We start from the raw sequence: 144,179 nt of genomic DNA on the forward strand, positions 1-144,179 counted from the left end.
TGATTTGGTAACTTGAAAAACAACCATAGAGCATGAAGTAAACTATTTTGAGTTGAATTTGCAGCAAATTTGACCATAATTTATCTCAATGCGTAAAAATATTTCCAATTTTGGAGATAAGTTTCAAAAATATTTTAATAAATTTATCTAGATTGAGTTTCCGATACTAGTTCAAGATTTTTTGTATGACGAAGTTCTTATGCAAGGTTCCTTGGAAGGCACTTACCTTGGTTATATTAGGTTTTTCCTTTTCTAGAAAAAAATAACAAGAAGTTGATCAGGAATTTCAAGGTTCAAATCATTTAAACCAAAAGACTTTCAAAATGACAATAGAAATGCAGTAGTACAGTAGCACGTTTAATTTTCCAGTTTTTAACTTTTTGAGATAAAATTTTTTACTTTGAAATACATTTTTCACCGCAGCCAACACCTTCTTCTGTTTACAAAAAAATTTGCCCAAAAGTAGCAGTAAATTTCTGTGTTTATAATACAGATAGATTTTATATATTTTACATAGTATTTTGTTATTTCTTACTGTTTAAAGTAAATAAGGCAGACCCGATGTGGGCTCCTTTTACAGCCTTAAAGTATAAAGAGCTAGGGCTACTTATTTCTGCGCGCGAAGTAGACTTACTTACATCTCTAAGACTAACCGTCTCTGCTAAACACTGAGAGTAAACTTCTATTATTAAGGTGGTTAAGAAGTATAGCACCGGAGTCAATGGTATACACATGGTGTATCTAACTAAAAGACTGACTACAGTAAGTTCAGTTCTCCCTATTTAAAAGAGAATAGTGTCTTCTCAGTCTCTGATTGGTTGAAGGCGCACATTCAGTATTTTCCCAGCTACATAAAGTCAAATTCAACATATTTTTAGATTTCGATGTTAGCAAAAATTAAGTTAAATAAAATCCATTAGTGGATATAGCTAGTATCTAGTACCAAAAAAACGGTACACCCTAATTTGCGAGCCGATTTTTACGCAGTTAGAGATATGGATGAACATGCTCCTAAGGAAAAATTTCTTACGCAAAGTTTTATTCCACGACATTTCACTCCATGAAATTCAGTACTTACCAAAATCTTTGACCAGATCATATTTCACAGCATCAACATGATAATTAAAAGCTAATTTAACCCAAAATTTTTATTAAATTGATACTCTTGACAAAATATTAGGCCATAAGCACAATGAAGCTCAATTGCTGTTTGTTTATTAATCATAAGCTCAATCTAAATATGACGCATGTAATAATTCGTCCATGCAAGTCCGAAAGCCATTATAAAATTTAATAGCATTTTTTGTTCACAATAAAAATAAAATTAGAGCGTAAAACAACTATTCAGAATAAATAGATAACTTTCAAGAGATAAAATTTGATAGAGCAGTCAAATTTTATCATAATCGATGCTTAAGCCGTTTTTGTTGAGATCAGTTTTCTTAAAAATTCGTTCTGCATTAAACTCGAATTAAAAATCGAAACTAATCCTAACTGTTTTCAGAAAATTTCTTGCGCTCAACTGGCGCTCTAGTTGAGAAGCGTTCGCCCGCCCAAATTTAAGAGAACCCTTCGCCCCAAAACAGGGGAGGGGTGGCTTTCATTCAATCTCAGCCAATGAGAGGGAAGAAAATTTTGTCTTATCCAATTAGAGGCAAGCCAGCTGCAAAAATTTAACGATAATCCAAATTGGAGGGAGTATGTCGGTCTGCCCAAGCTACTTCATAATTTACAAAAACTAAGCAAAAAATACCCATGACCAGAAACCAAGTATTAATTGTCAATTGTAATTAATTGAAGAAACGAACAATGGCAGCAGCAATTTTCCAAAAACTGAAAATTTTGTAGCTAAATACTCTGTGCAGAATAGACAAAAATTATAATGGTACTTTAATTATAAGTACTTATAAGGGTATTTCAAAATCAAAGATTATGGGAAACGGCTGGGTCAATTAGGACACTATTTCACCCAGCACTCGCTCAGAAAAAAACATTCAGTTCATATATGTCTACGGTCACTCAAATAGCTCTGTAAAATTGTATCATAGCTTGACTGTTTGTTTCTATGAATTAGTTTTTGTGAACAACCGACAATTTCAGAGAAAAAAAACAATTTCAGAAAAACAATTTCAGGTTTTCGGCGAGTAATGAAGTAAACTTATTGGTAGCAGTTGCATTTTTAAAGTTATTTTGTACACTTTTAGTCGCTTTTGACTAATCAATTTAAAAAATATTTTCTAGACTATGATTTGGAAGCACGCAAACTCGATTTTGTGCGACTCATCTGACCATTGAGAGGAGAATACCCACAATGAGTTATCAAAGGAAAATTTTAAAATTAGTTCACTTGAACAAATTTTTCTAAGATTGTAATGTGAGATGAGTATGACATTAAAATGGCATAACATTCCCGTGATTGTTTCCCAAAAAACCTACTAGGGAAACGGGGAATCTTATTTTTTACTGGTATTCTTGGCAGGAAAACCGGGAAATTTTGAATTTTTTTTATTTACAAATATTGATCTGATTATAGCAAATTTTTTTTTCTAAGGATTAAATTGATTCTTTGGGTAATTTGTATCATTATAAATAAAATAAAATTTATGATGCGTATAAAAACAACATGCGGAGGACTGTTTGTATTTGAAGCAGTGATTGGTCAATTTAAAGCTTCGAAATTTAAATGAAATCGAAAATATTCTGATTACTTAGTCAGTCTGACTGCAAAACATGGACAACTCTTATCATAATTAGTCGATGGAAATGTGCACCATTGCACTATTCAGATAACCATGTGTTTGTTGGCATGGCCCCAAAAATATTTAATTGCAGAGTGAATAGAAAGAAATTGGCACAGGAAAGCTTGTTCCCGGGACAGATTTTTTCCCCTTAGAATTAGAATTTCTCTCATTAAAAATTAATTTTGCTATGGTCTCAAACTCTGTTTTTTTCCTCAAATTTGATTGAATCTGGCAACTGATAACATGTTGAAGCCATATATAAGCTGATGCATTACTGAAATATCCTCAATTTTTTGCTCAAAACTTAAACGCCAAACATTATATATTCTCTCGACAGATTTGAACGTATGAGCAGGCCGAATTGTCGTCTACGCAGAGTTGACTAGAAAAAAGTCAAATACAGACATTTTACTTTCAAATCAGTATATCCATTAAGGAACGTCGCACTGAACTTGAAATGAAGCACAGATGAACAAATTTAAAATTTTCATAAAGAAAGTTATGTTTTTACGACTCAGACAGTCTTTTCAGAACTATTGTCAATTGTGCAGTTTTGCCTGTATTCAATTTTTGTAGCCTCATAAGTTTAAGTTCCCCTTAGCTGCTTATGCAGGCGTAATTGAATTTAATTTTAAACAATTTTTTGATCAAGTTGGAACGGTTTTTATATTTGGAAATTATTGTTTTCAAAATATCGGTCGTATTTTCAACTTTGACTTTTTTGTTCCTACTGCTTTCGGCCTGCAACATAAAGCGCAGATCTCAGCCATTTTTTATTTAGACGTAGCAATTTTTTGTTTTCAGTGCTGTTAAGTTTTTATCTAATGGTTTGATAGCTCTCCTACTCATAAAGACTTTGTGATTTTTGGAAATTTGTTTTGACAATTTTTATATTAGTCCAAAAAATGACTTATCAAATCATCTTTTTGTGGTACACCGTTGAGGTGCTCAGTGGTTTCTGATTATCATCTACGTTTTTCTACTTTGATTTTTATCTGATTCGTTAAACGTTTTAGATTTGTTATAGATTTATTAATAGCAAGCGTTGTTTAGTAGGAAACCAAAAAATTCATACGTTTTTAAAACTCAGCGCTGATTTTTAGTTATTCATTTCCCTATTTGTTAAATTTGCGCTTTTCTTTCTTAGTGGCATCCATTAGCAACTTTAGCTGCTCTCAAAACTTCTAATTTATTTAGCGATTTGATTTTTCCATTTATAATTATGTCTTTTGTAAAACATGACGCCACTAGTTTCCAAAAAACTATCAGTAATACCAAATGTCTGCTTGTTGTCTTTTCAATTACCCTTCCTGTCTTGGGGTGAAACAGATTTTTTGTTGTGCTGCAATATGTTTTTGATAAACTGATGCCAATAAAGAATAAAAACCGCCCCTTTGTATTTATTTTGGTGTATTTATGTTCATATGTTTTGTTGACTATGAATGGCTTTTTTAAATTAAAAAGCTTCAATCGAATTTATTAAAAAAAATCAATCCAATAGTTTTTTTTCAAAATCTGTGCGAATTAATTTAGTTGTCAAACGTTGTTTTTTCTATATCGCCGTTTCCCTTGAACATTGTGAAGAAGGTTATCACGCACCAAGGAGAAATATTTAGAGCCGGCTTCTACCACTCAGCAATTGAATGCAATAAAAATTGACCACATCGTATGCATCAGGACTTCTTTTACTGCAATTTGCTCGCTTTTTTAGTAGGTCAATCGTGCGAAATCTATCTAGAGCACACACGAATTATCTCACTTAAAAACGTTACTTCTGTTTTCAATTTAAATCTAAATTAAGAATCTTGAATCTAACTAATTTTAAATAGCAACCAGATAGCTAGATCAATATAGGTCTATAATAATTTTTTGAGTAGGACAATCATCTTTTCGAATAAATTTTTTAATCAGGTGAGAGTTTGTACATCCTGCTAGTATTAAAAAAATGATTTGCTCACTGGTATACATGTTTGTAGTTTTTATGCTTGTCGATCAAATCTGAAATCACAAAATAGCAACTACTAATTTGTTTTTTCAAATATTTTCAATATGCTGCTTTTGTGAGACGAATAAGCCAAATAAAAGAATGATTGGGGACGGAACAAAATCTGCCAACTCATATTTATAAGATTTAACGTTTTTCCGTTTATTAACAAGGCGTGGTAGCTTTTTGCACTTCAGTGCTATAGTTACGCTCCGGATGTCGGTTTATAATTTCATCATAATTTTATACTGAATGCGCCACTAAAAGTAAAAGGAAAAATAGTTTTGAAACTTTTTCAAAGGATTAAGGCAACCCCTTTAAGGGAAAAATGTGAAACACAAGAAATTTAACTCGGCCATCTGATTTTTATCACTACATCAGGGCTCTATGTCCTTGTGTTTTAGAGTATAGCTACATAGTAACTAAACCTACCCACCACTTTGCCTTTAAAAATTTCTGAAAACACGAAACCGATAAATGCCCAACTTTCTCTTGTATGTCAAGCACGGTTCGAAAGTTCTGAGCATCATGTTTTGAGACATTGTGGTCAAAATCCGGAAAAAAACTGTGACAGGAATCGCTTTGTAGTCCTCGCAAAGATATTTTACGTAACCAAATTATTATCGTTCAAAAAAAATCTCAACAGGCTGAAAGTCTCAAAGATTGAAATTTTAATACACGAAGCCGGCATACTGAAATTATGCCAATGTATGTTAATACGAAAAGACAAGAAGTTCAATTTTGTGCGTGTCACAGAAATTTCCAATGCAAGTTTTGTTTTTAGTGATTACCGGTTATACCAAGTAATAGTCATCAGACAAATTATTTCTGGAAAAGATCTATTTATAGTGGTCAAAAATCTTTCTGAAATAGCAACTAGAAACCAACTAAAGTACTTTTTAAAAGTTTTAAAGTTGGATTGAAAATTTCGAAATACAAAAAATTGAGAACATCAGTTGTTGCACTATCCAATTTAGCTTAGTAGAAATGTATAGAGAATAACGATATCATTGTTTGAGCAAAAAACTACCAAAACAGAAACAGTCGCCAGCTTTTTTTCAGCGAGCGTGGCGTTTAAGTCAAAAACTGGTCTTTAAAATAAGGATAAATAACAGAAAAGATCAGAGAACTGATCGCTCCTCAAGGGAAATAACACATTTTAAGAAAAAAAAAACAAAAAAAACTAACTACCGTCCATCGATGAAGCTTTGACTCCTGCAGTAATTTAATTGAAAAATGGCTGAAAAGCAATGAGCTAATTACTGACCAGAATTTGAGCATCCATAATATGTGGATTTGTTCCTTTTGTCGAAAATGAACAGTTCAAAAGGACCCAAAACATTTTTTTGAAATATTTGAAGCAATTGAGGGGAATTATACCAGAAATTAGAGATAACCTCATATTTTGAGGACATACACAATCTGTTCAATAAATTGGAAAGTTGTTGCAATATGTCATTATGATACTAAATATATCAAATAATGAGGTAATAAGGGAACAACAAGCGAGAGAAGATCTCAAAAATAACTAATAAAATTTGAAAACACACAGTTTAAAAGTTATTAAAAACCATTAGATTTAATTAAATTTGAACTAAACTCTCGCCCATGCTTCAGTTAAGAGCTAATGAAACCTATCATTCAGCAGACTAAGTGACAAAAAGAGAGAATTGCCAAAACAAAACTAACGAATAAGTAAATATTTGTAAAAAATAAATTGTGTCGAAATCATGAAACCGATAGATATGGACAGAAACCATTGAGAAGATTTGGTCTCATTATAGTGTCATTAAAATATATTTCAAACTAAGTGCGAGAGAAACCAGTCGGCCTTTGTTTATTTTAAAAAAATCTCTTAAGGTCTACGATATTTATTGAAAGACTGGTAAAATTTAAAATTTATCTATTTGCATACCATGACGATTTAACCTGATAATGTCATATTTGCAGAGTAAAGCATTAGAACAATTCTGTGCAAACATTTTGAAACTGAAAAGGAAGCAGATGTTTCGAAATAAGTTTTCCGTTTAGCAAAACATTGTAAGTCAGCTACAGTGTTTAATGATTTTGCGACCCATGCCATGAATTACAAAGTATCAAAGCAGAATTTTGAATCCTGCGAAAAAACAATGCCAGAAATTAGAAGGATTCCTAATTTTGAGTGAGTAGCATAGATTTAAGAGGCTCTGCAAATTTTTTGATCACGCATAGTTGAATCAGTTCATCAACTCGTTGGCCTGCTTGGGTTATTAAGGATAAAAGAGGCGTTTTCCAGGATAACATTTTACTCAAGATGAAAAAAATTAACACTTCAGATAGTGTCTTGTAGCCTGTTTGGGCTAGAAATATTTTTTTTAAAATGGAATCATAATTTTTTTTCAAGAAAGTGGTTAAACAATTGAGAACTCTTTAATTCAAACTAACGAGAACACATTTAGAACTTTTTTCTTTCATGCAGTTTTTAATCTGAAAATTGGATTAGCACGTTTTTTGCTAATTGAAATATGGAAAACAGAAAGTAAAAATTTAAGATCGCGCAGCAGTGTTGATCAAAAATGAAACGTATTTATTTGACTTTTTTTACTCTGTTATTGGTCGTTAAAATATTTATAGCCAGAATATCGAGATATATTCACTCTAGTTACATCTATTTTTAAAATATAGATATTTATGAAAAAAGAGTTTTCTTAACTTCTTGGCACTGCTGCTCTGAGTGATTTTACTGTAGCTTTACTCTGTACTTTCCTTATTACATGAGTTAAAACATCAGGTGAATTGCTCTCGAACGACCGAAGAGCTGTTGGCTTCGTCAGTAGCTAGCTACTGTTTAGTGAAGCTAGCCTTTGCTTAATTGGAATGATGTAAAGTGAGCGAAGCGGGAGGGGGGGGGGGGTGCGCGTGCACCGGCGAGGGTGGGGGCAACAGTGGGGGGCGGGGCAACGGTGGGAGGGTATTTTGGCTGCAGTGACCGCTACGCCTTGAACGATTGGCAGTGGTGGGGATTGGGGTGAAGTGAGATGGGGCTGATGTGGGGGGGGGGGGGTCAACCTCTAGAAACCACACTTCACACCATAAGTATAAGTCTCCAAAACAGTTTCTGTGAAACGGATACTTGGAGACTATTAAGCTGAAAGACTCTAACAGAACTCAATGTCTGTCCGCTGGGCGCTACCCTTTAATCCGGTTTTTAAGGACGAAGAGTTAAATGGATCAGCAGAAATATCGGTCATGAGAAAAATCGCATTAAAGAAAGACCGACAGGACTAATATAATTGCTACAAACTTCGTTTGAGAGTTATTAATAAAAAAGTTGGAAGTAATTTCCTCTTACTCGTGCCGATTGGAAGTTTTAATGAAAAGTGTTATAGCAATGATCAGAAATTGTGTTTTTGCTCTTTAACCTTAAGATGCATCGCTGCATTTTCGATGGTCGATTACAACCAAGAGACATTTTAAATTAATTGTTGAAAATTCCTTCCGGCACTGCCAAAGAATCTCTAAAAGGTGAAATTGTTTTGAAAAAAACTTTACTGGTACCCAACCAAAGTATGATGAACATTCTATCGTATAGTAATAGACTATGGTTAAAACGAAACACTTTTCAAAAGAGGTTCCACATTTCGAATTTATGGTTTCTATTGTCCCAATATACTGAGCAAAAGCACAGACGCTACGAAGATTTTTATAACTTAGAATTCGCCTATGAAGAAGTTTTGAAAGAAATTGGGAAATTCTGGAAATTTGTCCTAAACTGTTCAAGAATCGAAAGCATTTTATGGTAGAAGGTTTATTTCAGAACGTTAGACGGAAAACTCCAGAAAGCTGATTTTAAATTTCAAGAAATTGGGATAAAAATTTGCAACAAAAATTTTCAAATGTGAAAACTAATTTTAAAAACTAACATCATTGGACAGATTGTAGCCTCGCGCGTGTATTGCATTTATTTTCTTTTACCGATAAAATCTAGAAATCGGCTTCTAACTTTCCCATAGTCAATTTCAGTTTCCCCGGGTAGAGATACTTTCACCTCGTGCCATTTCGTATCTATAAAAGTTTTCTCAAACTTTTTTCGATTTGAATCTTCCGAATTCTGAGCCTGAACTTGTTTCACTACTGTAGCCCAGCGTGAATAGTTTTTGTTTGTAAATAATTTGTTTGTTTTTGAGTCGTTGTTGACATTGGTTGTTTCTGTTGGTGAATTTGTAATGTTCGTGTTGTTTTCTGTTGGTGGTGGCGCAGTTTTAGACGCCGTACTATTTCTTGATGCTGAAACTAGTTGGTTATTTCTAGTTGTATGTGTCTCAATTTGAGCTTTTGGTGGTGTTTTCGGAGCTATTTTGGCAGTTTTTGATTGGTTAAGAGGTGTTTTTGCAGATAGTTGCCTCCCGCTGCTAACTCGCGAGTCATTTCTAGTAGCGGTACTCGATTTTGTCCGATCTGTCCACGCAGTTTTGCTGGCTTCTTTTTTATTGATTTCAGAAACTTTAAAACCATTGTGAGGTGAGCTTTGGTCATCATTTATCAATATCGAACAATCGACACTTTCATCGTGTTCTGTGGCACTTAATGTCCTCGGCGAAGTTTGGGCAATATCTGATGCGTTTGTTTTGCTATCGCTTTCGTCTTTTAGTTTTAGGTTTCGTTTTCTTTTGTTCAAACAGCGCTTTACTTTATATATTACTAAACCGATAGTTATAATTGAGAGCGTAGACGATACCGTTGCAATAATTATCAACCAGATCGGAATCGACGAATTTTTACTATTTTCGTCAAAATCGTGAAAAAATGTGCTAATATTACTTGCTGAATTTTGAACGGATTGCATAAATTTAGTCGTGGAAGTTTCCAAATGAAGCGATTCTAGTGTAAGCTCTGCCTCTGGCGCAACCGATGACGTAATTTCAGATGTTGCATCAACTAATTGCGTAATTTCCGTTCGTGCTAACGTAGATGACATAATCGATGCAGTTTCAATCGCCGTTGATTGCGTCATTTCCGGCGTTTGTGAGTGCGATGACGCAATCAAAGGTTTAGTCGTCTGAACTGATTGCGCAACTTCTCCGGTTGGTTTAATAGGTGACGTAATAGGCAGCACTGAAGTACTTCTGCTCTGCGTAACATCCGATGGTGACATAATTGAAGGCAAACTTGGAAATGTAGATTTCACCGATTGCGCAACATTTGAAGTCGGTTCCAACAACGAAGTATTCGGGGAAAGAGTTGTTTCCTCAGATTGCGTAATTTCCGGTGACGTCGCAACCGATGACGCAATTTGAGCAGTTGTAAGAATTGCCGACTGCGAAGTGTCCCGTTGATTTGCAACAGATGACGTAATAGTGGGCAACAATTCTGTAACATTCGCGGAATTATCATTCGTTGGGATTGGCTGTCGTACTGCAGAAGTCTGAGGAACCTGTGGTGTATTTTGTGACGTAACGGCAGATGACGTAAGAGCAGTTGTTTTAACGGTTGAATTTTCCACGTTTGGTGTTGTTGTTGTTTGCGGTGACGTCACCGGTATCTTTATCCCGACAGTTGACTGGGCGACACTCGGCGGTGTCGGGTCCTTTGATGACGTAATCGAACTCGTTGCCATGAACATTGATTGCGTAACATCCGGTTGCGATGCAGTCGATGACATAATCGGAATAGTTGATGTAAATGCTGACGTACCAGCCTCCGGCGTGGTTTTGATTTGTGAACCAATTGGAGAACTTAACATAGTTGCTGATTGCATAACATGGGGTGTCGATAAAAGTGACGACCCGCTAGTTCTTATGAAAGTCGATTTCATATCATCAGGAGTTGATGTGTATATTTTACTGGTCCCAGTAACGCTCGTTTGTATATTTGTGGATTTGGACATAGTCGGTGATATTCTAGATGTTGTTGATAGAACAGATTGCGCAACTTTTGCGTGTGATGCAACGGATGATGTAAGCAAAAGTGCTGACGCACTCGTAGATTGCGTAATTTCGGGAGTTGGTCCGATAGATGATGTAATCATCGATAATGCCTCGTTCGTAGATTGCGTAACTTTGGAAGCAGTAACTGGAGATGTCTGTGACCAAGTTTTTCCGACGGTCGAACTCGAAATATTCGATGTCGTCGCGGGTTCTGTTATCGGATGAGAATTTGTAGACTCTTTTAGTCGAGTGCTTTGATGTTGAAAACTTGCCGGTGACGTCACAGGTAAAACTGTAACATCAACTGTCGTTTGTTTTTCAGACACGTTATTATAAAAAAATGAAGTTAGGTTAGTTAACTGTTGAAAAATCGTTGTTGCATAAATTGTGGTCGATATTGGAGTTAGAGGAGTAGATGGAACGTGGGCAGTTGCCGAGGGTTTTAATGTTGTTTTGGAAGTTTGAGAGGTCGTTCCTTTAATCGTTGACGTTCCCATATCGTGAAAAGTTGGTTGCGGGGGAGGGGTCGGAGCTGGCACTAAAAATACACTCCTAAGTGAACAATTATCTTAAGGTTTGGTCTCGACTGTTGCAAAATGAAAACAATTTTGCCCAATATATTTTCCCAATATTTACGCAATATTTCACAAATACAGCAGATAAATAGCAATGTTTTCTTTCAAGCTTCGTGTTATATTTCAACTTTCTACTTTGTATCTATCTACTCCCCCCAGCCCTTTTGTAATCCCCTCCCACGCCCACAGGTCATATAAGTTTTCCACTCCCCCATGACCCGAGAGGCATGGCCAGACGCTCTAAATGCGCAGCTCTTTAATAGTATAACAACAATAACATGTCCTTTAATTTGAAAACCGAATTTATTATAGTAAATTGGGGGTTTATTTCCCTTAATCCCGGAACAGAATAGAGTGAATTTTATCATTCAAACTTGAAAATTTGGCATGACTTATATAATATCTTACGTGTGGCTGTTATCAAAACTGAGGCGGACGTTTTCTTGTCTCTATTAGCACAGAACGAAACAGGCTTGACGGCATAAGTCCTAGTTGGTTGCAGACCATCGAATACGATTTGTTTACTGTCACTGATGTCTAACCCAGAAAGCTCAATTTCAGCTTCACCCACTTCGGCGTCATTTAGAAACAACTGGATATTGAATTTGTCCATGTTTCCGAAATATGTAACTGTAATTGTGAATGTTATTGACGAACTTTTCACAGACAGTGACGAATAAGCGAACTTTGGGTTCGGGCCTGAAAAAAGATGGCTTGTTAAACTTTTCACGACCTGCTCTAGTGTTTTAAAGCACTATTGAAGGCCACTCGACGTGAAACCCCGGGTCGAATGTCCTCCCTAAAATCCTCCTATTTTGTTGTTAAGAGTGGGGGGAAATTTGTTTATGAGGGGTAAATTGATGTAAGAGTGTGGGGGTATTTTTTTGAGGGGGTAAAATGATGTAAGAGATGGGAGAACTTTCGAGGAATTACCCCCCCCCCCCCCCTGAATAAAAATGCCATGTAAGAATGGGCAGCAATGGGAGGACTTTTGAGGAATTACCCCCTGACTTAAATTGTCATGTAAGAGAGAGTGGGCTGCAATGGGCTGCAATGGGAGGACTTTTCAGGAATTACCCCCTGACTAAAATTGCCATATAAGAGAGAGTGGGCTGCAATGGGCTGCAATGGGAGGACTTTTCAGGAATTACCCCCTGACTAAAATTGCCATGTAGGAGAGAGTGGGCTGCAATGGGCTGCAATGGGAGGACTTTTCAGGAATTAACCCCTGACTAAACTTGCCATGTAAGAGAGAGTGGGCTGCAAAGGGCTGCAATGGGAGGACTTTTCAGGAATTACCCCCTGACTAAAATTGACATGTAAGAGAGAGTGGGTTGCAATGGGCTGCAAGGGGAGGACTTTTCAGGAATTACCCCCTGACTAAAATTGACATGTAAGAGAGAGTGGGCTGCAATGGGAGGACTTTTCAGGAATTACACCCTGACTAAAATTGACATGTAAGAGAGAGTGGGTTGCAATGGGCTGCAAGGGGAGGACTTTTCAGGAATTACCCCCTGACTAAAATTGACATGTAAGAGAGAGTGGGCTGCAATGGGCTGCAATGGGAGGACTTTTCAGGAATTACCCCCTGACTAAAAATGGCATGTAAGAATGGGCTGCAATGGGAGGACTTTTCAGGAATTACCCCCTGACTAAAATTGACATGTAGGAGAGAGTGGGCTGCAATGGGAGGACTTTTCAGGAATTACCCCAAGAATAAAATTGACATGTAAAAGAGAGTGGGCTGCAATGGGAGGACTTTTCAGGAATTACCCCCTGACTAAAATTGTCATGTAAGAGAGAGTGGGCTGCAATAGGCTGCAATGGGAGGACTTTTCAGGAATTACCTCCTGACTAAAAATGGCATGTAAGATGGGCTGCAATGGGAGGACTTTTCAGGAATTACCCCCTGACTAAAATTGACATGTAAGAGAGAGTGGGCTGCAATGGGCTGCAAGGGGAGGACTTTTCTGGAATTACCCCCTGACTTAAATTGACATGTAAGAGAGAGTGGGCTGCAATGGGCTGCAATGGGAGGACTTTTCAGGAATTACCCCCTGACTAAAAATGGCATGTAAGAATGGGCTGCAATGGGAGGACTTTTCAGGAATTACCCCCTGACTAAAATTGACATGTAGGAGAGAGTGGGCTGCAATGGGCTGCAATGGGAGGACTTTTCAGGAATTACCCAAAGAATAAAATTGACATGTAAAAGAGAGTGGGCTGCAATGGGCTGCAATGGGAGGACTTTTCTGGAATTATCCCCTGACTTAAATTGACATGTAAGAGAGAGTGGGCTGCAATGGGCTGCAATGGGAGGACTTTTCAGGAATTACCCCCTGACTAAAAATGGCATGTAAGAATGGGCTGCAATAGGAGGACTTTTCAGGAATTACCCCCTGACTAAAATTGACATGTAGGAGAGAGTGGGCTGCAATGGGCTGCAATGGCAGGACTTTTCAGGAATTACCCAAAGAATAAAATTGACATGTAAAAGAGAGTGGGCTGCAATGGGCTGCAATGGGAGGACCTTTCAGGAATTACCCCCTGACTAAAATTGTCATGTAAGAGAGAGTGGGCTGCAATGGGCTGCAATGGGAGGACTTTTCAGGAATTACCCCCTGACTAAAATTGCCATGTAAGAGAGAGTGGGCTGCAATGGGAGGACTTTTCAGGAATTATCCCCAGACTAAAATTGCCATGTAAGAGAGAGTGGGTTGCAATGGGAGGACTTTTCAGGAATTATCCCTTGACTAAAATTGCGATGTAAGAGAGAGTGGGTTGCAATGGGAGGACTTTTCAGGAATTATCCCCAGACTAAAATTGCCATGTAAGAGAGAGTGGGCTGCAATGGGCTGCAATGGGAGGACTTTTCAGGAATTACCCCCTGACTAAAACTCCCATGTAAGAGAGAGTGGGCTGCAATGGGCTGCAATGGGAGTACTTTTCAGGAACTACCCCCTGACCAAAATTGACATGTAAGAGTGGGCTGCAATGGGCTGCAATGGAGGACTTTTCAGGAATTACCCCCTGACTAAAATTGCCATGTAAGAGAGAGTGGGCTGCAAAGGGCTGCAATTGAAGGACTTTTCAGGAATTACCCCCTGGCTAAAATAGACATGTAAGAGTGGGCTGCAATGGGCTGCAATGGGAGGACTTTTCAGGAATCACGCCCTGACTAAAAATGCCATGTGAGAGAGAGTGCTGCAATGGGCTGCAATGGGAGGACTTTTCAGGAATTACCCCCTGACTAAAATTGCCATGTAAGAGAGAGGGCTGCAATGGGCTGCAATGGGAGGACTTTTCAGGAATTACCCCCTGACTAAAATTGCCCTATAAGAGAGAGTGGGCTGCAATGGGCTGCAATGGGAGGACTTTTCAGGAATTACCCCCTGACTAAAATTGACATGTAAGAGTGGGCTGCAATGGGCTGCAATGGGAGGACTTTTGAGGAATTACCCCCCTGACTGAAATTGCCATGTAAGAGTGGGCAGCAATGGGCTGCAATAGGAGGAGTTTTCAGGAATTACCCCCTGACTAAAATTGCCATGTAAGAGAGAGAGGGCTGCAATGGGCTGCAATGGGAGGACTTTTCAGGAATTACCCCCTGACTAAAATTGCCATGTAAGAGAGAGTGGGCTGCAATGGGCTCCAATGGGAGGACTTTTCAGGAATTACCCCCTGACTAAAATTGCCATGTAAGAGAGAGTGGGCTGCAATGGGCTGCAATGTGAGGACTTTTCAGGAATTACCCCCTGACTAAAATTGCAATGTAAGAGAGAATGGGCTGCAATGGGCTGCAATGGGAGGACTTTTCAGGAAATACTCCCTGACTAAAATTGCCATGTAAGAGAGAGTGGGCTGCAATGGGCTGCAATGGGAGGACTTTTCAGGAATTACCCCCCTGACTGAAATTGTCATGTAAGAGTGGGCGGCAATGGTCTGCAATGGGAGGACTTTTCAGGAATTACCCCCTGACTAAAATTGACATGAAAGAGTGGGCTGCAATGGGAGGACTTTTTAGGAATTACCCCCTGACTGAAATTGCCATGTAAGAGTGGGCTGCAATGGGCTGCAATGGGAGGACTTTTCAGGAACTACCCCCTGACTAAAACTGCCATGTAAGAGAGAGTGATTCGCAATGGGCTTAAATGGGAGGACTTTTCAGGAGTTACCCCCTGACTAAAATTGCCATGTAAGAGAGAGTGGGCTGCAATGGGCTGCAATGGGAGGACTTTTCAGGAATTACCCCCTGACTAAAATTGACATGTAGGAGAGAGTGGGCTGCAATGGGCTGCAATGGGAGGACTTTTCAGGAATTACCCAAAGAATAAAATTGACATGTAAAAGAGAGTGGGCTGCAATGGGCTGCAATGGGAGGACCTTTCAGGAATTACCCCCTGACTAAAATTGTCATGTAAGAGAGAGTGGGCTGCAATGGGCTGCAATGGGAGGACTTTTCAGGAATTACCCCCTGACTAAAATTGCCATGTAAGAGAGGGTGGGCTGCAATGGGAGGACTTTTCAGGAATTATCCCCAGACTAAAATTGCCATGTAAGAGAGAGTGGGTTGCAATGGGAGGACTTTTCAGGAATTATCCCTTGACTAAAATTGCGATGTAAGAGAGAGTGGGTTGCAATGGGAGGACTTTTCAGGAATTATCCCCAGACTAAAATTGCCATGTAAGAGAGAGTGGGCTGCAATGGGCTGCAATGGGAGGGCTTTTCAGGAATTACCCCCTGACTAAAACTCCCATGTAAGAGAGAGTGGGCTGCAATGGGCTGCAATGGGAGTACTTTTCAGGAACTACCCCCTGACCAAAATTGACATGTAAGAGTGGGCTGCAATGGGCTGCAATGGAGGACTTTTCAGGAATTACCCCCTGACTAAAATTGCCATGTAAGAGAGAGTGGGCTGCAAAGGGCTGCAATTGAAGGACTTTTCAGGAATTACCCCCCGGCTAAAATAGACATGTAAGAGTGGGCTGCAATGGGCTGCAATGGGAGGACTTTTCAGGAATCACGCCCTGACTAAAAATGCCATGTGAGAGAGAGTGCTGCAATGGGCTGCAATGGGAGGACTTTTCAGGAATTACCCCCTGACTAAAATTGCCATGTAAGAGAGAGGGCTGCAATGGGCTGCAATGGGAGGACTTTTCAGGAATTACCCCCTGACTAAAATTGCCCTATAAGAGAGAGTGGGCTGCAATGGGCTGCAATGGGAGGACTTTTCAGGAATTACCCCCTGACTAAAATTGACATGTAAGAGTGGGCAGCAATGGGCTGCAATAGGAGGAGTTTTCAGGAATTACCCCCTGACTAAAATTGCCATGTAAGAGAGAGAGAGGGCTGCAATGGGCTGCAATGGGAGGACTTTTCAGGAATTACCCCCTGACTAAAATTGCCATGTAAGAGAGAGTGGGCTGCAATGGGCTCCAATGGGAGGACTTTTCAGGAATTACCCCCTGACTAAAATTGCCATGTAAGAGAGAGTGGGCTGCAATGGGCTGCAATGTGAGGACTTTTCAGGAATTACCCCCTGACTAAAATTGCAATGTAAGAGAGAATGGGCTGCAATGGGCTGCAATGGGAGGACTTTTCAGGAAATACTCCCTGACTAAAATTGCCATGTAAGAGAGAGTGGGCTGCAATGGGCTGCAATGGGAGGACTTTTCAGGAATTACCCCCCTGACTGAAATTGTCATGTAAGAGTGGGCGGCAATGGTCTGCAATGGGAGGACTTTTCAGGAATTACCCCCTGACTAAAATTGACATGAGAGAGTGGGCTGCAATGGGAGGACTTTTTAGGAATTACCCCCCTGACTGAAATTGCCATGTAAGAGTGGGCTGCAATGGGCTGCAATGGGAGGACTTTTCAGGAACTACCCCCTGACTAAAACTGCCATGTAAGAGAGAGTGATTTGCAATGGGCTTAAATGGGAGGACTTTTCAGGAATTACCCCCTGACTAAAATTGCCATGTAAGAGAGAGTGGGCTGCAATGGGCTGCAATGGGAGGACTTTTCAGGAATTACCCCCTGACTAAAATTGACATGTAAAAGTGGGCTGCAATGGGCTGCAATGGGAGGACTTTTGAGGAATTACCCCCCTGACTGAAATTACCATGTAAGAGTGGGCAGCAATGGGCTGCAATGGGAGGACTTTTCAGGAATTACCCCCTGACTAAAATTGCTATGTAAGAGAGAGTGGGCTGCAATGGGCTGCAATGGGAGGACTTTTCAGGAATTACCCCCTGACTAAAATTGCCATGTAAGAGAGAGTGGGCTGCAATGGGCTGCAATGGGAGGACTTTTCAGGAATTACCCCCTGACTAAAATTGCCATGTAAGAGAGAGTGGGCTGCAATGGGCTGCAATGGGAGGACTTTTCAGGAATTACCCCCTGACTAAAATTGACATGAAAGAGTGGGCTGCAATGGGCTGCAATGGGAGGACTTTTGAGGAATTACCCCCCTGACTGAAATTGTCATGTAAGAGTGGGCTGCAATGGTCTGCAATGGGAGGAATTTTCAGGAATTACCCCCTGACTAAAATTGCCATGTAAGAGAGAGAGAGAGAGAGTGGGCTGCAATGGGCTGCAATGGGAGAACTTTTCAGGAATTACCCCCTGACTAAAATTGCCATGTAAGAGAGAGTGGGCTGCAATGGGCTGCAATGGGAGGACTTTTCAAGAATTACCCCCTGACTATAATTGACTTGTAAGAGTGGGCTGCAATGGGCTGCAAGGGAGGACTTTTGAGGAATTACCCCCCTGACTGAAATATCCATGTAAGAGTGGGCAGCAATGGGCTGCAATGGGAGGACTTTTCAGGAATTACCCCCCTGACTAAAATTGCCATGTAAGAGAGAGTGGGCTGCAATGGGCTGCAATGGGAGGACTTTTCAGGAATTACCCCCTGACTAAAATTACCATGTAAGAGAGAGTGGGCTGCAATGGGAGGACTTTTCAGGAATTACCCCCTGACTAAAATTGCCATGTAAGAGAGAGTGGGCTGCAATGGGCTGCAATGGGAGGACTTTTCAAGAATTATCCCCTGACTAAAATTGACATGTAAGATTGGGCTGCAATGGGCTGCAATGGGAGGACTTTTCAGGAATTACCCCCCTGACTGAAATTGTCATGTAAGAGTGGGCTGCAATGGTCTGCAATGGGAAGACTTTTCAGGAATTACCCCCTGACTAAAATTGCCATGTAAGAGAGAGAGTGGGCTGCAATGGGCTGCAATGGGAGGACTTTTCAGGAATTACCCCCTGACTAAAATTGCCATGTAAGAGAGAGTGGGCTGCAATGGGCTGCAATGGGAGGACTTTTCAGGAATTACCCCCTGACTAAAATTGCCATGTAAGAGAGAGTGGGCTGCAATGGGCTGCAATCGGAGGACTTTTCAGGAATTACCCCCTGACTAAAATTGACACAAAAGAGTGGGCTGCAATGGGCTGCAATGGGAGTACTTTAGAGGAATTACCCCCTGACTGAAATTGTCATGTAAGAGTGGGCTGCAATGGTCTGCAATGGGAGGACTTTCCAGGAATTACCCCATGACTAAAATTGCCATGTAAGAGAGAGTGGGCTGCAATGGGAGGACTTTTCAGGAAATACCCCCTGACTAAAATTGCCATGTAAGAGAGAGTGAGCTGCAATGGGCTGCAATGGGAGGACTTTTCAGGAATTACCCCCTGATTAAAATTGCCATATAAGAGAGAATGGGCTGCAATGGGAGGACTTTTCAGGAATTAACCCCTGACTAAAATTGCCATGTAAGAGAGAGTGCGCTGCAATGGGCTGCAATGGGAGGACTTTTCAGGAATTACCCCCTGACTAAAATTGCCATGTAAGAGAGAGTGGGCTGCAATGGGCTGCAATGGGAGGACTTTTCAGGAATTACCCCCTGACTAAAATTGCCATATAAGAGAGAGTGGGCTGCAATGGGCTGCAATGGGAGGACTTTTCAGGAATTACCCCCTGACTAAAATTTCCATGTAAGAGAGAGTGGGCTGCAATGGGCTGCAATGGGAGGACTTTTCAGGAAATACCCCCTGACTAAAATTGACATGTAAGAGTGGGCTGCAATGGGCTGTAATGGGAGGACTCTTCAGGAATTACCCCCTGACTAAAATTGCCATGTAAGAGAGAGTGGGCTGCAATGGGCTGCAATGGGAGGACTTTTCAGGAATTACCCCCTGACTAAAATTGCCATGTAAGAGAGAGTGGGCTGCAAAGGGCTGCAATGGGAGGACTTTTCAGGAATTACCCCCTGACTAAAATTGACATGTAAGAGTGGGCTGCAATGGGCTGCAATGGGAGGACTTTTCACGAATTATCCCCTGACTAAAATTGCCATGTAAGAGAGAGTGGGCTGCAATGGGAGCACTTTTCAGGAATTAACCCCTGACTAAAATTGCCATGTAAGAGAGAATGGGCTGTAATGGGCTGCAATGGGAGGACTTTTCAGAAACTACCCCCTGACTAAAATTGCCATTTAAGAGAGAGTGGGCTGCAATGGGCTGCAATGGGAGGACTTTTCAGGAATTACCCCCTGACTAAAATTGCCATGTAAGAGAGAGTGGGCTTCAATGGGCTGCAATGGGAGGACTTTTCAGGAATTACCCCTGACTAAAATTGCCATGTAAGAGAGAGTGGGCTGCAATGGGCTGCAATGGGAGTACTTTTCAGGAATTACCCGATGACTAAAATTGACATGTAAGAGAGACTGGGCTGCAATGGGCTGCAATGGGAGGACTTTTCAGGAATTACACCCTGACTAAAATTGCCATGTAAGAGAGAGTGGGCTGCAATGGGCTGCAATGGGAAGACTTTTCAGGAATTACCCCCTGACTAAAATTGCCATGTAAGAGAGAGTGGGCTGCAATGGGCTGCAATGGGAGGACTTTTCAGGAATTAACCCCTCAGTAAAATTGACATGTAAGAGTGGGCTGCAATGGGCTGCAATGGGAGGACTTTTGAGGAATTACCCCCCTGACTGAAATTGTCATGTAAGAGTGGGCAGCAATGGGCTGCAATGGCAGGACTTTTCAGGAATTACCCCCTGACTAAAATTGCCATGTAAGAGAGATTGGGCTGCAATGGGCTGCAATGGGGGGACTTTTCAGGAATTACCCCCTGACTAAAATTGCCATGAAAGAGAGAGTGGGCTGCAATGGGCCGCAATGGGAGGACTTTTCAGGAATTACTCCCTGACTAAAATTGCCATGTAAGAGAGAGTGGGCTGCAAGGGGCTGCAATGGGAGGACATTTCAGGAACTACCCCTGAGTAAAATTGACATGTAAGAGTGGGCTGCAATGGGCTGCAATGGGAGGACTTTTGAGGAATTACCCCCCTGACTGAAATTGTCATGTAAGAGTGGGCAGCAATGGGCTGCAATGGGAGGACTTTTCAGGAATTACCCCCTGACTAAAATTGCCATGAAAGAGAGAGTGGGCTGCAATGGGCCGCAATGGGAGGACTTTTCAGGAATTACTCCCTGACTAAAATTGCCATGTAAGAGAGAGTGGGCTGCAAGGGGCTGCAATGGGAGGACATTTCAGGAGCTACCCCTGACTAAAATTGCCATGTAAGAGACAGTGGGCGGCAATGAGCTGCAATGGGAGGACTTTTCAGGAACTACCCCCTGACTCAAATTGACATGTAAGAGTGGGCTGCAATGGGCTGCAATGGGAGTACTTTAGAGGAATTAGCCCCCTGACTGAAATTGTCATGTAAGAGTGGGTTGCAATGGTCTGCAATGGGAGAACTTTTCAGGAACTACCCTCTGACTAAAATTGCCATGTAAGAGAGACTGGGCTGCAATGGGCTGCAATGGGAGGACTTTTCAGGAATTACCTCCTGACTAAAATTGCCATGTCAGAGAGAAGGGGCTGCAATGGGCTGCAATGAAAAGACTTTTCAGGAATTACCCCCTGACTAAAATTGCCATGTAAGAGAGAGTGGGCTGCAATGGGCTGCAATGGGAGGACTTTTCAGGAATTACCCCCTGACTGAAATTGCTATGTAAGAGTGGGCAGCAATGGGCTGCAATGGGAGGACTTTTCAGGAATTATCCCCTGACTAAAATTGCCATGTAAGAGAGAGTGGGCTGCAATGGGCTGCAATGGGAGGACTTTTCAGGAACAACCCCCTGACTAAAATTGCCTTGTAAGAGAGAGTGGGCTGCAATGGGCTAAAATGGGAGGACTTTTCAGGAATTATCCCCTGACTGAAATTGCCATGTAAGAGAGAGTGGGCTGCAATGGGCTGCAATGGGAGGACTTTTCAGGAATTACCCCCTGTCTAAAATTGCCATGAAAGAGAGAGTGGGCTGCAATGGGCCGCAATGGGAGGACTTTTCAGGAATTACCCCCTGTCTAAAATTGCCATGTAAGAGAGAGTGGGCTGCAAGGGGCTGCAATGGGAGGACATTTCAGGAACTACCCCTGACTAAAATTGACATGTAAGAGTTGGCTAGAATGGGCTGCAATGGGAGGACTTTTCAGGAATTACCCCCTGACTAAAATTGCCATGTAAGAGAGAGTGGGCTGCAATGGACTGCAATGGGAGGACCTTTCAGGAATTACCCCCTGACTAAAATTGCCATGTAAGAGAGAGTGGGCTGCAATGAGCTGCAATGGGAGGACTTTTCAGGAATTACCTCCTGACTAAAATTGCCATGTCAGAGAGAGTGGGCTGCAATGGGCTGCAATGAAAAGACTTTTCAGGAATTACCCCCTGACTAAAATTGCCATGTAAGAGAGAGTGGGCTGCAAGGGGCTGCAATGAGAGGACATTTCAGGAACTACCCCTGACTAAAATTGCCTTGTAAGAGAGAGTGGGCTGCAATGGGCTAAAATGGGAGGACTTTTCAGGAATTATCCCCTGACTGAAATTGCCATGTAAGAGAGAGTGGGCTGCAATGGGCTGCAATGGGAGGACTTTTCAGGAATTACCCCCTGTCTAAAATTGCCATGAAAGAGAGAGTGGGCTGCAATGGGCCGCAATGGGAGGACTTTTCAGGAATTACCCCCTGTCTAAAATTGCCATGTAAGAGAGAGTGGGCTGCAAGGGGCTGCAATGGGAGGACATTTCAGGAACTACCCCTGACTAAAATTGACATGTAAGAGTTGGCTAGAATGGGCTGCAATGGGAGGACTTTTCAGGAATTACCCCCTGACTAAAATTGCCATGTAAGAGAGAGTGGGCTGCAATGGACTGCAATGGGAGGACCTTTCAGGAATTACCCCCTGACTAAAATTGCCATGTAAGAGAGAGTGGGCTGCAATGAGCTGCAATGGGAGGACTTTTCAGGAATTACCTCCTGACTAAAATTGCCATGTCAGAGAGAGTGGGCTGCAATGGGCTGCAATGAAAAGACTTTTCAGGAATTACCCCCTGACTAAAATTGCCATGTAAGAGAGAGTGGGCTGCAAGGGGCTGCAATGAGAGGACATTTCAGGAACTACCCCTGACTAAAATTGACATGTAAGAGTGGGCTAGAATGGGCTGCAATGGGAGGACTTTTCAGGAATTACCCCCTGATTAAAATTGCCATGTAAGAGAGAGAGTGGGCTGCAATGGACTGCAATGGGAGGACATTTCAGGAACTACCACTGACTAAAATTGACATGTAAGAGTGGGCTAGAATGGGCTGCAATGGGAGGACTTTTCAGGAATTACCCCCTGACTGAAATTGCCATGTAAGAGTGGGCAGCAATGGGCTGCAATGGGAGGACTTTTCAGGAATTATCCCCTGACTAAAATTGCCATGTAAGAGAGTGGGCTGCAATGGGCTGCAATGGGAGGACTTTTCAGGAACAACCCCTGACTAAAATTGCCATTTAAGAGAGAGTGGGCTGCAATGGGCTGCAATGGGAGGACTTTTCAGGAATTACCCCCTGACTAAAATTGCCATGTAAGAGAGAGTGTGCTGCAATGGGCTGCAATGGGAGTTTTTTTCGGGAATTACCCCCTGACAAAAATTGACATGTAAGAGTGGGCTGCAATGGGCTGCAATGGGAGGACTTTTCAGGAATTACCCCCTGACTAAAATTGCCATGTAAGAGAGAGTGGGCTGCAATGGGCTGCAATGGGAGGACTTTTCAGGAATTACCCCCTGACTAAAATTGCCATGTAAGAGTGGGCTGCAATAGGCTGCAATGGGAGGACTTTTGAGGAAGTACCGCCCTGACTGAAATTGACATGTAAGAGTGGGCTGCAATGGGAGGACTTTTCAGGAATTACCCCCTGACTAAAATTGCCATGTAAGAGGGAGTAGGCTGCAATGGGCTGCAATGGGAAGACTTTTCAGGAATTACCCCCTGACTAAAATTGCCATGTAAGAGAGAGTGGGCTGCAAAGGGCTGCAATGGGAGGACTTTTCAGGGAATACCCCCTGACTAAAATTGACATGTAGAGTGGGCTGCAATGGGCTGCAATGGGAGGAATTTTGAGGAATTACCCCCCTGACTGAAATTGCCATGTAAGAGTGGGCTGCAACGGGCTGCAATGGGAGGACTTTTGAGGAATTACCCTCTGACTAAAATTGCCATGTAAGAGAGAGTAGGCTGCAATTGGCTGCAATGGGAGGAATTTTCAGGAGTTACCCCGTGACTAAAACTGACATGTAAGAGTGGGCTGCAATGGGCTGCAATGGGAGGACTTTTGAGGAATTACCCCCCTGACAGAAATTGCCGTGTAAGAGTGGGCTGCAATGGGCTGCAATGGGAGGACTTTTCAGGAATTACCCCCTGACTAAAATTGCCATGTAAGAGAGAGTGGGCTGCAATGAGAGGACTTTTCAGGAATTACCCCCTGACTAAAATTGCCATGTAAGAGAGAGTGGGCTGCAATGGGCTGCAATGGGAGGACTTTTCAGGAATTACCCCCTGACTAAAATTGCCATGTAAGAGAGAGTGGGCTGCAATGGGCTGCTATGGGAGGACTTTTCAGGAATTACCCCCTGACTAAAATTGCCATGTAAGAGAGAGTGGGCTGCAATGGGCTGCAATGGGAGGACTTTTCAGGAATTACCCCCTGACTGAAATTGTCATGTAAGAGTGGGCTGCAATGGTCTGCAATGGGAGGACTTTTCGGGAATTACCCCCTGACTAAAATTGCTATGTAAGAGAGACTGGGCTGCAATGGGCTGCAATGGGAGGACTTTTCAGGAATTACCCCCTGACTAAAATTGACATGTAAGAGTGGGCTGCAATGGGCTGCAACGGGAGTACTTTAGAGGAATTACCCCCCTGACTGAAATTGTTATGTAAGAGTGGGCTGCAATGGTCTGCAATGGGAGAACTTTTCAGGAGTTACCCCCTGACTAAAATTGCCATGTAAGAGAGACTGGGATGCAATGGGCTGCAATGGGAGGACTTTTCAGGAATTACCTCCTGACTAAAATTGCCATGTCAGAGAGAGTGGGCTGTAATGGGCTGCAATGAAAAGACTTTTCAGGAATTACCCCCTGACTAAAATTGCCATGTAAGAGAGAGTGGGCTGCAATGGGCTGCAATGGGAGGACTTTTCAGGAATTACCCCCTGACTGAAATTGCCATGTAAGATTGGGCAGCAATGGGCTGCAATGGGAGGACTTTTCAGGAATTATCCCCTGACTTAAATTGCCATGTAAGAGAGTGGGCTGCAATGGGCTGCAATGGGAGGACTTTTCAGGAACAACCCCCTGAATAAAATTGCCATGTAAGAGAGAGTGGGCTGCAATGGGCTGCAATGGGAGGACTTTTCAGGAATTACCCCCTGACTAAAATTGCCATGTAAGAGAGAGTGGGCTGCAATGGGCTGCAATGGGAGTTTTTTTCGGGAATTACCCCCTGACTAAAATTGACATGTAAGAGCGGGCTGCAATGGGCTGCAATGGGAGGACTTTTCAGGAATTACCCCCTGACTAAAATTGCCATGTAGGAGAGAGTGTGCTGCAATGGGCTGCAATGGGAGGACTTTTCAGGAATTACCCCCTGACTAAAATTGCCATGTAAGAGTGGGCTGCAATAGGCTGCAATGGGAGGACTTTTGAGGAAGTACCGCCCTGACTGAAATTGCCATGTAAGAGTGGGCTGCAATGGTCTGCAATGGGAGGACTTTTCGGGAATTACCCCCTGACTAAAACTGCTATGTAAGAGAGACTGGGCTGCAATGGGAGGACTTTTCAGGAATTACCCCCTGACTAAAATTGCCATGTAAGAGGGAGTAGGCTGCAATGGGCTGCAATGGGAAAACTTTTCAGGAATTACCCCCTGACTAAAATTGCCATGTAAGAGAGAGTGGGCTGCAAAGGGCTGCAATGGGAGGACTTTTCAGGGATTACCCCCTGACTAAAATTGACATGTAGAGTGGGCTGCAATGGGCTGCAATGGGAGGAATTTTGAGGAATTACCCCCCTGACTGAAATTGCCATGTAAGAGTGGGCTGCAACGGGCTGCAATGGGAGGACTTTTGAGGAATTACCCCCTGACTAAAATTGCCATGTAAGAGAGAGTGGGCTGCAATTGGCTGCAATGGGAGGAATTTTCAGGAGTTACCCCGTGACTAAAACTGACATGTAAGAGTGGGCTGCAATGGGATGACTTTTGAGGAATTACCCCCCTGACAGAAATTGCCATGTAAGAGTGGGCTGCAATGGGAGGACTTTTCAGGAATTACCCCCTGACTAAAATTGCCATGTAAGAGAGAGTGGGCTGCAATGAGAGGACTTTTCAGGGATTACCCCCTGACTAAAATTGCCATGTAAGAGAAAGTGGGCTGCAATGGGCTGCAATGGGAGGACTTTTCAGGAATTACCCTCTGACTAAAATTGCCATGTAAGAGAGAGTGGGCTGCAATGGGCTGCTATGGGAGGACTTTTCAGGAATTACCCCCTGACTAAAATTGCCATGTAAGAGAGAGTGGGCTGCAATGGGAGGACTTTTCAGGAATTACCCCCCTGACTGAAATTGTCATGTAAGAGTGGGCTGCAATGGTCTGCAACGGGAGGACTTTTCGGGAATTACCCCCTGACTGAAATTGCTATGTAAGAGAGGGGACTGCAATGGGCTGCAATGGGAGGACTTTTCAGGAACAACCCCCTGAATAAAATTGCCATGTAAGAGAGAGTGGGCTGCAATGGGCTGCAATGGGAGGACTTTTCAGGAATTACCCCCTGACTAGAATTGCCATGTAAGAGAGAGTGGGCTGCAATGGGCTGCAATGGGAGGAATTTTCAGGAATTACTCCCTGACTGAAATTGCCATGTAAGAGTGGGCAGCAATGGGCTGCAATGGGAGGACTTTTCAGGAATTATCCCCTGACTTAAATTGCCATGTAAGAGAGTGGGCTGCAACGGGCTGCAATGGGAGGACTTTTCAGGAACAACCCCCTGAATAAAATTGCCATGTAAGAGAGAGTAGGCTGCAATGGGCTGCAATGGGAGGACCTTTCAGGAATTACCCCCTGACTAAAATTGCCATGTAAGAGAGAGTGGGCTGCAATGGGCTGCAATGGGAGTTTTTTTCGGGAATTACCCCCTGACTAAAATTGACATGTAAGAGTGGGCTGCAATGGGCTGCAATGGGAGGACTTTTCAGGAATTACCCCCTGACTAAAATTGTCATGTAAGAGAGAGTGTGCTGCAATGGGCTGCAATGGGAGGACTTTTCAGGAATTACCCCCTGACTAAAATTGCCATGTAAAAGTGGGCTGCAATAGGCTGCAATGGGAGGACTTTTGAGGAAGTACCGCCCTGACTGAAATTGCCATGTAAGAGTGGGCTGCAATGGTCTGCAATGGGAGGACTTTTCGGGAATTACCCCCTGACTAAAATTGCCATGTAAGAGGGAGTAGGCTGCAATGGGCTGCAATGGGAAAACTTTTCAGGAATTACCCCCTGACTAAAATTGCCATGTAAGAGAGAGTGGGCTGCAAAGGGCTGCAATGGGAGGACTTTTCAGGGATTACCCCCTGACTAAAATTGACATGTAGAGTGGGCTGCAATGGGCTGCAATGGGAGGAATTTTGAGGAATTACCCCCCTGACTGAAATTGCCATGTAAGAGTGGGCTGCAACGGGCTGCAATGGGAGGACTTTTGAGGAATTACCCCCTGACTAAAATTGCCATGTAAGAGAGAGTGGGCTGCAATTGGCTGCAATGGGAGGAATTTTCAGGAGTTACCCCGTGACTAAAACTGACATGTAAGAGTGGGCTGCAATGGGATGACTTTTGAGGAATTACCCCCCTGACAGAAATTGCCATGTAAGAGTGGGCTGCAATGGGAGGACTTTTCAGGAATTACCCCCTGACTAAAATTGCCATGTAAGAGAGAGTGGGCTGCAATGAGAGGACTTTTCAGGGATTACCCCCTGACTAAAATTGCCATGTAAGAGAAAGTGGGCTGCAATGGGCTGCAATGGGAGGACTTTTCAGGAATTACCCTCTGACTAAAATTGCCATGTAAGAGAGAGTGGGCTGCAATGGGCTGCTATGGGAGGACTTTTCAGGAATTACCCCCTGACTAAAATTGCCATGTAAGAGAGAGTGGGCTGCAATGGGAGGACTTTTCAGGAATTACCCCCCTGACTGAAATTGTCATGTAAGAGTGGGCTGCAATGGTCTGCAACGGGAGGACTTTTCGGGAATTACCCCCTGACTGAAATTGCTATGTAAGAGAGGGGGCTGCAATGGGCTGCAATGGGAGGACTTTTCAGGAACAACCCCCTGAATAAAATTGCCATGTAAGAGAGAGTGGGCTGCAATGGGCTGCAATGGGAGGACTTTTCAGGAATTACCCCCTGACTAGAATTGCCATGTAAGAGAGAGTGGGCTGCAATGGGCTGCAATGGGAGGAATTTTCAGGAATTACTCCCTGACTGAAATTGCCATGTAAGAGTGGGCAGCAATGGGCTGCAATGGGAGGACTTTTCAGGAATTATCCCCTGACTTAAATTGCCATGTAAGAGAGTGGGCTGCAACGGGCTGCAATGGGAGGACTTTTCAGGAACAACCCCCTGAATAAAATTGCCATGTAAGAGAGAGTAGGCTGCAATGGGCTGCAATGGGAGGACCTTTCAGGAATTACCCCCTGACTAAAATTGCCATGTAAGAGAGAGTGGGCTGCAATGGGCTGCAATGGGAGTTTTTTTCGGGAATTACCCCCTGACTAAAATTGACATGTAAGAGTGGGCTGCAATGGGCTGCAATGGGAGGACTTTTCAGGAATTACCCCCTGACTAAAATTGTCATGTAAGAGAGAGTGTGCTGCAATGGGCTGCAATGGGAGGACTTTTCAGGAATTACCCCCTGACTAAAATTGCCATGTAAAAGTGGGCTGCAATAGGCTGCAATGGGAGGACTTTTGAGGAAGTACCGCCCTGACTGAAATTGCCATGTAAGAGTGGGCTGCAATGGTCTGCAATGGGAGGACTTTTCGGGAATTACCCCCTGACTAAAACTGCTATGTAAGAGAGACTGGGCTGCAATGGGCTGCAATGGGAGGACTTTTCAGGAATTACCCCCTGACTAAAATTGCCATGTAAGAGGGAGTAGGCTGCAATGGGCTGCAATGGGAAGACTTTTCAGGAATTACCCCCTGACTAAAATTGCCATGTAAGAGAGAGTGGGCTGCAAAGGGCTGCAATGGGAGGACTTTTCAGGGATTACCCCCTGACTAAAATTGACATGTAGAGTGGGCTGCAATGGGCTGCAATGGGAGGAATTTTGAGGAATTACCCCCTGACTGAAATTGCCATGTAAGAGTGGGCTGCAACGGGCTGCAATGGGAGGACTTTTGAGGAATTACCCCCTGACTAAAATTGCCATGTAAGAGAGAGTGGGCTGCAATTGGCTGCAATGGGAGGAATTTTCAGGAGTTACCCCGTGACTAAAACTGACATGTAAGAGTGGGCTGCAATGGGCTGCAATGGGATGACTTTTGAGGAATTATCCCCCTGACAGAAATTGCCATGTAAGAGTGGGCTGCAATGGGCTGCAATGGGAGGACTTTTCAGGAATTACCCCTGACTAAAATTGCCATGTAAGAGAGAGTGGGCTGCAATGAGAGGACTTTTCAGGGATTACCCCCTGACTAAAATTGCCATGTAAGAGAAAGTGGGCTGCAATGGGCTGCAATGGGAGGACTTTTCAGGAATTACCCTCTGACTAAAATTGCCATGTAAGAGAGAGTGGGCTGCAATGGGCTGCTATGGGAGGACTTTTCAGGAATTACCCCCTGACTAAAATTGCCATGTAAGAGAGAGTGGGCTGCAATGGGCTGCAATGGGAGGACTTTTCAGGAATTACCCCCCTGACTGAAATTGTCATGTAAGAGTGGGCTGCAATGGTCTGCAAAGGGAGGACTTTTCGGGAATTACCCCCTGACTGAAATTGCTATGTAAAAGAGACTGGGCTGCAATGGGCTGCAATGGGAGGACTTTTCAGGAATTACCCCCTGACTAAAATTGCAATGTAAGAGGGAGTAGGCTGCAATGGGCTGAAATGGGAAGACTTTTCAGGAATGACCCCCTGACTAAAATTGCCATGTAAGAGAGAGTGGGCTGCAAAGGGCTGCAATGGGAGGACTTTTCAGGGATTACCCCCTGACTAAAATTGACATGTAGAGTGGGCTGCAATGGGCTGCAATGGGAGGAATTTTGAGGAATTACCCCCCTGACTGAAATTGCCATGTAAGAGTGGGCTGCAACGGGCTGCAATGGGAGGACTTTTGAGGAATTACCCCCTGACTAAAATTGCCATGTAGGAGAGAGTGGGCTGCAATTGGCTGCAATGGGAGGATTTTTCAGGAGTTACCCCGTGACTAAAACTGACATGTAAGAGTGGGCTGCAATGGGCTGCAATGGGAGGACTTTTGAGGAATTACCCCCTGACAGAAATTGCCATGTAAGAGTGGGCTGCAAGGGGCTGCAATGGGAGGACTTTTCAGGAATTACCCCCTGACTAAAATTGCCATGTAAGAGAGAGTGGGCTGCAATGAGAGGACTTTTCAGGAATTACCCCCTGAATAAATTTGCCATGTAAGAGAGAGTGGGCTGCAATGGGCTGCAATGGGATGACTTTTCAGGAATTACCCTCTGACTAAAATTGCCATGTAAGAGAGAGTGGGCTGCAATGGGCTGCAATGGGAGGACTTTTCAGGAATTACCCCCTGACTAAAATTGCCATGTAAGAGAGAGTGGGCTGCAATGGGCTGCAATGGGAGGACTTTTCGGGAATTACCCCCTGACTGAAATTGCTATGTAAGAGAGGGGGCTGCAATGGGCTGCAATGGGAGGACTTTTCAGGAACAACCCCCTGAATAAAATTGCCATGTAAGAGAGAGTGGGCTGCAATGGGCTGCTATGGGAGGACTTTTCAGGAATTACCCCCTGACTAAAATTGCCATGTAAGAGAGAGTGGGCTGCAATGGGCTGCAATGGGAGGACTTTTCAGGAATTACCCCCCTGACTGAAATTGTCATGTAAGAGTGGGCTGCAATGGTCTGCAAAGGGAGGACTTTTCGGGAATTACCCCCTGACTGAAGTTGCTATGTAAAAGAGACTGGGCTGCAATGGGCTGCAATGGGAGGACTTTTCAGGAATTACCCCCTGACTAAAATTGCAATGTAAGAGGGAGTAGGCTGCAATGGGCTGAAATGGGAAGACTTTTCAGGAATTACCCCCTGACTAAAATTGCCATGTAAGAGAGAGTGGGCTGCAAAGGGCTGCAATGGGAGGACTTTTCAGGGATTACCCCCTGACTAAAATTGACATGTAGAGTGGGCTGCAATGGGCTGCAATGGGAGGAATTTTGAGGAATTAACCCCCTGACTGAAATTGCCATGTAAGAGTGGGCTGCAACGGGCTGCAATGGGAGGACTTTTGAGGAATTACCCCCTGACTAAAATTGCCATGTAGGAGAGAGTGGGCTGCAATGGGCTGCAATGGGAGGACTTTTCAGGAATTACCCCCCTGACTGAAATTGTCATGTAAGAGTGGGCTGCAATGGTCTGCAAAGGGAGGACTTTTCGGGAATTACCCCCTGACTGAAGTTGCTATGTAAAAGAGACTGGGCTGCAATGGGCTGCAATGGGAGGACTTTTCAGGAATTACCCCCTGACTAAAATTGCAATGTAAGAGGGAGTAGGCTGCAATGGGCTGAAATGGGAAGACTTTTCAGGAATTACCCCCTGACTAAAATTGCCATGTAAGAGAGAGTGGGCTGCAAAGGGCTGCAATGGGAGGACTTTTCAGGGATTACCCCCTGACTAAAATTGACATGTAGAGTGGGCTGCAATGGGCTGCAATGGGAGGAATTTTGAGGAATTAACCCCCTGACTGAAATTGCCATGTAAGAGTGGGCTGCAACGGGCTGCAATGGGAGGACTTTTGAGGAATTACCCCCTGACTAAAATTGCCATGTAGGAGAGAGTGGGCTGCAATTGGCTGCAATGGGAGGATTTTTCAGGAGTTACCCCGTGACTAAAAGTGACATGTAAGAGTGGGCTGCAATGGGCTGCAATGGGAGGACTTTTGAGGAATTACCCCCCTGACAGAAATTGCCATGTAAGAGTGGGCTGCAAGGGGCTGCAATGGGAGGACTTTTCAGGAATTACCCCCTGACTAAAATTGCCATGTAAGAGAGAGTGGGCTGCAATGAGAGGACTTTTCAGGAATTATCCCCTGAATAAATTTGCCATGTAAGAGAGAGTGGGCTGCAATGGGCTGCAATGGGATGACTTTTCAGGAATTACCCTCTGACTAAAATTGCCATGTAAGAGAGAGTGGGCTGCAATGGGCTGCAATGGGAGGACTTTTCAGGAATTACCCCCTGACTAAAATTGCCATTTAAAAGTGGGCTGCAATGGTCTGCAATGGGAGGACTTTTGAGGAATTACCCCCCTGACTGAAATTGTCATAAAAGAGTGGGCTGCAATGGTCTGCAATGGGAGGACTTTTCAGGAATTACCCCCTGACTAAAATTGCCATGTAAGAGAGAGTGGGCTGCAATGGACTGCAGTGGGAGGACTTTTCAGGAATTACCCCCGGACTAAAATTGCCATGTAAGAGAGAGTGGGCTGCAATTGGCTGCAATGGGAGGACTTTTCAGGAATTACCCCCTGATTAAAGTTGACATGTAAGAGTGGGCTGCGATGGGCAGCAATGGGAGGATTTTTGAGGAATTACCCCCCTGACTGAAATTGACATGTAAGAGTAGGCTGCAATGGGCTGCAATGGGATGACTATTCAAGAATTACCCCCTGACTAAAATTGACATGTAGAGTGGGCTGCAATGGGCTGCAATGGGAGGAATTTTGAGGAATTACCCCCCTGACTGAAATTGCCATGTAAGAGTGGGCTGCAACGGGCTGCAATGGGAGGACTTTTGAGGAATTACCCCCTGACTAAAATTGCCATGTAAGAGAGAGTGGGCTGCAATTGGCTGCAATGGGAGGAATTTTCAGGAGTTACCCCGTGACTAAAACTGACATGTAAGAGTGGGCTGCAATGGGCTGCAATGGGAGGACTTTTGAGGAATTACCCCCCCTGACAGAAATTGCCATGTAAGAGTGGGCTGCAATGGGCTGCAATGGGAGGACTTTTCAGGAATTACCCCCTGACTAAAATTGCCATGTAAGAGAGAGTGGGCTGCAATGAGAGGACTTTTCAGGAATTACCCCCTGAATAAATTTGCCATGTAAGAGAGAGTGGGCTGCAATGGGCTGCAATGGGATGACTTTTCAGGAATTACCCCCTGACTAAAATTGCCATGTAAGAGAGAGTGGGCTGCAATGGGCTGCAATGGGAGGACTTTTCAGGAATTACCCCCTGACTAAAATTGCCATGTAAAAGTGGGCTGCAATGGGCTGCAATGGGAGGACTTTTCAGGAATTACCCCCTGACTAAAATTGCCATGTAAAAGTGGGCTGCAATGGGTTGCAATGGGAGAACTTTTGAGGAATTACCCCCTGACTGAAATTGTCATAAAAGAGTGGGCTGCAATGGTCTGCAATGGGAGGACTTTTCAGGAATTACCCCCTGACTAAAATTGCCATGTAGGAGAGAGTGGGCTGCAATGGACTGCAATGGGAGGACTTTTCAGGAATTACTCCCTGACTAAAATTGACTTGTAAGAGTGGTCTGCAATGGGCTGCAATGGGAGGACTTTTGAGGAATTAGCCCCCTGACTGAAATTGCCATGTAAGAGTGGGCTGCAATGGGCTGCAATGGGAGCACTTTTCAGGAATTACCCCCTGACTAAAATTGCCATGTAAGAGAGAGTGAGCTGCAATGGACTGCAATGGGAGGACTTTTCAGGAATTACCCCCTGACTGAAATTGTCATAAAAGAGTGGGCTGCAATGGTCTGCAATGGGAGGACTTTTCAAGAATTACCCCCTGACTAAAATTGACTTGTAAGAGTGGGCTGCAATGGGCTGCAATGGGAGGACTTTTGAGGAATTAGCCCCCTGACTGAAATTGCCATGTAAGAGTGGGCTGCAATGGGCTGCAATGGGAGCACTTTTCAGGAATTACCCCCTGACTAAAATTGCCATGTAAGAGAGAGTGAGCTGCAATGGACTGCAATGGGAGGACTTTTCAGGAATTACTCCCTGACTAAAATTGTCATGTAAGAGTGGGCTGCAATGGGCTGCAATGGGAGGACTTTTCAGGAATTACCCCTGACTAAAATTGCCATGTAAGAGAGAGTGTGCTGCAATGGGCTGCAATGGTAGGACTTTTCAGGAATTACCCCCTGACTAAAATTGCCATTTAAGAGAGAGTGGGCTGCAATGGGCTTCATTGGGAGGGTTTTTAGGAATTACCCCCTGACTAAAATTGACTTGTAAGAGTGGGCTGCAATGGGCTGCAATGAGAGGACTTTTGAGGAATTACCCCCCCTGACTGAAATTGCCATGTAAGAGTGGGCTGCAATGGGAGGACTTTTCAGGAATTACCCCCTGGCTAAAATTGACATGTAAGAGTGGGCTGCAATGGGCTGCAATGGGAGGAATTTTGAGGAATTACCCCCCTGACTGCAATTACCATGTAAGAGTGGGCTGCAATGGGCTGCAATGGGAGGACTTTTCAGGAATTACCCCCTGACTAAAATTGCCATGTAAGAGAGAGTGCGCTGCAATGGGCTGCAATGGGAGGACTTTTCAGGAATTAACCCTGACTAAAATTGCCATGTAAGAGAGAGTGGGCTGCAATGGGCTGCAATGGGAGGACTTTTCAGGAATTACGCCCTGACTAAAATTGCCATGTAAGAGAGAGTGGGCTGCAATGGGCTGCAATGGGAGGACTTTTCAGGAATTACCCCCTGACTAAAATTGCCATGTAAGAGTGGGCTGCAATGGTCTGGAATGGGAGGACTTTTCAGGAATTACCCCCTGACTAAAATTGCCATGTAAGAGTGGGCTGCAGTGGGCTGCAATGGGAGGACTTTTCAGGAATTACCCCTGACTAAAATTGCCATGTAAGAGAGAGTGTGCTGCAATGGGCTGCAATGGGAGGACTTTTCAGGAATTACCCCCTGACTAAAATTGCCATGTAAGAGAGAGTGGGCTGCAATGGGCTGCAATGGGAGGACTTTTCAGGAATTACCCCCTGACTAAAATTGCCATGTAAGAGTGGGCTGCAGTGGGCTGCAATGGGAGGACTTTTCAGGAATTACCCCTGACTAAAATTGCCATGTAAGAGAGAGTGTGCTGCAATGGGCTGCAATGGGAGGACTTTTCAGGAATTACCCCCTGACTAAAATTGCCATTTAAGAGAGAGTGGGCTGCAATGGGCTTCAATGGGAGGGTTTTCAGGAATTACCCCTGACTAAAATTGACTTGTAAGGGTGGGCTGCAGTGGGCTGCAATGGGAGGACTTTTGAGGAATTACCCCCCCTGACTGAAATTGCCATGTAAGAGTGGGCTGCAATGGGCTGCAATGGGAGGACTTTTCAGGAATTACCCCCTGACTGCAATTGCCATGTAAGAGTGGGCTGCAATGGGCTGCAATGGGAGGACTTTTCAGGAATTACCCCCTGACTAAAATTGCCATGTAAGAGAGAGTGCGCTGCAATGGGCTGCAATGGGAGGACTTTTCAGGAATTAACCCCTGACTTAAATTGCCATGTAAGAGAGAGTGGGCTGCAATGGGCTGCAATGGGAGGACTTTTCAGGAATTACCCCCTGACTAAAATTGTCGTGTAAGAGAGAGTGGGCTGCAATGAGCTGCAATGGGAGGACTTTTCAGGAATTACCCCCTCACTAAAATTGCCATGTAAGAGTGGGCTGCAATGGGCTGGAATGGGAGGACTTTTGAGGAATTACCCCCCTGACTGAAATAGCCATGTAAGAGTGGGCTGCAATGGGCTGCAATGGGAGGACTTTTCAGGAATTACCTCCTGACTAAAATTGCCATGTAAGAGAGAGTGGGCTGCAATGAGCTGCAATGGGAGGACTTTTCAGGAATTACCCCCTGACTAAAATTGCCATGTAAGAGTGGGCTGCAATGGGCTGCAATGGGAGGACTTTTCAGGAATTAACCCTGACTAAAATTGCCATGTAAGAGAGAGTGTGCTGCAATGAGCTGCAATGGGAGGACTTCTCAGGAATTACCCCCTGACTAAAATTGCCATGTAAGAGAGAGTGGGCTGCAATGGGCGGCAATTGGAGAACTTTTCAGGAATTACCCCCTAATTAAAATTGACATGTAAGAGTGGGCTGCGAAGGGCTGCAATGGGAGGACTTTTGAGGAATTACCCCCCTGACTAAAATTGACATGTAAGAGTGGGCTGCAATGGGCTGCAATGGGATAACTTTTCAGGAATTACCCCCTGACTAAAATTGCCATGTAAGAGAGAGCTGGCTGCAATGGGCTGCAATGGGAGGACTTTTCAGGAATTACCCCCTGACTAAAATTAACATGTAAGAGTGGGCTGCAATGGGCTGCAATGGGAGGACTTTTCAGGAATTACCCCCTGACTAAAATTGCCACGTAAGAGAGAGTGGGCTGCAATGGGCTGCAATGGGAGGACTTTTCAGGAATTACCCCCTGACTAAAACTGCCATGTAAGAGAGAGTGGGCTGCAATGAGCTGCAATGGGAGGACTTTTCAGGAATTACCCCTTGACTAAAATTGACATGTAAGAGTGGGCTGCAAAGGGCTGTAATGGGAGGACTTTAGAAGAATTACCCCCTGACTGAAATTGCCATGTAAGAGTGGGCTGCAATGGGCTGCAATGGGAGGACTTTTCAGGAATTACCCCCTGACTAAAATTGCCATGTAAGAGAGAACGGGCTGCAATGGGCTGCAATGTGAGGACTTTTCAGGAATTACCCCCTGACTAAAATTGCCATGTAAGAGAGAGTGGGCTGCAATGGGCTGCAATGGGAGGACTTTTCAGGAATTAACCCCTGACTAAAATTGCCATGTAAGAGAGAGTGGGCTGCAATGGGTTGCAATGGGAGGACTTTTCAGGAATTACCCCCTGACTAAAATTGACATGTAAGAGTGGGCTGCAATGGGAGGACTTTTCAGGAATTACCCCCTGACTAAAGTTGCTATGTAAGAGAGAGTGGGCTGCAATGGGCTGCAATGGGAGGAATTTTCAGGAATTACCCCCTGACTAAAATTGCCATGTAAGAGAGAGTGGGCTGCAATGGGCTGCAATGGGAGGACTTTTCAGGAATTACCCCCTGACTAAAATTGCCATGTAAGAGAGAGTGGGCTGCAATGGGCTGCAATGGGAGGACTTTTCAGGAATTATCCCCTAACTAAAATTGACATGTAAGAGTGGGCTGCAATGGGCTGCAATGGGAGGACTTTTCAGGAATTACCCCCTGACAAAAGTTGCCATGTAAGAGAGAGTGGGCTGCAATGGGCTGCAATGGGAGGACTTTTCAGGAATTACCCCCTGACTAAAATTGCCATGTAAGAGAGAGTGGGCTGCAATGGGAGGACTTTTCAGGATCTACCCCCTGACTAAAATTGCCATGTAAGAGAGAGTGGGCTGCAATGGGCTGCAATGGGAGGACTTTTCAGGAATTACCCCCTGACTAAAATTGACATTTAAGAGTGGGCTGCAATGGGCTGCAATGGGAGGACTTTTGAGGAATTAACCCCCTGACTAAAATTGCCATGTAAGAGAGAGTGGGCTGCAATGGGCTGCAATGGGAGGACTTTTCAGGAATTACCCCTGACTAAAATTGTCATGTAAGAGAGAGTTGGCTGCAATGGGCTGCAATGGGAGGACTTTTCAGGAATTACCCCCTGACTAAAATTGACATGTAAGAGTGGGCTGCAATGGGCTGCAATGGGAGGACTTTTCAGGAATTAGCCCCTGACTAAAGTTGCCATGTAAGAGAGAGTGGGCTGCAATGGGAGGACTTTTCAGGAATTACCCCCTGACTAAAATTGCCATGTAAGAGAGAGTGGGCTGCAATGGGCTGCAATGGGAGGACTTTTCAGGAATTACCCCCTGACTAAAATTGCCATGTAAGAGAGAGTGGGCTGCAATGGGCTGCAATGGGAGGACTTTTCAGGAATTATACCCTAACTAAAATTGACATGTAAGAGTGGGCTGCAATGGGCTGCAATGGGAGGACTTTTCAGGAATTACCCCCTGACAAAAGTTGCCATGTAAGAGAGAGTGGGCTGCAATGGGCTGCAATGGGAGGACTTTTCAGGAATTACCCCCTGACTAAAATTGCCATGTAAGAGAGAGTGGGCTGCAATGGGCCGCAATGGGAGGACTTTTCAGGATCTACCCCCTGACTAAAATTGCCATGTAAGAGAGAGTGGGCTGCAATGGGCTGCAATGGGAGGACTTTTCAGGAATTACCCCCTGACTAAAATTGACATTTAAGAGTGGGCTTCAATGGGCTGCAATGGGAGGACTTTTGAGGAATTAACCCCCTGACTAAAATTGCCATGTAAGAGAGAGTGGGCTGCAATGGGCTGCAATGGGAGAACTTTTCAGGAATTACCCCCTGACTAAAATTGCCATGTAAGAGAGAGGTGGCTGCAATGGGCTGCAATGGGAGGACTTTTCAGGAATTACCCCCTGACTAAAATTGACATGTAAGAGTGGGCTGCAATGGGCTGCAATGGGAGGACTTTTCAGGAATTTCCCCCTGACAAAAGTTGCCATGTAAGAGAGAGTGGGCTGCAATGAGCTGCAATGGGAGGACTTTTCAGGAATTACCCCCTGACTAAAATTGCCATGTAAGAGAGAGTGGGCTGCAATGGGCTGCAATGGGAGTACTTTTCAGGATCTACCCCCTGACTAAAATTGCCATGTAAGAGAGAGTGGGCTGCAATGGGCTGCAATGGGAGGACTTTTCAGGAATTACGCCCTGACTAAAATTGCCATGTAAGAGAGAGTTGGCTGCAATGGGCTGCAATGGGAGGACTTTTCAGGAATTACCCCCTGACTAAAATTGACATGTAAGAGTGGGCTGCAATGGGCTGCATTGGGCTGCAATGGGAGGACTTTTCAGGAATTACCCCCTGACTAAAGTTGCCATGTAAGAGAGAGTGGGTTGCAATGGGCTGCAATGGGAGGTCTTTTCAGGAATTACCCCCTGAATAAAAATGCCATGTAAGAGAGAGTGGGCTGCAATGGGCTGCAATGGGAGGACTTTTCAGGATCTACCCCTTGACTAAAATTGCCATGTAAGAGAGAGTGGGCTGCAATGGGCTGCAATGGGTGGACTTTTCAGGAATTACCCCCTGACTAAAATTGACATGTAAGAGTGGGCTAATATGGGCTGCAATGGGAGTACTTTTGAAGAATTACCCCCCTGACTGGAAATGCCACGTAAGAGTGGGCCGCAATGGGCTGCAATCGGAAGACTTTTCAGGAATTACCCCCTGACTAAAATTGCCATGTAAGAGTGAGTGGGCTGCAATGAGCTGCAATCGGAGGACTTTTCATGAATTACCCCCTGATTAAAATTGACAAGTAAGAGTGGGCTGCAATGGGCTGCAATTGGAGGACTTTTGAGGAATTACCCCCCTGACTGAAATTGCCATGTAAGAGTGGGCTGCACTGAGCTGCAGTGGGAGGACTTTTCAGGAATTACCCCCTGACTAAAATTGCCATGTAAGAGAGAGTGGGCTGCAATGGGCTGCAATGGGCTGCAATGGGAGGACTTTTCAGGAATTTCCCCCTGACAAAAGTTGCCATGTAAGAGAGAGTGGGCTGCAATGAGCTGCAATGGGAGGACTTTTCAGGAATTACCCCCTGACTACAATTGCCATGTAAGAGAGAGTGGGCTGCAATGGGCTGCAATGGGAGGACTTTTCAGGATCTACCCCCTGACTAAAATTGCCATGTAAGAGAGAGTGGGCTGCAATGGGCTGCAATGGGAGGACTTTTCAGGAATTACCCCCTGACTAAAATTGCCATGTAAGAGAGAGTTGGCTGCAATGGGCTGCAATGGGAGGACTTTTCAGGAATTACCCCCTGACTAAAATTGACATGTAAGAGTGGGCTGCAATGGGCTGCATTGGGCTGCAATGGGAGGACTTTTCAGGAATTACCCCCTGACTAAAGTTGCCATGTAAGAGAGAGTGGGTTGCAATGGGCTGCAATGGGAGGTCTTTTCAGGAATTACCCCCTGAATAAAAATGCCATGTAAGAGAGAGTGGGCTGCAATGGGCTGCAATGGGAGGACTTTTCAGGATCTACCCCTTGACTAAAATTGCCATGTAAGAGAGAGTGGGCTGCAATGGGCTGCAATGGGTGGACTTTTCAGGAATTACCCCCTGACTAAAATTGACATGTAAGAGTGGGCTAATATGGGCTGCAATGGGAGGACTTTTGAAGAATTACCCCCCTGACTGGAAATGCCACGTAAGAGTGGGCCGCAATGGGCTGCAATCGGAAGACTTTTCAGGAATTACCCCCTGACTAAAATTGCCATGTAAGAGAGAGTGGGCTGCAATGAGCTGCAATCGGAGGACTTTTCAGGAATTACCCCCTGATTAAAATTGACAAGTAAGAGTGGGCTGCAATGGGCTGCAATTGGAAGACTTTTGAGGAATTACCCCCTGACTGAAATTGCCATGTAAGAGTGGGCTGCACTGAGCTGCAGTGGGAGGACTTTTCAGGAATTACCCCCTGACTAAAATTGCCATGTAAGAGAGAGTGGGCTGCAATGGGCTGCAATGGGAGGACTTTTCAGGAATTACCCCCTGACTAAAATTGCCATGTAAGAGAGAGTGGGCTGCAATGAGCTGCAATCGGAGGACTTTTCAGGAATTACCCCCTGACTAAAATTGCCATGTAAGAGAGAGTGGGCTGCAATGGGCTGCAATGGGAGGACTTTTCAGGAATTATCCCCTGACTAAAATTGCCATGTAAGAGAGAGTGGGCTGCAATGGGCTGCAATGGGAGGACTTTTCAGGAATTACCCCTTGACTAAATTTGACATGTAAGAGTGGGCTGCAATGGGAGGACTTTTCAGGAATTAACCGCTGAGTAAAGTTGCCATGTAAGAGAGAGTGGGCTGCAATGGGCTGCAATGGGAGGACTTTTCAGGAATTACCCCCTGACTAAAATTGCCATGTAAGAGAGAGTGGGCTGCAATGGGCTGCATTGGGAGGACTTTTCAGGAATTACCCCCTGACTAAAATTGCCATGTAAGAGAGACTGGGCTGCAATGGGCTGCAATGGGAGGAATTTTCAGGAATTACCCCCTGATTAAAATTGACAAGTAAGAGTGGGCTGCAATGGGCTGCAATTGGAGGACTTTTGAGGAATTACCCCCCTGACTGAAATTGCCATGTAAGAGTGGGCTGCACTGAGCTGCAGTGGGAGGACTTTTCAGGAATTACCCCCTGACTAAAATTGCCATGTAAGAGAGAGTGGGCTGCAATGGGCTGCAATGGGAGGACTTTTCAGGAATTACCCCCTGACTAAAATTGCCATGTAAGAGAGAGTGGGCTGCAATGGGCTGCAATGGGGGACTTTTCAGGAATTACCACCTGACTAAAATTGCCATGTAAGAGAGAGTGGGCTGCAATGAGCAGCAATGGGAGGACTTTTCAGGATTTACCCCCTGACTGAAATTGCCATGTAAGAGTGGGATGCAATGGGCTGCAATGGGAGGACTTTTCAGGAATTACCCCCTGACTAAATTTGCCATGTATGAGAGAGTGGGCTGCAATGGGCTGCAATGGGAGGACTTTTCAGGAATTACCCCCTGACTAAAATTGACATGTAAGAGTGGGCTGCAATGGGCCGCAATGGGACGACTTTTCAGGAATTATCCCCTGACTAAAGTTGCCATGTAAGAGAGAGTGGGCTGCAATGGGCTGCAACGGGAGGACTTTTCAGGAATTACCCCCTGAATAAAATTGACATGTAAGAGTGGGCTGCAATGGGCTGCAATGGGAGGACTTTTCAGGAATTACCCCCTGACTAAAATTGCCATGTAAGAGAGAGTGGGCTGCAATGGGCTGCAAAGGGAGGACTTTTCAGGATCTACCCCCTGACTAAAATTGCCATGTAAGAGAGAGTGGGCTGCAATGGGCTGCAGTGGGAGGACTTTTCAGGAATTACCCCCTGACTAAAATTGCCATGTAAGAGAGAGTGGGCTGCAATGGGCTGCAATGGGAGGACTTTTCAGGAATTACCCCCTGACTAAAATTGCCATGTAAGAGAGAGTGGGCTGCAATGGGCTGCAATGGGAGGACTTTTCAGGAATTACCACCTGACTAAAATTGCCATGTAAGAGAGAGTGGGCTGCAATGAGCAGCAATGGGAGGACTTTTCAGGATTTACCCCCTGACTGAAATTGCCATGTAAGAGTGGGATGCAATGGGCTGCAATGGGAGGACTTTTCAGGAATTACCCCCTGACTAAATTTGCCATGTATGAGAGAGTGGGCTGCAATGGGCTGCAATGGGAGGACTTTTCAGGAATTACCCCCTGACTAAAATTGACATGTAAGAGTGGGCTGCAATGGGCTGCAATGGGACGACTTTTCAGGAATTATCCCCTGACTAAAGTTGCCATGTAAGAGAGAGTGGGCTGCAATGGGCTGCAACGGGAGGACTTTTCAGGAATTACCCCCTGAATAAAATTGACATGTAAGAGTGGGCTGCAATGGGCTGCAATGGGAGGACTTTTCAGGAATTACCCCCTGACTAAAATTGCCATGTAAGAGAGTGGGCTGCAATGGGCTGCAAAGGGAGGACTTTTCAGGATCTACCCCCTGACTGAAATTGCCATGTAAGAGTGGGATGCAATGGGCTGCAATGGGAGGACTTTTCAGGAATTACCCCCTGACTAAATTTGCCATGTATGAGAGAGTGGGCTGCAATGGGCTGCAATGGGAGGACTTTTCAGGAATTACCCCCTGACTAAAATTGACATGTAAGAGTGGGCTGCAATGGGACAACTTTTCAGGAATTATCCCCTGACTAAAGTTGCCATGTAAGAGAGAGTGGGCTGCAATGGGCTGCAACGGGAGGACTTTTCAGGAATTACCCCCTGAATAAAATTGACATGTAAGAGTGGGCTGCAATGGGCTGCAATGGGAGGACTTTTCAGGAATTACCCCCTGACTAAAATTGCCATGTAAGAGAGAGTGGGCTGCAATGGGCTGCAAAGGGAGGACTTTTCAGGATCTACCCCCTGACTAAAATTGCCATGTAAGACAGAGTGGGCTGCAATGGGCTGCAGTGGGAGGACTTTTCAGGAATTACCCCCTGACTAAAATTGACATGTAAGAGTGGGCTGCAGTGGGCTGCAATGGGCTGCAATGGGAGGACTTTTCAGGAATTACCCCCTGACTAAAGTTGCCATGTAAGAGAGAGTGGGCTGCAATGGGCTGCAACGGGAGGACTTTTCAGGAATTACCCCCTGACTAAAGTTGCCATGTAAGAGAGAGTGGGCTGCAATGGGCTGCAATGGGAGGACTTTTCAGGATCTACCCCTGACTAAAATTGACATGTAAGAGAGAGTGGGCTGCAATGGGCTGCAATGGGAGGACTTTTCAGGAATTACCCCCTGACTAAAATTGACATGTAAGAGTGGGCTGCAATGGGCTGCAATGGGAGGACTTTTCAGGATCTACCCCCTGACTAAAATTGCCATGTAAGAGAGAGTGGGCTGCAATGGGCTGCAATGGGCGGACTTTTCAGGAATTACCCCCTGACTAAAATTGCCATATAAGAGAGAGTGGGCTGCAATGGGCTGCAATGGGAGGACTTTTCAGGATTTACCCCCTGACTTAAATTGCCATGTAAGAGAGAGTGGGCTGCAATTGGCTGCAATGGGAGTACTTTTCAGGAATTACCCCCTGACTGAAATTGCCATGTAAGAGTGGGCAGCAATGGGCTGCAATGGGAGAACTTTTCAGGAATTACCCCCTGACTAAAATTGCCATGTAAGAGAGAGTGGGCTGCAATGGGCTGCAATGGGAGGACTTTTCAGGACTTACCCCCTGACTAAAATTGACATGTAAGAGTTGGCTGCAATGGGCTGCAATGGGCTGCAATGGGAGGACTTTTCAGGAATTACCCCCTGACTAAAGTTGCCATGTAAGAGAGAGTGGGCTGCAACGGGAGGACTTTTCAGGAATTACCCCGTGAGTAAAATTGCCATGTAAGAGAGAGTGGGCTGCAATGGGCTGCAATGGGAGGACTTTTCAGGATCTACCCCCTGACTAAAATTGCCATGTAAGAGAGAGTGGGCTGCAATGGGCTGCAATGGGAGGACTTTTCAGGAATTACCCCCTGACTAAAATTGACATGTAAGAGTGGGCTGCAACGGGCTGCAATGGGAGGACTTTTGAGGAATTACCCCCCTGACTGAAATTGCCATGTAAGAGTGGGCTGCAATGGGCTGCAATGGGAGGACTTTTCAGGAATTACCCCCTGACTAAAATTGCCATGTAAGAGAGAGTGGGCTGCAATGGGCTGCAATGGGAGGACTTTTCAGGAATTACCCCCTGACTAAAATTGCCATGTAAGAGAGAGTGGGCTGCAATGGGCTGCAATGGGAGGACTTTTCAAGAATTACCCCCTGACTATAATTGACTTGTAAGAGTGGGCTGCAATGGGCTGCAATGGGAGGTCTTTTCAGGAATTACCCCCTGACTAAAATTGTCATGTAAGAGAGAGTGGGCTGCAATGGGCTGCAATGGGAGGACTTTTCAGGATTTACCCCCTGACTGAAATTGCCATGTAAGAGTGGGATGCAATGGGCTGCAATGGGAGGACTTTTCAGGAATTACCCCCTGACTAAATTTGCCATGTATGAGAGAGTGGGCTGCAATGGGCTGCAATGGGAGGACTTTTCAGGATTTACCCCCTGACTAAAATTGCCATGTAAGAGAGAGTGGGCTGCAATGGGCTGCAATGGGCGGACTTTTCAGGAATTACCCCCTGACTAAAATTGCCATATAAGAGAGAGTGGGCTGCAATGGGCTGCAATGGGAGGACTTTTCAGGATTTACCCCCTGACTTAAATTGCCATGTAAGAGAGAGTGGGCTGCAATGGGCTGCAATGGGAGGACTTTTCAGGATCTACCCCTGACTAAAATTGACATGTAAGAGAGAGTGGGCTGCAATGGGCTGCAATGGGAGGACTTTTCAGGAATTACCCCCTGACTAAAATTGACATGTAAGAGTGGGCTGCAATGGGCTGCAATGGGAGGACTTTTCAGGATCTACCCCCTGACTAAAATTGCCATGTAAGAGAGAGTGGGCTGCAATGGGCTGCAATGGGCGGACTTTTCAGGAATTACCCCCTGACTAAAATTGCCATATAAGAGAGAGTGGGCTGCAATGGGCTGCAATGGGAGGACTTTTCAGGATTTACCCCCTGACTTAAATTGCCATGTAAGAGAGAGTGGGCTGCAATTGGCTGCAATGGGAGTACTTTTCAGGAATTACCCCCTGACTGAAATTGCCATGTAAGAGTGGGCAGCAATGGGCTGCAATGGGAGAACTTTTCAGGAATTACCCCCTGACTAAAATTGCCATGTAAGAGAGAGTGGGCTGCAATGGGCTGCAATGGGAGGACTTTTCAGGACTTACCCCCTGACTAAAATTGACATGTAAGAGTTGGCTGCAATGGGCTGCAATGGGCTGCAATGGGAGGACTTTTCAGGAATTACCCCCTGACTAAAGTTGCCATGTAAGAGAGAGTGGGCTGCAACGGGAGGACTTTTCAGGAATTACCCCGTGAGTAAAATTGCCATGTAAGAGAGAGTGGGCTGCAATGGGCTGCAATGGGAGGACTTTTCAGGATCTACCCCCTGACTAAAATTGCCATGTAAGAGAGAGTGGGCTGCAATGGGCTGCAATGGGAGGACTTTTCAGGAATTACCCCCTGACTAAAATTGACATGTAAGAGTGGGCTGCAACGGGCTGCAATGGGAGGACTTTTGAGGAATTACCCCCCTGACTGAAATTGCCATGTAAGAGTGGGCTGCAATGGGCTGCAATGGGAGGACTTTTCAGGAATTACCCCCTGACTAAAATTGCCATGTAAGAGAGAGTGGGCTGCAATGGGCTGCAATGGGAGGACTTTTCAGGAATTACCCCCTGACTAAAGTTGCCATGTAAGAGAGAGTGGGCTGCAACGGGAGGACTTTTCAGGAATTACCCCGTGAGTAAAATTGCCATGTAAGAGAGAGTGGGCTGCAATGGGCTGCAATGGGAGGACTTTTCAAGAATTACCCCCTGACTATAATTGACTTGTAAGAGTGGGCTGCAATGGGCTGCAATGGGAGGTCTTTTCAGGAATTACCCCCTGACTAAAATTGTCATGTAAGAGAGAGTGGGCTGCAATGGGCTGCAATGGGAGGACTTTTCAGGATCTACCCCCGACTAAAATTGACATGTAAGAGAGAGTGGGCTGCAATGGGCTGCAATGGGAGGACTTTTCAGGAATTACCCCCTGACTAAAATTGACATGTAAGAGTGGGCTGCAATGGGCTGCAATGGGAGGACTTTTCAGGATCTACCCCCTGACTAAAATTGCCATGTAAGAGAGAGTGGGCTGCAATGGGCTGCAATGGGCGGACTTTTCAGGAATTACCCCCTGACTAAAATTGCCATATAAGAGAGAGTGGGCTGCAATGGGCTGCAATGGGAGGACTTTTCAGGATTTACCCCCTGACTTAAATTGCCATGTAAGAGAGAGTGGGCTGCAATTGGCTGCAATGGGAGTACTTTTCAGGAATTACCCCCTGACTGAAATTGCCATGTAAGAGTGGGCAGCAATGGGCTGCAATGGGAGTACTTTTCAGGAATTACCCCCTGACTGAAATTGCCATGTAAGAGTGGGCAGCAATGGGCTGCAATGGGAGAACTTTTCAGGAATTACCCCCTGACTAAAATTGCCATGTAAGAGAGAGTGGGCTGCAATGGGCTGCAATGGGAGGACTTTTCAGGACTTACCCCCTGACTAAAATTGACATGTAAGAGTTGGCTGCAATGGGCTGCAATGGGCTGCAATGGGAGGACTTTTCAGGAATTACCCCCTGACTAAAGTTGCCATGTAAGAGAGAGTGGGCTGCAACGGGAGGACTTTTCAGGAATTACCCCGTGAGTAAAATTGCCATGTAAGAGAGAGTGGGCTGCAATGGGCTGCAATGGGAGGACTTTTCAGGATCTACCCCCTGACTAAAATTGCCATGTAAGAGAGAGTGGGCTGCAATGGGCTGCAATGGGAGGACTTTTCAGGAATTACCCCCTGACTAAAATTGACATGTAAGAGTGGGCTGCAACGGGCTGCAATGGGAGGACTTTTGAGGAATTACCCCCCTGACTGAAATTGCCATGTAAGAGTGGGCTGCAATGGGCTGCAATGGGAGGACTTTTCAGGAATTACCCCCTGACTAAAATTGCCATGTAAGAGAGAGTGGGCTGCAATGGGCTGCAATGGGAGGACTTTTCAGGAATTACCCCCTGACTAAAATTGCCATGTAAGAGAGAGTGGGCTGCAACGGGAGGACTTTTCAGGAATTACCCCGTGAGTAAAATTGCCATGTAAGAGAGAGTGGGCTGCAATGGGCTGCAATGGGAGGACTTTTCAAGAATTACCCCCTGACTATAATTGACTTGTAAGAGTGGGCTGCAATGGGCTGCAATGGGAGGTCTTTTCAGGAATTACCCCCTGACTAAAATTGTCATGTAAGAGAGAGTGGGCTGCAATGGGCTGCAATGGGAGGACTTTTCAGGATCTACCCCTGACTAAAATTGACATGTAAGAGAGAGTGGGCTGCAATGGGCTGCAATGGGAGGACTTTTCAGGAATTACCCCCTGACTAAAATTGACATGTAAGAGTGGGCTGCAATGGGCTGCAATGGGAGGACTTTTCAGGATCTACCCCCTGACTAAAATTGCCATGTAAGAGAGAGTGGGCTGCAATGGGCTGCAATGGGCGGACTTTTCAGGAATTACCCCCTGACTAAAATTGCCATATAAGAGAGAGTGGGCTGCAATGGGCTGCAATGGGAGGACTTTTCAGGATTTACCCCCTGACTTAAATTGCCATGTAAGAGAGAGTGGGCTGCAATTGGCTGCAATGGGAGTACTTTTCAGGAATTACCCCCTGACTGAAATTGCCATGTAAGAGTGGGCAGCAATGGGCAGCAATGGGAGAACTTTTCAGGAATTACCCCCTGACTAAAATTGCCATGTAAGAGAGAGTGGGCTGCAATGGGCTGCAATGGGAGGACTTTTCAGGACTTACCCCCTGACTAAAATTGACATGTAAGAGTTGGCTGCAATGGGCTGCAATGGGCTGCAATGGGAGGACTTTTCAGGAATTACCCCCTGACTAAAGTTGCCATGTAAGAGAGAGTGGGCTGCAACGGGAGGACTTTTCAGGAATTACCCCGTGAGTAAAATTGCCATGTAAGAGAGAGTGGGCTGCAATGGGCTGCAATGGGAGGACTTTTCAGGATCTACCCCCTGACTAAAATTGCCATGTAAGAGAGAGTGGGCTGCAATGGGCTGCAATGGGAGGACTTTTCAGGAATTACCCCCTGACTAAAATTGACATGTAAGAGTGGGCTGCAACGGGCTGCAATGGGAGGACTTTTGAGGAATTACCCCCCTGACTGAAATTGCCATGTAAGAGTGGGCTGCAATGGGCTGCAATGGGAGGACTTTTCAGGAATTACCCCCTGACTAAAATTGCCATGTAAGAGAGAGTGGGCTGCAATGGGCTGCAATGGGAGGACTTTTCAGGAATTACCCCCTGACTAAAATTGCCATATAAGAGAGAGTGGGCTGCAATGGGCTGCAATGGGAGGACTTTTCAGGATTTACCCCCTGACTTAAATTGCCATGTAAGAGAGAGTGGGCTGCAATTGGCTGCAATGGGAGTACTTTTCAGGAATTACCCCCTGACTGAAATTGCCATGTAAGAGTGGGCAGCAATGGGCTGCAATGGGAGTACTTTTCAGGAATTACCCCCTGACTGAAATTGCCATGTAAGAGTGGGCAGCAATGGGCTGCAATGGGAGAACTTTTCAGGAATTACCCCCTGACTAAAATTGCCATGTAAGAGAGAGTGGGCTGCAATGGGCTGCAATGGGAGGACTTTTCAGGACTTACCCCCTGACTAAAATTGACATGTAAGAGTTGGCTGCAATGGGCTGCAATGGGCTGCAATGGGAGGACTTTTCAGGAATTACCCCCTGACTAAAGTTGCCATGTAAGAGAGAGTGGGCTGCAACGGGAGGACTTTTCAGGAATTACCCCGTGAGTAAAATTGCCATGTAAGAGAGAGTGGGCTGCAATGGGCTGCAATGGGAGGACTTTTCAGGATCTACCCCCTGACTAAAATTGCCATGTAAGAGAGAGTGGGCTGCAATGGGCTGCAATGGGAGGACTTTTCAGGAATTACCCCCTGACTAAAATTGACATGTAAGAGTGGGCTGCAACGGGCTGCAATGGGAGGACTTTTGAGGAATTACCCCCCTGACTGAAATTGCCATGTAAGAGTGGGCTGCAATGGGCTGCAATGGGAGGACTTTTCAGGAATTACCCCCTGACTAAAATTGCCATGTAAGAGAGAGTGGGCTGCAATGGGCTGCAATGGGAGGACTTTTCAGGAATTACCCCCTGACTAAAATTGCCATGTAAGAGAGAGTGGGCTGCAACGGGAGGACTTTTCAGGAATTACCCCGTGAGTAAAATTGCCATGTAAGAGAGAGTGGGCTGCAATGGGCTGCAATGGGAGGACTTTTCAAGAATTACCCCCTGACTATAATTGACTTGTAAGAGTGGGCTGCAATGGGCTGCAATGGGAGGTCTTTTCAGGAATTACCCCCTGACTAAAATTGTCATGTAAGAGAGAGTGGGCTGCAATGGGCTGCAATGGGAGGACTTTTCAGGATCTACCCCTGACTAAAATTGACATGTAAGAGAGAGTGGGCTGCAATGGGCTGCAATGGGAGGACTTTTCAGGAATTACCCCCTGACTAAAATTGACATGTAAGAGTGGGCTGCAATGGGCTGCAATGGGAGGACTTTTCAGGATCTACCCCCTGACTAAAATTGCCATGTAAGAGAGAGTGGGCTGCAATGGGCTGCAATGGGCGGACTTTTCAGGAATTACCCCCTGACTAAAATTGCCATATAAGAGAGAGTGGGCTGCAATGGGCTGCAATGGGAGGACTTTTCAGGATTTACCCCCTGACTTAAATTGCCATGTAAGAGAGAGTGGGCTGCAATTGGCTGCAATGGGAGTACTTTTCAGGAATTACCCCCTGACTGAAATTGCCATGTAAGAGTGGGCAGCAATGGGCAGCAATGGGAGAACTTTTCAGGAATTACCCCCTGACTAAAATTGCCATGTAAGAGAGAGTGGGCTGCAATGGGCTGCAATGGGAGGACTTTTCAGGACTTACCCCCTGACTAAAATTGACATGTAAGAGTTGGCTGCAATGGGCTGCAATGGGCTGCAATGGGAGGACTTTTCAGGAATTACCCCCTGACTAAAGTTGCCATGTAAGAGAGAGTGGGCTGCAACGGGAGGACTTTTCAGGAATTACCCCGTGAGTAAAATTGCCATGTAAGAGAGAGTGGGCTGCAATGGGCTGCAATGGGAGGACTTTTCAGGATCTACCCCCTGACTAAAATTGCCATGTAAGAGAGAGTGGGCTGCAATGGGCTGCAATGGGAGGACTTTTCAGGAATTACCCCCTGACTAAAATTGACATGTAAGAGTGGGCTGCAACGGGCTGCAATGGGAGGACTTTTGAGGAATTACCCCCCTGACTGAAATTGCCATGTAAGAGTGGGCTGCAATGGGCTGCAATGGGAGGACTTTTCAGGAATTACCCCCTGACTAAAATTGCCATGTAAGAGAGAGTGGGCTGCAATGGGCTGCAATGGGAGGACTTTTCAGGAATTACCCCCTGACTAAAATTGCCATGTAAGAGAGAGTGGGCTGCAATGGGCTGCAATGGGAGGACTTTTCAAGAATTACCCCCTGACTATAATTGACTTGTAAGAGTGGGCTGCAATGGGCTGCAATGGGAGGTCTTTTCAGGAATTACCCCCTGACTAAAATTGTCATGTAAGAGAGAGTGGGCTGCAATGGGCTGCAATGGGAGGACTTTTCAGGAATTACCCCCTGACGAAAATTGACATGTAAGAGTGGGCTGCAATGGGCTGCAATGGGAGGACTTTTCAGGATCTACCCCCTGACTAAAATTGCCATGTAAGAGAGAGTGGGCTGCAATGGGCTGCAATGGGCGGACTTTTCAGGAATTACCCCCTGACTAAAATTGCCATATAAGAGAGAGTGGGCTGCAATGGGCTGCAATGGGAGGACTTTTCAGGATTTACCCCCTGACTTAAATTGCCATGTAAGAGAGAGTGGGCTGCAATTGGCTGCAATGGGAGTACTTTTCAGGAATTACCCCCTGACTGAAATTGCCATGTAAGAGTGGGCAGCAATGGGCTGCAATGGGAGAACTTTTCAGGAATTACCCCCTGACTAAAATTGCCATGTAAGAGAGAGTGGGCTGCAATGGGCTGCAATGGGAGGACTTTTCAGGACTTACCCCCTGACTAAAATTGACATGTAAGAGTGGGCTGCAATGGGCTGCAATGGGCTGCAATGGGAGGACTTTTCAGGAATTACCCCCTGACTAAAGTTGCCATGTAAGAGAGAGTGGGCTGCAACGGGAGGACTTTTCAGGAATTACCCCGTGAGTAAAATTGCCATGTAAGAGAGAGTGGGCTGCAATGGGCTGCAATGGGAGGACTTTTCAGGATCTACCCCCTGACTAAAATTGCCATGTAAGAGAGAGTGGGCTGCAATGGGCTGCAATGGGAGGACTTTTCAGGAATTACCCCCTGACTAAAATTGACATGTAAGAGTGGGCTGCAACGGGCTGCAATGGGAGGACTTTTGAGGAATTACCCCCCTGACTGAAATTGCCATGTAAGAGTGGGCTGCAATGGGCTGCAATGGGAGGACTTTTCAGGAATTACCCCCTGACTAAAATTGCCATGTAAGAGAGAGTGGGCTGCAATGGGAGGACTTTTCAGGAATTACCCCCTGACTAAAATTGCCATGTAAGAGAGAGTGGGCTGCACTGGGCTGCAATGGGAGGACTTTTCAAGAATTACCCCCTGACTATAATTGACTTGTAAGAGTGGGCTGCAATGGGCTGCAATGGGAGGTCTTTTCAGGAATTACCCCCTGACTAAAATTGCCATGTAAGAGAGAGTGGGCTGCAATGGGCTGCAATGGGAGGACTTTTCAAGAATTAGCCCCTGACTATAATTGACTTGTAAGAGTGGGCTGCAATGGGCTGCAATGGGAGGACTTTTCAGGATTTACCCCCTGATTTAAATTGCCATGTAAGAGAGAGTGGGCTGCAATTGGCTGCAATGGGAGTACTTTTCAGGAATTACCCCCTGACTGAAATTGCCATGTAAGAGTGGGCTGCAATGGGCTGCAATGGGCTGCAATGTGAGGACTTTTCAGGAATTACCCCCTGACTAAAGTTGCCATGTAAGAGAGAGTGGGCTGCAACGGGAGGTCTTTTCAGGAATTACCCCCTGACTAAAATTGCCATGTAAGAGAGAGTGGGCTGCAATGGGCTGCAATGGGAGGACTTTTCAGGATCTACCCCCTGACTAAAATTGCCATGTAAGAGAGAGTGGGCTGCAATGGGCTGCAATGGGAGGACTTTTCAGGAATTACCCCCTGACTAAAATTGACATGTAAGAGTGGGCTGCAATGGGCTGCAATGGGAGGACTTTTGAGGAATTACCCCCCTGACTGAAATTGCCATGTAAGATTGGGCTGCAATGGGCTGCAATGGGAGGACTTTTCAGGAATTACCCCCTGACTAAAATTGCCATGTAAGAGAGAGTGGGCTGCAATGGGCTGCAATGGGAGGACTTTTCAGGAATTACGCCCTGACTAAAATTGCCATATAAGAGAGAGTGCGCTACAATGGGCTGCAATGGCAGGACTTTTCAGGAATTACCCCCTGAGTAAAGTTGCCATGTAAGAGAGAGTGGGCTGCAATGGGCTGCAATGGGAGGACTTTTCAGGAATTACCCCCTGACTAAAATTGCCATGTAAGAGAGAGTGGGCTGCAATGGGCTGCAATGGGAGGACTTTTCAGGAAATACCCCCTGACTAAAACTGCCATGTAAGAGAGAGTGGGCTGCAATGGGCTGCAATGGGAGGTTTTTTCAGGAATTACCCCCTGACTAAAATTGACATGTAGGAGTGGGCTGCAATGGGCTGCAATGGGAGGAATTTTGAAGAATTACCCCCCTGACTGAAATTGCCATGTAAGAGTGGGCTGCAATGGGCTGCAATGGGAGGACTTTTCAGGAATTACCACCTGACTAAAATTGCCATATAAGAGAGAGTGAACTGCAATGGGCTGCAATGTGAGGTCTTGTCAGGAATTACCCCCTGACTAAAAATGCCATGTAAGAGAGAGTGGGCTGCAATGGGCTGCAATGGGAGGACTTTTCAGGAATTACCCCTGACTAAATTTGCCATGTAAGAGAGAGTGGGCTGCAATGGGCTTCAAAGGGAGGATTTTTCAGGAATTACCCCCTGACTAAAATTGACATGTAAGAGTGGGCTGCAATGGGCTGCAATGGGAGGACGTTTCAGGAATTACCCCCTGACTAAAATTGACATGTAAGAGAGAGTGGGCTGCAATGGGCTGCAATGGGAGGACTTTTCAGGAATTACCCCCTGACTAAAATTGACAAGTAAGAGTGGGCTGCAATGGGCTGCAATGGGAGGACTTTTGAGGAATTATCCCCTGACTAAGAATGCCATGTAAAAGAGAGTGGGCTGCAATGGGCTGCAATGGGAGGACTTTTCAGGACTTACCCCCTGACTAAAATTGACATGTAAGAGTGGGCTGCAATGGGCTGCAATGGGCTGCAATGGGAGGACTTTTCAGGAATTACCCCCTGACTAAAGTTGCCATGTAAGAGAGAGTGGGCTGCAACGGGAGGACTTTTCAGGAATTACCCCCTGACTAAAATTGCCATGTAAGAGAGAGTGGGCTGCAATGGGCTGCAATGTGAGGACTTTTCAGGATCTACCCCCTGACTAAAATTGCCATGTAAGAGAGAGTGGGCTGCAATGGGCTGCAATGGGAGGACTTTTCAGGAATTACCCCCTGACCAAAATTGACATGTAAGAGTGGGCTGCAATGGGCTGCAATGGGAGGACTTTTGAGGAATTACCCCCCTGACTGAAATTGCCATGTAAGATTGGGCTGCAATGGGCTGCAATGGGAGGACTTTTCAGGAATTACCCCCTGACTAAAATTGCCATGTAAGAGAGAGTGGGCTGCAATGGGCTGCAATGGGAGGACTTTTCAGGAATTACGCCCTGACTAAAATTGCCATGTAAGGGAGAGTGGGCTGCAATGGGCTGCAATGGCAGGACTTTTCAGGAATTACCCCCTGAGTAAAGTTGCCATGTAAGAGAGAGTGGGCTGCAATGGGCTGCAATGGGAGGACTTTTCAGGAATTACCCCCTGACTAAAATTGTCATGTAAGAGAGAGTGGGCTGCAATGGGCTGCAATGGGAGGACTTTTCAGGAAATACCCCCTGGCTAAAACTGCCATGTAAGAGAGAGTGGGCTGCAATGGGCTGCAATGGGAGGTTTTTTCAGGAATTACCCCCTGACTAAAATTGACATGTAGGAGTGGGCTGCAATGGGAGGAATTTTGAAAAATTACCCCCCTGACTGAAATTGCCATGTAAGAGTGGGCTGCAATGGGCTGCAATGGGAGGACTTTTCAGGAATTACCATCTGACTAAAGTTGCCATATAAGAGAGAGTGAACTGCAATGGGCTGCAATGTGAGGTCTTGTCAGGAATTACCCCCTGACTAAAAATGCCATGTAAGAGAGAGTGGGCTGCAATGGGCTACAATGGGAGGACTTTTCAGGAATTACCCCCTGACTAAATTTGCCATGTAAGAGAGAGTGGGCTGCAATGGGCTTCAAAGGGAGGATTTTTCAGGAATTACCCCCTGACTAAAATTGACATGTAAGAGTGGGCTGCAATGGGCTGCAATGGGAGGACGTTTCAGGAACTACCCCCTGACTAAAATTGCCATGTAAGAGAGAGTGGGCTGCAATGGGCTGCAATGGGAGGACTTTTCAGGAATTACCCCTGACTAAAATTGACAAGTAAGAGTGGGCTGCAATGGGCTGCAATGGGAGGACTTTTGAGGAATTACCCCCCTGACTAAGAATGCCATGTAAAAGAGAGTGGGCTGCAATGGGAGGACTTTTCAGGAATTACCCCCTGACTAAAATTGCCATATAAGAGAGAGTGGGCTGCGATGGGAGGACTTTTCAGGAATTACCCCCTGACTAAAATTGACATGTTAGAGTGGGCTGCAATGGGCTCCAATGGGAGGACTTTTCAGGAATTACCCCCTGACTAAAATTGCCATGTAAGAGAGAGTGGCTGCAATGGGCTGCAATGGGAGGACTTTTCAGGAATTACCCCCTGACTAAAATTTCCATGTAAGAGAGAGTGGGCTGCAATGGGCTGCAATGGGAGGACTTTTCAGGAATTACCCCCCTGACTAACATTGCCATGTAAGAGTGGGCTGCAATAGGCTGCAATGGGAGGACTTTTGAGGAAGTACCGCCCTGACTGAAATTGCCATGTAAGAGTGGGCTGCAATGGGCTGCAATGGGAGGACTTTTCAAGAATTACCCCCTGACTAAAATTGCCATGTAAGAGAGAGTGGGCTGCAATGGGCTGCAATGGGAAGACGTTTCAGGAATTACCCCCTGACTAAGATTGACTTGTAAGAGTGGGCTGCAGTGGGCTGCAATGGGAGGAATTTTGAGGAATTACCACCCTGACTAAAATTGTCATGTAAGAGTGGGCTGCAATGGGAGGACTTTTGAGGAATTACCCCCTGACTAAAATTGCCATGTAAGATTGGGCTGCAATGGGAGGACTTTTTAGGAATTACCCACTGACTAAAGTTGCCATGTAGGAGTTGGGGTTTTATTTGTCTTTTACCCCCTCACTCTTACACAATTTTACCCCCGTTGGAAGCCTAATGCAGCCCAAAAAAAACGTAAGAGTTTTGAGCTGCATTTTCCTAAAAAATCCTCCCATTGCAGCTCCACTCTTACATCATTTTGGGCGGAAAAATTCGGCCCGGGACGCTTTAAATCACCTTTCTTTTGATTGGATAAAAAATATTTTATGCTGAACAAAATTTTTAATCCTCTGAATGAAAATTTAATAAATCACACTACTAATGGTCAAAGCTACCGTCAAGGTATCCGAAAAGATTTTCCTCAAAAAAGGTGATTATAATATTGGCCTACAATACTAATAGATATACCCTTTAAGCTACGTTATTCTAATTACGGATTCTTCAATTACTTGTACCACTGATAAAACCGTTTGTAAGGTTATCAAAGTTAAAATAAGATCCAAAAAATTATTTTTTCACTTATCGGAGCTCTACCTAAGTTACTGACTCTACTGGTTCGTTAAGGGACTTATTTTGCTCTAAACTTCAGTTTCGAAAAATTTTTGTCGATCGAAATCAGAACAATCAAAAGTTATGATGTTGCAAAATTGCTGATCTTAATGTATGTGCAAAAATTGTGCAAAAAAGTTGAATTATATCAACCCGGATTGTCAAAATGCTATAACTACTGAATTTTTTTTATGGCGCACGGACTTCATACATCAAAAAGGTAATGAGAAAATGGTAGTACAAAAAATTTCTCACAAATCAAAGTTCTACTATTAGAATTTTCCATAATGGGAGCTCAACAATAACAGTTTTTTCATAAATAGAGGTCATATATCATCTCATCCTTCATTGCCAACAAACAAGAGATGTTTATCGTTTTTGAGTGATACCTACCGAGCTTCTTAAAGTACGAAAAAAACTTTTTTCCTTTTTTACAAATCAGATTCTTACATGTTTGCCATACCGTTGAATTTATTGTAAACTCCGCTTAGATCATTTGTATCATATTTGGCATTCGATATAAGTTTAAACAAAGAGCCTTAATTCAGAGCACTGAAAAGCCGGATATAACAGGACCATGGCCTGATCATGACCAATGTGCAGGAAAACTGAATTAAACTTAAAAATGAGTTTTGTTATTGTTCCAACCCCATATATTATATTTTTGCTTTTTTTTCTTCAGGCAAACCATATCAACTATTTTTTGTGCTTGAAAGATAAGAGATCGATTTATATTGATTTGGAGAACTATCGAAGTTTAATGTTTTGCAAATATCGGGCAGTTTTTGGTTACTTTAGTACACTTTTTTAAGATTTTTTTTTGTCTTAAACTTTTGTTTTCTAGAACACCTTGAGATTGTTTGATTAACAGTCATTGGTCTCAATCTCTATAAGGGAAAAGTGGTTGAAAATAACTATTTTCTGGTTTTCCAGGATATTGTTTCTAGCAGTAAAATTTGAAATCTGATTGAAAAAACTTATATTTATCATGGGGCTCTCGATTCTTCTTCCCAAAGCAATTGATTTGTATGAAATCTCTAGATTACAGCAAACAATTACTGGTTATAACAGATAAAGTTTTTTGATCCAAAAATTGTGACAACAAATATACTTATATATTCAACTGTCAAATCAAAAATTTTATGTTTTAGTGATTTATTTGTGGGCATCAACTGATATTGTCGTTAAAAATAAGCAAAAATTTTGCTGAAAAACATAAGTTGTTTTTTTTCTTTCTGAACATTCTGATTGTAAATGTAATGGTTGAATAGACCGTTATAGAGGACTCTCTAGGAACAGAAATCGACCATTTATTTAGACACCTGAACATGAAAACAGCGTATGCTACCGTCGGTTTCAGTTTCCAGTTATTACAAGAACTAGTATTAAAAATTTTCAATCTTTATCGTTTGTGTTGTTTTCCGCTTAGGACAATAATTGAATTCATTTAGGTTGCTTGCAAACCGTATTTTTTTGTTTGCATGGGATGTAAGAGGGAACCGAAACAGCGTATCGATGAAATACGATTTCCTAATGTCAAAAATACTTTAGATAGTGAAAATCATCTGATTTGAAGCAATAGCTTTAAACAGACAACTTTACTCCAGGCTGAAGTTATAGACAGCAAATGAAAGCGTACTGATAAAATATTTAGCGCAATTTGGTCATTTTTTCAAAAAAAATCTTTGTGAAAGTTTTTGGTCAACTCTGTCTCCATCTAATGCCTGTGCACCTAATTATCTGAACAGCGGTCAATTTTCATTCAATTTTTTGTAGATTTTTCTGGTTGTACTTTTTGAGAAAAATGGGAGCTTAGATGCTACGTCACAAGAGGATGCTAATATTAATAATTTAACGCAACTGTTGTTATATTTTGTTCAGTCAAATTTCGGGTCTTTCCCATTATAGCCCCCCCCCCCCAGCATAGTTGTCAGATAACCTAAAGCCCCCCCCCCCCAATCATGGTAATTATACCTTAATGGGGGGGCTATAATTTCATGGGGGAAGCTATAATGGGAAAGACCCCAAATTTCTTCATTTTAAAAAAAGTAATTAATGTCAATTTTATCAAAAGAGTCATTAAATTCAGTTTCATTAAAGTCAATATTATCGTTAATTTCCTGCCTTTTTCAAATCAGTTCAAAAATTTTGAATGTTTGATTTTTTTGCAATCCTTTACACAATAGAGGACAGACAAAATGTGTATTTTTGGTTATCATAATCCACAGCATATTTATTGGTTAATTGCACGTTCAGCTGAACTTCAGTTGTACAAATACCTCAAGATCACCTTGTAGTTCACGTCAATTTCTTATCTGATCTGTTTTATCAGGTGCAGTTACCTGCAAAAGTAGTTTTTGCTTATTTTTGTACTCCGACTATTATTTTCGTGCTCAATTAAGAGACTTAAGTACCTTATGCAACCCCCCCCCCCCCCCCTCTCAAGTACCTTATGCACCTCTAGTAATAGAGCACGTGTCATTTAGTAAATCATTATGTGAAAATATGGTACGTTCGTCTGGAAGGTGCAAATAATATGCACCCACTAAGCTGGCGGGGGGGTCCACATATAGAAAAGATCCCCCTTTTCGCATATTCCAAGATTTGGATGTAAGGCTTACTATAGATTTTGGGATCTTTTCGCATATTCCAAGATTTGGATGTAAGGCTTACTATAGATTTTGGGATCTTTTCGCATATTCCAAGATTTGGATGTAAGGCTTACTATAGATTTTGGGATCTTTTCTATATGTGGACCCCCCCGCCAGCTTAGTGGGTGCATATTATTTGCACCTTCCAGACGAACGTACCATATTTTCACATAATGATTTACTAAATGACACGTGCTCTATTACTAGGGGTGCATAACGTACTGGGGAGGGGGGGGGGGGGGGGGGCACAAACGGAAAAGATCCCAAGGGTATTTACAAATAGATGCAAAAGTTAGTACCCAATTCTACTGTTTCCTGGGTTGAAGCTGTAGTCAATGGGTTATTCTGAGAGTCAACAGCAACACAAGACACGTCATAAGCTGAACAAGTGGCCTGAAGTGTTACATTTAGATGGCGATCACCAACTGATTTGAAATTGATCTCAGGAGCTGTACTGGAAGGGTCAGAAGGTACCCATGTGAACAAGAAATCACCGCTGTTGAGAGTAACCGGGACCGCGAAGCATTCTAGCTGGAATTTGTTGTCATCAAGTGCGACTGGAGTTATGTAGGATAAGTCTAAAATTATATGGACCTTTTCCGTTTGTGCCCCAGTAAGTTATGCACCCCCATGGGGGTGGGGGGAAGCAAACGAGATCCAATTAAATTTTTTAACGAGATCAATTCTTTAATTGAAAATATGCTTTTATGTAGTGATCAGCAACACAACTTTTGTAATGTAATTTTTAAAAATTTGCTTTTTTGTCGCTGTTTTCATTAACAATTTCACAAACCTTGTTTAGTTTCAGTGAGTTGGAAGAAAAATTTAGACTCAAACCTTGTGCAGAAACACCATTCAGTGGGGTGTGCATTGAGTGCATCAACAACTGTAACAGATGAGTTCTTCAGAAATGATTGACAGCCCCCCTCCCCCTCCCCCCCCCCTCCAAATATTTAAACAAGCACACTCAGACACACAAACACACACACACACCTACATACAGACACCCACCCACCCTCCCACACACATACACACACAAACACGCACTAACACACCAACACACCCACACAAACGCACGCGCACACACACAAACACACTCAAACAAACACACACACATACACACACAAACACGCACTAACACACCAACACACCCACACACACGCACGCGCACACACACAAACACACTCAAACAAACACACACACATACACACATACAAACACACATGCACACGCATACACACACACACACTCAAACACACACATACAAACACACACACACACACACACACACACACAGACACAGACGCACACGCATACACACAGACAAACACTGCACGCACACACGCACACCTACATACACAAACGCACACAATTTAAACCAATTAACGTCGGATGAGTTGCTCTCGAATGAGTTGCATGGACAATTTAATCCATAGTGGTGTAGCTTCGAAATGTTTTAGGAGTGCAAAAAAAAGTCCACGGGGGTTTCAACCCCGGACCTCCCAATTTGATGTCTGACATCTAAACTCAGCTTCAATGGCTTTCCTTTCGGTTTGCCGACAATTGCTTTTAGCAACGAATTTTATTTCAGAAAGAGAGCAATTTAGATCATTCAAAAATGAAGAAATAAAGTTGGAAAAGTCACCTAAGATGTCAAAGAATGCTCTGCAGCAAAAGCAAAAAAAACGGTCAAGCGATAGTCTTGCATAAAAAGGCACACATGTTAAAAAAAATTGCTTTAAACTTGGTACGAGAGAAAATAAAGTAGATAAAAGTCACCAAAACAAATCTAACACACACAATCCCGAAAAAAGTTTAATAAAACATTGCTTTGTTTCCGATTCGCGTTTTTCCTTTTTAATGCTGTTTTCAAACAATGAGACTAAAGAGATTAAGCGTTGCGTAGTCAATTTATGGTGATCTCAGTGTTGCTGAAAAAATATATAACTTAGACGGGCAGTCTATCCCCAAAGTTATTCTGCCATAATACCGAATTAAGTTTTTGAAACCATCGTTTACAAAATCTGTCGAATATTTTCTGGTTTTCAAACCCTGGGTTGGTTTAACAGATTTTGATCTGTTCTTCAGTATTAAAACACAAAATTTTGTAGAAACCAGTGATGGAGTACTGGAATTTCAAAAAATTTAAATCCGAAAATCCATTGATGAATGTTAGTAAATTCATTATATTAGAACTACATCAATTGCTCCGTTTAATTTTAGAGTTTCATCAACTGATTTGAACAAAACAAAATGACCACGTCAATTTCCATAATCACTATTCAAGCTGCAATCATGAGACTTGCTATAACCCCTGAGATCTTTAATTCCGTTGACGAAAAATTGCATCCAATGACGTCCTTGATTTGAACTGATGAAGAGCTGTCTAACTAACACAAATCAAATCAATTCACATTATATAACAAAGCTGTATCATAGTGTTCGAATTCTGCATTTTTACTCTGTTCAATACTCTGATGATGTCAATTAAACCTTTTATGGCAAAATTTTTCAGAGCAAAAAACATTGACTACGTATTACTAATGCTTCAAATACAGTACAAATGTACTGTATGTAAAAACACAACAAAGCGTGCAATTTTTTGTGTTTTTTAAAATGATTTTCAGACCTAATTTCTGATTCAGACCTAATCCAGAAATTCATTCTCAAATTTCCTCTGCTCTAGAGAAATTCGGAGAGCACTGATTCTGAATTTTCCGCGGATTCAGAGAGCTTTCAGAATCATAACGGTAACAATTCTGAAAAATTTCTGAATCAGTACTGTAAGTTGATGTTAATGTGAAAATGTTCAAAATCAGTTCTTATTATGACTGAATTTTATGTATATACCGGAACGTTTTTTTTTACAAAATTACTCTGACTCATCGATGAAATCGTGGATTTTTATAACGATTATAAGAAATCATGGATTACAACGGTGAATAATCAACGGCATTTTATTGTTTTGAATTTACTGTGGTCAATTGATTGGATTTTGATTTCTTTGACAGTGAGCTGACTGATAAGCTTATTTTTAAATTTTCACGCCTGTAGGCGCATTCCTCATTCAGAGAACGTAGGTTTCTAAATTAACTTCAGTTTTTATTATTTGGTGGAAATCATAGAAAAATCACAGCCTGGTCCAGGTGAATTTATAATCTAATAACAAAAGTTAATTGAATTTTCTATTCCCGTCCTAAAACGATAATGATGCATAATATGATCAATCGACGGGCTTATATGAAATTATCATGATCCATACCAGGGAGGAGGTTTCACCCACAATCTACCCCTAATTAGCGGTGTAATGCGTATTCCACTCCTATTTATGGGGGAAAAGAGTGTAAGAGTGTAACTACACTGTTTATGCTCTTTTCTTCACCCTTTTTACGCTCTTTGCAAAAAGTGTATTTTAGAGTGTACTGATAAAAAAAATTACACTCTTATAAATACACTCTTCCGCCGTTAATTAAGCGGAGAAATAGGGGTGTATTTTTTATTTTTACACTCCTTTACCCGTTATTTTTGGGGAAAATCTTCGGCCCGGCTAGCTGGGATAATATTGCACCCTAACCCGTTTTAACTCATCCAGGTAAAACTCAAGCCATGAAATAATTGACTAAACGCTCGAATAATCATCAACTAAAATAAACTGCACTTACCATCGCAAACTTCAATATTTGGGAAGGTTGAAAGCTCCCTCTCATTTCAAGCAGCTCTTCACGAATAAGAATTTCAGGTAGCTAAACTAGACAAATTTTTGTGCTGTCGAATAAATGATGACCTTGGCAATTTTACGTATCTTTCCAAATTCTATTCCAGTAAGTTCAAAAAACTTTTTTTCAATTTTGAACTTAACAATTGCTCAGCTAAGTATATCGAAGTTAACATGCATGAGCGCTCAAATCACTTGACGTGTACCATATAAAATAGATTTTGATGATATAAATAAGTTAATATCTGGATAATAACTCATAAATTTGTGCAAAACTTTGGCCATCCAAACCAAAGAAGGCCTTAATGTGTGTTAAACAATGACAAGTAAACAAAATTATTAATTAAAAACTAGTTGACAGCTTTTAGCTCGCTGACCATACACACATTACTTTAGAGTCTGTAAAAATACTGGTCAAATTTTGAGATGTTATGACTTGAGATTGCCGATGGGTATGAACTAAGCGCCGCCTCATTCTTGGTATCATTAATTGTTGCATCGATTTCTAGAAAACGGATGATTGTTTCTCTCTTTCAGTGGATATCACAGTCTGTTGTATGCGAAAAAAGTAGGAACATCGTCGATCTCAACTCATAAATCACAATTTGTTCCAATCAGACTACTAGTTTCAAAAAAAAGTTTTAAAAAATTTTATACAAGACTGATCTACTGGGGCTGAAATCAGCAAAACGCTCATAAGTTCAGCGCAGTAAGCTGAGCAAATAATTAATGCTACAAAAAGCAAAACTAGGAAAGTGGGGTAACAAATAATTAATATTTAAAAAACCTTCAAGAAAATGAGCAAACTACCTATCGATGTCAGGTTAGCGACAATTACAGTTTATCATTCAAACATACACAAGCAAATTCCGTAAATACCCTTGAAAACACATAGAATCTCTTGACATCTTACTTTCAACATAAGATGCGAACAATTGCGAATTAAAATTTCCTCCAATTTGCAAAAAAAATTTGAAAAAAGTCATTTCATTGGACTACAATTCATTCGACAATTGTTTAACTAACTGAGATTGAATAGTAATTGCTCATAAAAGTGGGCAAAACTGTCGCCTCACAATACAGAAAAAATATTTTCTCAATTTAAATCTTTAAAATCGAAAAGAACTCAAATAGAATTACAAACAGTTTGCCTGTTTGTTTGAAATATTTAAAGCAAATGGAACTCGACAACGTCACGAGTAAAAGAAAACCTGGTTGTTTTACTTTTGAAACAAAAGGCAAAATTCTTAAAAGTTTCGAACAAACTATGCGCGACAAAGTCAATTAAGCGAGCGTTACTAAATAGCTGATAACATAATTATAAACAAAGCTAAGAATTTTAACAGTTTAATATACATTGAGCAATCCACAGCGTTTAGGTGTAAGCACACGGTTCCCGAGTAAACAATCTATAGTGAAAACGTACAATTAACTAATCAAGTTTTAAAAAGGTTCGGAATGTTCCAGAAATGTTTTTTATTCGCTTTAAATCCCTCATAAATGGTTCTTCACAAATTCAACTGGAAACTGAGGGAGAAACTAAACTCATTGATTAAAAAGTGACACATGGCTCCTGGAGTTTCTATATAAAGTGATTCTCCAAAATTTGAAAAAAGGATTTTTACAATGATAAAAAAGCACCCAATTAAGCTAGCTTCACGCCAAACATAAGAAACCAAAACAAATTTTTCGGGAGAAAAGAAAAAATTTTGTCCCGAGTAGAAACGCTTTACAACGTCAGACTTGCGCTACATAGCGATAGGTATCAATTTTTTTTACTCGTATGGAATTTAAACAATATTTATTGTACACTATAGATCTTTTCTGTCGTCCAATTTTACGAAAATATTACAAAGTTGAGTTAAAGTTGATGGTGCTCATAGCTTAAAATATTTTTTGCAAATTGACAAATTTTGCAAATAAACTCTTGACGCTAAGATAATTTTTTTGAATAACTTTCTATTCGGCCAGTCAATTTTGTCTCAAAATCTTAATGGCCTTATTATTTACATGATAGTGTTATATTGAGCAAAAATTGAAATGAGTAAAATTCAAAAATGACGTTTTTGCCCTATAATAATCCTGAATTTCTTCAGTTTCTTGCTTACATAATTCAGATAAATTTTTACGGCGCATTTGACTTTATATTTAGGTTTGTTTGCAGCATAATAACGCGCAGTTTTGTCACTGTTATTACCGCAAATGTTTCAACGTTGTTCAAATAATTCCGATAAAAAATAATTCCATGTAAATGAATATGCGACCACTTTTTAAATGTTTTCGAATTTTCTCAAGAGACGCCTGCTTCTTTTCAATGCTAGCAGAGTAAATTTTCAGAGGGTAAAGTGATGTAGGATTGGGGGGTAATTTGTTCAGAGGGGGTACAATGGTGAATGAGTGGGGCTGCAATATGCAACAATGGGGGGGGGGAATATGAGGGATTACGGTGAACAGACAAAACAGTCCCAGACAAAACAGTCCCGGACAAAACAGTCCCAAATAGCAAAATATTCCCAGACAAAACAGTCCCAGACAAAATAGTCCCAAGAAACCAGACAAAACAGTCCCAGACAAAATAGTCCCAAGGCCATTATAATAGCTCTCACACGTATGATTTAACAAGCGGATAATTTAATCCCATGTTCGGTTGTGATAGTTTCATATCAAGTCCCACGGGCCGCTGAGGCATGGCCATGGCCATTAAGTATGTTAAAACATACGGGTAATAGCGACTGCTAATTTGTTGTCGGATTATTGAACGAATATTTCAAAGTACATTAGGTATAATAGCATTAGGTACATTTTATTTGGGACTATTTTGTCTGGGACAGTTTTGTCTGGTTTCTTGGGACTATTTTGTCTGGGACTGTTTTGTCTGGGAATATTTTGCAATTTGGGACTGTTTTGTCTGGGACTGTTTTGTCTGGGACTGTTTTGTCCGGACACGGGGATTACACCTGACCAAAATAAAACTCAATTCATCAAAGCATCAATTTATGTTCGCATAAAAGTACACAAACCTATCCGACTAATGTCAGGCGAATTGCTCTCAAACGACTGGGGACCGGTTAGCTTCCGCAGTAGCTAGCTACCTAGCTACAGTTGGCTAGCTTTAGCTTAATTGAAGGGGCTTGGGGCGAGCTCACGGAGGGTGGGTTGGGGGGGGGGGGTGAAGAAGTGGTTGATGTGGGGAAAAAGTTGAAGTGTGGGGGTTCAAACTCTTAAGAATCTTAAGAACCGCCCTTTACACCATGAACTAATGTCTCCCAAGGTTTATGAATTTCAGCAAATCGCATACTTAGAGTCCAGTAAACCGGAAGGCTCTAAGAGAACTTAATGCCCGCTGGGCGCTACCTGTTTATCCCGTTTTTGAGGACAAAAAGTCAAATGACGAAAAACCGGTCAAGCGAAAAATCGCATAAAAAGATCACCGGGCTACAAATTTCTTTTGAGAGCAATTGAACGGTACTCATTTTCAAGCATCACACTGTTCTAGGACCTCTTCGGTTTAGAGCTGCGTCTAAACAATCGCCTCCAACTTGAAGAAGTTGACTTTGAGGTTCGGTTTGGCATCGCGTTTGAATTTGTTGATTTTGAGCCCGAATAACTGCCCCCTTTCAGTCTATCTTCACCCTCATTGGTTGAAAATTCAGACGAGGCCGAGGGCGATACCGTTAACTCGGATCCATTCGTACTTATAGATGGGGTCGATTGTCCCGGGGGAGAGGTTGGAGACATCACTGCAGCGCTCCGATTTGAAGAGCTAGTTTGAGATTTTTCATCTCCAAAAGTACTACTCAATGATGAACCAAGGGAAGTTATCGAGAGACCGGTCAAGCCACTTCGATCTAAATACGTTTCCTTTTCCCCTGTAGAGTGCAAACATATACAGCTCATTTTTCACCTTTATAAAAGTGTATACAAAATAGTCGCAGCAAAAGCACAAACTGCCTATTTTTTATTAATTAAACATTAGCTCACTGTCAACGCAATTTATTCATCGAAAACAGAATTTTTGTTATTTGAGACGATTCACTGATTTATTAGTCAAAGACAGTATTTATGGTATTTCTTACAATTTATGAGGTTATTCATCAAAAACAAAAATTATTTTATTTGATCTAAAAGAGAAAAAATGTTTTTCAGTAAAAATTAGGATTTTTCTAATATAAAACAGATTATGTTAGTTCATGTAATTTATGATTTTTGCTATCAAAAAAATGTGAGGATTTTGACAGATTTTTAATTCGACTGCATACAAAAACCTGAAAAAGTATTTACGTTCACACATCGACAACAACTTTTGTTTCTAAGAGGAGTTAATGCAGATTGCGAACAAATGGCCCACGGAATTAAGACAAGGTATTTTATTAAAAAAATTTAAGCGGCAAAGTTTCCCAAGGCTTAAGTTAAAAGCATTACTTGGCTGTCATAGCTCAGCCAACAGAACGAAAATTATACTTTTTTGCAGCATTAATTAAATTGGCATAAAAAGCTTTTTTTTTGTCGTTAATACAACCTTATTCCAGACAATTTCCAGACAAAACAGTACCAGACAAAATGGTCCCAATTGGCACAATACTCCCAGACAGAGTCCTTGAAAAAAAAGTCCCGAATAAATCTCGACATAATTGTAAAAAAAATATTCTACTAAATATTAACAAACATAATCTATCTGTTAGGATTCTGAATGCATTGTTTTTGTTTGATATGAATTTAGAATAAACCAATCTTTCAATTCCGAACACATAATTGGGAAAAACTAAGTTGTAATCAGCTTACAATCGTATGAACAATTTAAATTTTTTTGTTAATTGGTGTGTATTTGTTTAACTGTATATGGTCAGTCTTTAGTATGGGACTCTTTTGTCTGGGACTACTTTGTCTGGGACTGTTTTGGCTGTTTTCTTCGGACTTTTTTGTCCGTGAATGTTTTATCTGGGAAACATTTTGCTATCCGGGAATGATTTGCTGGGGACTATCTTGTTTGGGACTGTTTTGGCTGTTCACTGATTAAACTGAATTACTTTTTCATTTTGACAAAAAACAAATTGGTTTTGTTCTCACCATCTAGTACATCTATCTGTTGATTATGCAACTCTTCGGGATTGACTTATCCATTTTTTTGGAAAAAATCTTGCAAGAATTATTTTTTTATTCTAGCTGATTCGTGAAGGTTCAAAGTAATTAATATTGGTTTTAAAATTAAAGATTAATGGTATGAACATTATTCTTTTTTAATCTTTTCAGTATATCGTATTCTTTATGACTGCAAGGATAACTTGATGACGTGAACAGAAAAAAACAGTCCTGGACTTGTAAATCATGGCGCCTTTTAACTTTTTTTATGTTGTGTTGATGATTTTTGTGTTGACGTTTTCATTTTATTAATTTTCTAAGTTCAATCAATCTTGTTTTTTTATGGTACTTAAATTTTGAATGCGATAGTAACTTTCAAACATTTACACTACCGTGCTTTTGTTTCAATTGATTGTTTCTATTTTTTCATCAGTGTTCAAAATTTTAGGCTATACAAACAGTAAACATAACCGCTTGACGCACAATGGGTTTGAAACTGAAAAAAAAGAGATAGACTTTGACAGAATTTTTCTAAGTGTCAATGACTGGGCTTTATATGCATATCTTGTTTCTCTTGATCATTTAACTTTGCTCTTTTGATTTTGACCATATACACTAAATTGCGTAATTCAATGCGCGAAAAAAATTTGAATCCATTCAGTTGAAACAGTGAGTGAAGTATGTCAGAAGTCAAGCGTGATGATTGTGACTTATATAAAAGGAAAAACGTGATCAAAAGGTCAAGCAAAGAAAAAAACATAGCCGGAAGAATTCCCGAAACGAATCGAAGAGTCGTCTCTGCCAAGCAAATTACTGATTGAATTATCTTGTACCTACTAAGACAACAGAAAACTAAAAGCATAACCGACTAACTTCGGGCGAATTGCTCTCAAACGGCCGGCGAGAGTTTGGCCTCGTCAGTAGCTAGCCACGGCTTAGTGAGGCTAGCCGTAGCTCATTTGAAGGTGCGCGAGGTAAGGCTAATAGATGATGACATCACGACTCATAACAACCGCTGAAGAACGGCAACAGAAAAAGAATTAAGGAGAGAGAGAGAGAGAGAGGAGAGAGAGAGAGAGAGAGAGAGAGAGAGAGAGAGAGAGAGAGAGAGAGAGAGAGTGTGTGTGTGTGTGTGTGAGAGAGAGAGAAAGAGAGAGCTGAAGTGCGAAACATGAAACGTAAACAAGAAGGAGAAGGAAAAAACCCCTAACCAACAGAGAGAGAGAGAGAGAGAGAGAGAGAGAGAGAGAGAGAGAGGGAGAGCTAAAAACATTTTCCATGATAAGATTTGACTTCTAGTTTTCTAGCCTTGTTAGTAATTAAATCATTTAGAAGACTGAGAGTGACAAATGAAAAAAAGTCATGTTTTCTTGATTCGCAACGAAAAAATGGCTAAAACCATCTGTTGTATCTGGAGTTATGTCTTGTAACCCATCTGCAAGACATAAAAAGTTTAGCTGGCCCCTGAGGATCGTTAAACTCAGTAAAGGACAAAAATAATTAAAAAGTTATAAGAACAATTGCAAATTTTAACATAATCGTGCCTAAATTCGTGATATTAACATCTTCAGAACCATTTTATTTTCACAGGAGACTGTTGAGTATCTCTATTTGAAGCCTTATAAATTTTGACTGGCTCATAAGGATCCATAATATTAGAACATGATTATAACTTTTCAAAAAAATGGATAAAACTCGAGCCATTAAAATAATGATAACCATTCCATTTATTTTAGAAACTATGCAAGAGCTTATTATCGAATCTCGGAGGAGGTCCCTGGGCCTCTGGTGTCGGAAGATATATAAAAAAAACTCAAAAATAATAAAAAAAAACATGAGAATATTTTTAAAAGAATGCTTAAATTTGTTGTATTAAAATCATGAGAAACTCTTAAAATATAAAATCTTTTATATCAAAGCCTTGAGGAAGTTGCCTGGCTCTTGAGGCTGGAGAAACATAAAAAAATGACAAATAATTTAGAAAAACTTTCAAAGAATAGCTTTTACTTTCTTAAAAAAATTGCTTAAAATCTTGATAATAAAATTTTGAGAAGCGCTTCATTACATCTGGAAGCTATGCAGTATTATCGAACCCTAGACAAGGTTCCTTGGCTCTTGAGGGTTAAAAACTTAAAAAAACCAAATAGAATTCAAAAGAAATGAAAAAAAAATTGTATTTTTTTTAAATATTGTGAAAATTTACAATATTAAAAGAATAAAAATTATTCCATGGTCAAAGATTTTTCAGTAATTGATTGTCAAACTCTTAAGCCTTAATAAGTTTTGTTGACCCCTGCGGCTGAAAAAAATTGATTAATGACAATAAATGTCAAAAAATGAAGAAAAAATTTCAGGTTTTTCATAAAAATGCTGAAATTCGTGATGTTAAAATCTTGAGAAACACTCAATTACTTCTTGAAACTATAACATAACCTTTTAACAAACCCTATAGGAAGTTCCCTGGCTTTTGGTGTTGGATAAACCTAGAAAGCGACAAAAAAAATTAAGAAAGTTTGAAAAAATATCGAGTTCTATTTTAAGAAATGCTAAAACTTGTGATATTATTTAAACTCTTAAGGAAGTTTTTGGCCCCTGGGTCTCAAAAAAACTTAGATAATAACAGTAAATATCAAAAATTGGGAAAAAAATCCATTTTTGCTCAAAAATAGCTAAAATTTGTTATGTTAAATAGTTGAAAACAATTCCATTGCCAACTAGATACTGTACAGTAATCTTATAGATGAGGCTTCTTGACAGCTAGAGCTGACGAAAACTCAAAAATTGACGAAAAATTCTTTAAAAAAGTTGACAAAAATTGTGAAAATTAGTATAAATTTACATGTTCTTCATTGAATTACTAAAACTTATAGCTCTTAAAATGGTCACAAGAGTTACATATAATTGCGAAAGACTTTTATCAACTTTAACCAGCCTCAATTTTAGACTCGTCCGACAAGATTCGAAAAGTGACAAAGTTTGTAAAAAATGCAATATGTTGGTCTCAAACACTCCTAAAAATGACCTTTGAACCTTAAACTATGCCCTTCTCGGTAGCTTCAAAACACTAAGCACTTGATGAACTACTAAACGCGGCTAAGCGCCTCTAATGAAACTTAATGCCCTCTGGGAGCTTCCTGTTTAACCCGTTTTCAAGGACGAAGAGTCAAGTGGGTCAGACAAAAAATTGGTCAAGCAAAAAATTGCATAAAAACCAACCAAAGGTCATAATGAAAGTCAGTCAGTCCATAAAACCAACTGATCTAAAAAAGTTTAGAAAAAAGCAACTGCTTCTCTCTATAATACGAGTATAATTAGAAAAAGCAATTGCTGCAATTAAAAACATCAAATTTTTCGCAAAGCAAAAATCAAGAAAGGCTAGTCTCTCAAAAGTCTGAACGCAATAAAACTAAACAATGACCAAACAAAGGCCAAAGATATTTGATAACCACGAAAAAAAAACAAAATACCAAAGAAAAACATTGTATACTACACAAATTCAGCCCCATGAAAGTTTACATAAGAAATATATCAGGCAAAATTTTTGATACTGAATCTTGTAAGATCTCAGAGCCGCAATACATCAAATGAAATCAATTGCAAAAAAATGAAAAAACACTGACGAAAAAAACTAAAGCCATTACACTTTTTGAAGAAATAATGAATGAAGAGCCGAAATAACAAAGCCTATAGGTCACAAGAGAACGCTAGATTGATACATGCTAGAATTTGGAGAGCACAATCATTTTAAAATATGACCAAAAAACAATCGTAACTTCGAAACGTAAAAACCAAAAAAAATAGGTAAATAGTAAAAACAAAGAAAGATAAATTTTCTTTATTTAGCATTCGAGCCTCAGAAAAAATACATAACCCTTCTTCTGTCAATGAACGAAGTCGAAAAAGAATTCGAAGATCCGAAAGATTAAATAAATTTAAAAAAAATGTCATAATATTGTTTAAATTTCATTTATGAGATAACTTTGCACTGAAATTTATTATTATTATTAATAAATTGACTTGGTACCCGCAATTTGGGAATCGCTTTGTTAATTAATTAGAAAAACAAGACCAATTAACAGGATACTGATGGTATTTAAAGTTCACAGCCTTTGATTTCAAAAGAGAGTTTCCGAAATAACACTGTTGGACATGTCCAGTCATCATTTCAGATATCATTTCGCTTGGTGAGAACATTTACATTTTTCACAACTCTCATAACAAAATACTCTTCCAATTTGACTGATTTCGTCCAATTAAAATTTGTTCCCAAAAACTGCTTTGCTGCCGAACGAATACTGCGTGGTCCCTTTAAATCTTTCCAGTAATTATCAAACTTAAGGGCAGTATCACAATTATAAAATTTAGTCAGCATAAGAAGATCATTTTGAACCAAAAGAAAACTGATTGGCAACAAATTGTTGTAAATTAGGCTCTAATTGTAGTCACTATCGGTACAAAATTTCTTGTTCATAGCTCACTTGAGCGCTCGTCTTTGCATCTTTTCTAGTTTTCTGCAGTTCGGCTAGTTTGAGAACCAATATTTGACGCGTAAAGGAAAATCGATGAAATGTAACTTTTGTATAAACTTACTTTTACTCTCGTATTTGTAGAAAAGGGAACGTTTCTCTTCAAGAAAAAAAACTTTCGTTGTGCCTTCGATAGCCGCTCATTAATATGATTGTCCCATTTCAGTTTATTAGTAATAATTATACCAAGATCATTCACCGAAGATTTGCATGTAATTTTTGTATCATCTGCATACAAGTGGACACGAGACTGATCTAACTTTTTTACATCCAAACATATAGCTTCAAACTTTGCATTGTTGAATTCCAACGTGTTTTGTTTTGACCACATGATAGCATTGTTTTAATCATTTTGTAGAAAAAAACAGTTCATTTGACTTCCAATAATTTTTGTGTCATCGGCAAAAAGATATGTGCTGTTCTCCATTAGAGATGGAAGGTCGTTACTGTACACAGCGAACATAAAAACCGCAAACACTGAACCCTGCGGACCACCACTTGTAACAAATAACTCTAACGAATACACATCTTTAAAATAAACGCACTGAGTTCTAATTGATAATTAATCAGCAAAAAAATTGAGAAATTGGTTAACAAAAAACCAAAATGCAAAAACTTTAACAAAATTGAGTTGCGATTTATTATAACGCCTTTGCAATATCGAGATAAATGCTTAATGTAGACTCTTTGGCATTCAAACAACGAAAAGTTTTTCAACAATATTGTAGCATTTGAGTGATTGTAGAAAGCTTGGGCCTAAATCCATGCTGGCAATTGTCTAAATTTTTTAACAAACTATCCCTAAATTTTCTATACAACAACTTCTCGAAAAGTAAGGAAAGCGCGCACAACATTGAAGCTGGTCTGTAATTTTTAATGTCAATTCTCGACTCTTTTTTATGCAGGGGTTTAATCATTGCTTTCTTCCAGCTCTTTGGAAATTCTTGCTGATTTATAATTTTGTTAAATATCTCAGTTACAACTGGGAGAATGGCAGCTGAAAAAGTTTTCTATAAAATTGGCAGCAGTTTATCGTATGACCCAGAACCCGAATGACAACTAAGGATCATTGATTTTACTTGATTGTTAGTGGAATACATATCTTCTAGACAAATTGTGGGGTCTGCTGAAGCGATTGGCACTGAGAGAGGGCTCGTCTCTTCTTTGAAAACAGATGCAAAATGTTGATTGAAAGCATTGGCAATTTTCAACGATCCAGAAATACTGTTTCCAGCAACTTTCATTTTGGTTGGCAGATCAGGAATACGACCAAAGCTCTTAAAAATTTGAAAAACTTCTGTCAAAGTTAAACCTGCAAAAGAATTCAGATATACTGTTTTATCTAGTTCAAGTGAATCAGCTAAATTCTTTTCAGTCTTTCAATTACCGGTTGTCTTTTTGACGTCGTCTAGCTGTATTTAGAACATTTTCTGCGTGAATAGAATGAGACGAAAAGTAATAAGGAGCTTTCCTTCGCCTTCTAGTATTCCGATGAATAAATGCCATACAGCAAAAGTTGATTTCATCAAAAAAAATTTGAGATGTGTGGTTTAAATCTCCAGCTGAGGCATCAAAGTAACTGAGTCTTTCAGCAATTCTGGGAAGATCCGCTTTTTGGAAAGAATAAACTGATTTTGATTTCTCAATCTGGCTGCTCGAAAAATTTACTTCAGCGCTAATCATTGGGTGATCGGAAAATGTCGAATGGATCTGAGCAAAAAAATAGTGTCAGGGAAAATTGCAAGAAAGCAATCATTTTTAACGTTTTTGTTCTCTATGAGAGAACAAAACACGTATCACGAAAAAACAAACCAATTAACAATAACACAAATCTTGAGGCGCTGAAGGTGCACAGATAATCTTTTGTAGTAGTTATACCTAAAGTACAAATTTTAAAACAAAGAAAAAAGCCAAAATCGAATTAGTATGTGTACAATTTTTTTCTTAAATTTATCTCACTGGCCAAAAATCGTAAATTATTAATTAAAGACGCTGCCGTATACATTGATTCAATAGTAAAGTCCGCTCAGAGATCTAAAAATGACGAAATCATTGAAGAAACGCTGAAAATTGATTAAAAATGAGAAATATGTGCTGATTTTGCTCTTGAAGCGCATTAATATGCTCTCGAAAACCTTGATGCATCATTTTCAGAGGATTACATATTAATGCAGCATCAATCAAAACTTAATTCTACAAAAACCAAATTACGAGCAAAAAAAATGGTACAATTTAATCGAAAAAACGCCTAAAAACTGTCATCTTTATAGTCCATTCACTCAAAAACTTTTTTTAAAGTCAAAAAGTCGTTCACTGAACGCAGCGCATGATCAGATAAGTCGTCTTGCTCAGAAAAAATAGTTCATATGGTAATTTTACACTTATTCTGCTTTAGGTCAAAACGCCGTTTGAACAAATAGTACTTCCGGTAAAAGAAACTCAAGAAAACCAAATCTCCTCTTCAAGTCGCTAAAAAAAACCAAGAGCAATATAGCTTCGCTCAACTTCTAGCTTCGCAGCTATTAAAAGAACACATGACTGCAATTATCAATTCAGAATTCGTTCGAAAGCAATTAGATATATTGCACTTTTCATATTAGCCGATTGAGGAAGAGAATCCCTGTTTTCAACTGACCCTTTCGGTCGACTCGTTCTCGGATGTTGTTGTTGACTGGATATAGCAGAAGATGTGTTTACAAGCATTGAATTGTAAAAAGACCGATAGAAAACCAATACTCAAATACGCTTAAATAATAGCCGTTGAGAGGCTGACGGCGGCTATTAATCAATTCGAAAACCAGCATTCGTCTTTTCACGCAGGCTTATGAAAACACAAATTTTATTATAGGAGAAAAAGAAACAGTACCAAATGCTGAATTAGGGGTCGACTCCGCTCGCATTTTTTGGCGATTAACTTCAAATCCGTTTGTGCTCAATTCGCGAATTGCCGGCCTTTGAGGCGGACTTTCAATGCCATTCAATTCGTAAGTAGAATCCCCGCCGTTATCGTCTTCAGAACTGAATATCGGAGTTGATTCTGTTTGACTTGCTTGGACGCCGGTTGCACCAAAAGTGGTTGAATCATTGGATCGTTTCACTTTATTTGCCATCATTACTGGTCGAAATGAGCTCCGAAATTGTAAGACAAGTACGGAGATACTGTTAATTTCTGATCAGTATAAAATTTCAAGATATCACATAATTAATAGTTACCGGGAACCTTTTCGAAGTTCTTGCCAGTCAAAAAGAATTTTAAAAAATTCCTGCAAGTTCTTAAAATAAGCATAATGCACAATCTTATTAAGGTTTGACCAAGCCCTCAAATACTTTTGTAATATCTTAATTAACGATAATCTTTTAATAGGCTCATAATTACCATCGGGTATCACTTCAATTAAAATATTTCCACTCGGGGTGAGATGATAGAATGCCACTCATCGACGAAACTTACTGATCATAAAACGCCGTATATGGATTTTATGGAAACTTACTAAACATACAACGACGATAAAATTTTTGAGTTTGGCTGAGAAAAAGCCCAAAGGTCTACATTCAGTTCCAAAACAACGTTTTTGAGCTTAAAATTTCAAAGTTCTGTACTTTAATTTTATGGTACCGTACTTATTATAAAACGCTATCAAAATGAAATTGAGATTTTTTCCGACAGAAGTTAGCTATATTTAATTTTTGTCTTTTCAACAAACTTACAAACCATTAAACGGACCATATATGGAAACTTATTAAACATAAAACGGACCATATATGGAAACTTACTAACCATAAAACGACCCATATATGGAAACTTTTTAACCATAAAACGGACCAAATATGGAATTTTACTAACCATAAAACGACCCATATATGGAAACTTTTTAACCATAAAACGGACCATATATGGAAACTTACTAACCATAAAACTACCCATATATGGAAACTTTTTAACCATAAAACGGACCATATATGGAAACTTACTAACCATAAAACGACCCACATATGGAAACTTTTTAATCATAAAACGGACCATATATGGAAACTTACTAACCATAAAACGACCCATATATGGAAACTTTTTAACCATAAAACGGACCATATATGGAAACTTACTAACCATAAAACGACCCATATATGGAAACTGTTTAACCATAAAACGGACCATATATGGAATTTTACTAACCATAAAACGAGTCATATATGGAAACTTTTCAACCATAAAACGGACCATATATGGAATTTTACTAACCATAAAACTACCCATATATGGAAACTTTTTAACCATAAAACGGACCATATATGGAAACTTACTAACCATAAAACGACCCACATATGGAAACTTTTTAATCATAAAACGGACCATATATGGAATTTTACTAACCATAACACGAGTCATATATGAAAATTTTTTAACCATAAAACGGACCATATATGGAATTTTACTAACCATAAAACGACCCATATATGGAAACTTTTTAACCATAAAACGGACCATATATGGAATTTTACTAACCATAAAACGAGTCATATATGGAAACTTTTTAACCATAAAACGGACCATATATGGAATTTTACTAACCATAAAACGACCCATATATGGAAACTTTTTAACCATAAAACGGACCATATATGGAATTTTACTAACCATAAAACGACCCATATATGGAAACTTTTTAACCATAAAACGGACCATATATGGAATTTTACTAACCATAAAACGAGTCATATATGGAAACTTTTTAACCATAAAACGGACCATATATGGAATTTTACTAACCATAAAACGACCCATATATGGAAACTTTTTAACCATAAAACGGACCATATATGGAATTTTACTAACCATAAAACGAGTCATATATGGAAACTTTTTAACCATAAAACGGACCATATATGGAATTTTACTAACCATAAAACGACCCATATATGGAAACTTTTTAACCATAAAACGGACCATATATGGAATTTTACTAACCATAAAACGAGTCATATATGGAAACTTTTTAACCATAAAACGGACCATATATGGAATTTTACTAACCATAAAACGACCCATATATGGAAACTTTTTAATCATAAAACGGACCATATATGGAATTTTACTAACCATAAAACGAGTCATATACGGAAACTTTTTAACCATAAAACGGACCATATATGGAATTTTACTAACCATAAAACGAGTCATATATGGCAGGATGCACTGTTTCATTCCTTTACTGCCATGGGAGCCAAAAAGAATGCTCTCCTTGGAAAACTTATTTTCCATAAAACGGACCATATATGGAAACTTGATTACCATAGCAAGATCATAAAACGGAAATTTGTATGGACTTTTATGGACCATATATGGTCCGTTTTATGGTGAGTAAGTTTGGTCAACCCGGGGAGAGTAAACTCCCGTACATTAAGTATATGGTCTGGGCCGAGCTCTTTGTGGCGCTTTTTTCAATCGTCTGAGCATCTGCTCCCTTTTCTATAGGGTTGACAAAGTACATATTCTACCACCACACCTAATTCTGTCTGATCACAGCCACATAGTTTCTCATCGGTGGTGGTGTCCAGTCAAAGTCGCAAAATTTTACATAGTCCTGAAGAGCAGAAACTTGATCGCACTTTGTTTTGCATTAATTCGTCCAAGTTGATTCATCGTCAATTTTTGTCTGCAATGCCAGATGATGGCCAATTTTCGCCTGGAACGCTTGGTTCACATTTCGGATCTATTCGGTTAGCCCCCCCCCCCCCCCGCCCCCTCAGTGTTTTTTACGCCCCCCCCCCCCCCCCCCCCCCCAGTTACAAATTATATGTTGTTGTATAGCACGTTACAATGAAAAAAAATAGCACCTGCACCTGGAGGGCGTAAAAGATATAAGCCCACTAAGCTGAAGCGGGGGGGGGGGCAAAACAGAATAGATGCAACATATTTCTACCATTTCACTCCATGTATTAAAATGTCTAGATTTAATTAAGCAAACAAAAATTTGTCGGAATTTCTAGCTAGTAATGATGTTCAGCGAACGGTTGTCGTTACTATGGTTACTTGACGAGGTCGAAGCAGTTGGGTATCTAAATGTTCTTGATTGGGATTCGGTAACACCTTGACCTGATTCCATAGTTCGACTTCCTGGCTCATCATATCCATCATCTGCATCAATTCTGCTATCTTGAACGTCGCCATGGCTTCCAGTGCGCTGTGGAATTGACATTTGGAAGGAACTGTAAAAGGTTCCAGTTAACGTCGTATCATCCGGAACACTTTCGTAACCATGTGGTTCGCTATCAGCACTTTCGAGTTGGCTGCTCAAACCATTTATGGATTCCGACATCATTGATTGCATGTTGCTAGGACTTGGTTCGATTCCCAACGTGTCGTCATGATCTGTGACGTCATAAGACCCCCACTTGATACGATCACTTAAAAAATATTTTCCAAAAACTAAACATAGCTGGCAGATTGCCAGAAAATAGCCGCAATAGATTCGTAGATCGGCAGTCTAAAAAAACAGTACAAGACAGACCAAAAAAATTCGTCTTTTCATTGAGGGCTGATCTGTTATATTTTGATTAAAAATCTGTATAAGTTATTGCTGCCTCTATTAGCTGATCTCAAATAACCTTCATTTAGAGTGACACATACACATTTGACCTTATCTCTTTGAATTAAAGTAAATAAAAGTCAACTTCAAAGTGAGGAAGTCATTTTTCAGAGTGAGGAAGTCATTTTTCAGAGTGAGGTAAGTCAAGTGTGACCAAAAAATTAATCCCGCGCATGAACAAAAAACTCGCTCCACTAAGAACGAAAAATGACGTCACACATGAAATTCAGTTGAAATTGCATGATCGAATGAACAAAAAGTGGCTGTGACGTCATATGGTCGTAACAAAAATCATGACGACGAAAAAAAACATAGCCGGAAGAATTCCGGAAGCGATTCGAAGCGTCAAAACTTCGCTAACGAAACCGTATTTGCAGCCAGCGGAAGCCACTACTTTTTTTATTAAATCATTAACTCACTACCTCTCCAGTTATGCTCTAAAAATTGGTGAAACTTAAACCACTGTCAACAAGAGAAACAAAAAGCAGCAAAATTTTATATTATTGAAAACGTTTGGTAACGTTAAAAAATCCAAAATAATTAAGGTGGTCAAAAACCTGATAGTCTGAAAAAAGCTGGCAAGTTTATCAATAGCCCTCAAACAATTCATGATTCTAATCTGAAAAAGATCGCGAAAGCAAACGGCAGATAATAATCTTAGAAACTAAGTTAAATCTTTACAAAAAGAAAGCGCAAATTTCAGAATCACATAACACCTATAGTTACACTTCTAATCACTGTGATTAAGACAAAAAACAACACACATACTGTTCCTTTTTGTACATAAGCTAGACAACATGATTTCATACTAAATCAAAAATAAAACTGATCATAGAATAGACATAAGCAGCAGAAGAATATGCAAAGGCAAAAACTCGTTTCAATTAATACCAAGGCCGGCAGAAAGCTGCAATGAAAAGTCATATTTTGGAAGAAGCTTGCTATCAAACTCTCAGTACTGCCTTTTGTTGAATGAAATCAATTGTACACCAAAGAAATGACCAAAATCTAAGAAAAAGCTGAAATTGTTCAATATTTACAACTGAAAAACTCAATACACCGAAAATAAATTTAGGTGCCAGGACAAAGCTAGAATGATACTAACTAAAATGTGAAGATTATGGACCCAATGTGAGGAAATCCGTAACAAGAAGATTTTTTTGATTTTTGAAAGTTAAAAATCAATTTAAAAAATTCAAGAAAAACGAATACATTTCATTGTTCAGCATTCAAGACAGAGAAAAGACAACTAGTCATCCGATACAAAGATCCATCCTCCTGAAGAGATCAAAAATAGGAAAAAGCAGAATTCATAAATAAGAAACATTGAAACATTTTCCAAAAAAAAATGGTCAAAGAAGTTTTAAGTTAAGACTGCATTTATGAAAAATTTTAACTGTTTTCTCGAATTTTAACGCCAAAATATGATTGAATTTCGTTGAAATGAAAGTAAAGTCCCTCATGTGTCACAAATAACTATTTCTGTCAATTACAACCAAAATACAAACGAAAAACTGACGAAAATCGGAAAAAACTACCAAAACCGGATTAGCATATGTACAGTTTTACAAAATTGCGTCGAGGTAGAAAGAGGCGTTGAGTATAGGAATTATCAAAAGAAATTGCCATATTAACTGATTAAAAGAAAAAAAGCCAAAAAATTAACTAAAAATCAAGAATTGTGTGCCAATTTTCAACTTGAAACGCATTTTCAGGCTCTGCAAAACACTGTGTCATCAATTTCCGAGGTTGACATTTCAATATAGTATCGAATAAAGTTTATTTATACAAGGAACTAAAATAAAAGCAAAAAAATTGGGCCACTTAGACGAAAAAACGGCTAAAAACTGTTATCTATATGTGCAATTCAGTCAAAAACTACTTTTCAAAGTCAAAAATCATCCACTAAACGCAGCGCATGATCAAAAAACTTCTCTCGCTTAGCGAAAATCTGTTCACCAAGACAGCCTTTCTCACTTTCCTTTTTAGATCAAAATGCCGCGTGAACAAATCTACTTCCTGTAAAAAAACGAGAGAAAAACAATACTCCTCTTCGAGTCGTAAAAATTCACAGCTATCGCTGTGCGGCTATTAAAAAGATCGGTGAAAATTTGAGGGAAGAAATGCCCCTTTTCTAGCAAAATTTTTAGGAAAAGTTTTCTTTGATTTCAGGCTTTGAAAACGCTCAAAAGCACTCAATGACTAAATAACTGCTCGGTCATACAGGAGGAGGACTCTTATCAAAGCCTGCCTATCACTTGATCATGATATGGAGGTATCTTTTAATTATGACTGATCCTTGTCTCTATACCTCTGATCATGAGTTATTTTGAAGAAAGCCCCAGATTGTGAAGCTGCTTTAATTTCTTCCCTAGACAAACTCCGACGCTTATCTTGCAAGATCTTGCAACATTCTTGCGAAATGACGCTTATCTTGCAAGATTCTTGCAAATGACGATTATCTTGCAAAATCTTGAGAGATTCTTGAGAAATGACGCTTATCTTGCAAGATTCTTGGAAATGACGATTATCTTGCAAGATCTTGCAAGATTCTTGCAAATGACGCTTATCTTGCAAGATCTTGCAAGATTCTTGCAAAAGATGATTATCTTGCAAGATGCAAAATCCGGGCGCCTATCTTGCAAGAACCTTGCAAGATAGACGGCAAAAAATTTTAGAGAAAAAGGTGCAATTTTAAAAACTGATTAACTCATAGATCATATTCTCTTGAGTTCAGTCCTTCGAAGGGAGCTCTCGGTTCAAAACAGAAACTTTCATATCATTTCTACCTTTAAAAACGTTTTTGAAAAATTCCTTTCCGGAAAAATTGTTTAATGATCATTTTAATGGTTCATTCTGTACAAACCAAATTTGAATAGCATTCGTTCCTTCTTTCCGTTAATTAGCCCCCCAAATCATCTTAAATATACTATAATGCCCCCCCGCTATAATATATTTAACATCATTTGGGGGGCTATAATTTCGTGGGGAGGGGAGATAGTTACCCTATTTTATCGTTTAAAAAATTTTAAGGTTTTTTGTTTCAAATTTCATCACACCGATCAAAAACAAATGGGCTGTGATTTTCCCAAAAATCAGTAATCAAAAACAAGTTATTTACTCTCCTTTTCCCCGCAACTTTTCAAGTGGAGGTACCAATGGCTGATTCCTGGTCATCATCGGCATTAACCCCGTTTGCAAACGTGCTAGTTCGAATGTTGTTGTCAAATCTCACTTTCTTCGTACTTCTCGTATCGCTCTTAGAAGCTGCATGATTAGGATTCCCATCAATTGGTCTCTTTTTCGTAGTAGTCGCTTTTCTAGTAGTTGTATCGTCAGCTTCAAAAGTATATTCTGAGTAGTCGTCGTCATATTCGTCCGCATTTCGGATTCCACTTACCATTTCGTAAACATCGGGTGCAGATTCAACAATTGGGTTTTTGTCAAATGTATTCATATCTGAGCTGTAGTCAATCCGGCCATGGCTGGCTCTGTCATCGCCGTCATCATCTTCATCAGTCAAGTCACCACTTGAAGGCGAGTCTAAGTTGCTGAGCACAGCCCCCTAGTGAACAAAACAATGTCAAGCGTTGGGGGGTTAGGGTTGGGATGGCTGGGCGAGACGAGGATTCAAATCGACAAGTGGAGGAGGGCAAACATGGGGATTGTTCAGAGGGAGGTGACTGAGGGGGATTCTTAGCGTATAGTAAGGATTAGAGCTCTAAGAGAACTTAATGCCCTCTGGGCGCTACCTGTTTATCCCGTTTTTGAGGACGAAAAGTCAAGTGGTTCAGACGAAAAATCGGCGAAGCGAAAAATACCAAAGGACTAATATAATATATATATTTTCGTTTGAGAACAATTGAAAACCTAGCCTGAAGAATTCTGGAAGCAACTTGAAGAGCCCTCTTTGCCAAAAAACACTACCTGGTCAAATAACCAGTACATACTAAAACCACTCACAAGAATCTAGATAAAATTTGAAGTCAATTCATGAAAAAGAATACTCAAAAACCAGTAAGGTGTAAGGCCTTGAGGGAGCTGCTCAACGGCTTAATGCCCTCTGCGTTTTACCTGTTTATTTGGTTTTTGAGGACGAAAAACAAAAGCATCAGATGGAAAATTGGTCAAGCAAAAATATGCACATAAAACCGCACGACTATTATAATTGCTGCAAACATCGTTCGCGAGTAGCTAAATATAACCGGCTAACGGCGGTGCAAACTGCTCTCAAACAACTAGCGAGCCGTTGACGTCATCAGTAGAAAGCTGGTGCTTAGGGAGGCTAGTATAGGCTTCGAGTGTGGTGGGGGAACCAAAAAATGGCTCCTGACACCATGAATTACGGAAATTGTGAACTTGTAAAGCAGTAAAGCGCTTAAGGAACTGATCGGCAACTTAATGCTCTCGAGGTTTTACCTTTTTGTCCCATTTTTGAGGGAGAAAAATCAAATGGTCAGACAAGAAAAATACTGTCAGACGAAAAACCGTTAAAAAGACCAAAAAGACAGGTAAACATTGTTTGAAATCAATTGAAAATACACTAAAATAGCAATTTGAACATAGCCCGTCAAATTGCCAGATAAAACTTCAAAAGTTTCCTAGAGCTTCAGTCTCCAGAAGATCAAAATTAAAGATAGTGTAAAAAGCAAACAAAAAAAGTATTTTCCTATGTTCATTAAAGGTTATTTTTTTATTAAGAATCTGTACAGCTTATTGCTGCTTCTATTAGCTGCTTTCAAATAACCTTCAATTAGAGTGTGACACACTCACGTGACCTTATATTTTTGAATTGAAGTAAAAACGTCAATTAAGAGTGAGGAATTAAAGTGCATCAATACAATCCAAATTCTTTGGATTGCAAAAAACAAAGAGATTAACCAAGAGACTGTTGAAAGAAAACAACGAATTCAGATAGATACTCACTTTCGGTTTGTAAAAAAGTGTAAAGCCTGGTTATCACTTGGCGAATACAAAATGATCCAACGCACCTGGCTTAGTTGTGGGGCTACCCCAATTTCTTCAACATTATCAGAAGCTGGGAAAATGGGCTTTTCATAAAAGTTTCCCTCGCGGTACTTTCCATCAGCAATACCATCGTCGTCCCTATCATCGGACAAATTAAGATGTTGTTGTCTTTCGACAAAGTTGTTTCGTTTGCTGGAGCTGACAGTTGATGGCGTTTTCTTGACAAGAGATAAGCTTTTCTTGGAACTTTTCTTAGAAGGTATTTTTGGAGAGCTGCTTTTGGAAAACTTTGAAGAAGCTACAACTATTTCACTATCAGCTGATGTGGGTGGAGTCATAGACGGAGGAGATTTCATTGAGTTGACCACCGATCTGCTCTTAATTGAACTCTTGATAGTTGACGGAATTTTCTTTGAACTGTTTGACAGTTTTTTTGACGAGGCTGCCGGAGAGCTCTTTCGTGACGATGATCTTTTATTATTAGCGTCAGATGGTCTTTGAGAAGTACTCGTAACAGAATCTGGTTGTCTTGAGCTTCTGGAATTAGAACTTCCTCTGTTTTTGCTCTCGGAACTTGTCGAACGCAGTCGGGTGGAGACAGCAGGCGGGCTCTGAGACGTCAAAAGCGGAGAACTGCGTGTGCTGCTTTGGCTGCTTGACCGAGCACCGGCTTCTTCATCGTCCTCAAACGATTCCACGAAGCGTCCACTGTTTCGGGATCGACTCATATGGGTTCCAGAACTCCGAGGTGCTGTTGGCGACGCGTGACTGCTTCGAACAGACCTTGATGCAGTACTTTTACTGGCTTCGGAACTCCTTTTGGACGGGTCGACTCCTGACGCGCTAGACCGCGAACTCGAAGTGCTCTTAGGAGCTGTTTTTGCTGATCTTGAACTTCTCAGACTTCTAGCTTCACTCGATTTAGTTGGACTTTGAGCTCTTGAAACAACAGAAGGCTGAGATGATTTTAAACTGTCACTCATAGGCTTTGGAAGTTTGTCACTGTTACTATTAGACCTAGCCAAAGCTGTTTTGGTACCATTACTCGAGCGGCCAAAACTTCCACTCGAAACCTCTGTCCCCTCTGATGTCTTTTTTGGGCTGCTTTTGCTAGACGATCGAAGAGATTCATTTCTATCTCTAGATGGTTTAGATTTCTTGTTGCTATTTTCATCAGAAAGTGACGCCTTACTTGAAGACTGTTTTGTAGACGAGTGTCGACTACCTGATGATTTTGAGGAGCTGTTTATCGAATCTGGACTTCGGGGAGACGTCTGTTGTGACACTTGTTCACGTGACCCTTCTTTTCCTTCTTTACTTGCCTCAGACTCAAGGGACTCAAAAGGGTGAGGCGAAATCGTCGATTTTGGACCAAATTTTTCACTATCTTTACATTTTACAACATCTTCATTTATCGGATCATTCGCCCTTTCGTTCACAATCCGATTCCATGGGTTCCAAGGTCGCTGAAGTGCTTCAAAATAATCAGCATTTTCAGGCGCACTTCCAAACCTACAGGTGCAGTTTGGGTTACTGCAACGACGCCAAAAGTCAAAATTTTGGGCATTATTGTAACTATTTAATTTACTGTCAATGAAATTGACAGGTGAGGATGGGGATCCTTTTCTGCTTGATAGTTTCTCCGACCAATCGCTTCTTGCCGAAGATGAGCCTCCTGACGATTGTTGCCTTTCATCGGATGGTTTTGAACTTTCGTCTTCAGAAGCTTCTTTAGTTTTGCGGTTGTCCAACAGAAGAGGTGGAACTTTTGGCTGCTCCGGGGAGCTCCGGTATTCCGTATCCAACTTTCTGTTAGGATCTTTTACTTTAACTTCCCCATTCATTTTAATTTTTTCTTTAATAACTAGATATAAATCAACTAGCGTCGGTCAAATTGCTCTTAGCGACAGGCGGGGAAATTTATTTCAAAGTGGGCTGAAACCTAGAAAAATTTAGAGTGCAAAAAATACGACTAGGCAGGTGTGCAAACTTAGAAAAGATCCTTCTGTATTCTGAGCATGGACAGCAAACTGAGCATTGCTGACGAGGAGTTTCAATAGGTTCTGATCGTGGCTGCTGCTGATGCTGAAATCGCCAGTTATCGAAGTCTCGGATACTCGTGTACTGTTGACAGCTGTTTTGGGCACTTAGAGGACAAGAGTAGGGTGCATGATAATAGTTGAAACCACCCCAGTACCTATCTCGTTCAACCCGCTCCAAAACTTGTTTGAACCTCTCGACCACCTCTGTAACACAGCAATAGTTGAAAATTTCGCCAATAAAAGTTTTGACCGTTTTCGAAAAGCAATTTTTTCAGAAAAACTTTTTACAAACAACTAACTCTCTCACGAAAATTATCCGTTCAAAGATCGATTTTTATAAACAAAATCACAAAAAAGGACAGCAAGAATTTACAAAAGATGTTGAAAATTTCTCAGAATCTTTTTCTTACTGAAACCCAAAATTAGTTCGCTTAATTCATTGCATCTAAGAAGAGGCGGCCAGGTGACATTCTACTCCTTTTAAAATAAGTTATATACCTTTAGCAGTCCTGAATTCTGATCAATGCTAAACGCAAACCTAGTATTTTCCCATAGGCCAGAAGTCAGCCTGTGAAAAGACACTTAACCAGCAGGTGAGTAGCAATCACTTGCAAATACAGTTAGTTTCTAATGTTCAATGGATGAAAACTCTGCCAACGATGGAAAACAAAAAATCAGGACTTTTAGTAGTTCAAAGCAATCAACTTGGCGAAGAAAAAAGAAAGTTCAAGAACAATATCACTTCCCCTAAATATATTAAAAGACGGGATAATTGATATGAGAAACATAATCAGCTGGATCTTGGTCAGATTAATTTTTGAAAAAAAATAATAGAGAACTTCGTGAAGAATGGTGGTTGTGGAGGCATTTTCATCAACACTTTGAGATCAGTTTTTTTCTATTCGTAAAAGCACTGGTTCAATTTTATTTACCAATTTTAAAAATCCAACATTAAGTTTATAGTGAAATATATCGTTTGAATAACATCCTCTATTTGATCATTTCTGAGAGACAAGTCAAACAATTGTATAGTTTGCACTTGTTATCCTAAATTAAATTCTAAACGATTCTGAGCCAGGCATATAAATATAAACAACAAAAAATAAAACAACATGCCGTTAATTATTTAGTAAATCTCGTTAAACATAGCCGGCAGATTGCCAGTAAAGCTGCGAAATAGACTTGCGTGTCGTATAACATGGACAGAAACTGATACTGATATAAATTGGAAAAATTATCGGTGCCGGGCAAAAACCTTAAAAACACAATCAGCAAATCATCAATGAGGCTTTTTAAGATTCAATCAACAGAAAATTTTTATTTGAGGACCTTTATTATTCGCGTTTTTTTTTTACTTTCAGCTAAATCATATACAATTAAAATTTCAAAGTGCAAAAGTTGTTTTATTGAGCGGAGCAAGTCAGGTATGATCAAAATTTAATCACACAAACGACTTTTCATAGAAATAGTAAGAATTGGCGTCACGCAAATGCCGTTAGCGAGAAGTGAAAGTCATTCAGAAGAACTGAATTTTTCAGATTTGCCGCGAGAACAAATGTAATCGAAAAAAAAGCGTCAGACGACAAAACAAAAACACAAAGGAAATATCCTAAACTATAGTTCAAAAAATTGTTATTGAATAAATATAGAAAAAAAGTAAAAATCTTAGTCAAATTCCACATGTCAACAAAAAACAAACCACAACCGAGAAAGGAAATTTTTGTTCAAACACTGTTTTGTCACTCTCACTATGCTTTAAAAACAGAGTTAAAAAATCACGCCACAAAAACACTGCTTTTTCGTTCCGCTTCCTGTTTCGGCGTTACCAAATCATCACTGCAATTTGGCTTCAAAAATCATGAAACCGTGAAGCTTCAACTTCTACCAAATTCTCCTAAAATCAACCAAAGTATTTTCAACTCATTATGAACGTTCCAAATACTCATTTTGACTATTTAATAATAGCGAATTGTTGTGCGTGACATGAGATTTCGATTAGGATATAAGTTTCTCGACAATTGTTTGATTTTTTTTATTCAAAAACGACTGGCGAGCAGTTGGGGGTCATCAGTAGCCAATTGTGGCATTGGGAGGCCAGCTTTAGTTTAATTCAGAGGAGGTGAGCATTGGGTAGGGGGTAAAAAAGGGCGGGTGCGAGTGTGCGGGGCTACTGGTGGAATGATGAAGAGTGAGGGGGAGGAAGTGAGGGTGGGGGTCAATTTAAGGAGAAGGGGTGAAACCCTAGGAACTGCACTTTACCTCAGGAAATTATGTCTCTTATACTGTGAGTCGCATTTTTAGAGAATGGCATACTTAGATATTTAGATACCAGAAAGGGTAAGGCTCTGAGAACATTTAATTTTCTCCGGGCCTCACCTGTTTATCCCTTTTAAGGGCGAAAAATCAAAAGTATGAGACGAAACATTGGTCAAGCTTTGTCGGTTAAACATCGTTTGAGGGCAATTAACAATTTTGACTTATTTTTCTGCAAATAACCAAAGGACACTAGGTGATTTTATTTGATTAAAAAAATGACAAGAAAACTTGAGACGTGTAATAGGATAATTCAAGGTAGGGGTAAATATGAGAAATCTTGAATACTTTTTAATACCTTTGAATACTTTTGAATATTTTTTAAATTTATTCCAAAACTATTGAAAGCTATCAAAATGCAGCTAACCTGAGGTTGCATTTTACCGAAGGTTGCATTTAGTCAAAAGTACAGAAAGTTATAAAATTTCTACCATAACCAACTAACGTTGGGTAAATTGCACTCAAACGACCGGTGAGCGGTTGTCTTCGTCAGTAGCTAGCCACGGTTTAGTGAGGCTAGTTTTAGCTTAATTGAAAGGGCGTGAGGTGAGTGCAGCGGGGGGGCCTGGTGAGGGAGTGGGGGCGACACTGTGGGGGGGGGGTGAGAAGCAACGGTGGGAAGAGGGTCTTTGGCTGCACGGGGCTCTTGTGGCCTGAACGATGCGCAGGGGTGGGGTTTGGGGGATGAGGGAGGGGGGATGGGCTCTGATGTGGAGGGGGGGTTGTGTTTGTGTGGGTGTGTGAGGGGTCAACCTCTAAGAACCGCCCTTCACACCATAAGTATAGGTCTCCAAAACAGTTTCAGTGAATCGCATACTTGCAGACGACTAGTGAGCTGAAGGACTCTAAGAGAACCTAATGATCTCTGGGCGCTACCTGTTCATCCCGTTCTAGAGGACGAAAAGTCAGATGAGTCAGACCAAAAATTGGTCAAGCGAAAAGCAAAAAATCGCATAAAAAAGACCGACAAGACTAATATAATTGCTATAATTGCTACAAATTTCGTTTGAGAACAATTAATAAAACTGTATTAGGAAGCATTTTCCAAACAAAACGACAAACTGAATGGAAGAAAATGGAAGAAGAACAAAACGACTCGCTCAATGGTTACAGTAATTTTTCCCCAAAATTGACTCTATTTCTCGAGTCGCCCTTTTCTATATACACGTTTGTTGACAAAAGTGAAAGTAAAATTGCACGATGCACATTACATAGTAAAGCGGCCGTTTTTGAGAGAACATTGCGTAATCTTTTCAGCGATCAACTCTGTTCACGTTGCGTAATCTTTTCAGCGATCAACTCTGTTCACACAATTGATTAGATCATATTACACAATTGATTAGATCATATTACACAATTGATTAGATCATATTACACAATTGATTAGATCATATTACACAATTGATTAGATCATATTTGAAAGATAGAACTCAAAAAGTAGTTTTCTCGGGAAATGAGTCCGACCGGATTTTACTTAACAGAGGTTGCCACAAGGGACAGTATTAGGACCAATATTGTCCAACATTTATGTGAATGATCTTCATAGAGCTATTGATAATGACAATTGTCAAGTAATCCAGTACGCCGATGACACTTTTCTCTATTCTTCTCATACTAATGAAAATATAGCCAGAAGTTATTTGGAAAAAAATATTGAAAAACTATGTTATTACTTCCAATCACATCAATTAATGATGAACAATAAGAAGACAGAATATATCGTGTTTGCACCATCAAAAAAAGCACGAACTCCGTCTTATCTCAATGTTAACGATGTGAACATAGGAGAATCTTCGTCGGTAAGATATCTAGGAATAATATTAGACAACAAATTAAACTTCAAAGAAGAGATCAAATGAATACTCTCCAGAATGGCGTGCAGCATCAAAATCTTGAAAGATATAAGGAACTGTGTTCCTATAAAAACTAGAGTAACACTATTGAACGCGCTTGTTTTAAGTCACATTCAATACTCATCTCTTATGCTTGTTGGTATCAGAAAAAATCTCATGATAACATTAGAAAAACAACTTAATTGGGGAATAAAAGTGTGTTTCAAAAGAAAAAAGTATGATCGCTCGACTGATTTAAAAATAAAGAACAGAATCATGCCTGTTGAATTCCTTCTCAAATATCGATGTATGGTAGTTTTCTTGAAATATGTTAGGAAACAATTACCAGCTTTTAGTAACAACAATGTATTGCAAACTTCCAATTGTAAACAGAATGCGAGAACGGGAAAATTTTATCCGGCTATGAAAAGTAATTCGGAATTCCTCGATAAATCATTGATGCTGCAAGCCATGAAATTGTACAATGAATTTCCATATGAACAAAGACAAAAACTCGATAAGGTTAAAAACATCAAAGGTTTTTTGAAAGAATTCTATTTCAATGAATACATGAAGGACCCAAAGGCATTGGAATACAGAGATTTGTTGAGGGACCTTTTTTAATTTTTCATTGTTTTTAATTTCCTTATTATCCAATATATTTTTTTTTATGTTTTTAGTATTCCAAACGTTGTAAATAAAATATATTCTTATTGTTTTATGTATTTTAGAATTTGTACAGTGCCATTTTGTTGACTCTTTCAAGGTGTGTAACATTTTGGAATTCAATGTTTTCTTTTTTTTCACGTCTTCAATATGAAGACTCGTAGTCATTGATTTAATGGGTGTAATAGCCAGAAAACTGATCACATTACTTATGGAGAAATTAGTAAAACGAAATTAGTCAAACGATATCCAGTTTAAGATTTGTAACACTAAACTCAGTTTTGGGTGCAAACTGTTCAAATTGATCAGGAAACGGACCAATTTTCAGTTCAAATACGATTCCCTTTAAATATTTGTTATGTTGAACTACTTTCACGGGAGACCAAAGAGTTCAGTGCAACATACGAGTAACTTGTTACATTCTGGCTTCATTCTCTTTTCAACGTCTCTGTTCGTTTCCTGGAAAATACACCCATTAGAGCTCCGTAAGTGACACGTCGAGTCATATAAAATTGAGACAAGAATCTAAACTTTGGAACGTTTAGAAAAACTTTTGTTAAAAGCAGGCAGGTTACATTAAATGGTGCAATTTAAGTGTTTGATTTTGTAACCGAGTGTATGCGGTTTTTCACAACCCCTTTTTAATCAAGACACTAAAGCTTTTTTAGAATGAAATTTTTTGCGAAATTTAATCCGGCACATAGCTGTAACATTTGGCATTCGAAATGCAATGAATAATTTTTAATTAGACGAATATAACAATTTCCAAATGAATTTGAGCATATATGCAGTGTGTTGAGCATCAAATGTAAGTTGACCTTCTTTTTTTTGCGAAGTGAAAACTCCTTATTTGACTGAAAGCTTGAGCACCTTTTTAGCAATTTTCTGGAAAAGCGTTTCCCTAATGCGCCCCTATGCTAGTGATCTTATTTAGTTGCAAGCAACTCTTTTTTGATCAGGGCACAATAATTTCGATTAATTGCTAATTACTTGGCAAGCTAAAGTTTCAGAATAAATTATACATTAATCCACTTTTTTCCTTTCTTTTTTTGTTATTTTTAATTAATTGTTTTCAAACTAACCTGAATTTACAAAACCATCGCCACAACTGTGAATAGGCGGTGCATTTCGTGAGCTCCAAAGATGCGAGTTGTTCCCCCTCAAGTTGGTTCTTCTTTGGTTGAAACAGTCGAAGCACATGCATGCACTTACTGTCCCAATGCAGGAAGCGGCCATGCATATATCTGGTGGACGGTGTTCGTATTGCTGCAATTCGACCCAGAGTAAATCGAAGGATAAATTTAGAGTTAGGAGATTAATTTCGAGTATTTCCTATTATAGCATCATAGCCCCCCCCCCATTATGGTAAAAAAAATATGGGGTCTTAGACATTATAGCCACCCCCCCCCCCCCAGCTTAGTGGTCAGATAACCTATATCCCCCCTCCCCCAATCATGGTAATAATGGAGAAGACCCAAAATATGTTACTGGGGGGGGGGGGGGCTATACGGCTATACGTAACATGCCCACGAAAGATGGGGGTGGGGGCTACAATAGTAAAGACCATTTAGTTCAGGCGTGGCTTTTATGCCCCTTTGGTAAAAATTTCGAGTGCACTATATATATATATATATATATATATATATATATATATATATATATATATATATACTGTGAATCCGGTTGACGCTCTGATCAGACTTTACTCAAACCCGCACCCGAGAGACACTTTTTGACACCTAGACCAAAATTATGGTATGGAAAATTACAGGAACGCATACAAAATTAGAGAATGGATTGAGTGTTTCAGTTTTAACGGATACTTGACAAGTTATCTAAACGATTTCTCGTTTTTGAACGTCAAATTGATAAGATCTTTTATTTACTGTATTTCGATTTACAGACCGCAGCTGGACATGTATAATGCTGGAACAGAGCTGGGTTGTAAGATAACACTGGTCGTGGGTTAAACATTGTTTAATTATTGGTAAGCAACGAAAGTACTGTTAAATTTTGAACAAGGTTTCAATTAAGCTCACTGTGACATCATAACACTTTGTTCATATTATGTTCACGTTTCGAGAGTTGCATGGTTTAAGTTCTCCAAGTTTTGTTCATGATTTTAATCCTCTTTTCAAAACTCTTCGCTCGCATTGAGAAAGATCCTAATCTAGTTAAATGCAGACAGTTTAATACTGAACGTCGGAAGTTATCTACCACCCCTTAGTTTTACAGAGTAAGACCCAGTTTTAGACCTCGACTTATGAAAAGACTTTATAATTCTAGTAGGTGGTCCAATATTGACTATAAATACACGGTCCATCTCTATTTAAAAACGAGGTGAAGTCTTTTCATGGTCTAGATAAGGTCTTTTTATAACAAATTAAGGTCGAGCATGGTATTTTCATGAGGCGAGTATTGCAGTTTTGTGAGATTAATAAGATTCTATAATTTTCTATAATTCTTTTTGTAGATGTGTAACATCTACCAGCAACACCAAACTAGCGTTGCAAGAGGCAGTCCACCTTCGAAAATCAGGTAAAATTTTCCCAAAACATCTCAAGAAATATTGAATTCTTAAGATAAATTGGTTTTCGCAAGCAACCTATAACGCTAATTTGTTCGGCTGAATTCAACTAGTTAACAAAGCTCTAAAATTCGATTTTCATCGATTATAATTTTAGTGTATAATTCAGTTCATTTGAAATTCGTTTTTTAAAATATATTAATAATAGCACAGTTACTCAAAAACATTGAACGGTCAAACCCGTTGACTACGTTTTAAGCACAAGCCAATTTTCAGCGCAAATGTAAATTTTTTGGGAGCCGCGTGAATATTTTAGGTCGAGTCAAAGTCACGTATCATATTGGAGTCGAGCTAAAGTCCACCATCAAAAAAATGGGTCAAGGCAAAGTCTAGTTGAGCGATTAGGTCCAGCTGAATCTTTTTTATGGGATGTTTGATTCGAGCATGGTCTTTTCATACCATTTTTCGGTCAAGCATGGTTTTTTCATAAGTCGCGGTCTGAACCTATGGAGTGTTATTTTGAATCAATAATATTCAAACTTCTAATTAAATTTCAAACAAAATTACACAATCCAACCTCTACACGAATACTAGTCCTCTTGCCATGAATGAAATTCAGATCAAACCCAACTTTCACTTTCCAGATATCCCTATGTTAAGTTAATGAATTTAAGTTTTGCGGTAAAAACAAAGTTATCACTACATCACATCTTGTTCACATCTTTTTTCGGATCTTTTCTGTTTGTGCCCCTCCCGGTACGTTATGCTCTCCCCTGTTACAGAGCGGGTTCTATTACATAGTAAGTTATTATCGAAAACTTTAGAACGTGCACCAAGGGGGTGCAAACAATATGCACCAACTAAGCTTGAGGACGGGGGCACAAACAGAAAAGATACTTAAATTCTCTTAAGTTTAATGCAAATGCAAATTCAATCATACTTGAACAAACGTGAAAACCTATCAAACTTTGATACATTTTTTACTCTGAAACTTGGATGAATTCCATCAATTTTACATCATATTTCGGTTTTGATACCTTCATATCAAGTCCCACGTTACCAAATGCGCTAGCTAATTATTACGTTATGTAATCATTCGGGCAGTTGCAAAATTAAGAACATTTAGCAAAGCTGTAGACACTAACATAATCTTCACTTTTTACCATTCCTAACCCTTTACCATTCTCTTTTGTGAATTTGATTTCCTACTGCAAAATGACTTAATGACAGGGCTTATCGTCGTATAACATTTCGTATGATTTTGCTCCCTATTCAAAAAATGCGCAGCAACATTTGAGGAAACCCCAAAATCTACTCATTTGAAATGAAAAGTGAAGTAACGGATGAAGAACGAAAGGCTGCCTCAAAAAATTTTTTAAAATGTGATAAAAAAGTATAACCAATTAAGTTAATAAAGTTAGGCATATCCTCAAAAACATTCCAAGATACGTGTCTTTAAATTAGAAATAAAAAACTACTACAAGCTAGCTACAAACTCAGAAATAGGTTAGATGTTATATCAGAGTTTTTATCGAGCATTACTGACGAAAAGAAAAAAGCAAGAAAAGAATAATGAACCCGGGCAAAACTCGAAAATAACTGATTAATTTTAAAAACAGCCCTCATCATCATGGAAAAGTTCCTACAATTACGCAACCTAGGACGCAATTATCACTTTTCAAAGCAGTAGTAAAAAAATTCAAAGGAAAGAAGTGCAAACGAAAATTAGAGAAAAAAACAACCAAAATTTTGTTCCAGCACTAAAACATTGAAAACCTTGAAAGCTTTTTTAAATAAATGCCTTTAAAATTACCCGACCTAATCGGTTCTCATCACTCCAGTAAAAATATATGTCGTGTGAAAAATATAAATCTTCGAATATTAAAGTCGGAATCTTTTTCGTTTGGGCCTCCCCCGCTTAGTGAGTGCATATTATTTAAACACTCCAGAGCAGGTACCGTGTTTTTACATAAAAATTACTATGTAATAGCATATGCTCTGTATCTGCATTTTGCATAACTTACGGGGGGCACAAACAAAAGTATCCAAAATTTGAAAAGCTCACCCCCAGATTATCCCTCCTTTTCCTTTGAGTGTTTGACGAGCTGCTTTTTCAAATAGCAGTCTTTGGACAAATTAATCCTAGATTCTAAAAGCTAGGAAACATTTTGAAAAATGTTAGAAGAACAAGTATTCATGAATAATAGGACTGCACTTATGATGTGTCAAGGACACTGACTTCTCGTTAACAAAAGCCCGGCATTATAGCAATCATCATCATCAAACTGGACGGAAGTAGCTGACTTCCAAACAAACTGTAGCAACAAAATCAAGCGAAACAAAATAAAACTGAATTGCATATTAATCAAAACCGTTCCAAAATCTATTTAATCCCCTCCTTCCCTAACTGACTGATCGAATGATCCAATCACAAAATGTTAGGTGGCAAGTCATTTGCTGGTTCAAACAACGCTCTGCAATCTAGCATCGCAGAACTGAAGGAGGTGGTTAATTAGATCTTATGATTTTGGAACGGTTTTTGATTAATAATGCAATTAAGTTTTGTTTTGTTTCGCTTGGTTTTGTTGCTACAGTTTGTTTGGAAGTCAGCTACTTACGTCCAGTTTGTAGATGATGATTGTTTTAATGCCGGGCTTTTGTTAACGAGAAGTCACAGTGTCCTTGAAATGATGGGTAAATTTGGGGAGCGAAATTTCATTCTTCAAAATGAGAGAAGGTCAAGTTGTAATAAACTATTCATGTGTCATCAAAGATCACTTGGATCAATTTGATCCGAATTCGGCGCTTGCATATCCATATTTAGTAAAAAGTCACTCAATTTTCCATTTTTCTTTACTTTCTTCAAATCGTCCACAGATTTGGCTATTCCCAAACTTTTATTCAACAGCGATTGAGCGCTTCCGGATATTTTGGACCTATTTCCATCTGGTTTCGGCGTGGCTTTGTCGCCTGAAATTAGGTAATTTCGCCCATAATTACCTAACTCTGAGAAAGATCCGCTCAGAAACCCTTGAGTTGAAGATTCGATCATTTGTTCAGGCGAAACAAACTGATCTTTAATTCCTGATAATTGCTCGTTAGTATTTTCGCTCAAACTGTTGTCCATGTTAAGGTTGTCATTATTGCCGTTATCGTCGTTGTTGTTGGTTTTGTGGCTATTATAAAAATTGTTGCCACCTTTTTGATTTACGTTCTGATTTTTCGGACTGGGGTTTGATTTTTGGTCGGGTAACTTGTCACTTTGATTGGGCTCTTTTTGATTTTGAGCCTTGTTAGAATTTCCAATCAAGTGGTAATGTTTGTGGGCTTGGTCTAGCGCTTTTCGTAAACTCGGGTTATTCCGAATCAAATCAATAGCGTTGTCAATTTCTTCACGTGAAAGTGGGGTATCGTAATTTTGTTCATCTGACTGATAATTTTGAGCCTTATTAACAACAGGTACATCAACTAAGCTGCTTAATTTCTTACTAGATAAATTGCTATTTTGACCTTGAAGTTGCTTTGAGTTTTGATTGTCTTGGTTTTTATATTTTTCATCAGAATCAGCCGCGGCGCCGTCACTTAGAAGTGAATTTGCCAGAAGTTTTTTCCGGAATTGCTTCGATTTTCGGTTCACACTTTGTCTGTTATAAAACTGTCGATTCTGGCTTTGAGCTCGGTTTTTGTATCTGTTGCGATTTTTACCATAACCTGTATTTTTTGGGTCTATATTATCGTAGTCAATATTTTCTGAGCTTTTTGGGTTTATTTCCTCGGTTGGGTAGTCGTAATCAATAGTTGCTGGAGATTTATGGAACTTAATTTTCCCATGAACCCTAAATTTTGGTATCCTGTGGTTTGGGTTCCGAACCGGCTTTTTCGCAGCTCTCAAATTATTCAATCGATTGCCTCTGATAGATTTTTGTGCATGTTTTCTCTTCCGCGAACGATAACTGTTGCCATGGTTTTGCCTACTTATTTTGTTTCTGTGCTGTTTGTTTTTGTTTACTTTGTTTATTTTTGACCTCCCATTAGGTTCCGTATCACTTTCGTAACCAGGCAAAGACACTGTATCTGAATCGTAATCCAATATTTCGTCTTGATCATTTTTAAAAATATATTTGTTCTGCTGTCTGTTTTTCCGCCCATTTTGTACCCGACTATTTTTGGGCTGTCGATTTTTCGATCCATGCTGACGTCCGTCCTGACTTGGTTCAGAAACAATTTGTGCCGAGCGAGGTTCGAACCCCGGATCTTCGAACTCATAATCTGAATTTACTGTATCTGACACCTCGTTGCCAACTTTCACCACCTGCATTTTCTCGACAGGTTCGAAATCAGTTTCACGATTTTTATGACCTCTTCTTCTTGATGATGATGTTTTTTGTTCAAGCTGTATTAAATCTGAGTCATCGTCGTAATCGTCATTTACAGCGGATGATTCTGAATCAGTGTTAATTTGTGCCATTTTTTGAGATGTTCTAGGGTGTGTTTTGTGTACAATTTTACTATTCTCGTAATCGTAGTCTTGAATTTGACCTGCAACTGCTGAAGACCTCGATGTCCGCACTCTCGCTGATTCCTGAGAGATGTCCAAATTTCCTTGTTTTCGGCGCTTTTTTCTCCTAGTTTGTTCTTTGAACGAATCTGGTTGATCATACGAATAGTCATCAAAATCCAAATTCTGGTCGTCCGACGAATAATTGACGTCGCTATCCAGCCCAGCTCCAGAGTTCGCCGGCCGTCCAATTTTTCCTTCATTCTTTGGTTGCGACCTTTCAGCATAACTACCAGTTCTAACTTGTCTAGTTTTTGCCCTTATGCGTTCATTTTTGTTGTCGTCGTCATCTCTGACGTCATCAACGTAATAATCCGAGTCCAGTGGCTCAACTTTTTTTCGCTCAGTAATCTGTTTGTGGTCAGACTCTGTGACGTCATCACTCAGGGAATAATCAGAGTCGTAATCTTGGTAACTTTTAGTATTTTTCAATTTCTGAGAGTCAATTGTGTCAACATTATCGCTGTTTTCGTAATCGTGTGAAGCTGTCATACGAGATCTCGAATTTCGCGCGACTGTCATGAAAGGACTTATGAATACTATGATGAACAAGCTGTGCTCGAATGATAGTAAATACATAACATTGATCAATATAATCTTAGATTTTCTACATTACCCGTAGATTTAATTTTCAAATTTCGTGTTTAATAAATTGAAAACTTTGGAGCATAATTTTGTAACATGAAAAAGTAAAATTCATAATTAAAGATCTTAGATAATTATTAATTATTAATTCAGAAATTAATAGTTTCACCAAAAGAGCGACTGATATAAACACACAATTAGTTTGCAAAAGTTTTTAAACCAAATTGCTCGTAAATAATCCACACAAAATTTTGATGAATATGCTTAGCTCAAACATACGTTTACAATTTTGTCACTATACGTTACAATGTTTTATGAAATAGGGCGTCACTGTTCTGGCCCAATTTCAAAAACATCAAAAACACTTTCATAAATAACAAAAAAAAATAAAATTCACATCATTCCAGCGTTACCTTACAAAGATATGTTGTTATGTTGTCCAAAACAAACTTTATCTCTGTTTCCGGTATTTAAATGAATCGATTAATTTTAACTAGAGAAATAAAAACAAGGAGACGTACTTGTGTGTTGGGAAGACAACTTCCCACTCGACTAATATGCAAATTTCAGCTCCATTTTGCAAAGTAGAAAAAAACAGGTAAAATATTGCATTTATTATACATATAATTAAATCAAATTGGTTACATGACAATTTACCCAATGCCATTATACCCAATGCCATTATACCCAATTCACATTGATATTTTCGTTCCATAATCCGAGTACTAATTTGCAGAAAATAGCTCTTACACGTATGATTTAACAATCGGATAATTTAATCCAATGTTCGGTTGTCATAGTTTTATATCAAGTCCCAGGGGCCGCTGAGGCATGGCCGCGGCCATTAAACATGTTAAAACGTAGGGTAATAATGACTGCTAATTTGTTGTCGGGTTATTGAACGAATGTATCAAAGTACATTGGGTAAAATGGTATATTGGCAGTGGGTATAATGGCATTGGGTAATTTGGCATTGGGTATAATGGCATTGGGTATATTGGCATTGGTATAATGGCATTGGGTATTTTGGCATTTGGTATAATGGCATTGGGTAAATTGTCCTGACACCATATCAAATTATATAATAGTCCATTAATTTGTATCTTGCGTTGTCCTATTTCGTAACAAAAACGACAGATATGTTAACAGTAAAACCAACAGCAGTTTCGTTACATGAGAACAGATAAAAAATAATCCTAGATAGCAAAGCCAGCTACTGACAAATGTTTGAAAAAAGACTGAAAGATTTCGACAAGATCAAAAAAAGTTTACGCACATTTGTGGTTTTAAAGCAGCTGCCAATTTTCATCGTAACAACTTCTACTCAAAAGTAGGCTCAAATTTCGCAAAAAGCAGGAAAAAACAGCGGCTATTTCTAGAAATGTAAATTTCGGATTCCTTTTACTCAAAACATAACAATCGACCAAAATTGACCGCAAAATTCACCTCGAGCATATAGTTTTTGTTCGAATACGTTTTTTTTTCAAATGGGAAATATATACGCCAGTCTCGTTTCTTCAGTTTTCATTTTTGTTTACGCATCATAGCCAAAAAAACACCATTTTGCAGCCCTTTGAGGCTATTTTTATTAAAAAAAAAACAAATTTGATCGCAGGTTACAAAAAGCCGCTTGTTTCAAAATTGAAACGAAGACATGAAAACGAAGAAATTAAGGGTATTATATTAATTACTAACTTAGTTGCGATAATATTGTTAACACACAACACAAAAATTAGATTGAAAAAAAAACAAAAAACAAAAAGATAACAAAATTATCATTTTTTATTAGTTTTTACGGATTCTTTCGCCCGCTCTTAGTTGCTATTTTATGCTGTCCAATTTTTTAAATTTTTTTTGTAGTTCAATGGGTTTCCGATATAACCAAAAATGTTATAGAAGGTGAAATCGTAAAAGAAATATAAAACAAAAATTTCGAGATTCTTCCTTTTTGGCGGCTCTTGCTGTAGTTGTTTTCTGATAATTTATCTGTAGGAAAATTAATCAAATGGAACGACTGTGTTACTCCTGATGTACTTAAAAACCAGAGAAAACATTTTGTTACAGACAGAGGTAAAAAAATAGACAAAACTGGAACACTCTGATAATTTGTTTTGCTCATTTGTCTGGCTGCTTGAAGAAGTTTTGTGTTGCGAATTAGAGCCTAAATTTTGTTGACTATTTGATTTAGTGGAGGCAGTATTTAAACATTATGACATTGTTTCGATTTCATTTCACTTAATAATTGTTCTCTTTTTCGATTAAAGAGAACGATCGGGCAAACATTTGGCTGTTTGTTTCAGTTAAACATTAAAAATTTGATGCTTTCAATTTCAATAAAAATCATTTTCATTTTCGTTAAGAAATGAACAACTCAAAACAACTCAAACTCTGTTTTTGAAACAGTTGAAAATCATAATATTCATCTAGTTATTGGCTCAAATTGACGGTATACCTTGAATACTGTGTCCAAGTTTTGGGGGTTTTAGTTTAAAATTAAAAAAACATGAATTGCTTCAATTGCTTTACTGGTTATTCCAATTCATAAACATAGCCGGCAGATTGCCTGAAAATAGCCGCAATAGCTTCGTAGATCTGCAGTCTAAAAAACAGTAGAAAAAAGGTAGACCAAGAAATAGTCTTTTCATTGAAGGCTGAGAATGTTATATTTTGATTAAGAATCTCTATAAGTTAACGTTGCCTCGATTAGCTGCCCTCAAATAACCTGCATTTAGAGTGAAACACATTCACTAGACCTTATCTCTTTGAGTGAGGTAAGTCACGTGCGACCAAAAAATTAATCACGCGAATAAGCAAAAAAACTCGCTCCACTAAGATCAAAAAGTGACGTCACACACGCACTTCAATTGAAGTTGCATGAACAAATGAACAAAAAGCAGATTTAAAGTGGTTGTGACGTCATATGATTGTAACAAAAATCTTGACGAAACAAAAACATAGCCGGACAATATCAAAAAATTTGTATGGTCTGAACAAAAAACTAGACCTGGTGAGTGGAAAACTATTTAGAAAAATTTTTCTAAGAAAAAGATAAAGAAATTTTTTAAAAAACCGAAAAATCAAGAACAAAACGCCGCATGTGAAAAAAACCATGAACCGGAAATGAAAATTTGGTTCATACAAAAACCTAGGCCTCCTTTTTCGCTCCACTTCATGTTTCGGCGTGACCAAAATCACAATTCCAATATGACTTCGAAAATCATGAAAATGTGTGAACAGATCTTTAAAAGACAGCGTCCCAATACAATTCAAATTCTTTGAATTGTAAAAAACCAAGAGAAGGCCAATAATAGCCTCAGTTATCGTCATGCGGCTATTAACAAGAGAAAAATAACTACTTGAGTAAATAACGAAAAGTTTTCTTCAATTTTTGTGACTTTAAACACTTTAATTTGCTTTGATGTTCGCGCTGTCCTGTGCGTCTAAATTGAATAGCAGTTCATTTGGTCTCATATACAATTGAAGGGAAACTCCATAGGAGTTTCTTCCACTGTTTTCAATTCTCAAAAATATAGCTGCACTTTACTAATTTAAGAAAACATTTTTCTTTATATTGTTAACACTAACTTTCCAAAGCCATGTCATCCACTGTTGTTTCATTTGATCACATATGAGATCTTCAACCACAATAAATATTATTTGAGAAAAGAATAAATGTTTTTTTCAACACTTTGTTCTTCTCATCTGATTTTTGATTGACTTTGGAACATAATTTCTTCAAGAGTTCCCAAATTGTTGAAACATGAAAGCACCATACATCAGAATCCATCACCGTGAATTAAAATGCAAAAATATTAGTTTCTCAGTAAGAAAAATCTAAAAAACTTTATAAATTTTCTTCGAATTGTAACGTAACAAATTTTCCGTGGTGAAGTTTGCTTTAAGTGTCCAACGATAGAAGTTGTGTAAAAATAGGACAATTCAATTTAAAATAAAAGAATTCAAATTCAACATCTCTCCGAAAAGACAATACTTGACATATTATTTTTCATATTTTATTTGTATTTTTCAACTAGTGCTCTTTTTGAACTTTGTTTCTGTGAAAAATCTGATTTTTAGTGTGAAATAATTGTCAACCAAATGTGGTTTTGATCTATCATGAGGGACCTGATTTATTCTTCTTTATCGAAATAAAAATGTACCCAATGTTGCAACGAAGAATTGATTGAATTTGAGCTTCGAAAAATTGGTGGTCAGACGAGTCCGTCGTCTCAAATCAAACAGAAGTGTTTGAAGAACTCGATGCCTGTTGGAACTTTCTATGCTACGCACACTTTCGCGCGAGCCGTAATGTTCCTTTTAAGAAACTCGCAGTCAAAAATACTGGAATGCATTCAAAAACATTTTTTTCTAATGTCACTTTCAATTGGCTAATGATAGTGATGAAATCATGCAATGAACGCAATCTATGCAATGAAACTTACGTTGTTCTTTTCATTGTTTTTCCACTAGTGCGCAATGGAGCTACACAAATTTGCTCCCAAGTAGAAAACCAAATGACTATAAAAACTTTTCTAATCTATTATGAGAAATTTAATAGATATAACTTATATGATCTATTATATTTCTCATAATAGACAGCTTAGTCATACCAGCCCTACCAAGAGCTTAGTTGAGGATATAACTTATATGACCCTAGGCTCCCCGTGTCATTTTCTACAAATGAAGTGCTGCATAACAGCACAAAAATTATAATTGGGGCAAAAAAACAATGACGGCCAAAACAAACTAGATTTAGCATTTTCAAAATGCTTGCATGTGCAACTCCTCAAAACGTAAAAACAAGTCAAGTATCCATCTCATTTGAAAAACAACTTGACTTTGCTTTTAAAATGGAGTTGCGATCATACGATGAATTTCTTCTTTATGAGATACTTCGCTGCTTCGCACAGTTAAAGCTAGGTAAACTCTAAGACAGCAGCTCAGGTACTTAATGCCTTCCAGCTTTAAGATTATCACACTTCATTGGAAAAAAATTCAACCCTAAACTTCAGCACAAAAAAATTTGGGATCTTGTCTGTTTGCCGCCCCCTCCCCCCTACCCCCAATGTTTTTTACCCCCCCCCCCCTCGAGTTACAAATTATATGTTGTTATGTAGCACGTTACTATGTAAAAAAATTGCACGTGCACCTGGGGGCGTAAAAGATATAAGCCCACTAAGCTTGGGGGGGGGGGGGGGCAAAACATAATAGACCCAAAACTTTCATAAAAACACACGCGACTATATTTGCTTTATACTTCGTTCGAGTGCAATTAGAAAACAACAACATTGATTATAAATGGATACAACACTGTTGTTTTGAATTAAACAGAAAATGGTAATATAGTTAGGAATTGTGATAATTAGGTCTGCATTTTATCCCTTAATTCAATTTACCCCAGCTATCGAAGTGAGGCTAACATGTCAACATGGCTCAAGTTTGCTAGAAGAAATTCCTAGGTTTTCATCAACCATAATTTGGCTTTCTTGTTTACTAATGCAGCTTTCAAAAAAGTTGTAAAAAAGAATCTACTTTATAATAAATAGACATAATCACAAGTATCAAAAATATCGGGTCTTTTCAATTATACCCCCCACCCCAAGCTTAGTGGTCATATAACCTATAGAACCCTTCCCACATTCATGGTAGTTTTACCATAATGGGGATGGGGGCTATAATTTCGTGGGGAGGGGGGCTACAATGGGAAAGACCCAAAATATCTATGGGATATGACAGAAATCAATTCAAGTCAATATTTCGGGTCCATTACTTGTGATCAACACAGTATGTTCGAATTGGGCACTTCTTGCCAGAGGCACTGTCGATGTACAGGTCCAGCCATCATCCAAAGTTGCAACCGGGGAATCACACTCGATCAAAATGGGCTCGACCGTCAATGTTTGACCTTAACAACTGTTTCCATTTACCCGGTGGAAAAAAAACGTTTGGTGACATTTATAGAGCCTTCCTAGGCCGATGAGCCACAGCAAATTTGACCATTATAAAACAATTAATTTTAACAACTAATTCAAATGTTTACCTGAAAATCTTTTTTAAAAATCAGTGCTAAGTAGAGCTTTTGCAAGAAATATTTAGCAGCGAATTTATGTTCAAAAAAGCGGCGCAATACATTTTTTTCTTTCTACGGCAAAATGGCGAAACAACTCTACTGCTGTGACGCAACATTATGAAATAAAAATTTTCTGCCGTTCAAACGAGGTTTGAACTGTAAATATTTCGTTAAAATTTCGAAATGGGATATAATGAACTACAATGTCCCCAAATTTTATTGAGCAGCACAAATTATATGGTCGAAGCGCGGCGTGGGATTTTAGGCAAAAGCAATTTTTGTAGCCATTAGCCGAAAATTATCATTAGTTTTTTGTGGAAATTAGGTCGAAACCAATCAAAAAATTAAAGGCGGTACTCTAATATCTGCCTGATGCTATAAAGTACTCACTAACATGAACATAAAATGAATCGATAAAATACATGTAAAGGTAGTATTTTTCAAATTCTGCATCACTTTATACCCCTCGGAAATATCTGAGAAGAGTATTTTGTTCCGAGTAGAGTACATCGCCCGAAAAATGTTGGCAAAAGTGAGGGATAGAACTAAAGTGAAATGCTGCAAATTTACAACACCAAAAAAAAACATTTTTCCCTGTTTGTTTCCCGCTTTTTTTTATTATACACAATTTATTGTGTATAATTTTTTATGTTAAGACAATTGTCAGACTCTGTAGAGCCAAGCAGATAATGAAGTACCGTCTTTAAGTGTTTAATTGATTTTCGCCTAATATGCCCAAAAAAATTGTTTCCGCTTTTTCTAAAAAAATTTTTTGCCCAAAAAATTGTTTCCGAAAAATTTTCGGCTAATAGCTACAAAAATTGGCTTTCGCTTAATCGAGGCCTCGCCTTATGCCCCCCCCCCCCCCCCCCCCCCCCATTAAAGCATAAACGTGCATTGATTGCAGAGACTTCTCATTATGAACGCAACATTTGTTTACGGGGTTTTGTTATGAAAACAAAATCTGTTCACCGGGTTAAAAGGAAACAGTTTCCGACCTTCCACGAATGTATGACCGATATCTCCAGAGCCCAATTTCGAGTGTAAGTTGGGCGCGGCATGAAATTCTTTCCCGATTCCGTGTGAACTGAAATACGAATCAAAAACAAATTTGTACTGTTCGTTTTCGCTCAAAAATTTGTCCAACTCGCCGTGAAATGCTTTCTGAACATGGCCGACAGTACTTCCGACTCTGCAAGCTTCGACACCTTTCAACATACTGCGTTCACAAATTGACACCAAGTCGCGACCTGATTGGTCGAGGTCTTGGCCAATCACAAATGTGCGTGAGGTGTCGCCGTGATATCCGTCGAGGAATACTGTGACGTCAACATTGATTATGTCTGAGTTACGTAACTTGGTGTCATCTGGGATTCCGTGACACAAAATGTTGTTGATAGACGTGCAACAGGATTTCGGGAAACCCTAAAATTGAACAAGATTAAAAGTTGTAGTCGCATAAAATGTGGACAAGGAGAATCGGCAATGTGCGTTCGCATATAATGTCCCAACCCTTCAAATGTTGTAAATAAACTCAAAACTTAGAAGTTATTTATCATTGGGGTTTGAGGTTACCCACAAAGTATCTGAACATAATCCAAACTCTGCTTTATGAGCTGGTTGAGCAAAAATTGTCTAATTGTAAGTATATAATTGTATAAATGTATATGTTAATAGTCATATTCCCTATAATGAATAAAGTTGGACGTTTTTAAAAATACAGGCTTTGTAAAAAATGCAATCTCGAAGTATCCTTTGCTGCATAATTGCTTAAAAAACTGTCATTTCCAGCCTTCAAATTTAATCTTGACCATGGACTTGGTTTCAAAAATAGGCTAGTTAAATTTATTGAAAATCCACTCTTCCACCTCTTTGGAAATAGATGAAATTCCATATTGTAATAGTTATCGCTAATTCAGAACATTCAAGCAACTGACGAAGAAGTAAAGTTCAAGTTAGACTTCGATTTTTAGATACTTGAAGAAAATGAGGTCTCCATTTAATTAACTGCCGTAGATTAGTAGAGATTTTGTTAGGACAAACAGTCTAAAAGTCGCAGTACCCTAAACAAAATGCAGAATATTGACGGCAAAATTGAAGGAATAGAAAATTGTTCCTTTTTTGCAAATAATTACACAAAAAATGTACACATTCAAGGATCCATTATGAACACATTTTTTAAAATGTAATCTGTTGTTATTTAAGGCAGTTGTAGAAGCTCGAGAGCAGCAGCAACAAGACCAATAAAAATTCCCAATTAGGTTTCTTATTTTAAAGCATCGATTACTTTAAAAATTACTTTTATCAAAAAATCTTATTGTTGGTGATTTTGAGGTACTGCGGGAAGTGTAAGTGGCGCGAGAAAAATGAAGGCAAAAGTGTTTAGTTTTTGCCACACTGTAACGAAATATAAGATTAAAAGTCTAAAAGTCGAAATATAAGTCTAAAAGTCGCAGTACCCTAAACAAAATGCAGAATATTGACGGCAAAATTGAAGGAATAGAAAATTGTTCCTTTTTTTTGCAAATAATTACATAAAAAGTGTACACATTCAAGGATCCATTATGAACACATTTTTTAGTAGAGATTTTGTTAAGACAAACAGTCTAAAAGTCGCAGTACCCTAAACAAAATGCAGAATATTAACGGCAAAATTGAAGGAATAGAAAATTGTTCCTTTTTTGCAAATAATTACACAAAAAATGTACACATTCAAGGATCCATTATGAACACATTTTTTAAAATGTAATCTGTTGTTATTTAAGGCAGTTGTAGAAGCTCGAGAGCAGCAGCAACAAGACCAATAAAAATTCCCAATTAGGTTTCTTATTTTAAAGCATCGATTACTTTAAAAATTACTTTTATCAAAAAATCTTATTGTTGGTGATTTTGAGGTACTGCGGGAAGTGTAAGTGGCGCGAGAAAAATGAAGGCAAAAGTGTTTAGTTTTTGCCACACTGTAACGTAATATAAGATTTTCATCGACAAAAACCAAGAATTACAATCAAGATCTATAACATCACAGCATGCATACAAAAAATATACCCAAAAATGACGAGCTGAAGGCATCTCTTGCAAAGGAACTATTGTATAGTTCTATAATTGTATAAGTGTATGTTAAAGGTCATAATACCATAATGAATAAAGTTGGACGTTTTCAAATATACAAGCTTTGTAAAAAAAATGCAATCTCGAAGTAGCTACTTATACAAAGCTAGTTCTTCAAAAAATGGAACACGATGTCTTAACAAAAGACACAAAAAAATCGACTTCGGATAAGCCATTACCAATATTTTGGGTTACAAAACAATTAGATTGTGTCAAAAAAGTTTACTAGGTGTTCAAACAAGCTAAAATTTCTCGTTCACTTTGAAAATTGGAAAAATTCCTAATTAGGTAGCTTATTTTGACGCATCGATTGCTCTGAAAATTATTTTTTATCAAAAAATCTAATTGCTTGTTGATTTTAAGCGATAACATTTCTAAATATAAATTATTGTAGCGAAATATACGAAAATAACAATTTCTGCTCTTTAAACGTTATTTTTTGCTAAAAACGCTTGATAGGAGCTACGAAAACAGTGTGAAAATCGGAAACCTTCAACAAGATTTCATTCTCATAATCTCCTGCTTACACAAAAAAGATAGTTCAGCTGATTTGTTTTTCAGTGTTCACGAAATGTAAGATTCCACCCTGTAACGAAATGTAATATTTTTATCGACAAAAACCAAGAATAAATTAGTTTCAAATCAAGATCTATAACATGACAGCATGCAAACAAAAAATACCCAAAAAAGACAAGCTGAAGGCATCTCTTGCAAAGGAACCATAATAGTTCGTCAAAAAAATGGATCAAGATGTCTTGACAAAAGACAATCAAAAAATCGATTTCGGATAAACCATTACCAATATTTTGTGTAAAAAAATAATTAGATGGGCGAAAATGGTTTACTATGTGTTCAAACAAGCTAAATTTCTAGTTCACATGGAAAATTGGAAAAATATGAGAAAAGTTGTATTTTGAAGGCCTTATTCTCAACAAGATAATGGTACTGTGCGATAGTCAAAGGTTGTTCGGCAATTCTTCCACTAAAACTGAGCAAGAGGTTCTTGTGGCGCTTTTTCAAAATTCTTTAGGTGTACGTACCTTTATGGCACCATACTAATAAGAGACCTTGAGTGAAGAAATTTTTCCGAAATCAACAAAATATCAAAAGTTTAGTCCTCAATTTTTCTTCTAGAAATGAAATTGAAAAAGTCTCTTTAACAATAGATTCTTCTCTACGGGAGCTTCACAATGCTACCATCACCCCGCAAAAGAAATCGCTCAGGCAAAACTGGCTGAACAAAAAAAAGTGGGTTGATATAAAGTTCCTAACCCCCAAATAAATTTGGAGGTCCAATAAGTGTCCAAACAAGATTAATTAATTAATCGCATCAATTATATTTACTTCAATTGTAAATATTTAATTCTTCAAATTTTTCTTTTTTTCACTCGCGAGACCTATCCCAGTGTTAGAAATTCGATAGTCTTGATAAGAAATAAACTAAAACATGGTTAATATAGTCAGCATCACTGTACCAATTGAGATAACATCAAGATATGTATGAACTTACGGAGAAGATCCAAATTTTTTCAAGATTGCTAATGTGTTCCAAGAAATTTTTGATCTTTTCTGCTAGCGCCCCCCCCCCCCCCCCAGCTTAATGAGGGGCTATAATGAAAAAGACCCGAAATTTTGGCTCACCAAGATAATGGCAAAGGATTTGGTCTCGGAATTGTTGGATCTTTTCTGCTAGTTGAAAGGATCCCTCGTAAATCTTAATTCGTTTTGTTGTATTTTCAATTGTTCTTCACACTCGGTTCAGTAGTTTAACTTTCGATGTATGGCTTTAATTGTATATACGGCTTAGCTAATATTGTTTATAATACGAGCATTCTTATTTGCTTTGTTTTAGTACGTACAGTATCGTATATTATGATTCAGAGATATGATAGGTTCTATACATGTACAGTCAAGTAGAAATGAATGGGTTTGTGAATCCAAATAACTTGTACGCAAATATAAATAGAAGAAATTACACCATTAACAAGTCTCCGTAGCGCAGTGGATAGCGCGCTGGACTTCTAATCCAGAGGTCGCGGGTTCGAATCCCGCCGGAGATGATTTTTTCTACTTATTCTTCAAAATACGCATTGAAAAAACAATATTGAAACAATTTTGAAATGACTCCATAATATTATTATACCCACCATAATTGTGAGATTTGAACCTAGAGACAGTCCCCAAATCTAATTTTTTGTTCTAGGCAATCAACAGCCATACGGATCTTTTCCGTTTGTGCCCAAGTACGTTATACACCCTCCCATTTCAGAGAAAGTGTGTCATGGTTTAGTAAATTAGTATGTAAAAATGCATCCACTCATCGATGGGTCTATGGAGGGGGAGGGGGGGGGGGGGGGGGGTTAAAGATCAAGAAATTTTTCCGTTTGTATTGTGGATTTTATTGAACTATGGGGTTATGGGGTCATTCTCATAACTGCCCCCCCCCCCCCCCCCGCCGTAATATATAGGAGAGAAATATGATGAGAAAATATGACTCATGATGTCTTACCCTGTATCCGAGAGGGGAGGGATAAGCCCCACACCTGATGACCTCATTGAACACAATCAGGTCGATCTCTTCAGTCGAGATTCCCTCCTGCAGGTTATTGGCCACAATCTGCAGCACGTGTCTGGCCAGTCCCCCCGCCTCCCTCATCCCATCAAGACCACTCTCACTCACGTGCACTTCGCGCGAGAACCCTAAAACAAACTCGGCAATCACTGCAACAACTTAGCAGCAGAAACAACTAAACAACCATTAAATCCAAAACGAGAATCGGTTATTTTTTCGGATCTTTTCCGTTTTGCGTTTACATGCTGTAACGAGCTATATAACAACCCATTTGTCAGTGCGGGAGGGGGGGGGGGATATAAAACACCTTGGGAGGGGGAGGGGGGGATATAAAAACACCTTGGGAGGGGGAGGGGGGGGGGCGAATAAATCCTATATTTTTAAACACTATTTTATTAATTTTTTGTAGTAAAAAAACAAGGACCATCAGAAGCATTTAAAATATACGTCAAAAGAGAACGAAAAACACAGAGATGGCTGCTGGGCTATAGAGCGCTTTCAAGTATCTCAGACTTCATGACAGTAACCAAGAAAATAGGTCACGAGGCAAAAGTGTTGACACGAGTGTAGCCTTCGATGTATGCTATATTAAAATAGCAACGTGTTTTATAGCAAATGTTCAACGGTCGTTCACAAATGTTTGAGACTTCACAAAATAAACTTGAGGAAGAAAAAGGTTTGGCTGCCTCGAAATGAACTGATGTTAAATTTAATTTTTTATGCTAAAGTAGAACATCAGTTCATTTCGAGGCAGCCAAACCTTTATTTCGTCAAGTTTATTTTGTGAAGTCTCAAACATTTGTGAACGACCGTTGATCATTTGCTATAAAACACGTTGATATCTAATATAGCATACATCGAAAGCTCAAAGCAAAGCAAAATGATCCAAGAATTGTTATAGTAGGCGTACTGCAATTGCGAATCTAATTGCTAGTACCACTTTTAAAGCGGATATAAAAACCGTTTTCAAAACACGCACAAGTCGGTTTCCACAGGATTAAGAAGACCAAATAATGATCACCGAGAAAAAGAAACCAAGATCTGAAAAAAATTGAAAGATGTAGAAAAAATGCAAAATAAGATCTTTTTTGTAATTTTGGCATGCATAAAACAATTGAAAGATGAAAGAGCATTGTTTTTACACACAATCATATAATTCTATTACTTCCATTTACCTGAAACAATCAGTTTTAGAAGAACACAAAAAGCTCGACGAAGCAGAGATTCAAGTCAATTATGAAAAAACTATACGACAAAATCCTCACATGCAGCGTAGAGAAATTTTACACAGAGTTTAGAAAGAAACTGAAAAAAAAGAAAGGCAAACAGGCGGTAAATGATTGAAACTCACTCTAACAAGTCTCCGTAGCGCAGTGGATAGCGCGCTGGACTTCTAATCCAGAGGTCGCGGGTTCGAATCCCGCCGGAGATGACGTTTTTGCTTACATATTCAAACTCAGTACTCAAAATAAATTAATCCTCTATAATATCTGTTATGGTTATACACACCATGAGTTGAGATTGAACTTACTACACACAGTTCACATTTTCCATTACGAAAACGATTTCTTGAAAGTATCTCATAATGACGCCACGTCATATTACAAAAACAATAACGGAGAGATTGATATTGGGCCATGGACTCGTTCTCCACTGTCTCAGAGTTCATTGCAGTAACTAAATAAAAAAAATCACGAGGCACAAGTGTTGATACCGTTAATTAATTTTTTAAAGATCATTTCAATTTGTGCCCCCTACGGGATCTTTTCCTTAAGAGCCCCCTACGACCAATAAATTGGGCACCCCATTGGTATATGATTAACTACTATGTATGCATTTGAATTGTTAAGCGTGAATACGTGTGAATAGGCATTTAGAAAATACTAACAGAGCGGAGGTTTGAAATCAATACGTTCATAGTAATATGGCACTACATATAATTTAAACATCAATCAAAAACTTGTATTTCTTGCATTTTTTGAAAATACGGGTTTTGTAATGGGATCTATTAGTTTTATTTTCTTGAACATTGTGGCAAATATGATTTTTGATGTATTATACCTGGCACGTACTTATTAAAAAAATAACATTTTTGGAAGGGAACCAAAAATTAATTTTTTGGGGGTGTCTATGTTTCGACTACACAGGAGTGGGTGGGGCGGCAGCGGAAAAGTGACTATCTGGACCCTTCTTCCGTTTGTACCACCACTGAGCTGGTGGCACAAACGGAAAGACCCTTTTTCATTTGCGTTAAAAATATAACATATGTTCTTGCAAGGCAGCTAAATCTTTTTTAATCTCAGAATTAAAATCTGATATTTCAACTTTTTAAAAAACATCTGTTGTATTCTGTAAAAGAACATTCTTGCAGATCGCTGTGTAAAAATAGCATACACTGAAACCGTATCAAAAAATTCTGGGGAGCGGAAACTGAAATAGTCTAAGAATCGTTATTGTACAATTGCGAATCTAACTGCTAGTTCAACTTCCTATCCATATATAGAAGCCGCTCTGACAGCAAAACACGCACAATTTAGTTCCATAGGATTAAACAAACAAATATCGCTCACCGAGAAAAAAGCAACCAAGATCTGAATAGAACTACAAAACTGTACGAAGCATTCAAAAAGTGTCTTTTATGTAAATTTGGTATAATAAAAACACTCAGCCTTACATTTTTGAAAGCTGAAAGATCTACTACTTAAGCATTGTGCCAATTCAGCTTTGTCTTTAAACACGATCATTACTTGTCCTCCTGTTACTTTCACCTCAAGCGATCAGCTTTGGAAGGAAAAAAACAAAAATGTTCAAAGTGTCGGTGCACGGTACAGATAGAGTCAACTCAAATATGAAAAAAATCATACCACGAATTCCTCAAATGAAGTTCACAGAATTTTTTTTACAAAAAGCTAAAAATCTGAGAAAAAATTCCGAACCAGATAAAAAACTTTAAAAACTTGCGGTAAATTTTAAACCAGAAGGCTCGCATTACAAGCTTAGCGTAGCACACAAAATTTTCATATTTGTATTTAATAGCGTATAATGCACCAAATCAAAGAATAGGTACGATATTGCGGAAAAGTTTGTTATTGTACAAAATTGTTTCTTGCAACAGGTTTTTAGTTTAGTGTAACTATAGGATCGAAAAAGAGTCGAAGAGAATTTCCAAAGCATTCACCACAGCAGCGTTGGGAAGCAGAAACTTTAAAAGCAAAGTAGATATTTTGATCAAAACTAATTAGAAATTATCACCTGTTAAAAAAGAAGTCAATCGAAAACCTGACTGGATGATCAAAAACATTAAACGATCCATTCTATAAGGGTCAATGAACGGTATCAAATATCAAATTGAACTCCGACTCCAAAATAAACCAAAAAATTAGTATGTTCTGTTCTACTCAGCGCACATATTGAGGATCTAAATTTTCCAGTGATTTACCACTTATAAAGGCAGCATATTTTTAGGCGTTGAGAAAAGTTTATATAATTCTCTATCTGTAACTCAAAACTCGTTATAAATCGCTGTCTAAAAATAGCATAAACCCAAGGCATAACAGCAAAGACTGGGGAGCGGAAACCAAAATGTTCCTAGAAGTGTTATTGTAAGCGTACTGCAGAACCCAAAAGCTCGTCTAAATCCAATTATCTGTCGGAAATCAGTAAAAAGCAAACGCCAGATCCAAAATAAACCAATAAAATTTAGATTCTGTTCTGATCCCCTATACATTTTAGACCTTGAGAAAAAAAATTCTCTATTTGTAACGTAAAACATTCTCGTAAGAAAAATGTGGTTTCGTAAACAAAAATATCTTTTGTAACTACGGAAAAAATTGCAAATTTAAGAGTCAAATCGATTTACTCGCATAATCCCGTTCTGCCAAATTATGAATGGGAGAAAGCATTCCGAATCGGATCTTGCACGAAATTTTATCTTTGACTCTTTTGGCACAATGATAATAGAGATTCTGTCCACATGTATTTTGTGAGGGACATATATGTAAGTGATTAAGGCCATTATTGTGTAATTCAAAGTCAATTTGGTAATTAAATCCCGATATCCCTAAATTCGACCCCAGTTTAATAATTCGACGAAATAATATAGTTGTTATTGAAATGAAGTTTGATCGAAGAACACTAATGGATTGTTTGACAAGAAGAAGGACAGCACTAATTATACTTTCACGATAAAGTTGCAATTAAAGAGTATCAATCAGTATAATAATAATTCAAATTATTAAGATCAAACTAATCAAACAAAATCCTAATTCACAGATAAGACAATTGAAAATAGGTTTTATTTCAACTTGTCTAAAGGTAATGTTAAATCGGAAACAAACATTAGGTTGCAAAAACATTTAAACCTATATAAATCAAATGAACATTTTTGATCAGATTAACGTGTTTTATTTAAAAAATCGATCCCAAATAATAAATAGATTCCATCACTGTACCATAACCTGAACTTTGACCAGTCAAACAAAATACCTCGTCTTGGATCCAATGGCTCACTGACATAATAAGGCTGACAAACTGAAGTTGGAATGTCGTACAACTTCCGCACTTTACCCGGCAGCACAATGTTGAAATGACTGTTAGCCAGGGTCCTGCCCAACTCATCATCTGTCATTCGGCTAAGTGCCAGACCGTTGCTGGATTGCCTTGAACTCAGGGTTTTGGCGATACGTTTCAGGGCCTGCATTGCCGAAAGTTCTGCGATTATTGTCAAGATTTAAAATAGTTAGTGCGACAAGTTGAACCGACTAGTTGATACGAGACTAACTGATAAAATTTATTAGCTAGTACTGTAGTAGCAGACAAGTTATAAAAACCTGATATATTCGATATGGTCACTGTAACATGATCAATCTAAAAAATATCAAACTGGGCTCAGAAATACAGCTTGCTACAATCTGGTTACAGAAATGATGTCAAATTGCACAGAAATTGTACGAGAAAACTCCGTTTTTAGAACAGATAAGCGTAACAGCAGTGACTATTTATCACCATTGTTGAGCAGTTATGGTCAATATTTTTTCAGGGGGGGGGGGGGGGGTAAAATTGCTCAAGCATGAAAAAAGATCTAATTAGAAATTACAACAAGAGTAAGTAAACTTATGACAATGCTAATATTTGATTGGTTAAAAATTTTGTGTAAAAATATTTATAGAATGTCTCTGATACAAACTCTTGACAAGTCACTCCTGCTTGCTGCAGTTCAGTTGCTTTATTAAACTTATAAAAATCTTTGTGCAGAAAACAGAACGTTTTGATTACCAGACTTGCGCTCGGAATAGCACTTAGCTAACACCGCATTGAAAAGCCTTTATAAAAAAGACAAATGCACCAATAACTCAGTCTTCTAATAGCTTAGTACTCAGTGAAAGCACCGACATAGCATCTTATAAAAGATAGAACACTCAAACGAAATAGGAGAGTAACCACAAAACTTAATAACTCAAATAACTGTTTGATGATAGACAACCATCATAGCTAGCCTAGAAACTCTTTTGGCATTTTAACTGAAGAACAAAATAAATCATTAGAATTGCACTCAATATAAGAAAAATACAACTGAAATATATTGCACCAAACCTTTTCTATTGTCAATGTGTATTTCTCAAATAGATACGGGAAATTATTGCTTTTCAGTAAAACACTCCGAATAACTGACTTAAATAGAACTTAGCGTTTAATTAAGCATTTTCATCAATGTTATCAAAATCGAATAATCATCAAAGTTATCAAAATCAAAAAACCATAGTAAAATCAAAAAAGTTATCATAGTTTCATAAATTTTTTTTAAAAAAAATGTAACAGATCAATAAACGATGGTAGAATTATCAGAAGTCACACATAAAAATACCTACATTGAACAATTTTTATATCTGAAATAGAAATGAATTTCATTCTGATAATTTCCACCACAAGAGGCCAAAAACAGTTGCAACCCAAAAAAAATTATTTACACAGTCTACAAAAGTAATGTGATAAAGTAATGTTTGATTGCAAGAATCGAATAAAGTCAAGAAACATAATGCCAAAAGTGGGCCAAAATCGACCCAAAAAATACTTTTAACCTCTTCGAACCTATAATGCTGATAATATTTCACAAATACAGTGACCTATTACAGTGATGACGTTTTGTACTTCAGCTAAAAAACGGGAAAAATGCCTAAAAAAGATCAAATACAAATTAGCCCAAAATTTTAGACACCGAAAAACGCTATAAAGAGACAAAGTTGAAAATATCCAATTAAACTATTGCTTTCAGGGACAATGCAATTTTGTGTGGCATCTTTCTCACAATGCCAGACACCAAATTGCAATCTCTCTACATAAGTCATGTCGATCAGCCAAAATTTCAAGACTGAAAACCGTTCTCCTTATAGAAATAGTCCTGGCTGAACATTTGTGCAGGGGCGATTACTAATAGCGAAAAAATGTACCTAGTTTAAAATCAAAAAAGCAGATTTTAAAAATTGACATGCCGTACAAATGACAAAAACCAATCAACTGTTACCCCACGTAATGGGGTTACTTCTTAGCATAGGTGGAATAGCAGGGGAAGGGTAGGAGAATGTAAAGAGGTTAGGGATAGGAAGGGGCTTACGGAGCAGAAGAAAGGTGTGAAAATTTCGGGTCTTTCCCATTATAGCCCCCCCCAGCTTAGGGGTCAGATAACCTATAGCCCCCAATCATGGTAATTATACCATAATGGGGGGGCTATAATTTTATGGGGGGCTATAATGGGAAAGACCCAAAATTTCTTAAATAAGTGTTTTGATCTTGAAGAGCGGTTCCGGACTACTATACATTAGAAAACAAGCATATATTGAAGTCCAGTGTTGAAAAAAGAGAAATCAACGTTCAAAACGAAGTATATGTGCAAAAACAATGAAATCAAAAATCAGTCCATGAACAAACTCTTCAAGATCAAGAAAACCTTTAAAATTCAACACTCAACGGAACAAAACTACACTGCTAACTGTTTTTCTTAATAGTCCCAATCTCAAAAATAGGAACACAAAAAACACGACAAGGCAAAATATTGGGATCTTTTACGTTTGCCCCCCCCCCAGCTTAGTGGGCGCATGTTGTGCATCCCCCCAGACGCACGTGACTTTTTTACATATTGATTTACTATGTAATGACACGTGCTCTGTAACGGGGGAGGGGGGCATAACGTACTGGGGGGATAACGTACTCGGGGGAGGAGGTATGGGGGCACAAACGGAAATCCAATTGCATACGACACAACCAAACAGGCGGAATACCCGAAAAGAATCCAACACTCAGGCAAATTTCACTCTCAAACAATTTGATGTTAATTGTTCCGACACCTCTTGAGGGGGGAGGAACTATATAATCAAATGGGTTTTTTTGTTCAGACAATTTTGGCCGATCGATATATTCATCGTAGAGGGTTGAGACTAGTGTCAATAGAAAGCTTGTCCAGCGTAGAAAATGGAATTAAAAAGATTTTTTTATTTTCGTTTTTTACAGGGAGTTATCGAGGATAAAACTTTTGAGCAAATAGAGTGAATTCTGTTGATTTTAATCACATTTTCCGAAATTTTTTTAACTAAAAATTCGCTAATTTTGCTAAGTTTTGTTTTTAGTGACAAAAGAATCTTGTCAGCTATTTTTATTTAATTTTTTTTTGTCAAAAATTCTGGCTAAAAATTTCAAAATTCAGACTTTTTCATCAAAAACAGCACGAATTAAGTTTCTTTAGTCCACTTTGATTAAATTTGCAGGAAGTACACAGCCAAAAACCACTAACAGTATTTTTGTAGACTCAAAGAGGTCTGTTTCTACTTCAACTATCGTTGCGAGTGCTCCGTAATTAAAGCTTTGCCATTTTTTGCTAACTTTACTAGTTGATTATCAAAAATGCAGCATTTATTTTTGATTTTTTAGCAAACAATATATATATATATATATATATATATATATATATATATAACAATCGAAAAAAGTGTTCTCAATGAACGAACAGCATTAGCAGAGCTTGTTTTAAATAAATCGGATTAAAATCAGTCGGTCTTTTTTATTAAAAAAATTTGATCTTTTTTAAATATTAATTAAATAACAGAACATTTCAAATTAAAACTCACTAGTGGTAAAGCCAATTCGATTCCTAGTTACCACCAAATTATTGTATCTAGTTTATTACTTGAAAGCTTATGGTCGTTTTGAATTTTAAAAACATTTGATTTTTAAATTAATAATGGCTTATTGAAATTTGCCTCCATTTTTCTCTTAATTTTGTCAAATTGTAGCTTAGTGTCAGCAATAATGGAGGAATTCTACTTCTTTCAACTGAATTCGAATTCAAATTTCATTGCAGCTTTACACCTTAAATTATGGTTTTCTGGCTTTGATACTGCAAAATTTCACCTTTTTATTTTCAGGTATTTTCCCAATTTTCACGTTTTCTAGTTTTGTCACACTATCACGGTACTGACAGTTCATATATCACATTATTGGCGTTCAAAATAAGGAACAAATTACAATATTGAAATCCTTAAGGATACAGACTCTGGTTTTAACGGCTTCGACAATACTTTGATACGGGAAATTATTGCTTTTCAGTAAAACACTCCGAATAACTGACTTAAATCGAACTTAGCGTTTAATTAAGCATTTTCATCAATGTTATCAAAATCAAATAATCATCAAAGTTATCAAAATCAAAAAACCATAGTAAAATCAAAAAAGTTATCATAGTTTCATAAATTTTTTTAAAAAAAATGTAACAGATCAATAAACGATGGTAGAATTATCAGAAGTCACACATAAAAATACCTACATTGAACAATTTTTATATCTGAATTAGAAATGAATTTCATTCTGATAATTTCCACCACAAGATGCCAAAAACAGTTGCAACCCAAAAAAAATATTTACACAGTCTACAAAAGTAATGTGATAAAGTAATGTTTGATTGCAAGAATCGAATAAAGTCAAGAAACATAATGCCAAAAGTGGGCCAAAATCGACCCAAAAAATACTTTTAACCTCTTCGAACCTATAATGCTGATAATATTTCACAAATACAGTGACCTATTACAGTGATGACGTTTTGTACTTCAGCTAAAAAACGGGAAAAATGCCTAAAAAAGATCAAATACAAATTAGCCCAAAATTTTAGACACCGAAAAACGCTATAAAGAGACAAAGTTGAAAATATCTAATTAAACTATTGCTTTCAGGGACAATGCAATTTTGTGTGGCATCTTTCTCACAATGCCAGACACCAAATTGCAATCTCTCTACATAAGTCATGTCGATCAGCCAAAATTTCAAGACTGAAAACCGTTCTCCTTATAGTAATAGTCCTGGCTGAACATTTGTGCAGGGGCGATTACTAATAGCGAAAAAATGTACCTAGTTTAAAATCAAAAAAGCAGATTTTAAAAATTGACATGCCGTACAAATGACAAAAACCAATCAACTGTTACCCCACGTAATGGGGTTACTTCTTAGCATAGGTGGAATAGCAGGGGAAGGGTAGGAGAATGTAAAGAGGTTAGGGATAGGAAGGGGCTTACGGAGCAGAAGAAAGGTGTGAAAATTTCGGGTCTTTCCCATTATAGCCCCCCCCCCAGCTTAGGGGTCAGATAACCTATAGCCCCCAATCATGGTAATTATACCATAATGGGGGGGGCTATAATGGGGAAAGACCCAAAATTTCTTAAATAAGTGTTTTGATCTTGAAGAGCGGTTCCGGACTACTATACATTAGAAAACAAGCATATATTGAAGTCCAGTGTTGAAAAAAGAGAAATCAACGTTCAAAACGAAGTAGTGCAAAAACAATGAAATCAAAAATCAGTCCATGAACAAACTCTTCACGATCAAGAAAACCTTTAAAATTCAACACTCAAGGGAACAAAACTACACTGCTAACTGTTTTTCTTAATAGTCCCAATCTCAAAAATAGGAACACAAAAAACACGACAAGGCAAAATATTGGGATCTTTTACGTTTGCCCCCCCCCCCCCCCCAGCTTAGTGGGCGCATGTTGTGCATCCCCCCAGACGCACGTGACTTTTTTACATATTGATTTACTATGTAATGACACGTGCACTGTAACAGGGGGAGGGGGGCATAACGTACTGGGGGGATAACGTACTCGGGGGAGGAGGTATGGGGGCACAAACGGAAATCCAATTGCATACGACACAACCAAATAGGCGGAATACCCGAAAAGAATCCAACACTCAGGCAAATTTCACTCTCAAACAATTTGATGTTAATTGTTCCGACCCCTCTTGAGGGGGAGGAACTATATAATCAAATGGGTTTTTTTGTTCAGACAATTTTGGCCGATCGATATATTCATCGTAGAGGGTTCAGACTAGTATCAATAGAAAGCTTGTCCAGCGTAGAAAATGGAATTAAAAAGATTTTTATTTTCGTTTTTTACAGGGAGTTATCGAGGATAAAACTTTTGAGAAAATAGAGTGAATTCTGTCGATTTAAATCACATTTTCCGAAATTTTTTAAACTAAAAATTCGCTAATTTTGCTAAGTTTTGTTTTTAGAGACAAAAGAATCTTGTCAGCTATTTTAATTTAATTTTTTTTGTCAGAAAATCTGGCTAAAAATTTCAAAATTCAGACTTTTTCATCAAAAACAGCACGAATTAAGTTTCTTTAGTCCACATTGATTAAATTTGCAGGAAGTACACAGCCAAAAACCACTAACAGTATTTTTGTAGACTCAAAGAGGTCTGTTTCTACTTCAACTATCGTTGCGAGTGCTCCGTAATTAAAGCTTTGCCATTTTTTGCTAACTTTACTAGTTGATTATCAAAAATGCAGCATTTATTTTTGATTTTTTAACAAACAATATATATATATATATATATATATATATATATATATATATTTTATTATGTCTTTTTTATTAAAAAAATTTGATCTTTTTTAAATATTAATTAAATAACAGAACATTTCAAATTAAAACTCACAAGTGGTAAATCCAATTCGATTCCTAATTAGCACCAAATTAGTGTATCTAGTTTATTACTTGAAAGCTTATGGTCGTTTTGAATTTTAAAAACATTTGATTTTTAAATTAATAATGGCTTATTAAAATTTGCCTCCGTTTTGCTCTTAATTTTGTCAAATTGTAGCTTAGTGTCAGCAATAATGGAGGAATTCAACTGAATTCGAATTCAATTTTCATTGCAGCTTTACAACTTAAAATTGACAATATTAAAATCCTTAAGGATACAGACTCTGGTTTTAACGGCTTCGACAATACTTTCTCGAAGAATTAAATTAATTTTTTAAAATTTTGTCTTCAACTGTCGTTTTTACTTTGTCTTTTTAATCGTATGAAATTTCCCGTACAATGACCGGTTTCACTGGCTTTTCATGGAAAAATAGATGGGCCAATATTCTGATATTAGTAGATAGCTGATGGCTTTCATGACTTTGAAAACAATTGTTTTCGGAAAAAAAAACTTTTTTAACTTCGCAATTTCGTTCCATTTATTGTCTGTTTATTACCTAGTCTCGTTCATTACAAGCCAAATATGACAATATTGCTGTCAAAGGAAGGTTTCAAAGGGATTGGTGTCACAAAATCTATTGTTTTTAAATAATTTGTTATATGTTTACTGGCTTTGACACGGGTTTTTCACACAAAAAATTAAATCAATTTTTGATTTTTGTCATATTCTACGTTATTTTTGGAGAAGTAAGATACATTCTGGATAATTGCAGGTCTCAAGGGCTTCCTTTGGAAAAATAAACAAACCTATTTAATTATTTCATTTTGTATTAATGGCTTTAATGTCTTGGGAATTAATTTTTTTTCGAAAAAAACAAGTATTACTTGATTTGGCCTTTTTTGTCTACTTGTTATCTGGTTTCATTAATGAGAGGTCACATAATAAATTATTAGTGTTCGGAGAAGGTGCAATGGAACTTATTTTGATGGCCAAAGTACGGCTTTACGGCTTCGAAAGCGTTTTCTGGCAAAATTTAACTGATTTTTTGTTTGTTGTCTATTCGTTGTTCTTTTTGTAACCGCATAAAAACTGAATACCGACAGTTCTTAATTACCATCGTTAGAAACACTGGTGATCGTAAACCTATTGGATATTTTGGTTGATTTCTAATGGTTTTCATTAATTTGAAATTAATTGTTTTTAAAAAAAAAATAAGCGAATTTTTCAAATTTACTGTTTTTGTTCTTTATTGTCTTATTGTTACCAAGCCTTATTATGGACTGGTCCCATATCTTTTCTGGTGAAATACAAGTTGTTTTGCTTAGTTTCAGTTTTATCTGACGCTGTTTTGCCTTTGTTATTAAGTTTTGTTTTTTAAAACGGACATAAATTTTTTGATGGAATTAATGTTTGTTGTTGTTGTTTGATTTTGCTATTCGTCTTGACTGGCTTTCTTAATATTGGCATATCTCATGAATCTAATGCATCATTTTTTACTCCACTCAATTATTTGCTTTGGAGGCTATCTTTTCGTTCATACACCAATTTTTTTGAAAAATACTTGAATTTTTGGGGGTTTTCTATCTGTTCCTCATTTGGTAGACAACTATGCCAAAATTGTGGATGAGCGAGGTCGGAATCTTATGTGCAAACGCACATTACCGAGCCTCCTTGTTCATACTTTTATATATGCCTCGATAAAAATTCAGAACAGGTAACTAGCATTTTTATTTATAGCGACTATTAAAATGGAACGATGAATATCAAAATTATTGACATCACATTATGAACTATGGAACCAAACAAATTTTTCCAACACCCGAATTTCAAATTTGTGACCATATCAATCTTTCTGATCCAAAAAAAGTACACTTAAAAGGCAAGACATCATGATGAAATTTTGGCTAGTTTATCACAAGCTTTGATTGTTTTTTGTCCTCGTGTGTCAGAGCAAATCATCCCTGTAAAGTCCAAGAATATCCCCGATCACCTCCAGACACCCCCACCACTTTGAAGCCCAAAGTTCCAAGTGAGTCCAGGACAACCCTGGGAGGGTTTTTCGTAATGTAGACCTTCTGTTCTTTGATCGGACTGTATTCGTTTTCACCTTGATCGGGTATTTTAGCACCTGGTTAATGGACGCAGCTATTTTCATAGTCACAAAAAATAGTTGGTTGATTACAAAATACAAGCCAAATTGATGTTTGGGAGTCTAAATGGACGGAGGCTTAGCGCTTTGCCAAGAGCCTAAGTGCTGCATGTTAGGATAGGGAAAAATTTCAAAAACTATTTTACCGACAAGGGGGAGGGGCAGTACCACCGATAAAAAATATTCGAAATATTTTTGCTGATAGAAACTTTGTCAGAGCTGAAAACAACACTTGAGCAACGTAAAAGAAAAATTGCTCAAACAAAAAGTGACCTTTCGGTCAAGAAGTAAACGGGGCAGTTTGTGCACTACGCTTACTATACTAACGAGAACGACATATCATTTGTTGCAATAATCTGAATCTGTTACGTGATAAAATAAGAAAGAATTTTGATTTCAAGTGCCTCACTCGCCAAAATTGGCGGCTTTTTAAGATCACAACGATTGCATAACTTATTTGAGAAAAAACTAAACTAGCGACGAATACTGAATACCACCAAAAGGTCATACAGATCCGCAATATTGCCTTGCAAATTAAAAAGTTCCGCCACTCTAAAAAAGATTTTGGAAACAATACAAACTCGAATAAAAAATGCGAATAAAAACTTTCTGGATCTATTCTGCCCCCCCCCCCCCCCCCCAGTGTGTTTTACGCCCCCAGTTACAAATTATATGTTGTTATATGGCACGTTACTATGTAAGAAAATAGCACGTGCGCCTGGGGGGCGTACAAAATATAAACTCACTAAGCTGGGGGGCCGAACCAGAATAGATCCAAATTTCTATTTAAAGGCAAAAGTACCGGACCAAAAGAAAAAAATTAGAAACATTATGAGTTGAAAGCAAATGCTTTCCAAATACGCGAAGCCTAATGAACGTTCTCTGGTTTCTTAGACATTTCATGCACAGTATTTAATGTAGTCTTTTCACGCAGTCTGAATTGAAATTGAAATTCCAGAAATGGGGGTTTCAGTAATAGTTTTTTTAAAAAACGAAAACTATTTTCAGACATTTCACATTTTGAAGTCGTCTTGAAAAAGCTGTTTGTTTTTTAAGCAGTACTCTTGATAGAAATTAGCAGTTAGCAGAGTTCAAATATAACTCACAAACGCGGATTCACTATTTTATGCTATGACATTATACAGCATTCTTGTATTCAGAAAATTTTGAAATTGTTAAATTGCCATGTTGAACTTCGATATCTAAAGATTAGCCATTGCCCTTCCATAAAAGCAAGTTTTAATGAACCATTTCATTTGCTTTTCTGGTGTCGCAATTTTCTGGAATAGTTTTAAGTTTTCGAAAAATGTTAAGGAACAATAAATGTTTGAGTTATTTTACTTGCATTTGATGAGTTTGCTTTTCGATATATTAACCAGCAAATTGGACTTAATTTTATTGAAACACAAACGTCCACTTTTAAAAAATAAGTAAAAATGTATGGCAAGGTTAGATACACTCAAACCACCACTTGAACCATCTTGTTCACCACCACTTTCTGAAATAAATTTTGTTGAAGAGATAACTTTCAATTCAATTTCGCTTTGTAGGTGTCAAAACTAGAAAAAATTTAGAGTAACTAGATTATGAGTGACAAAATTAAAAGCTTGAGGTAACTCTACAAAAAAATTACATTCAGTTTTGTATTTTGAGGTGATGTGAAACTTTTTCATTGCATGAGAGGGCCATGTGTTCAAAAAAATCTACAAAAATTCAATCCTCTTTTTGGTTGCAGCTGATATTTTTGGGCAAATTCCTCAAATTTTTCTATCGGCAATTCACAAGGAGCGATAATAGCTCGTTTGAGTTCACCAAGGTTTTTGTCAAGGTTAATGAAATGACAAACAAAATAACAGATTTGTTCAGCTAGTAAATAGAGCCCAGTCATTAGCGCCTTTTTCGGAAAACCCAGAGTTTTAAGTTATTTAGGAAGGGAGAAGGCGTGATTAAAATCTGGTATTGATTTTTAATCAAGTCTCGTTGAGTTCAATAGTGGCACAAACTACCGATGAAACAACTCGTCAGTATCCGATGATTCATTAGAGGCGTCTAAAAGTACCAAATTTTGCTCACTTTTGTAACCACATTTCACTTTTCCTATCATAATACACCGTACGCGTGAAATGTACTTACAAATTTCATGGATGAAAAGGCGGTGCCCAAAATGGGAATTTCAGTCAGTGTATTCCACTTTTTAACACGAAGTTGAAAAAAGGGAATCTAGTTTCCGCCGCAAAATACTTTGTGGAGGCCCGTTCCACAAAAATTGTCGTAATTAGATTTCACTTAATTTGGGAGCACATAGATGGGAGTCACTGCCAAGAACGGAAAGTGGCAAGACACCAAATAGTGACTGAAAATATCTTTTTCCGCCACTGTCGCTATATATGAAGAGTGCCGTAAAAAGGTAGTCTATCCAGTTGCAGTGGGGCCTAAGTTATAAAATTGTTGTAACTGCAACGAGATTTGTTTTAAAACATTACCACACATTTGCTAGCACACTGTCGAGGTTTTTCAACAAATTGGCGTTTGATAAATTCTCGGTGGTGTTTAAAGCCTTGTGGTTATATTCAATAATAAATCACTAATTACTTTGCTATTACATAACTTATAAGACCGAGTAGCATAATTTATAAGACTGAGTAGCTGATTAGACTCCAAAATCTTTTCACTCATTGGAGTATTTCATAAAATAATCCAGAACTTCGCATTTTTATCCCAAAATACTTTCACCCCAGTTTCAGATGTTCTTAGTAACCATGAAGCACCAACAATTTTTTCGTCAATAAAGTAAGCAACTGTTATGCGCAGACTAAGCTGGGTGAGCTAAACTTTGAGAATTTCACAATTTCAAACAAAGTGAAAACCGTAAAAGAACCAAAAAAGTGAAAATAATGAAATCGAAAGATGTAAAAATAATGTGAAACACATAGCCGGCAGATTGCCAGGAAATAACTACGACAACATTTTAGACCTGTAGCCTCAAAATAGGAATGAAAAGACCGAGACCTAAAAAGTTTTGGAAAGAGGGTCTATACAAAATAAATCACTCGTGGCTGAGAACATAGCCAAGAGAACATAGCCCACAGGATCAATCTACAAAAATTTAGGTTAAAAAATTAAAGAAAGTTTAAAGGGAAGCTAGTAGTTACTACAAAAGGGGTGCAAGTATTTTACTGTAGCATGCGATTGGTTTCGCAATGAAAACGAATCTAAACTTATTGAAGCTGAGCTTAAGGAATAACAAAATTGCGTAGGCAGTAAAAATTCAGCGCAGATTCAAAGCAGATACAAATAAATGCGTAGGACGAAAACTATTACTGTGTTCTATTTTTATCCGGATTATCCATCCCCTTAGCGAGGAAACTGTGTATAGCAAATCAGAAACAGCCTCGAATGCAGTCAGCAGAAAAAATTGTTAACAAACTGAACAAAAAAAAACTCACAATATCTTGTCAGCCTAGCACATAAACTCAAGCTAGCACATAAACTCAGCAATAAAATTGTTGAAAAAAATATAGTCTTGAGCAGTATATTTGTTACTGCGTCTTGCCAAAACCAAACACTTGAGCAGTATAACTGTTGAATTGATACTGTGTCTTGATACCAAAAATTTGTCTTGAGCAATATTCTATCTAATATTGTGTCTTGTATCGAAAACGTCTCGAACAGTGAATTCAATTTTCTGTGTCCTGATTTCCAATCTTGAACTCGTGAGTACTCTGCAAAAATCTCAACACACACACACCTAGGATTAAGTTAGAAACCAATTTTGCATAACACTTCTCAGGCATATATTTTTGCCTTAGATTTATTTCATCAAAACAATTGAACTGGTAAACAAATAGACATCCCGCATTGTGTGATCTGTGGACCCAGTTCAGTTGAGAAAAAATCCAAAACTAAGTTAGTTAAATTAGTTAATGCAACAGTAAGTACAGCAGAGCGGATATACAGTTACAAAAGCAAACTGCATAAATGAAGTATCCGGACAGATTTTGTAACCACTCAGAACGAACAGGGCGGTGTAAAACTTTCTTTGTGAAACACAAAGAGAGCAGCCGTTACATTTGGTCCGCCGACCCGGAAAGGGGAATAAACTGCTGTCCAACTCAACAAGTGAAGTGGCAAAAGCATCAACGAATAAAACAAAGCTCAACAGGCAACTCAACGACGCAAAGCCAATTAGGCCAAGTGCATTAACAAAAGCAAATAAACAAAAGTACTTTAGAGATTCGAGCTGCAGTCCAAAAGTATAAACGAAGTGACTTCGTCACAGAGTCGAGACATTTTGCATAGACAGATTAGCAACTGCCAAAAACAACTCGAAGCAACTGCCAAAAACAGCTCAGCTTAACATATTGCGCAAACAACAACCAATTCGAATGCACGACTCAACGGCTATAATTAATTACTCAATAACAATCAGCAACCTAGTTATTGTACTGAAGCAATACAATTATGACGGTGACCTGCGTTCAAGGTCAACACTGCAAGTGGCAATTGAAAAACTGCCCCCAAACTTGAAAGAAAGGTGGTTCTTCTTCGTTGACGAGCGTCAAGAAGATAGACCCGATCTCACTCTCCGTGAAGAGTGGTTAGCTCGAATAACTTTTGTCTATGATTGAATGCCATCAACCAAGAGTGAACAAAAGGAAGATGATCGACCAAAAGCCAACAAGGAAAAACGATTCTTAAAATCGTCAAATGTTAGTGCGAGTTCGAATTCGAACGCAACGAAGCAAATGCAAAACAACAACTGTCAACTAGCGGATGGCACTCAAAAAATACGAAACTGTCCAATATTTAAGAATATGAATGTCACCGATCGCTATGCAGCAGTGAGAAACGAACGCTAATGTTATGAATGTCTGGGGAAAGGGCATGCAATCAAAGATTGTAAAGTCCAACCGTGCGGTATAATTGGATGTACCAAAAAGCAAAACAGACTGCTACACTCAGAAAACCAAATGGACAAGGGTAGTCACGCAGTTAACGTAAGCGCAGCAACAATCAACCAGATTAACCAAGTTACTAGTTTTCTTCAAATAGTTCCGGTATCGGTTCAGAGCGGTGGTAATAGGTTGAATACCTACGCTTTCCTCGATAGTGGGTCAACAGTATTATTCATCGATCAAAGTGTCAAGGATCAACTACAAGCCAAAGGCACGGACGTTACCTTGATCATAGCTGGATTACATGGGACTCAAGATTTAAGGACAGAGAAGGCTCCTATCACAATAAAGGGACTACCTTCAAAGGTGCATTCGATTGAAGCGTTTGCACACCCATCAATCTTGTTGGGAAACACAACATATGATTACAAGGAACTGAGGAACAACTTCAGACACCTGAATGTTCTCACTAACAGAACATTCAACCTGATGGAAGTAGGCATCATACATGGACAAGATGCCTACGAAATTCAACGTCCATTGGACTATAAGATTGGAACACGAAGTGAGCCTTTCGCCGTCTTAACAGAATTAGGATGGGTGGTCAGTGTTGCCATGACAGGCAAGAAAAGTCAAAATGTTTGTCACTCTGCCTGCACAGAAGATGTGAAAGTGGCAGAAAATATCCAATTATGGTGGGACATAGAAACGTATACTTCCAAAATAAATGTTGTAAGTCAATCAAAGAAAGCGCAGCAAGCTCAGAAGTTACTAGAGAGCACAACAAAGTTTACAGGCTAGCGGTACGAAGTGGGCATGCTCTGGGGTGAAACAGAACCCAATCTTCCAAACAACTGCGGCTCGGCCCTTGGTCAGTTCTACTCACTGGAACGAAGATTCCAACGAGACCCAAATTAAAAGAATTGTATCAACAGTCAATTGATACAGATGTTAAAAAGGGATTTGTTAAGATCCTTGGTAAATCGGAAATCAAAGACACTTTCGGAGAGGAATGGTATTTTACACACTATCCAGTAATAAACCCCAAAAAACCCGGTAATGTTCGCATTGTTTGCAACGCTGCAGCAAAATACAAGGATATATGCCTGAATGACAAGTTGTTAGCCGGACCCGATCTGCTACAAGGATTGATCGGAACAATATTCAGATTTTGAGAAGGACCAATAGCCCTAACCGCAGATATTAAATCAATGTTTCTGCAAGTGCAAGTTCCTGAACGGGATAAAAGCTGCTTGAGATTCCTGTGGCGACCAACAATGAACGAACATGTGCAAATTTACGAGTATCAACGTCATGTTTTCGAAGCAAAGAGTTCACCAACATGTGCCACCTACGTTCTGAAGGGAGTAGCCAACGATAACGAGGACGAGTTCCCAATTGCAGCTAAAACAATCCAAAACAACTTCTACATGGCCAATTTCATCAAGTCAGTCGAAACACATGAATCAAAGTTTTCAAACAACTGCAACCTCTTCTCTCAAAACATGGATTTGAACTGAAAAAGTGGATCACCAACAGCGACGTGGTAACCAACGCAATGCCAGAGGACTTGAGATCAATTAGCAACACAAAGCAGGTTGAAGTAGAACCCGGCAAGGAATGTTCATCCGTGCTTGGGCTTCAGTGGACGATTACCGATGAATCTACAGGTTTGTAGAGGTACAAGCCAAGAAGTTGAGAACCCAATCACCCAAAGGAAGGTCTTATCTCTAGTTTATCCAGTGTTTGATCCTATTGGACTGTTTGCAGCATTCAGTGTTCATATGAGACGACTCCTGAAGAGCATCTGGACAAAAAATGGACAACATTGGGACAACTCAGTGGAACCTAACGAAGAACAGGAGTTTTCGAAATGGAAGGCGCAGCTTCCAGAAGTAGCAGAATCCAGCATTGATAGAAGATACTTCAGCACAGCCAAGGACAAATGGGAACTTCATGTGTTTGCCGACACATCTGAAGACACAATGTGCGCAGTGGCATACCTACGTTCAAAGCCCAAAGAATACTTAGCAGACTTAGCATTTGTAATCGGAAAGTGCAGAGTTGCACCGATGCGACACCTTTACATACCACGCTTGGAACTACCAGCAGCAGTGATGGTGGTGAGACTTGAAGAACAGATAGTGAAGGAACACGAAACGAAGATTCACAGTTGTAACTTTTGGACAGACTCCACTACTGTTCTGCAATGGATTCATAGCTCCCACCGTAAGCAACAGGTGTTTGTTGCAAACAGATTGGCTGAGATTTTGGATACAACTAATGTCTAACAGTGGAATCATGTGAGTGGTATTAACAATCCAGCTGACATCGGGGCACGAGCGATCAATGTTGACGGACTTAAGAGAAGTGAATGGCTCACTGGGCCGGTCTGGTTGAAGCAACGAGCGAAGGAATGGCCTGAACAGGGTGAATTTAACATTTGCTTCAGACGAAAAAAACGACCAAATGGTCTTCTCAGCAAAGGTTGAAGAGAAGAAGCCGATGATTCAGTGGGAACGATTCAGCGATTTCAATCGACTTGTAAATACAATGGCATACGTACAGCGCGTATTTAGAAAACACAAACCGGCAACAAAAACACTAAGTGTTGAAGAAAGAGAGGGTGCACAAGCAGGTATCTTCAGACTACAGCAGCAAGAACAGTTTGCTAAAGAGATGAAATCTCAAGGCTGAAAAGGAAATTCTAAAAAAACAGCAAAATCCTCCAGTTTTCACAATTCATACACCCGCAAGGACTTATTCGAGCTCAAGGCAGAATAGGTAAAAGTCAATTGAACTTCGAAAACAAGCATCCAATACTGTTACATTGGAAGCACCCTGTGGTTGAATTACGCTTGAAAATAAACATAAGAATAGTCATCACGAATGTACTGAACATGTCAGAAACAAAGTTTAGCAGAAATTCTGGATCCTAGGCATACCAAATGCTTTGAGATCGATCAAAAACAAATGCATTAGATGTCGAAAGGGAAGAGCCCAAACAAAGGCACCAGTAATGGCAGATCTACCGGAAGAACGATTAGTCGCATCAACAGCGTTCTGGAATGTGGGCGTAGACTATTTCGGACCATTCACAGTAAAGATTGGTCGAAGAAACGAAAAGCGTTGGTGCTGTCTAATCACATGCCTTACTGTACGAGCGGTACATATAGAGATTGTACTAAAACTAGACACTGATAGTTGTCTGAACGCAATTCTGCGATTCATTGCTCGAAGAGGCAAACCGGTCAAAATGAAGTGATAACGGGACGAACTTCGTTGGAGCTGAAAAAGAATTGGCAGAGTATATAGCAGCATGGAACAAGGAGCAAATTGAAGAACATCTGATTCAGCAAGGTATCAGATGGAAGTTTAAGCCAGCTGCAGCACCACACTTTGGAGGAGTGTGGGAAAGACTGTTTAGGAGTTGCAAGAAGGCAATGTACGCAGTGCTGGGCAATCGATCAGTCACGGAAGATGTTTTGTCAACCACGATGTGTCTTGTTCAACAAACGCTGAATGCTAGACCGCTGACACCGGTCAGTTCTGATGCTACCGATTTAGAAGTTATTACTCCAAGCCGTTTCCTGCTTGGCAACAAGAACCTTAGTTTACCGTATCCATCAGGTGCAGACCAATTTGTTGATCATAGAAAGCTCTTCCGAAAAACTTAAGCTTACGCAGACATCATCTGGAACAGATTCCGTAAAGAGTACTTGCCAACGTTGAACAGTCGAAGGAAAAGGCAGACAACAACGGATAGAAGTCTGCAGCAGGGTGATCTTGAGTGGTTAGTGGAAGACAGTGACAAAAGTGGATATTGCAATCTGGGTCGAATAACCGAAACCTTTGAAGGTTCCGACGGAGTGATTCGATCAGCGAAAATCCGAACGAAAGATGGATACTACAAGAAGCCAGTAGTGAAGCTCGCTCCAGTACTACCAACTGGCGAGGATGTTTTCACAAAGGAAAACAAGGCCGGCGATGTTGTAGCTGAGCTTAAGGAATAACAAAATTGCGTAGGAGGTAAAAATTCAGCGCAGATTCAAAGCAGATCCAAATAAATGCGTAGGACGAAAACTATTAGTGTGTTCTGTTTTTATCCGGATTATCCATCCCCTTAGCGAGGAAACTGTGTATAGCAAATCAAAAACAGCCTCGAATGCCGTCAGCAGAAAAAATTGTTAACAAACTGAACAAAAATAAGAACTCACAATATCTTGTCAGCCTAGCACATAAATTCAAGCTAGCACATAAACTCAGCAATAAAATTGTTGAAATAATATAGTCTTGAGCAGTATATTTGTTACTGCGTCTTGCCAAAACCAAACACTTGAGCAGTATAACTGTTGAATTGATACTGTGTCTTGATACCAAAAATTTGTCTTGAGCAATATTCTATCTAATATTGTGTCTTGTATCGAAAACGTCTCGAACAGTGAATTCAATTTTCTGTGTCCTGATTTCCAATCTTGAACTCGTGAGTACTCTGCAAAAATCTCAACACACACACACCTAGGATTAAGTTAGAAACCAATTTTGCATAACACTTCTCAGGCATATATTTTTGCCTTAGATTTATTTCATCAAAACGATTGAACTGGTAAACAAATAGAGATCCCGTATTGTGTGATCTGTGGACCCAGTACAATTGAGAAAAAATCCAAAACTAAGTTAATGCAACGGTAGGTACAGCAGTGCGGATATACAGTTACAAAAGCAAACTGCAAAAACGAAGTATCCGGACAGATTTTGTAACCACTCAGAACGAACTGGGCGGTGTAAAACTTTCTTTGTGAAACAAGGAGAGCAGCCGCTACAAAACTTGTTATAAATCAATTGAACAACACATGCAGGAAGAAAGCAAAAATCCGTCTCAAAGTAAACTTACCTAGTCTTTTTAGGCCAAAACAGTTAATTGCATAAAAAACCGTCCACTGAAACGGGGACAATTTTTGAAAAACTCTGAAATGCCAGATAACAAAACACATTTTTCTCTGTTTTTGTCACTTTGATTCAACAAAAGGTAATCGCCAAACATTCCAAACGGATTCTACTAAATTGCTCAATTGAAGCAAGGAAAAAAATCAATTCGTATAATGAGACCTCTGAAAATTACCCCGACAATTTAAGGATAACTTAGCTTTAATAAAGACAAATTGAAATTGGATAACCCTTCACAAAAATACTAATTATATTACTTCAGCAAGAGCGGTATATTATACAGCTCCGCCTAAAGAGGCCAACAGCAAAATCGGTAGGAGTGCAGAAAAAATTAAGGCTAAAAAGATAAACAAAACAGAATATTTTTTCTTTTAAAAAATGATAATGGGGCTAAATAACTTTAAACTGCTTCTAGACAATTGACACGTTCCAGTAAAATTAGGCAAACAACAATTAATGACAATTAAGTCCTGTTAGATTCTAAAAACTATATCCCTAATAACAGGACGTAAAAAAATTAACAACTGCTGCGCTCAGTTATCGAAGCTAATAACAAATTTTAATTTAAAACTGTATAATAAAAATAGCTGCCTAAGAATTCCATGAGGCCTTTGTCAGAATCGTGATCACCACAGATAGTTGGACCTCTTATAGCGTCATAACTCTGAATAATGACATATTTCATATTTTCTTCACTTCTCGTTGCTTCTTCCTCCTCTTCGCCCGTGCTGTTCTCCCCTATTTCAATATTATCCCTCCGGATGTGATTACTGTACGAATTAGGTGTGACTGTTTCCAGTATAAAACCCTTGTTCTCAATCCACGAGTGTTAAAAAACGGATGTCTATTCTACATCCCGCCCGTACTTTTTTCGATCCCTAGTTGAAAATCAAAATAACACGTAATTTAAACAAGGAGGCTCGGCAATGTGCGTACGGACATAATGTTCCGACGCCGCTCATCCACATTCTTGACTTAATTGGCTACCAAATGACGAAGAGATGGAAAACTTTCAAAAACATACACATCGTTCAATAAACAACCAAAGAAATACGATAATGCCACGCTAGAGGGCCGATGAAAAATTTTGATAATAGGACTACTAGAAAGGAGAAAAATTAAAAACAAACAACAAACATTATTTACGACCAAAACTATAAAAAAATCTATAAAATATAATGACCAAATCTGTAATAGAAAAATCATAACAAAATCAAACTCGCATCAGATAAAAACCAAAACAATTAAACCTATACTTCATTAGAAAAGATATGGGATCTATCCCCAATGCGACTGGTTAACAAGTAGACAAAAAAGAGCAAATACGTGCGAAGTTCAAAAATAACTTTCCATTTTTGAAAACAATTAATTTCACAGTTATTATTGTCATAAGACATCAAATGAAACCACTAAAATGTTCAATTATATCTAAATAAGAAGCAATTGAGACACGTCATTATGCAATGTTCGTTGGCGCAAAAATTCAAAGACAATGGGACCAACTGTTATTGTTATAATTTAAAAATACTTTGAAATAAACAAATAAATAAAAATCTAACATTTTATGAAATCTCGTAGTACCAATAGTAACAAAGCCGAGAAACAAATGTAGATAAAAGCCTCATAAATAATAGCCCACTGGAAACGGGTTGTGACCTGTGTTTACAGAGACTGAGTTACAAATCGACCGAAAAACTTTAAAAAAGACAAAGCTCAAAAACCTAAAATTTTTTTTGAAAACAGATAAATTCAAAAGTTACAACAGACTTAGGGTTAACACAAAAAGCGACAGATTAAATTTCAACACCCCAGGAAGCCAATTGATCCTGTTAATAATGAGACTATGTCACGTGCCCAAAAAAAAACAAATTCATAAAGAAGCCAAAACTTCAGACAATTTTACAACATGACACTGTTTAAGGCACTATTATTATAAGCTGTTACCTGCAAGAACTGTAATTCTTCATTTTTCCCTTCATCTTAACATCAACGAGTCTTCCTTATAAAAGGACTACTTAGACATGACAACAAAAAAAACTCAAAAATTGAACAATGGAAATCTCGAAATTTTTTCTATGAAACTATATGGGCGAAGCAATCAGTCAAAACGCACAACCAAGCCCGGGAAAAATGTTTGAATCAACAAAAATAATTGAGACTCCTAATGAGTGAGATTGAATTACATGGTGACGAAAATAAAAGCAAAAACGAGACTGATGAAACAAACTTTTTTAAATTTAATTCGAAATTCGTTAAAACAAACAGCTATATACTGAAATATTTAACTCGGTAGAGTTATACATCTTGGGAAAGCAATTAATATCTATTGCTATCGGGTATATGGCGTACAACAAGGAAAAGAAAGACAAACTTAGGCAAAATCAAAAACCCACAGAGTTTTGCGAGATAACTGTGTCTCAGCCCAAAAAGCATAAACTATTCATTAAAAACAATTAACATATGCAGACACGCATTTTCCCAACGTTGTGAATTTTTCTACAATGTTTTCCTTTAATTGGACTTGTCAAAAATGTGATACATTGACAAGGAATCAAAATGAACTCATAAAATATGCAATAATTATTTAAAAAAATAAAAAGAAAAATTGAAAACGCGTAGTAGCAAAATAAAGAAATCATTAGTTGAAAATAAAATGGTGATCGACATTAATTTATACAACACAGGAAATCTGTTTCCGCCTGTTTTTTTTTGAGATTGCGCCCGAAGTTCAGAGAAATAAAAAAAACAGTGGCAAAGTTCAAAAATTCACCGATATTTTCTCAAAAAAATATATTCAAAGTCGTAACCGTCAAGGTTCTTTTATACCTTCTCAAGAATAACTGGATCTTTGATTGGGGATGTTAAGTCATTGAACTACAAAAATGATAAGAAATGAAAACAAAACGCAAGAAGTCCACAAAAATTTTACGAAAACAATTGTTCAGAGCCATAAAAACCGTGCGCTTAATTCTGAAACGATAATATAATCTCAGTGGGTCTCGTTTATTGTAAACAGTGTCTGTCATTAATTGAGCCCTGATTTGAAATTCTTGTCCGTAATTTACATAAACATTTACATAGCGGAAATTTTTTGAAAAAAGGTCGCGCCCCATTAAAATATAACAATTTTTTATCATGAGGATTCATGGTGAGATCAAGATCAGCGCAGATGTTAATGAGCCTCTAAAAAAAACTCAATAGTTGAAATGGTTGGTTGCGGAATAGATCAATTCTACACAAAATTTTTTAAATTGTCAAAAATAAATAATGCATTTTGTATAATTACCGACTTTGAATTTGCAAAATTTTGGTAAAAAATTATAAGTCCAAAAGACTCTTTATGCCAGCGGGAGTACAACTAGCTCTTTTTTGAGATTAGGAAGAATATTGCCTCAGTTTAAAGGAGTGCACTTCCATCAAATTTAGAGCATGTGGGCTAAAAAAGCCATTTTTTCGACGAAAAAAGTCCGAATTTTGAAAAATTTAGCATAAATTCTAGTCAAAAAACTCGGATACAACAATTCAGCAATCCTCCTCTATCTTTAGAGATAAAATCAATTTCACTACAATTAAAAACTTTAACACATTTTAGCAATATTGACAAAAATTTGGTCAAAATTGACGAAAATTTGGTCAAAATGTGAAAAAAAAACAGCTGAATTACGTCTAATATTCACAAAACTTTAAACCTCGATAACTCCCTAAAAAGGCAAACAATGAAAAAATCTTTTTAATTCCATATTCTACGCTGGACGGGCTTTCTACTGATACCATTCACAACTCTCTACGATTATTATATCGATCAGCCAAAATTGTCAGAACAAAAAAAACCCATTTGAGTATATAGTTCCTCCCCCCTCAGAGAGGGGTCGGAACAAATATCTGTATAGTTTCTGTTATCCCCTAAGTAAATATGCCAACCTTACATTTAGTTTGCGGCTTCACGGCACGTTACTGTGCGCCGAAATTACGCCCGATTGGGGTTCCAAATAATATGCATTAACTACGGTTCTGGTGCTGGGCGCAACGAAGCTATCCCGAAGCTATGAGAGTGCGATGAGAATTGCTAAAGAAAAGGGGATCTTTTCCATTCCCGACCCGACCCCCCCCCCCCACACACCAGTACCCTATACTCCCCTCAGTTACAGAGCACGTACCATTACATAGTAAATGATTATGTTAAAATATGGTAGGTGCGTTTGAGGGGTGCAAATAATATGCGCCCACTAAGCTGCTGGCACAGATCCATAAAAAGGAACAGTAGGTGGAAACAGTCCCGATTGCTGTTTTGATTAGCTGCTCTTCTGTTATTATTGCGCGGACTCATTCCCGGTGATTCATCGTTGGCACTCGGCATCACAGGGTACCATGTACATTTATCAAACAACAATCTGAAAAATTTACATCATACCAATATATCAAAAGAGTTGTAACCCCCCCCCCCCCGTTACAGAGCACGTTCTAAATCGTCATGTAAAATATAAAAATATGACACGTTTGGTGGGTGCAAAAAATATGGATCGCCTAAATTTGGGGCGAGAAACTGCTACTTGCCTTATCTACAGAACCAAGCTAATTGCACTAAGTACACGTTGAAAAACGCACTCGCATGTTTTAGAACCACAGACCTCTGTGCCGCCAAATTCTAGGGCTCTTTTCGGTTTGTGCGCCCCAGCTTAGTGGGCGCATATTATTTGCACCCCCAGACGCACGTGCCATATTTTTTCAATGATTTAATATGTAATGACACGTGTTCCGTATCTGGGGGTGCATAACGTACTGGGGGCACAAACAGAAAAGATAACCGAAATCTAAACTAACGCTTTAATGCCCTATCGGAGCAAATTACAGCAGACACTCCTTTTCCAAAAAAAGTTGACACCCATTACACAGTTCAGGATTTTGGGTCTGTAGTCACAGAAAATTTCAATATTCATAAGATGTAGTAATGGTTGAATTGGCAAAGCATAGAGATCGGCGAAATTTCAGGAAAAACGGTATTTCTCAATTGAACGAACGACAAAGAGTACATCCCCCCACCAAGTTAGTGGACATATATCTTTTACGGGTTGCTATATAGTATTTTATTGATCTTTTCCGTTTGTGCCCCCCAGCTTAGAGAGTGCGTATTATTTGCACCCCACAGACGCACGCGCTATATTTTTACATAATGATTCAATATTTACTGACGATTGCTCTGTATTTGGGGGGAGCATAACGTACTGGGGGGTACAAATGGAAAAGATTCGAAAGCCTTGTTTTTAGCACTTCCATAATAGCGAAAGCAAAAACGCACACTTTCAAATTTTGAACTTGACACTGCTTTCAAAACTATTTATTAATAGTTTCAGTCGGCTTCAGGTCGCATTTCAATCCACTAATGACTTGATATGTCTAAAAAGAACTTGTCTGTCATACACAAAACTTCACAACCATTCACCAAAATTGCTGCAACTGTCAAATTGCTGCAACTGTCTCTTTTCCGTTTGTGCCCCCAGCTTAGTGGGTGCACAATTTTTGCACCCCCCAGACACACGTGCTATTTTTTTTAATAAAGATTTACTATGTAATGGCATGTCCTCCGAGACGGGGGGTGCTTAACGCTCTGGGAGGGGGGCTGAAACGGAAAAAAAAATCGATTCTAGACTTTCCTATAGATTAGATTTTTCGTATAGATTGGATCAGATTTAAATTCCGTCATCATTTTTAAACTTGCAAAGGGTGTGTTTCACGCAATAATTTATTCCCGGTAGTTTTAGTACGGTAGTTTCATTTTTTAGCAGCACTTGAATTGATAGACCCTTACATTTTGACCCAAGAAAAGTTGCCTTACATTTTGACCCAAGAAATTTAAGTGAAAACAATTTTGGAATATATTTTGTTCTTCCCAGTCCCATGCAAAATTAATGAGGGTCGAACTTCATTATTTTTTCAAGTTAATTTTCTCAACAAATTGTCTGTTTAAACAAAGCTGTCAGTTATGATTCAACGATTCCCAACATAGTTGACAAATAACGTTTATGCCGCTAACGCTCGCTTATCATCTAGTACATATAGTAACGTAATATACAGCAGCAGTTTACTTGCAAGTGAATCATAAGCGCTCGTGGAAACAGACGACCCAAAGTGGAAAAAAATAGGTCACAAAATTTTGTTTTTTTTTTAGGATAGAACCCAAATCTGAAAAAATACTTCAACGTTCCAGTACACAAGAAATCACAGAGTAAAATTATTACTTGAATACACACTAATTTGAAAATTTGGACAAGTGATCTAAGAAATTAGCGAATAGCTTTTGATGCCTCATTGATCACCATCTAGCTTCATTTCATCGACACATTTAAACGTTTAGAATAAAACTTTAAAATTGACCGGTTTTATATGCAATTTTTGATTAAATGGACATGACATCGGAGCCAATCTAAGTTACAAACAACACAAATAAAGTACAGATAATCAAAATAAAAATTTAAAACAAAACTTCAAGGTCATTTAAAATCTAAGAATTCTTCTAAGAAACCACAAAATTTAATTTATCTCTCAATTATTCCCTTTTCGAGAACCAATTTCCGATAAAAGTTTTAGAATCAATGTTATCGAATAGAAATATCCGCCAAAACTAAAATATTAGTAAACCGATCTAAAAAGCAAAATGACAAAATGCTTTCTATAAGTTGGTCACATTGTCTTAGCTTTTAGAAATTTCGATCACCAATAAACAAAACTATGAATCAAGAATGGGTCACTGAAAAAGCTACCAATTTTTGTGACTTATATTATTTTGGCCATTAATCTTCAACTTTCAGACAACTAAAAGCATCCAAACTATAATAATGAAGTGCAAATAATTCTCTTCTCAAAAACTACAAACTAATTAAACAAAAACAAATTACTCTCAAGTAAAGGGGACGTTCAGTTGAACATGACATTACTTAGCAAATTGATAAAAAGATATCAATTTGTTAAGTAACAAAATGAACGGATACTAGAAATCTTGAGAGTTTCAAAAATGAGAAGACAAACTCCACAAGAGTTTTTGGCGTTTACTTAGAACACGAAATTAGGAATAGCACTTTGACTTTAAACTATATGAAGGGAAAATTTGAATAAAAAACAAACTGTTGTTCGTCGCTAAAATTAAAAAATTCCTTCTGAAGAAAAAACACGCCAATCAACTTACCTCTTTCAATTCAAATCAAATTTTTCCCCAGACAAGCTATTCAAGGACCAATGATACATTGAAAATTGTAACATAAATTCCCGACTTGAGTAACTGTGCTGCAATGACAAAAGTTCAATCACATTATAGCTACATTGATTTTAAATAGCTCGTCATCAAAGCTACCAATTGAATACTAGAATGCCCCCCCCCCCCCCACGGTTCTAAGCCAGCACCCTCTCCTTTGTATAAACCATCTTCATGGAGTATGTACCTCTTCAACTGTCAATTGATATGCAGATGATATTGCCGTTCTTCGTAAAGGCAATGCGCCAGAATTTCAAACTGATCTATCTTGTTTCATTGGAAGTTGGTTCAAAGATAACAAAATGAATGTAAATCAGAAAGAAGGCAAGAGTCATCTGATGAACTTTGGCACGTCCCCAACGCTTAAATTAAGTACCTACGGAACAACGATGAGGTAAAATCCAAGATTCTTAAGTTCAAAGTTTACATGGAATAGGTGTGCAAAAGTGTATCCAAAAAAGTTGGTCTCGTCTTTGGAAATCGATGTTTCTGAACAAAGACGGCGCTCAATAAACTCTACAGCATCTAAATCAAAACCAAAGAACAGTATGTCTTCTTTTAATTGTTTGAATTATTACCGAAATTTGACCTGAAAAGAATCAAACTCAAGCAAAACAAATTGTTAAGCACCGTTAATTTTCGTCATAAAGATGAGTCATTCAGAAACTTTAAGGTATCCTGTACATTTTCAAATGTTTGATAATCTTTATATCGTCGATCTTTTAAGGTTTGTATTGCGGTCACCTGCTACACAAACATCTCCAGTGTTTCATGGTTGTTTTATTTTAAATACAAATAGTTATACTACCAGATCAAATGCTAACGGACCACTGAAAGAAGGAATATTTGCAACAAAGAAAGAAAACTTAGCTTTCATTATAGAGGTACTAGACTATATAATCTATTAATATTCTGAATAGTGAGTTGTCAGCGAAGTCAAACTTTTTCTTCAAATCTTCAAAACTTACAGATCTCATCTTCTGATCTTCTTTTTATGAGAACTAGAGAAAACTACGAAAATTAGAGAAAAACCGCTTTAAAATCGCCTTCTTCCGTTGACATTTCGTGGTAATTGCTTTCTAACTTCTCCTAGATCCCTGTAAGACTTGGTTATATCCCGTTGAAAGGTGAAAAGGGACAAGCAGGAAACAGGAGGGGGCGGGGGTTGGAAAAAACGAGGATTGAGTTGACTCCCAGTAAACACAGTTACTTGCTTGACCCTTGTCATTTTTCACGTCCCAACTCTTTGGTTTTCATATTCTATCTGATAAATCACAATCGGTCTCTCGGTTTTCAGCATCCAGTAATTGTTCCATCTATGAGAGGAAATTTTCCAATTCATTTTTTACTTTTCTGATTGATGATTTCGTAGTAAATGAAAAGTTTCGTAAATCTTAATTTGCTACGTGTTGATCGCTAGCAGTTCTGTTGCAATTTATTATCAATCGACACAAACGTTTTATGTATAAAAGCAATTTTTCTATGGACTAATGATAGTAGTAGTAGTTCAGCAAGAGTGGGGGGGGGGGGGGGGTAAAAGGATGTACCTATGTATTAACATTAGGTATAGCCTATTTTCGTCCAATTTCCAAAGATGTACCTAAAAAGAGAGTGAGAACAATAGACCTGTAATCTTATCGTAATTACCCAGGGATAATTATCTTAATTGCCCCAGGGAAATGCATCCGCTCTAATGCACTTCAGCTAATCTTGTCTACTTAACCTTTTTTTTGTGTCCAGGAAACAATTTTTTTTATCGGATAGATCCAGCAGGTGCACAAGCTTTTTCAATAAAATGCATAATTTGATGTTTTTTCTTTCCATTTGTTAGTTTTCGAAAAAAAAAGATTTTTATTCGAATTTTTGTGATTAGTTGAAAATTTTTTTGATAAAAATTTTAATTTACTTAGAATTTTTTTTTGAAAAATGTCGCTTTTTACATAAGGTTTTTGATGAAAAATGCACAATTTGATTTTTTCTTATTTTTCATTTGTTAGTTTTCAAATAAAATAGTTTTCATTTTTTTCGAATTTTTGAGTTCAATCAAAAATAATTTTTTTTTGATAAAAATGTTAATATAAACATTTTGATAAAAATGTTAATTTAATATGATTTAAAAATGTCGTTTTTTACATAATGTTTATAACAAAAAATCCCGATTTTGATTTTTTTTATTTTTCTATTTTTCCATTTTTCAGTTTTTGAAGTTTTTTATTTTATTTATTTTTGAAAAAAAAATCGTTTTTAAAATAAATTTCTTTCAAAAATGTCGTTTTTCACTTAAGGTTTTTAGCAAAAAATGCAAATTTTGATGTTTTTATTTTTCTGTTTTTCCATTTTGTAATTTGTTTGAAGTTTTATGTTAAATTGTTTAATTTAATTTTTCTGAAAAAAATGTTGTTTTACTATAGAGAAATTTTTTAAAAGGTTTTTTTAACTATTTCAAAAAGCAAAATTTTAAATTTTTTTAACCAATCATATCTTTTGTATAATCTATCTCGAAATGAGTTAGGACCGAGAAATTCTGTTCATTTTGTGTTTTGTCTCAGTTGAATATCAGTGGTCTTAAAAAATGCAAAATACTCCGATACTTCCTTTACTTCCTTCAACATCTTTTCTTTCGACACTTCATTCTGATTTAGATTTTGTTCCAAACAAAGAGGAATCAAAATTTAAAACAACAATAACCGATAACAATATCGAATTATCCTTTGAGGTGGATTGCTCAAGAGTAACAATAAAAACACAGACTACTAGCCTAACACTTCCGAAAGATTTGTGGAGAACTTTAGAGGCAGCTAGACATCATAACCTCCACTTAGCCGAAGAAAAAGTCAACAATTCAGTACTTTCTCTCCCCACTTATTTTCAAGCCATTGAGAGAATTCGAAAAGAACAAGGATTTCATCCACTGAAAGACAGCAAAGGTATTTTGTTCCCGTACTCTCGTGACATAAATCACTAAGGTGTATGGTGGGTAGAAGACATGTTCTCCAAACATGCTGATACATTTTCTACAAAATCGGATATCTTCGATCTACCCAATTTCCAAGACCTCATTCTTCCTCCTATCCAAGAAAATGACAATGATGAGAACCAATCACTTCATGAAAATGTTCCTTTCTCGAACTACAGGTGCTCTCCATTATAAGTCTTAACAATTGCTTGTGTTCTTTGCTAAATTCTCCCTCACGTGACATCATTTGTCACTCACGTGATGTTGCTAAAAATAGAAGTGACATAACTATTACGTCATTATGCGCGCTCAATTCTCATTGGTTACGACCTCTTTTACATGATCTCATTGGTTACGAAGTCGCAACTGTTCTCGTTTTTAATCAAATTTCATTGGTTCGTTTTATCAAGCTCTTTCTTGAAGACAATTCAATCATTTGTTGCTTTTCGTTTTCAATATTCAGTTACCTTATTTATTCAATTTTTCCTTTCTTGCCTTAAAAACTCATCGTTTACTTACTTCAAACGTCACAGATGGATCAAAGTTCAGTCTCAGCTGACAGCAAAAAACCCTACGCCTTCCCCTTCCGCAAACGAAACCATAAGGGAAAACCAATTATTCCTTCTTCCCAGTTTGATTATCATAATGAAAGCAAATATTCTTTGTATAAAGATATCAACGTGAAAGTTGAGGACAATGAATCCAAACCAAATGAGGATCGCCAAGGAAACAACAACCTTTGGTCTTTCCAAGAATACAGCAACCGGAAATTTCAAATCAGCATCCCAGAGGAGACTATCAACACAAGCTCGAATTGGACCCACTTGAAAGTCTTTCGCGAAAATGTCGAAGGTGAATTTGTTCTACATCAGTTTCTGATGCTGTCGGTCTGGGAATTGAAAATTTTCATTCAAAAATTACCTGAGATGATAAAAGAAGCACTACAATTTGAACCCTCAGAAGTTACTGCAAAGTTGATGATTGACGAAACTTTGTTCCAGCCAACTGATGTGGAGGAAAAAGCAA

General features: G+C 39.2%; 5 protein-coding genes and 2 non-coding genes across 11 annotated transcripts in view; 2 read left to right on the top strand and 5 right to left on the bottom strand.

The window, feature by feature from the left end:
* The window catches only part of LOC142349507 (uncharacterized), a 24,241-nt gene extending 23,027 nt beyond the window's left edge, over positions 1–1,214 (bottom strand). For both annotated transcript variants that reach the window (XM_075401112.1, XM_075401111.1), the window contains exon 1: positions 1,079–1,214. In XM_075401112.1, coding sequence (XP_075257227.1) covers positions 1,079–1,099 — 21 coding nt within the window. In that variant the 5' untranslated portion in view covers positions 1,100–1,214. The remainder of the gene's footprint in view (positions 1–1,078) is intronic.
* Positions 1,215–8,577: 7,363 nt separating this feature from the next.
* LOC142349981 (uncharacterized) lies at positions 8,578–62,747 on the bottom strand. The gene is made up of 5 exons (XM_075401857.1): positions 62,509–62,747; positions 59,684–59,732; positions 59,146–59,424; positions 11,615–11,905; positions 8,578–11,169 (listed from the first exon to the last, which is right to left on the bottom strand). The coding sequence occupies exons 1-5, from the start codon at positions 62,551–62,553 to the stop codon at positions 8,666–8,668; spliced, it is 3,168 nt and encodes a 1,055-aa protein (XP_075257972.1). The 5' UTR covers positions 62,554–62,747; the 3' UTR covers positions 8,578–8,665.
* Positions 62,748–65,997: 3,250 nt separating this feature from the next.
* Positions 65,998–92,758, bottom strand: LOC142349995 (uncharacterized). Of its 4 annotated transcripts, none has more exons than XM_075401879.1 (8): positions 92,480–92,758; positions 91,657–91,840; positions 85,712–85,967; positions 83,745–85,530; positions 81,910–82,318; positions 78,198–78,536; positions 75,033–75,263; positions 65,998–66,409 (listed from the first exon to the last, which is right to left on the bottom strand). In XM_075401879.1, exons 1-8 carry the CDS (start codon positions 92,546–92,548, stop codon positions 66,054–66,056), a joined length of 3,630 nt encoding a protein of 1,209 aa, XP_075257994.1. In that variant the 5' UTR covers positions 92,549–92,758; the 3' UTR covers positions 65,998–66,053. The 4 variants fall into 4 exon arrangements, with proteins under 4 accessions (XP_075257994.1, XP_075257993.1, XP_075257991.1 ...); XM_075401878.1 differs by having other exon boundaries at positions 78,189–78,536; XM_075401876.1 differs by having other exon boundaries at positions 78,177–78,536.
* An 11,113-nt stretch (positions 92,759–103,871) lies between these two features.
* Positions 103,872–114,864, bottom strand: LOC142350040 (methionine aminopeptidase 1D, mitochondrial-like). The gene is made up of 4 exons (XM_075401951.1): positions 114,480–114,864; positions 109,932–110,122; positions 105,313–105,739; positions 103,872–104,149 (listed from the first exon to the last, which is right to left on the bottom strand). The coding sequence occupies exons 1-4, from the start codon at positions 114,691–114,693 to the stop codon at positions 103,989–103,991; spliced, it is 993 nt and encodes a 330-aa protein (XP_075258066.1). The 5' UTR covers positions 114,694–114,864; the 3' UTR covers positions 103,872–103,988.
* Trnar-ucu (transfer RNA arginine (anticodon UCU)) lies at positions 109,410–109,482 on the top strand. The gene has a single exon. It is a non-coding gene; the product is annotated as a tRNA-Arg (tRNA).
* On the top strand, positions 111,354–111,426 carry Trnar-ucu (transfer RNA arginine (anticodon UCU)). Its single transcript has one exon. It is a non-coding gene; the product is annotated as a tRNA-Arg (tRNA).
* A 7,807-nt stretch (positions 114,865–122,671) lies between the features above and the next one.
* LOC142349435 (GTP cyclohydrolase 1 feedback regulatory protein-like) lies at positions 122,672–137,338 on the bottom strand. Its single transcript, XM_075400981.1, has 3 exons — positions 137,229–137,338; positions 133,543–133,721; positions 122,672–123,088 (listed from the first exon to the last, which is right to left on the bottom strand). The coding sequence occupies exons 1-3, from the start codon at positions 137,306–137,308 to the stop codon at positions 122,916–122,918; spliced, it is 432 nt and encodes a 143-aa protein (XP_075257096.1). The 5' UTR covers positions 137,309–137,338; the 3' UTR covers positions 122,672–122,915.
* Positions 137,339–144,179: the final 6,841 nt, after the last annotated feature.

Source organism: Convolutriloba macropyga, chromosome 11 (assembly GCF_964194025.1).
Source record: "Convolutriloba macropyga chromosome 11, txConMacr16.3, whole genome shotgun sequence".
In the NCBI taxonomy this organism is placed as follows: Eukaryota; Metazoa; Xenacoelomorpha; order Acoela; family Convolutidae; genus Convolutriloba; species Convolutriloba macropyga.

Coding starts and splice junctions, on each gene's coding strand:
- LOC142349981 (XM_075401857.1), bottom strand. CDS start 62,553: ATGAGAGGGAGCTTTCAACCTTCCCAAATATTGAAGTTTGCGATG. Junction 59,425..59,683: donor GAATGGTGTTTCTGCACAAG/GTTTGAGTCTAA, acceptor ATATAATTTTAG/ACTTATCCTACATAACTCCA. Junction 11,170..11,614: donor AGTTTTGATAACAGCCACAC/GTAAGATATTAT, acceptor GTGTATTTTTAG/TGCCAGCTCCGACCCCTCCC.
- LOC142350040 (XM_075401951.1), bottom strand. CDS start 114,693: ATGCAGGCCCTGAAACGTATCGCCAAAACCCTGAGTTCAAGGCAATCC. Junction 110,123..114,479: donor GCCATTGGATCCAAGACGAG/GTATTTTGTTTG, acceptor AGTTTGTTTTAG/GGTTCTCGCGCGAAGTGCAC. Junction 105,740..109,931: donor CCTCCCCTCTCGGATACAGG/GTAAGACATCAT, acceptor GTTCAATTTTAG/GGTTTCCCGAAATCCTGTTG.
- LOC142349995 (XM_075401876.1), bottom strand. CDS start 92,548: ATGTTTAACCCACGACCAGTGTTATCTTACAACCCAGCTCTGTTCCAG. Junction 85,531..85,711: donor TACAGAAGGATCTTTTCTAA/GTTTGCACACCT, acceptor AGATCCTAACAG/AAAGTTGGATACGGAATACC. Junction 75,264..78,176: donor TAACCATAGTAACGACAACC/GTTCGCTGAACA, acceptor TGGCAAATAAAG/TGAAACGATCCAATGATTCA.
- LOC142349435 (XM_075400981.1), bottom strand. CDS start 137,308: ATGCCGAGTGCCAACGATGAATCACCGGGAATGAGTCCGCGCAATAAT. Junction 133,722..137,228: donor GCTAATCAAAACAGCAATCG/GGACTGTTTCCA, acceptor TAATTCGTACAG/TAATCACATCCGGAGGGATA. Junction 123,089..133,542: donor AGGCCTCATGGAATTCTTAG/GCAGCTATTTTT, acceptor TCCATTAACCAG/GTGCTAAAATACCCGATCAA.